Below are 101862 nucleotides of genomic sequence, written 5' to 3'. Positions count from 1 at the left end.
AGTGTTAAAGTCATCATGTTGTTGAGAGTGAAAAGTTGATTCAGCTGTATAACTGATATCTGAACTAGGTAAACCAATTCCCAGGGTGAATAAAGAGATGGTCTTCTAAATCTAGGTCTTAAAAGCAGTAGGATTCAATTTCTGTCACAGTCTGTGTGAATGTGGAGCAAAAACACAGATTCCTGTCTCAGGGCTGGCTGATGAGGGGAGTGGAGTGCTGATGTCAAGTGCTGGCACAATGTTCCTGAGCTGCCTTCCAGCACAGCCTCCAGGAAAGTCCACAACAGCAATTTGGCTGCTGGTGGAGCATCCATACAGGTTTGCCACCTACAACCCCATGTGTTGTTTTCAAGAGAAGTGTTTCCACTTAATCATTCCCAATTTTCCTTTGTGACTCTGATATTCAAAACACTGCTTCCACCCCCACCCCTGGGTATTTAGAAACTGGTTTAGGAATTAAGGAAAATCAAGAAACATCTCATTGGTTTCAAAACTTGTGTCTCAGTGAAAGCGGTTTAACGAAAGCATGTAGATTCCTATATAATACAGAATAACTCCTATGGGACTTTTATTATATTGACTCTTACGCAAGATGGAATATCATGGAAGATGTGGCTACAAGACTTATGTAATAATAGTTTACATGTGGGGTTTGATAAGTGTTTTGGCATTGGAAATGGGGCTGTTCCTAATGGATCAAATGGGAGAAACACTGTGCCTTTCCAGCTAGGCAGAGCAGAAGAGTCGTGATGGGGCTCCCTAAGGAGCAAAGCTGTAGACTTCAGCAGCTCACAGCGCTAAGCATCTTCACGGGATAAAGCTCAAAGTGGAGAAAATGCTACAAAACTGGCTCTTTCCTTTGGAGGCATGAACCAAATTGCTGTTGGTCTCTTGCTCAGGCCTGCATTGATAGTGTCTAACCAGCTTTTCCTGGCTCCCAGGAGACTGTGGTAATGCTTCCTGCCCAGCTACACTGAGCAGTGATAAATTTAGACTAAGTGAGCCACAATGACAGTATAGGAAACAGAAGACTGCTGGCCTCAGTCCAGGAGGAGGATCTGGCTCTCCATACAGATGTCTTCATCCCTCGAACTGCCAAACATGTCCTGACCTCTCTGCGTGCTCTAGGCAGCCTGTGCCTCTGCATCACCTACTTGAAGTTGTACAGTCCCTGTTTCATATAATCCTTTCAATTAGTTGTTCCCTTCTGATGGGTTTTTTTTCCTTCAACAAGAAATCAGGGTACTGTGAATCATTTATAGACATCTGCTAGGTACACACAGTGCAACTGGTTGTATTTCCAACCTGCACCTTGTAGCAGGTGACCCCAAGCTGCCATCTGGTGTGAAGGCAAAGCCATTGCCAGCTCATTGCTGTATTTTATTTCCTGAGGGCACTGATATTGTGGTGCTTTGCTGGTGTCTGGCACAGATCTCTGCAATTCCAGTTGGAATGGGGGTGAGCACAGGGAGATGACTAGAGAGGGCTTTTTATGTTAAGGCTCTGTTACTGTTCTGTCTCCAGCTTGTGACTGACAAATATGTATTGCTCCTACTTGTCAGGGGACTGACTTCTGAGCAGAGGATTATTGTAGAGGATATTGAATTCTGAATTACATTTTAGGAGCTGTTTACCCATTGCTGTAGCTGTGACTACTGCTGTCTGTGCTGAGCTATTGACAGCTCAGCCATACTGGGACTGCCCAGTGCCCACACCAGTAGCATTGATACAGATTCCCCATGCAGGGTAGAGACAGGCATCTGACAGAATCACAGGATGGTCAGGGTTGGAAGGGAACCTCTAGAGATCATCCAGTCCAATTCCCCTGCTCCATCAGGTTGCACAAGAAAAGATCCAGGTGGGTTTAGAAAACCTCCAGAGGAGATGACTCCACAACCTCTCGGGGCTGCTGTAGTACCTGTATGCAGGGAGATGTGTTAGATCTGGCAGTGGCCAGGCAGAAGCTAGACACTTGGTCCACAACTGGTGAAATCATGGCCTCAAATTAGTGAATTCAGCCAAACTGGCTGATGTATATGGATTTATAGGACCTGAGAATCTGATCACATGCATCAGGTAGAGATGCACAAGCCACGATTTCCAGCTGCAATGGGCACAATATGAATACCAACTAACGCTCCATACATTTTGCTCCAGTAATGGGTAGAAGTACAAACTATAGAATAGTGCAGAACAGACACAGAACCTGTGAGCCTTCACCCAAACAGACTATAAGGTGATGTGCTGGTTTTACAGCTCCCATGCCCAGTGGAGGTGGTGATGAGGAGAGGTGGCACTGTGAAGGGACCAGATTTGTTCTGTCCCCAAAAAAGCAAGAGACTGAACATCCTTCATTTGTACTTCCCACCTGCTGCAGGCACATGGGAAAGGGCTTTTTCATGAGGTGGTTGAGAGTGCCCAAAATGAGCAACTGGCCATAGGAGCATACCCAATTATTCACATGTAGCCCTTTTGGCTCCCATCAAAGAAATGGATCTGACAGCTGTTAGGCAGGCCCATCTTGCATCTGGAAAAAATAACCACATGGTTACTCCGTAGCTGAGCTGTTTTTAATTTTGAGAGTTAATGGCTTCTCTGGGCAGAGAGACCGGCCCCTGGGGCTGGGTCCTTGCTGTCCAGGTGCTCTGCCTGCAGCCTCCACAAGGAGAGACAAGGGTGGCCATGCAGATCTGGATATGACATATGCCTCTGCATGGCATTTTCCTGCGAGGGAAAAACATTTGCAGAGTGCCTAGAGCCCACTGCTTAGATGAGGGTGATATAAAAATGCTAGAAATAAAAGTGAAGGGACTGGCATGGGAAGTAGGAGGAGAGTGTTTTGGGGAACTTGCCACAGCTGTGTGTTGGGAAACAGCACAGTACATCTCGCTGATATGATGAGATCAGCCTGTTGTTGCCTTCCTCTGGCAGTGTCGCAGAGATGTCAGTCTGCAGTGCCTTGCAGCCTGAAACAGATCCCTGAGACAGGGCAATATACTGGTGCCTTAAAAATGCTTGTTTTTCTCTATCTGTAAAGGGAACCCCATGATAGTGGGGCAGATTAATGATCCTACCCCCTGTGCTGTTGGGGGCCAAAAGAAGATGGTTGTTGGTCCTGTGGGGGAGTCCAGTGTTAGAGGGCTCTATCTGTCTGTAATCTGGGGCTCCAGGACTCAGGTTGCTATCATGGGTTTGATTTTTTTTTCTCCATTGAGGAGAAACAGCAAATTTTAAAGGCTTAGCATAAACCAAACTTGTGCACGCCTCCATTCTGAAAAACACGTTGGTAGCTTCCATCTGCTGTATATTTCAGTGTTTGCACCTTTGAGGCTTGCTGCCAGGAGGAGCTGAAGTGCTGTCCTTCAAACACCTAAAATGTTATAATCAGCCACTGCAGTATGTGCCACATTAATGCTATGAAACACAGGCAATCTTTACACAGACTTTAGGGAAGAGGCATGATGTCTTTGCTCAGATCCATTGCATGGGCAGAGAAGCCAAAGCCAGGCTGCTTCTCGCCATTGCACCTACAGCCACCAGCTGTGGTCTGTCTTCCTGCAAAGCAGGTAGCAAGCTGGGAACCTGATTGGCTTGCAAGGCTGAGCTGGATGGCTTGCAAGCCTAAGCATCCTTCTTTAGAGGAGCAATGTGAGAATGAGCCCTTTGGGATTGGGCATTGGGTAATTCCTGGTGCTAATGTAACGTGTGTGGGGGAAACAAATATTTAGGAGGCAAGGTTTTACTAACTGAAAATACAACATTGCCTTGTACCACCTGTCACTAGCAGATGATGGGCAAAGGGATTTGAATTTGGATCTGAGCGTAAGGCTGGAGCTGGTGTTGAGTGTTTGGGAAAGGGCCAAGGATGTGTGCCTCAAGTCCTGCTCTCATCCTGGTGTCTCCTGCTCCAGTTGGTTCGTTGATCCTTTCCCTTTTGATGCTACTGTCAAAACCCATAGGTGTAATTGGAGAGAAGTGCACCAGCAACATAAATACTATGAAACTACTTTGGACTGAAAAAAAAGTGGGAACAGTGTTTTTTGGAACAATATCAATTTCTTGAGCTTTGGTGTTGAGATGTCTCAATTGGTGGAGCAGAGCAGCCTTTACATGCCTCCACCATCAACTTGGTCTCTCCAATGCCAACTTGTGTCTTGGTTTTGGCACCTCTAATCCTTCCTGCTGTCTCTGCTAACATCTTTTCTCTGTCCAGGTCAGGATGTGCTGGTGCTACAGGTGTTTCAAAGCCACTGGAGGGAAGTGACCTCGGGGCAGGTGGCTGCTGGGGCAGCGAGTGACCCGTGTTATAAAAAATCCAGGCACAAACAGGTCAGTGTTTATCCCCCTCCCACCCAGCAGCACTTGAATGTGAGGCAGCACCAGCTCTTTGAGGGCTGAGTTAAATGCATGTTTGACATAAAAAACCCACAACAACAAAACACGGTAATTGTTGGAGGTGCCTAAAAAAGGTTGGTGATGTGAACTCATATCTGGCTGGGGATAGGAGTTTAATTTTGTTACAGGTCATCAGGAAAGTACATCCCACAGTATCTGTGGCAGGGGTCAGGTGGGGAAGAATAAGGAAAACATCTGCTGAAGGTGTGCACATGCGTAAGAGCAAATGGCTTGACAATGCCCATCTCAAAGGCAAGAGGCTGTGGGGAGAGCAGCAGGGCTGGGGTGGCACTGGAGCACCCTCCCTCCACTGGGGGCAAAATGAAGGAGAAAAAAGATTCTTGTTGCACCTGGCACCTGTGTGGTCCTTGTACGGCCCTCACAGGGCAGGTATGCATGGTCCCCTGTCTGGTAGTGATGGGGGAAAAGTCAGGGGATTTGGAGAGTGAAAATAAACTGGCATCTACAACAGCACACTGACACATCTCATTTCACAAGATACTCTATTGGGCCGTTGTGGTGTCAGAGCACAGGGGATGCTTTCTGGATGCTGGTGTCTGTGTGTGACACATGCTAGTAGAATCCAGAAAATTCACAGTTTACAGAGCCTCATCTCAGTTCTGATCTACTTGTTTCCTTAAGTCACTTATTTTGTACTACTAGCATCTCCTGTGAATCCGTGTGAGCCTGCAGCACTCATCACGGCCTCTGGCCTGTGCCTGCACCTCTGGGAATTTGGGTGCCTGCACCAAGGGGCCATTGTAGGTGACTCTGGTTTGCCATGAGGGTAGGTCGTTTGCCTCTGACAGTGAGCCCTGTTTCATAGGCGTCCCCTGTCATGGTGGTTCCCCAGAGCAGATCTCTGCTGTCTGAAGACCTCTTTCCTCTACCCAGGGCAGCAGAAACACATCCTCCCACTCAGGGAGGACATTCAAACTGTCCTTGCAGACCATCAATGCTGTCATTTACACTTCTCCTCGGCAAAACACCCATAGGCACCCTCCTCCTGGCTCCTTTGCCCCATGGCTGTGCCCACCATCCGTGGCTTAGCTGTGGGGAGAACCCAGCTTGCAGAGCAGAGATGCTTTGCCTTCCTCAAAGCAAACTATTTGCACTTGCAATGTGTTTTTATTAGCAGAGGAGGAGATGTTGTGGTCACAGAGGGTTTAACAAGGGCCAAATACAGGCAAGGAAGTGGCCTTACCTCCTTCCTCTGTGCTGAGGCAAAGGCAAAAGCCAGGTGTGCAGCTAGGGCATGCTGATCCTGTCCTGGTGCGCGTGTGCTGTCAGCCACTGTGTGCACGTGGAGGTTTGCAAAGTCCCCCTCATGTTGTCTGTGAGGGAGATGGGGCCAACCACACTGCTTGGACCTGATCACCCATAACACAGCAAGAAGCCCTAGGGGTATATGTGGTACTGGTGTATGTGTCCATGTGTATGATTGTGGGTCCATGCCTGTGCACACCTGTGTCTGTACATGTGTGCACATGTTGCTGCCCATGTTTTCCAGAGTAACGGTTTCACCCCCTGGCTGGCAGCAGGAAGCAAACTGGTGGTGCTACACTTCCTCCAGACAGGGGTGGGATCCTCCCTGCAAGCCTCCATTTAGTGTTTACTTTCTCCCTTGCACAAGTGCAAGTGTGGGCATGGAAACAGGCACATCCTCTCCTTCTAGTATAGCATTTTGTGCTCCTGCCCTGAGGCACAGAGGAAGGCTGAGTCCATGGGAGAACAGCCTCACGTGTATGTCAGCATCCTGGCCCCTGGCACAGAGCTCCCAAGTGCACACACTGGGAGGACAGAGCCTGATGCTCGGTGTGGGCAATGCTGTAGTTGTTTGTGTGTGTGTGTGTGTGTGTGTGTTACAGCGGGAAGTGTGTGAACGGAATAAATTTAGCAGTCAAAACACAGGGCCAGTGCAGTCAGTCATTAACTGCCAGCCTGTCTCGTCATCCTTCAACCACAAGGAGCTTTTTTAGGGCCGGCGTCCCAGTGGAGGCCAGCGGAAGCGTGGGAGGCCAGTTCCCGGTGACACCTCCGCGCGTGGCAGCGCTGCCCGCCAGTGCCATTGGCTGCCCCTCGCCCAGGGCTGGTGCTGGCCAGCGGTTAAATGTCCGTACCACCACGCCAGGGCACACAGCCCAGGGTATCCCGAGACAGGCAGCCAGCTCATTGCATCCCCAACACCAGAGGAGACACCGGCTCACACCACACCTCAAGGTAAAGGGTTTGGTTTCTTTGGGTTGCTTTGACATTGCCTGGAATGAAAATGGCAATTTTTGGGAACAAGGGTTGTAGGGGTTGTAGATTTCCTTGAAAGTTTTGGAAAAAAGCAGGAGAGACTTGTAAGCTGGGATGGTGCTGTAGCTTCATGAGAGAAGAAATCAGGAAGGTGGATGCGTCTTTGCTCCAATGTATTTCAGGTTAGCATGCCTGTAGTGGTGAGGTACAGAGGTTCTTAATGGACTTGGAAAATGTGAGCAGAGCTGGAGGAAAGTCCCTGCTGCTTTACTTGCCTGCACAGACAGAGGTGCCCCTGGGGTGCCAGGTTGACTCAGCAGCCACTGGGGATGAAGCTTTCTGTGGGGTTATCTTACTGCAATGCTCTGCTTTGTGGCTCCAGGAGGTTTTACGGAGTTAGAATCACAGCTCTGCAACCCATGGACTCACAGGACGTCCCACCAGTGGTGCCAGCTCCCACCATGGCCACCGAGCTGGGATGAGTGGCAAGTGGCATAGAATCATAGGATGGTAGGGGTTGGAAGGGACCTTTAGAAATCAACCAGTCCAGTACCCCTGCAGAAGCAGATCCACCTAGATCAGGTCACACAGGAACGCATCCAGGTGGGCCTTGAGGACCTCCAGAGAAGGAGACCCCACAACCTCCCTGGGCAGCCTGTGCCAGTGCTCTGTCACTCTCACAGTAAAATAGTTTTTTCTTACGTTTAAATGGAACTTTCTGTGTTCCAGCTTCATCCCGTTACTCTGTCATTACCAGGGGGATTCCTGTTCTTTCCAGTTGCTCAGACAAAAAACTTGCAAGAACATGGTCAGGTGTTTCAAATCCCAAACTAAAAGAAGTTCCTTCCAGAGGTGGCTTGAGGACACCTTAGCTTGTTTGATGACACCAGGCTGAGCGCCACATGCTGAGAACCACAATCTGGGACAGCAAGGCTGTATCAGTTGGAAGGGCTTTGTGGTCATAATCTGCAGCCAGGGGCACATGCAAATACTTTTTTCTAGTGTTCAAGTACTTTGCTTCCTGTTGTTGCAGCCGCAGGAACCACAACCAACATGAGGGCTGCATTCCTGGTGCTGCTTCTCTGGACTGTAGCCTGCACTCACCCTGTAAGTAAGGACTGGACATGTCCTCAAACCCCATACACTGTCAGTTTCCCTTATCACTGAAAAAACGTCTCCTGGATGTTTTTAGGTGCCCGGACATGAACCAACCTACCCCCGCCACAGTGCCCAGCAGGAGGTAAGCTGGGGAGCAAATCAGAGAAGGGGAAGCAGCCATGGGTGGGCATCCTTGGGCCAGGCACCTGGGAAAAGAGCCTTCTAGCTTTGAGCTCTGCCTGCCTACCCAATCTTTTCAAGCTGAGTTGGGTTCACCTCATTTCCCCTTGCTCCTTGTGCACATTCCCAGTTCACCTGATGAGTTCTGCTGTATTGGTCCTGAAAAAGGAGTTTCTCTGCTCTGAACCATCATGATTTGGGCTTATCTGAGTCACCCTTTTGCTGGTAGCTACTTTTTGTATTCATCAGCAGAAACAGCTGAAGGACTGATGTGTGAGCAATGAAAAAGACTTGAGCACTTGCCTGTGTCAGGAGTGATATATTACCCCACAGCTGTAGCAGTAAACCTGCAGTAGTGTTCAATAAGCCAAAGTACCGTGTCATGTTTTGCCTTCAGGACACAGCAAGTGAAGATCACATCAACAAGCTGGGCAACCTCCTGGACGGTGGAGATGGCAGACATCCACCTGCCAGTGCAGAGACAGGGGACAATGCCCTTGCCCAGTACCTGGTGGGTGGGAATGCCGTGGGTGAAGAGCTGAGCCAACATGGTAGCCAAGACAAGGGAGGCAGAGTTGAGGACTCTCAGCACCTGAACTGGGTGGATCACGAGGACACAAGTGCCCGGGATAGGAACAGCATTGGTTTCCTGGTGAGTGAGTGAGTTTTGCTTTGCCAGGAATGTGTGCTTAGCCCCAAATCTGATGTCAGTCAGGATGATGCTTGGTCTGTGTGGTGGGCAGTGCTGATAGAGTCTGTGACCTGCAAGCCTTTGCATTTGTCTCCATTTGTCACCTCCACAGGAGGAGGATGCACGTGATGCTGACGATGGTGACAACAGAGAGCACCATGGCATTGGAGTCAATGGGCTTCCGCCCCATGTCAGCGGGCTCCTGGATGAGGAAGATGACAGTGGGGACGACACCTTCGATGAAAACGGACAAGATGAAGTGGCCGAAGGTCCTACTTATGTGGCTGGGGCTGATGGGGCAGGCGAACACGGCCAGGATGCTGGCCGTGGGGACACTGGGGCTGGCGGAGGGCACGGTGACAGCAGCAGCAGCAGCAGCAGTGAGAGCATAGGGGCGGACCATAGGAGGTACAGGAACTACCTCAGCAGCCGGTATGAGCGGACCTACAGGTGGGGAGGGGGCAGCAGCAGCAGCAGCCAGGAAGAGGAGAGCTATGACTTTGAGGACGAAGCCATGCAGGGCGATGACCCCTCTGTCTTTGATGGCCCAGGCAGCAGTTACAAGAGACAGCATGCTGGCCCTCATGCCCTGGAGAGCAGCTGGAGGACTAGCTCTCAGCGCTGGGAGGAGGGTGACAGCAGGTCCCCAGAGGTGGATGACACTGACTCGGAAGAAGACAGCCCATCCATGGAGGATGACAGTCAGTCAGAAGAGCCTGTTGACAGCCAGTCAGAGGTAAACAGTGCCAGCCACTCCAAGGAGGATGGGGATGGGGAGGACAGCCCCTCCAGGGAAGACGAGGACAGCGAGTCCAAGGAGGGCACTGCCAACCTGTCAGATGAAGAGCTGGGTGAGTCCCCAGAGGACGTCTCCCAGGAGGTAGTGAGCACATCAAACGAGCGCAGCAGCAGCCGGTCTCAGGAAGGCCAGGAGGAACAGGAGTCTGCTGAGGACAGGAGTGCACTGTCTGTGCCCAACAGAGAGTCTGGGGAAGATGATGATAGTCAGAGCCAGTCCACAGAGGACACTGTGGAGGAGTCAAAGGAGGATGAAAACGACTCTGAGCCTGATGGGGACGTGCCAAGCACATCAGCTGAGAGCCAGAGCACATCCCTGGAGGATGACGGCAGCCAAGAGGATAACACAGGTGAAGAGAGCAGGTCCACAGAAAGCAACAACAGCGAGTCTCAGGAGGAGGAGGATGATGGCAATGAGGACAGCCACTCCCAGGAGGATGCCACCCACGAGTCCAGCAGCCATGGGGATGACAGCTCACTGCAGAGCCTGGAGAGCAGGAGACGCAGAGGACGGCCAGGTGCCTACCGCAACAAGCCCAGTGCTGACTACGATGACAATGACTGTCAGGATGGGTACTGATGCTTGCCTTGTCAGTGCTGGGGGGAAATGGGGGGAGCGGGGAGGGAGCTAATTTATTTGCTATATAGCCTCATTGACTTCTTCCTGAGAAGATACTGTGGATAAAATGGAGGTGAGTTTGCCAAGGCTTGACCTGGACACACTACATGGCATGCAAGGTGGGAGATGATGACAGACATAGGGAAAATGCCAAACTGCAGCAAGAAAAGTCATTTCCCAAACAAAACCAGGGAAATTGAGAGCTGTGGGTGCCAGCAGGGTCATGCTGCCCACTTGCTGCAAGGGCACAGTGGCAGCTCAGCACTCCGGGAGCTGTGCCTGTGCATGCTGGGCAGACAGCTCTCTTTGCTCACCCCTGGTAATTACCTACCACTGCCCTAAAAGCATCTGGCTAGACTCCAGCAGGAGCTTTCTGTTAGCTCCACGTGCTGCACATATGGAGGAGATGCTACAGCTGGTGTGTGCACGTGGTGCGTGGGCTTAGCGACATGTGAAGTGCCATTTCTGGATGGGATGTATGTAATATTTTGTAAGAAATGTACAGAAAAATGTTATATTTTATTCTTTTTGCACTCATATTTCAAAGCTGAAATGTACCTTGATGATTTATTACTATTAAAACCATCAAACTCCACAGTGTTGTGCTTTGAAGTGTTGCTGGTTTTCCTTCCCTGGGGGAATCAGATGCTATGATTTCAGGTCAGACTGGACCGAGTGGGGAGCAAGAAAGGGCAGACTGTTTACACAGTGAGCTGCAGTATGCTGGGGCAAGGGAGACAGCAGAGACTGAAAGATGTTTCCAGGCACCCTCAGGGCCAGCCCTAGGTGACCCAGCAGTGGGGTGGAAAATTGTCTAACAACTCCCATGAGCTGTGCCTGGGACTTTACTATATTACAGAATCATAGAATCATTTTAGTTGGAAAAGACTTTCAACTTTGGTTGGAAAGTTTTGACTTTCAAGTCAAAAGACTTTCCAGTCACTAACCTGACACTGCCAAGTCCGTCACTAAACCATGTCCCTCAGCACCTCAGCTACACAGCTTTGCAATATCTTCAGGGATGGGGATTCCACCACCTCCCTGGTGGTGTCTAACAACCCTCTCAGTGAAAAAGTTCTTCCTAATCTCAAATCTAAACCACCCCTAGTGCAACTTGAAGCCATTTTCTCTTGTCCTGTCACTTGTTACTTGGGAGAAGTATGGCCATCATCTGCTACAATTCGAGCAAAGGCTTCCTGAGGTGGTTCGAAGAAAATGCCCCAGGGCATGGGGGTTCTCCTGACTACTGGCTCTGGGCACCCATAGTGGCCCCTGGCACTAAGTCCCCTGTGGCAGAAATGCAGGTGAGCAGGGGAAAGGGAGTTACTGTGGGCTGATACATAATGGATAAAGCCTCTTTTATTCAGTGTGCCTTGTATTCCTTTTTTTCTCCTACCAGCCAGCAAATAAACACCAGATGATTGATTTAAAATCCCACTCAGGCCTCTCTTGCTTGTTCACATGTGTATGACGCCATACAGCGTGGGTATCAATGCTGATGGAGGAAGCAGTGAGCTGTTGCATAGCTGCCCAGTTTTGCAGCATAGGGTTTGTGGCTCTGCCGGGGACAGTCTCTGAGGCATCAGCACGAGTGGATGCATGCCTTTCAGCTGCCTTGGCTCAGTGGGCTCATTGCTGGGCATTCATTTACCCAATTCAAGAACCAGTAACAAAATGAATTAGTGTTTTACTACTTACAGCAAAGCTGCACTTAATTTGTAGACTCTTTCTACTCGTACAAGAGCTGGGGGCTGAGCAGCTCCTGTTTTTAGTAGAAGTCGTGTCTTGATTTCCACCCCATGAAATCTTTTTCTACTGCTTTATGAGATCAACTCTGAAATGTGCGGCTTCCCCATGCTGCTGCCCTGGGAGCGATCCTCTCTCCTGACCCTGCCGCCTCCATCCCGCTGGTCCCCACTTCACAGAGAACACCTCAGCTGAGACTTGACTCTTAATTGTGATCCCCTTGTGTTAGCTGCCTGAGAAATTGAGATTGCTGTGATGATGATATGATGCTGGTGCACAGCCTCATCACTGGGGTGAAAGACAGCAAGCACAGGCTTGGCTGTAGCCCAGGGGTGCAAAAACGACTGGGTGCCAGCTGCCGCTTTGGGTTGAAATTGTAGTCACACTGTGTTTGCTGGCTCCACTGTACAGCAGTGTCGGACAGAGCACTGCTGTGAACTCTCCCTTGCCCACCAAGTGGTGCTGCTGTGCTTGCAGCCAGGACTTTTTGGATGCTGGCTCTGGCCTGGAGCCAGGTCACATTCCCTGGGCCAGCAGAGGTGGAGACAACTGGTGGGGATGGGGACTGGGAGGGTTTTTTCAGGTCCCTTCAGAAAAGTGAGGGGTGGTCTGCAGCTCTGCATTGAGCCCAGCTCATAAACGGGATGACCAAGGCGTTACAAGAGTGGGATGAAACAGGCTCTGTGAAACAGTTTTTGCAGTTTATGCATGACCCTCTGCCCATCCTCATGGCTCTGTGAGTGGTACTGGGATGAGCAGCAGTATGGCACAGCTGGGGAAGGGGACATTTGCCTTCATTCCCACCACTCTAAGGAGGCTGACAAGCTCTCATCCTCATTGTTTCATGTATGGAGAGAAAAACTGGGTTAATTTGGCTTTAGTTTAAGGGGAGGGGTGCATGCCTTGCACGTGGATCCCCTTCACGTGCCTTCCTGGGGATGTGCTGTAACCCTTTCACGTGCCTTGCCAGGGAAGTGCTGCGGTTACACGCACAACCCTGACTGCAATGCCAAAAACTTGCCTCCTGCTGTCTGGCTGCTCCCCAGAGGCAAGGGAGCCAGTGCCAGAGCTGACTGCCAGTCCTGCCAGGATGGCTTCCCACAGGACCGTCCTGCCATCAACAGGCATGACACTCAGCCCTGGGCTGGGGAAACCTCCTGCCTGGCTGTAGGGAGAGAGTCACTTGTGTTGGCCCTGTGCAGAGCCATGCCCAGCACATGGCTGTGAGGATGGGCAGGTTTTTGGGGGACATTGGTGGCACTGGATTTTCCTCATCAAATGCTGTCTGTGTGTGTGACAGTGAGGTCATCCCACTTGCCATGCAGAGGGGCTTGGTGGCAAGTGGCACTTCACAGAGTGAGATTTTGGGTGGCCAGAGATAGTGTAGGCAAAAGATGCTCACTTTGAGGATTTTAAGGCACTTTTAGCAGCAGCCCTTATGTCTGGCTTTTATGGCATGTGCCTGGGCATGGTGAGCATCCAAGGGGAGTGCTCATGCTCTGCTGTCAGGCGGGAAGGAGAAGTGGCTGGAGGCCACTTCTGGAGGTGTTCTGGCATCCTGTTTCAGGCTGACTGCAACATGAAATTGTAAGGGTCAGCTTACCCCTGGTGGTAGGGATTAAAAAAATGCCCACGTCAAGGTATGTGTTTTTCTTAGCCACTCACAATAGAGTCTTTTGTGCTTTGGGGGTGGCCTCTAGAACTAAACACAGTGATTTGCCCAGGAATCAGCACTGGGGTTTAAAGTAGATATTTTGGTCACATTTGGGTTTGTGAAAAGACAAATCTTCATCTTAAAAGAAAGGTTTCTCCATTTGGGGGGCAGTATTTTTGTCCTTTCCAAGAAGTAAAAAATCTATTTTTATTAAGTAGCCAGTGTGGCTGAAGTGGTGAGAGTCAGCAGCAGCACTGAGCCCCACTGCAGTAGCACCAGGTCCTGCTGCAGCAGCTGCTCTTGGGGCAGCCAAAGCATGCAAGTTGCATTTATTCAACCCCCTTATCTTTCTGGCTTTGATGGGAGAAACAGAGAGACCCTCATGACCTGAAGAGCACCTCTCCATTCATTAGTGGCTTTTTTTGGCAGCACATCCAAGCGCTCTGGGTGAGCTGAGCAGCCAGCTGCAGCCAGCTGCAGTGCTTCTCCTTAGCTCCCCTTTGCCTTCAGCAAAATGGGAATATCTCTGGATGAAACAATCTGGTAGGGTTGTCTCCTCTGTGCCCTTCTGTGATGGATTTTGTGATGGGAACTGATTTTGTGATGGGAACTGCTCATGGTGGGGTTCAGAGAGTTTGATTGTGTTTGTCTGCCCTTTTCAATGGCGAGGAATCACCTCTGCCACCAATCTGAACAAAAGAAATGTCAGCTGTTGGAAAAAAGCCTCTGGCCTCGTGAAACCCCAAAATACTACAGGCCTTTTGGATGCTCTGAGAACATTTTTCTTCCAGCTCCCTTTTATGCCATGTGCTTCAATGGCCAATAACTTTCCCCACCCTGGCTCAGCCGTGTCCTGGGAGTTTTATGGTCCCTTAGCACTGCCCCAAGAAGCTGGGCACCACAGGGTGGCAGGTGAAGTGCAAGTGTTGGCATCTACCTCTTTTGCACCCCTTGAACTCACTATGGAGACTCTAAAGCTGCGAAATGAGCAAGTAGTTCACAGGTCAGGTTTTTCTGTTTTCATACCCTGAAATATGGAGCTGCAAGGCGCTGGTGCTGTGGTTTAGCAGAAGGCATTAGGTTTCTGAAAATAGGAGCTGAATCTGCAGCTGGGGAGCAGAGGCAGCAACTGCCCTCTCATGTCTCAGACCTACAGAGCAAGAAGTAGATTTCATTGTAGCACAAAAAACTTTCAAAACCTTCTTTTTTTTTTTAAAAAAAAAAAAAAAAAAGGACACTTGAGTGTTAAGGTACTTACTGCAACAGATAGATACTTGTCTGTGTATATGTGGATACATATAGAAGTGTTGCGCAACTCCTGTGTGTACACAATAACAAATTAACAGTGCAAGTCCAGCAGTTCCCTGCTGACACAGGCAGCACTCTCTGCCTCTGTGGCAAGTGGCAGCTTCTCAAGGTGAAACATAGGGGTTTGTGAAGGTTTGAGCAGGGTGTGCAGTGGCAGGGAGGTCGGCAGCCGTCACCAGTGCCATGCAGGAGCAGCTTGCCTGCTCACCATCCAGATGTCTGACTGGCCAGGGACACTCCTCTGGCTTTGGCAGAGAGCTCAGCTCCTGAGCTGGTGTGCAGATTGTCAGTGGGTACCTCTGCAATGAACCTGGGCTCTCTGTGCACTCTCCTCGAAAAACCTGGGACACCTTCTGAGTTCATTTGGGATTTTTCCTCCTGTTTCTGTTGTGTAGCTATGTTTGAGGGCTCCCACATGTGGATGGAGGCAACAAACTAGTCATGGGACCAGTCCTGGTAACAGTCCAGCTGGTGTGCAGTTTCTTTCTCCTGAAAATAAAAAAAAAAAAAAAAAACCTGAAAAAAAGCCAAAAACTCAAAGGAAATAAGATATAAAGATATTGCTCAAACACATGAGTGCCTGGGTGGTGGCAAGTGCTGAGATTTGTGATAACACTGTGACCTAGCCTCAGTGCTGGGTTTCTGTTCCCTAGAATTCAAGCTGTCTCAAAGTGTTTGCATGACAGAGTTGCTCATGGCCCACACAAATAGAATCAATTTTCTTTAACTACTCTCCTGCGTCAGAGAAAAAGAAAAAAAACACATGAGAAGTTTAGTTACAGCAGGCCAATGTAGAAAGGTTGTCTACTGATAACTGAGGTTGATATGTGGTGCCTTTTAGGTGTTCTATCCTCTCACTTTTCCTCTGAAATCAACTTTTTCCAAAAAAAATAACAAGCCACATGCCCAGCTGATGTTGGTTTGCATTTGGGTTTGTGCCATGAAAGGTAAAGGGGATGAGAGAGGGACCACACTCTTATGCTGTTGCTGGTGAACCCTTTCCTTGCTCACCTCTTTGCTCCTCAGTTTGTGGCACACATACTCTTGTCCCTGACAGCATGTTGGGAGAGGGCAAGCTCTGCCTCCAGTGTCCCTCACACACATTTCAGAGGTGCATTGGCCACTGTGCTGCATGGCAGGGGTGTCCCTTTCCCTGGTTGCAGCATCACCTTGGCCTCTCCCCACAGTACTCAAAGTGTCCTTCTGGTTTTGTTTTCTTTACTTATTTTTGTCCCTGAGGTTTCCTTCCAGAATAGCTCCCGGGTGTGGAAATAGGATGGTGAGGCCCTGACCACAGCCTCGGCCCCGTGGTGGACCCAGGCAGGACAGGAGCACCCTGCTCTGCTCATTTACCAACCTGCAAAAATAATAATTAAATTTGGACACAGGAGCCATGTCAGCCTGTACCAGTGAGGGATACTCTGACCGTTAGGCCTGTGTGGGCTCAGGCAATTATGTGGCCTTTACTGGGCCATGCCAGGCACAAGCCCACCCAGCTACGGCACAGAGAGGTGCCAATGGCTGCTGCAGACCCTACCAGCGTCAGGTGATGGGGCCTGCAGTGGGGCCTGCGCACAGCAGGAACTGCCAGGGGGTTGGTTGTCATCTGCTGTTCCAGGGCAGTGCCGTGCTTGTGCAGGGCTTGGAGAGTGGGCTGCCTGCCTAAACCCCAGCTCACTCTCCAAGGCATGGAATGAGCAACATGGCAGCCTACTTAAAGACCTGATGGGTGCACAGAGGGAAAACCATGGTGTTTGCCCATTTGGGCTCCACGTCTGCCTTATCATCTCAACATGCTTCCAAAAAGTAGGTTTTCGCTGCTGTCCCCTGTTGTCACATCCACAGAATCACAGGATGGTGAGGGTTGGAAGGGGCTTCTAGAGATCATGCAGTCCAACCCCGCTGCTAAAACAGGTTCACCTAGATTAGGTCACATAGGAATGTGTCCAGGTGGGTTTTGAAAACCTCCAGAGAAGGAGACTCCACAACCTCTCTGGGCAGCCTGTGCCAGGGCTCCCTTATGCTCACAGGAAAGAAGTTTCTCATGTTCAAGTGGGAGTTCCTGTGCTCCAGCTTGTGCTTATTACCCCTGGTCCTTTCACTGGGCACTTGGGAAAAAAGACTCACTCCATCCAGAGTTGATAAGGTCCCCCCTTCATCTTCTCTAGGCTAAACAAGCCCAGATCTCACAGCCTTTCTCATGAGAGATATTCCAGTCCTGCCAGAGGCAGGCAAGTCATTGGGTGTTTTGTTTCAGCTGTTTATCTGCAAAAGTGAGATTATTTTCATGAAGCTGTCAAATCCGGCCACCACTTTTAATAACAGATACCAAATGCTGCTTTGAGGCAAATGGCTGACCTTTCTAAGCCCTGCTGCCTTGGAGAACCAGAGTTCTTACAAAAGCATTCAGAGACCAATACTCCAGCCCTGAGACATGATGATGTTTTTTATTATAACACTATTAATGATGATTATTATTATAATTGGAAAGATTTCGGATGTTTGACCAACCTTCCTGCTGGTCTTACTGCATGATGCTGTGAGGTTGCTCCCCAGGCAGGACCTGCTCCCTGGCCCAGGAGCTAAACATAAGTGCTCACGCATTTTAGCACATATAATTATCCCAGTGCTTTTTAGGGATCTTGGGTGAAATACGTGTTTTTATAGTTAGTTTTCTTTTTTAAGCATTCTGGAGCATCAGCCCTTTAATTATATTAAAAATCACCTCCTACCAGCACTCTCTGTTCCCCAGCTCTGATGAAATTCAGGCTCAAAGCTGAGCATGTGCTGGCTGCTCTCCCATGCAGGGCAGTCTGTGTTGGTGTGGGACAGCGGGAAACAGGGCAATCTCTGTCCTGTGTCCCCACACTGCCCCGCATCAGGGCAGCCCCTTCAGCCAGGTGCTGGGGCATACTGGCTCCCTCATGGTTGTAGTGTCTGTCTTTACCAGAGGCTGCTACGTTGACATTGGAAACTGCATGGCTGCTTTGGGATTTTGGGTGGTTTTTTTGATGTGTGGGTTTTCCTGGCCCGAGACACCAGCTGAAAGCCACAGCCAGCTCTAGTCATCCCTTGTAATTACCACTCCTCACAGTGACACAATGGACTTTGAAGCCCATAACTGTGCCCTTGAAGCCTGCAGTTTTCAAGGAGGGCATGTGGCCAGGGCAGTGGGACCCCTGGGGAGGCTGCAAGGGACCTCTCCCTTCCCAAAAGCATGAGATGCATGTGGCATTTCTGCAGCAGTTAGCAGCTCCCCAAAACATACCTGTTGATGTGATGAGAGAGAAGACAAAATAACAATAAAAAAATCATAGAATGGTCGGGATTAGAAGAGGCTTCTAGAAATCATCCAGTCCAACGCACTGCTAAAGCAAGTTCACCTCGATCAGGTCACGCAGTAATACTTTGATTTTGAAAACCTGCAGAGAAGGAGGTTCCACACCCTCCCTGGGCATCCTATGCCAGGGCTCCCTCACCTGAACATTCTCCTCACGTTCAAGTGGAACTTTTCATGCTTCAGCTTGTGCCCATTATCCCTTGTCCTGTCACTAGGTGCTGCAGAAAAAAAGACTTGCCCCATCCTCTTGACATCCGCCTTTTTTTTATTTGTAAGTTTTGTTAAGGTTCCCCCCTCAGTCTTCTCCAGGCTAAACAACTCCAGATCTCACAGCCTTTCCTTGTAAGAGATGTTCCAGGCACCTCATCATCTTGGTGGCCCTGCACTGGACTCTCTCCAGAAGTTCTCTGTCCCTCTTGAGCTGAGGAGCCCAGAACTGGACACAGTACTCCAGATGAGGCCTCACCAGGGCAGAATAGAGAGGGAGCAGAACCTCCCTTGAACTGCTGGCCACACTCTTCTTGATACCTCCCCAGATGTCATTGGCCTTCTTGGCCGCGAGGGCACATTGCTGGCTCATGGTTAGTTTCATATCAACCAGGACTCCCAGGTCTCTCACTGCAGAGCTGCTCTCCAGCAGGTCAATCCCCAGCCTGTACTGGTGCAAGGGGTTGTTCCTCCTCAGGTGCAGGACCCTGAACTTGTCCTTGTGAACCTCATGAGATTGCCTTTCTGGTCCTAATCTGGGAATTTAGCTAACCAGAAATCCATTGCTTCCCAGTCAAATTCAGAGTAAATCTGGGCTCCCATGGTTGTGGGTGAGGCTTTTGGCAAGCACAGCCCTCAGTTTTAAGAAGAAGCATGGGTGTTCAGGTCTTCCACTATAAAGTATATTTTTCCTGAATAATCGTAGTTTTATCACAGGCTGACCTGTGCATCATTGACCTGCTTAGAGGCATGCACTTTCCAGCCCTGCAGTTCCCTCTCAGCAGGATTGTAGGGCTGAAGGATTTGGGTGGGATTTGCAGTTTTGCTTCCCACTGTGGAAAGTGAAGCTTCCTTCAGCAAGGAGCTGCTGCTTGAGCTGTTGCAGCCAGGGCACATGCAGGAGCAGCACGGAGCCTCGGCTAAGGACTGCAAGAGAAATCTGGGAAAGAGGGAGCAGAGGTGCACTGGAGAGCTGGGCAGCTGAAATCCCAGAAGCAAATGATAAGTATGGGGAATGGAGAGATGTGTGCCGGGGGGGAAGGGGGGGGGGGGGAGGGGAGGCGGGGCGAGGGCGGCAGCTACAGCACTCTAAGTGTCCCCATCCCCTGCGCTCTGACCACTGCCTGTGTCCTGCCACCAAAGTCCCCACTGAACTTCAGGTGTCCATGACTGTGGGGTTTTGACATTTGTTTTGCCCCAGGCAGTTATTCTGCTGTGCTGTGGATATGTACAGAGTGGCCAGACTTCAGCTAGGGAATACCTGATTTTGGAGACCAATGGTTTTGAGGGACACAAGGAACAAAGCAGATGCACATTTCGTAGCATCACTGAGGGAGAAATGACTCTCAAAGGGGGAGTAGTGACACCTGTATTCGAATCTCTTTCTCTTTCTCTGCCCTTCCCAAGGCCCGTTTCATCTCTGCAGGCAGCCTGGAGAGAGGCTTGTTTGGCTTTAGGCTTTTTTTGTCTAATGGCTGTGCTCAAGTGACTGTGGAGCTGGGCCTTTGAGGTTGGTCTTTTTTATCTTCTCGAAAAAACGGTGACAGAATTTCCCAAAAAGGGAGGTGGACATCCCCTGAGAACAGATTTCCCAATATTTATTTTAATTCAAAGCAAGAGTGTTATTATACCCTCCATCCTCCCAGCCATTCCTCTGAGGCCAGACCCTCAATTAAGTGGCGTGGTGCAAACCTCCTCGGGTTTGGCAGCGGTGCGGGACACTATGTTTATGCACCAAATCTGCCGGCATTGAAGTTTGGGGGTTTTCTGGCACAGGCCAGTGGGCTGGCTTCACTCAGGACAGGGCGGTGACTGCCTTGGGGGGGGCAAAAATAGGCTTTATATCCTGGCAGGGCATTAGTGGGAGGAAATCTGTGCCAGCCGACTCCGCGGGTAGCCATCGCTGCTGAGGCAGGGTAAGCTTGCTGCTGCTTTTCCAGCTGGGCCATCTGCTCTTTGCAGGGGGATGGAGGGGTTCAGCATGCTGATGAGGCTGGATGCTGCTTGTAGCTCTTTCCTGGGTCTGTGGCTTCACAAAGTACTCAGGTGGAGGGTTTGAGCACACAGCACCTTGCTGCACGGCCAGGGAAGCTAGATTGTGGCCAGTTGCTTTCCAGTCTGAGTTAAATTGAAGATAGGGAAACTTCAAGTGCAGATAAATACAATAATACCTGCAGCCCCCCCGCCCACCCCAATCTCAGCACAGGGTGCAGTGGGAAGGGTCGGGTGTGCTCCTTGCTGGCGCTGGGATGGAGGAGAGCAGGGTGTTTTAGTGCTTAGAGGGTGAAGCCTAGACCTATCCAGAGCCAAGCCTCCTCTCCTGAATATTTGATGGGACAAAGGGTAAGAGACACAAGCTGGAATGCAGGAAGTTCCCCTGGAACACAAGGAGAAACTTGCTCCTCTGAGGTTGAGGGAGCCCTGGAACAGGCTGACCAGAGAGAGTGTAGAGTCTCTTCTCTGGAGGTTTCCAAACCCCTCCTAGATGAGTTCCTGTGTGACCTGGTGGAGGCAAACCTGTTTTAGCTGGCGGTTGGAGGTCTCTAGAGGTTCCTTCCAATCCCCATCATTCTGTGATTCCATGTGATTCTGTGAATCTGCCTATGGGGGGCAGTCCTTTCATTGGTGCCTTGACACTGCTGTTTTTGTCAATGGCAGGTTGTAGGAGCCAATTTTATTAATTTATTGGTTTGCTTATTTATTTTTCCTGTATGAGGTTAAACTCTCTGTGGTGTCTTTCCCGGGGCTCTGCTCCCTGGGCAGAGCCCAGGCAGGGTGTGGGGCACTGGGAGGGCAGCTACAGTGGCAGTGCTCCCACCAGCAGGTCCTGTCTCACCCCTGGCAGCAGCTGCTATTCCCCCCTCACTCACAGGCAGAGAGGAAGCAGGACTGAGCAGTCCTTCTCAGGGCAAGCAACGTGGCTGCTACTGGGTGAAACTCCTTCTTCTGGTATTTTGTGGCTTCTTGCAAAAACAAAATGTGTTCATGGAAATTGAAGGTGATATGTCACAAAAAAAAAAAAAGGACTAGGGTCTCTGGAGGGGTTGGGTGACCCCCTGGAAAGGTGGCTGGAGGTCAGCCTTTCTTCTCCCTGCTCACCCATGTGGAAGCAAACACCTGTACAATTTGGGGTAGTGACAGTGCTTTCTAGCTGAAAATCAAGCCCTAACTCTGTTTCTCTGTTCCTAGAGAAAGCAGCCATGAGGATTGCCCTGGTCTTCGCCTGCCTGGTGGGGATGACGTGTGCCTTCTCGGTGAGTGCCAGGCAGTGGGGGGACCCCTTGGGCTGGCCAGGGCTGCTGTGGGGCATGTGCCAACCCAGACTTTCCCCCAGGTCAAGAGCTGGCTTTGGCGAGCCAAGTCGGACGACTCAGAAGAAAACACGGTATGGTGTCTCCCCAGCCGACATGCCTGGCCTCACATGGCGCTGGCCTTGAGGATGAGGACATTTCAGTCACTCCTGTACCCAAGCCCCCAGATTGATGGGATTTATCCCTTTCTTCTCCCTACAGGTGTTCAAGAACAGGCATCCGTATTACCTGTACAGATATGTCTACGTGCATCCCCCACAGCAACAGTACCAGGTGGGTGCTTCAAAGGGGTTGCTGATGCTTCACCCCCACCAAATGTGGAGATGTCAGCCCAAATAAGGCATGGGGCATGGTCCACACCCCAGCTGTCACTGACTGACAGGGCTGGGCTGAGGCTGTCATTCTCGTGACACCAATGGAGACTCATCATTTGGTTTTGCCTCTCCTTAGGAGAGTGACTCATCAGAGGAAGAGGGGGATGGCTCGGAGGAGGAGGAGGAAGGGGGGGTGAGTACAGCACACCAGCAGCCTCCAAAACAAATATGGGAATTTGAGAACTTTCTTTGGTTTGGTAGTCTCTGCTCAGCAGCATTTGCGGCCGCTGACCACCCACAGCCTTGCACTCTGGATGCCACTGGATTTTCTACTTTGGGCTTTAGCTTTATTTAATTTTTTTCCCCTTTCTCTGCTTTTTTTTTTCCAAAGAGGTTGGTTTCTTGGTTTTGTTTGGTTGTTTTGGTTTGGTTTTTTTTTTTGAAGGGCGGAGGATGCACCAAGCAACCCTGAGACAAACTCTGGGTTTCCATTTTCAGTGCCTTGGAAATGAGAAGGACAGGCCAAAGAGCAGAAGCAGGGAGGCTCACCCACAAGGCAAAAAGCACTGTTAGCCACTCTTACCTTCCTCTTTCTGAGTGCTTTGCCCTCATAGTGCTGACAAAGTTGCTATGGAAAATACAGCCATGGTCTGCCTATGTCTACATGGAGAGACACAAAGCGATGCTGTATTGGGAATGCATGTCTGTACCAGCCCAGACAGTATGCTGCTCCTGGCTGATGGATCAATGTGAGCACCTCTGCATTTATGAGAATCATCCAGCTCTAAAATAAAATATAGGTCTATTGAGCCTCACCAGGCTGTAAATGCTCAAAAAAATCCAGTGGTTTCGGGCACATAGGTGCCTTGGGACAGGGATCTGGCATGCTTGGAAATTTGTGTCAGGTGTAATCAAATCTTCTTAAAAAAAAAGTTATTTAATTATTTTAATGCTAATTTCAGGGGTCTTTTTCCCAGGAGTCTAAGCTTGGGGACCTGGTCTTAAATCCCTGTTTTGGAAGTGTGCTTGGGGTTGGGGTGCAGCACGGGGTGGCCTCCGTCCCCCAGGCACCTCTGCCAGGCTGGCATCTCCCTGCAATTTGGCCCTTCCTGCCCGTTGCTCTCTCTTACTCACTAGTGCAAAAACTAGGGTTAATTTTGAGAGATGACTCAGCCAAAGAGGGAATTTCATGGCTGAGGAAGAAACTCAGTGATAGGCAGCAATGCAGCTGCTGTTGAGGGCTGCCACTTTAATTTTCAAGAGTGCTGTTCCTGGGCAGGGATGCTGTGTGCCTTCACTGACAGAGAGTAGTCACCAAGATCAGTTGTGATGAAAGGCCCCAAAGGCAGTTATAGGCATATAAAGAGCACCATTATACCAGCTGCTAGATGAAGGGGGCATCGCTTCCGTGCAATTTGGTAACTCTCCTAGTGGAGAGGAAAACATCCTGGATTTTCTCTGACATCAGAGGCATCAATATTTTTTTAAGTGTCTGAGTTGGCCCAAAATGTCAGAGTGAAGATCCATGGTGTCAGATGTAGGTACAAATATGACTTGGACCGGCCAGCTTTAGTAAAGACTGTAGGGACAAGTTAATGCAGCTGGCAAGCTACTTCCAGTTATCAGAAACAGGTGCTGCAAGTTAATCAACTGGGCCCTGGGTGATCACATTGCCAGAAGCAGCATATAAGGAAGCTAGCAAACAAAGGGTGGTTTTGAGTCAGCTGTGTTGGTTGTACTATGTTGCCTGTGTATTTCTCTGTATGTGCATTACCTAGCTTCTCTACATCTTTGGATGAATGTTGCTTGCACTGTTACAACAGAGTGCAAGTGTTAGGGATTGCCCAGGGTAAGGATGGCAGTGGCCCTGTGTCTCCCCACCATGGCTGGGTTCATTTGCCCATGGCAAGGTACTTCTCCTTCCAGTACAGGGACAGGGTGAGCTGCCCCATCAGTTTCATCACAATTGTTCCAGGCTGTGTTTGCATCTTGATTACTCATTGCCTGTTTCGGTAGCTAGATGTTTCCACCTTAGGTGGACTCAGCCAAGAGTGAAAAAATATAGGCCTCGGTCTCATATGACAGCGTTAGCCAGTTACGGACCAGGAAATCACAGATCCCCAGATTTCCCAGACATTTCAAAGCATTCTAAGATAAGCTTTATAGACAGCAAAGGCGTTCCTTCCTACACCTTCTGTTTGGCCATGCCCCCAGCTGAGAGGCCCTCTGGGCTGCATGGTCTCTGGGGCTGAACGGTGCTGATGGCTTGCTTACTGCTGGTGGGGTTCGGGCTCTGAGCTATGGCACTCTCACCAGCTTTCTGTGCTTGGTGTGTGATGTGTGCCCCCAGGCAGTGAACCTGTGGCTTGCATTTCTTTGCATATTGGAGACTTGGAGAGAACTTCAAAAGCAGCACTGTAGATGCTTTGTAAAGCAAAATGTGAAGCCAGAATGGGAACACCCATCTTCAGCCACCATCACTTATTTGCACAGCCCAGGCTGCTCTGCTGTAGCTTCTGGACTTCAGCCTGGGGTGAGACCTGTGGGAAGGCAGCTCTCAGCAGCACCCAGATGCCATGTGAGGATGCTACTGGGAGGGCTGCTCTCCTCTCCTGCTGCTGAGACATCCTCTCCCTCTCCTGCAGGAGAAATACCATGCTGGGACAAAGGCAGCAGGGCTCCCCACTGGAGCAGCTTCCCAGGACAGCCAGTGTGGGCTGGAAGGAGACAGCGCATTCCCCCAGCAGGTCTGGTTTGGGGGCCAGAGGGGAGCACCCATTGAGGGGAGTATGTTCCCTTTATGCACCCATGGGATGCCCTGCTTTGGGGTCTGCTGCATAAGATCCCCACAGCTGGGTTAAACTCTGGGTATTAACCCAGTATGAGGGTTGGGAGGGGCAGCCCAAAAAGGCAGCCTTGCCATCCAATGTGCAGGGGGAAGTGCACATGCCTACCCCAGAACACATGGCACCAAAAAGCTGCAACGTCCTGACACCCAACAACTTCTGTCCTATTTTTCCCTCTACCAGGGCAAGAGATGCCAGGAGCCCCTGAAGGGAAGCAGAAACAGAGCTGCTAGCAAGGGAGATGACTCTGAAAATGAGGATAGCAATGAGAATGAGCAGGAGGAGGAAGAGGAGGAGAAAGAAGAGGTAGCTGAGAATGAGAATGGTGTCAACGGCACAAGCACCAACACTACTGAGGGGGCAGATGGATCTCATAGCAATGGCACTGCAGTGGCTGAGGAAGGCACCGGGGTGGCCGAGGAGGAGGAGGAGGAAGAGGAGGAGGAAGAAGAAGAGGAAGAGGAGGAAGAGGAGGAAATTGAAGCTACCACTGCAGCCAGCACAACTGGTGAAGAGGGGCTGTCCCAGGCAACCACCACAGATGACGGGGGACCCATGGATGCCACCACGACAGGGGAGCAGTGGGAGTACGAGGTGACAGCCAGGGCCCACAGCCGGGGGGATGAGGGTACCACTGATGGCAGCTACACGGAGCAAGATGAGTACGCCCGTGGGGACAGCTACCGGGCCTACGAGGATGAGTACGGCTACTACAAGGGGCATGGCTATGACGTATACGGCCAGGATTACTACTACAGCCAGTGAGCCAGTGGGGGTGGCCCTGGTGCTGCCCCCTACTTCCCCATCCCACTCAGGACCATGCACCTGAAGGCTCATCCAGCCACCGCACACCAGAGGGGACACATGGCAGCTTGCAGTGCACACTAGCTCCCTCACAGGCTTTTATCCTTTGTATCTCAGAAGGAGAAACAAAATAAAGCAACTGAACTGAGCTCGTTGGTGAGGAGGGGTTTGCTGCCCAACTTGCTGGGGTCATCAGGGCAGCACAGTACTTGGTGGGCAGAGGAGCCATAGGTGCTCATGCTGCTCAGGGTTAAATCTCTTTATTCCCACTGAGATGCACACAAAAGGAGGGGAGGAATGGAAAGGATAACTAGGAAAGCCTCTGTAGAGTCCTCTCTGAAAAAGGAAAGAACAGGGTCACTGCCATGGGATTCCTGCCACATCTTATGTAAACTTGACAGGAATTTGCAATATGTGGATGACAATAACTTTACCACATCACCCACTCCTTGGTGGCATGCCTTCCATAGCCTGACCACACACCAGGCATTATTAGTAAAGGCAAAGACATAAATCTATCTTTCTGTGCATCACTAGCTGTAGATGCATGCCTCTGTAATGAGAGCTGTGCTTCTGCCTCTCTGTGCCAGGCACATGGGTCCCATCGCGGCCAGACACCTTGGATGTGTATTTCGGACACCAGCACTGTAGCCCAAAATGGTTCCTGTCTCTCACTGCCACACAGCCTCATCCCCAGGGCAAGGGAGGGCTGTCACAGTGACAGTACTGCATTCGTTAGCCTCCTGCGTCAGGGATGGGGATGCTTGGCTTCTGGTCCCAGGACCCTGGCCCACACCCCTCCCATGGCAGTGTGGCCCTGGCCAACTGGGGATCAGCACCAGGGATGAGGAAGGACCAAATCCCACTGGGTTCCAGGCAGGTGCCTCCATTTAGGAAAAGCGATGGACCTCATGTACAGGTTATGGCAGGTATCACGATGGTCTTGCACTGCTGGAAAGGAAACTTGTCTTCAGTTCCCAATATAGGTCCCACTGCAAAACCAGTTTCTGTTCTCACAGCAGTGAGCTGCTGGCTGCTGTACAAAGCCACCTCTATGTGCCAAAGCCAGGCTGCAGCTGCCTGCAGGATGAGTACCCCTGGGGCTAAATTCCTGCTGCAGCAATGGGGAGCCCTGCACATGCTCACAGCTGGTGGGAAGGACATGAGAGCCCCATCACTCACATCCCCAGGGAGTGCCCAAAGACGTCAGGGATGCAGCATTGACAAAGGGCTGTTGCACTGCTGGGGACTGGGTCCTGGTCCCACAGGGAGCCTGATCCTGTGTGCGTCAGCCCCATCAGGCACCCAGCCAAAGCTCTACCTCCCCGAGCCAAGCCACACTGACTAGCTGCTCCAGTACCCATGGGACAGCATCCCACCACAGTGTCCTTGCCAGGGAAAAGGTTCCTCCTGGCTCCAGGATTTGCTCATACCTCAGGATGGCTGCTGGTGGTTTAAGCATTTCTGGCACTAATGCAGCAGTCATGCCCACTCCCAGGATTTGGGTTGAGGCAGTGTGGTGGATGGGATGGGAGCTATGTCTCCATCACTCCAGTGAACGGATGAGCCAGGCTGGCCACAACAAGGAAAATTCCCTCGACTTGTGTATACGTGACCAGCAGTACCATCAGAGACAGAGGGAGTGGGAGGAGAGTATGTTTGTTGTACATGGCCTCATAGCACCTTCCCGCAGCAAGGGTGGGCTCAAAGGGACGTGTGCAAACATTGCATGAAAAAATCCCTTTGGGTTTTTCTCTTTTTAATTTTTTGCTGCTATTTTGCACTTGCACTGGGCTTGCAGGGGGGTTGAGGTTGAAACCTAACAAACAGGTGTCAGAGGCTTCAGAGTGCAGGCAGCCCTCTGTTTGGCCAGCACTGCCCCGTGATGCCAGCCATGGCTGTGACCAGGCTGGGCTCCGTGGATTGCCTGTCCCTTCCTGCAGCCTGATGGCTTTCCCACGTCAGTCATGGGGGGCATGCTATGACTCGCTGCACTCCCTCATATCAATAATCAGCCTGGATGTGTGCCACACTGAGATCTGTACTAATCATCGAGCAATTTCGCCTTCAGAACAGATATTTATAAACTGTGCTTTCTGTTTATCCAGTCAGGTGGAACATTTGATAGCTGTCTTCCACCACAAACACATTTTTAGCTGTAAATTACTCTCCCTGGTTATCTGCGGGCACTGCCAGCCATGACAAATGTCCCTGGGCAGGAGCTGATTGGCTCTGCGTGCCTGGGGCCAACTTTAAATTTCAGCAAAGTGGGCACAGCCTGCATGGTCTGCCCCTGGGACCTGCCTCCAACGGTGAAAGGTAATCTTATCTAGTTGTCCTGCTGGGTCTCTCCCCAGTGCTTTGGCTCTGTCCTCCTTGAGCAGGACATCTCCTGCTTTCACTCTCGGCAAGCTGCGGTAGGGCTGGGGAGACAGCCCGAGCCTTGGTTGTGCCCATCTATGCATTGCATTCTCTTTAGCCTATGATGCACTGTACTGCTGATCCTTCTGCTGGAGTTGCCTTCTCATATTTGCCGTAAAATGCTTACACGGCTGAAAATAGTTTCCAGGCTGGACCTGTGAGCCTAAGCCAGGGTGGATGGGTGAAATGAGGATTATTAGCCAACAGAGCCATTATCTCCTGCCATTTATCAGTGCTGTTGAAAACTATGGGAGTTTCTTAGACTTAGGACTGTATGGCTTAGTTAGCCTGCAGCGGTTTTGGTGATCATTTATTGCAAATATTCACCCAAACTGCTTTGACAGAGCGAGTTAAGAGTTTTTAACAACTGTTGCCACAGCACTCACTGAGTGCTGCTGGCTGTGCATGAGTCCTCGCCTCATTGCAGTATGCACATGGCGAAAGTGTCACCTTTGCTGCCAGGCAAGCAGGCAGGTAGAGATTGCTTGAGTGCCTCTGCAAGGGCAATGGAAAGCCGGACAACCCAGACTTCATGGGGGCTTTGGGACAGCAGGATCTTTGGGTTGCTGCTGACTGGGACTGCTGGGGACTGCAAACCCCAGGAAGACAAAGTGACACTTTACTTTGTGCCCCCAGGAGCTGCCCAAGATGCAAACAGCCCTCGTGTGCCTGTGCCTGTGCCTGCTCCGCACAGCCCTCTCAACACCCGTGAGTATGGCTCTTCCTGGCTTCCCAGCATGCCACTGACAGTGTGGGGTGTACCACCCAGCACACCCTGACATGGTCTCAGCAGTGGGAAAACATGAGTTATACTGGCAGACAGCACCACTGGGGCTCGGCAGGGAGTGGGGTTGAGGTACTAGCACAGAAGTGAACCTGGCAGGAGAAACATATAACTGCACTGAGGTGCTTGAGTATGTCCCTTTAATTCAGCAGTTAGGGCATGGTGCAAGGGCTGGTCTTGGCTGCTGTAACTTCCCTTTGATTTCTGTCGGTTTGGGATCTGCCCAGAGCTTTTGGCCTGGGAAGAGCCCAAGTGGAGCTACAGGGAGGGTGGCACGGAGAGGACACTTGCCTTACATGAGAAACAGGGGACAGAGGGGTGTCTGCAATGGTACTCTAGCTCTCCTAGTGTGAAATTTGGACAGATACAAGTGGAACAAAGGGTAAACTAAGACAAATATAATAGCAGCAATTTTCGTCCTCATAACTGTTGCCTAATATGCCAAATAGTTAGAGTGAAAATAGGCTCCTAGTGAACACTTGCTTTTCTAGGAGAGTAAGGAGGAGGGAAACCACATCTCCCCTGAGGGCTGGGCCCTGGCCATGTGTCCTTTAGCATCCTGGGCAAGCTTGCACAATGGGGTCTGTCACAGGGTAGCATGGGCAAGGTAACAAATGAGCACAGATTTGCTTTTCAGATAGGGACACAGGAGAAAGATGGCTTAACACTCTGCTGCATAACCAGGGCTGTAATCCAACCTTTGACATTGTTCACAAACAATGGAATAATTCAGGAATATTTTATACTCCAGACACATTTCTGTGCCTTTCACCTGGGCTTGAGGCACTTTAGAGCCTGATTTTACAGAGACTGCGAGGAGATCTCCTCCATGGGGCCATCTCATCTCTGGCATGTAGGGGACACCCTAAAATGGCTTGGTGAGGCTTGGATGCTCACATATTCAGGTCTCCCATCCCAAAAAAGTGCCAGCAGAATCAGGGGCAGCCAGAAGCTTGCAAGCATGTACAGAAGTCTGTCTGTGAGCAGAAATCTGCTCTGCAATAAAAATACACTGCAGTAGAATCCAGTAAAAAGGTATTTGCAGACCAATGATATCCTAGAAAGCAAGCATCCTAGTAAAACAAGCATGGTGTAGCAGAACTTTCAAGACTTTCCAGACTCTGGAAAAGGGACTTTGACCTATCTTACTATTTCTGGCTTTAAGCCAGCACACCAGGTAACTGCCCAGGAGTGTACTGGCTTATCGACAGTTTTCCCACCTGGACAAGCCCTGGTGCGCCTATCACACTGGGCAGGGCAGGTGTTGGCAGCTGCTGAGACACCAAAGCAACATTTGATGCTGTCTCTTAATTTCATGTTTTGATGCCCACAGGTGCCACAGCCACTGCCAGGGAGAGCCATCGGGAACTGTATGGGACAGCACCGGGTACGTCTTTCCTCCCCACCATCATTTGGACCATCATAGGGTGCCCTGCACCAGTGGAGCAGAGAGAGAAAGCCACTTTTTCCAGGCAGCCACAGTGAGCTGTGGAAAAAGAGACTGGTGGTCTTCTCACATCTGAGCAGCCCTTGCAAAGAGCTGGGGAGAGGAAAGGTGTTATGTGCTCAGGCAAGGAAACAACCCTTTCTCACCGGCTGCTCCTCTGCCCCTGCCTAGTGCCAGAGCATAAATGCTTGGTGTACCTACAGGTGAGGTTGTAAAAGTCCCAGGTGCAACTGCTATGCCTTTTCTTTTTTTCAGACTTTGTTGTGCAAAATGCATCAGATGAGTAGCATGAAAGAAAAGGCCTAGTTTTGCCTATTGGAAGCCAGCTGCTGTCCTCCCAGCTGTTTGGTTGTCATGTGTCCCACCATTCATGTCTGACAGGACAGACCATCAAGCAGGCTGTTTATTCAAGCCATAAGCTGTCATGCAAATAAAACAACCCCACAGTTCCTGAAAGCAAGCAAAGGCAGAAAAAGAGCCCAAGGGAAAACCAAACCCCAGAACCCAGAAGGCCAGGGCATACATCCTGCCCAGGTCACTGCCTGTGCAGGTGGCCGTGAGGTGGTGAGAGCTACCTCCTGCCCTGGGGCTCAAGGACATGCTAGTGGGACCCTGCTGCACTGCCAGACGTGACAAGGGAAGCTCCTGGTGCATTCAATATGAAAACTGTGGGTTTTGGTTATTTTCTTCTCCACCAGATACTGCTGAAGGGCTGCAATGCCAAGCATGGCTTCTACATTTTCAAATATGTCTACTCATTTTCAACACGGAGGAACCAGACTGCGATAAAGGTGAGGAGATGGCCAGATGACACAGCAGGCTCCCAGCTCTGCAGTGGCACCCCATGCAGCTAGCAGGCACTGGGGCCCGCTCTGACGTCTTCCTTTATACAGAAGGAAGAGGCTGACAGCCAGAGCACCGTCCCCATCCACCGGCTGGGTGAGGACGATGCCAGGTGGGGGCCAAAGGAAGATGGGGTGTCCCTGGAGCAAGGTAAAAACGGCAGCATTGATGCAATGGAGGACTGGACCAGCCTCAAGCCTGACAACCGGAGTGCCCCAGGCATTGGCAGAGATGTTCTCAGTCCTCGCCCAGGCATTGGCACCCGACCACGTGGTGTCGCAGGCCCCACCCCATCCAGCTCAGAAGGCAGCGGTGATCTGGATTTGATGGTTGAAGCTGATGGTGATGTTTCCATTCTCCCCCAGGGCAGACGCCCCAGCAAGGCTGTGACAGGGAACAGGTCTGGTGTCAGGAGTGAAGATAGGGATGATGCTGCCCCCAGGGGTGTTCCAGTGGAGGGGGCCACAACAGCTGGGAGGGAGAGGGCCCCTGCCACTGGAGAGGGTGCATATGAGGGCAGCGGTGCAGCCACCGTCCCTGGCCAAGGGCAGGAGGGTGTTGTGCGGGGCACAGGGACAAGAGGTGCCACACTTGCCTCTGTCACCAAGAATTTGGAAGACATCCAGATTGATGCCCAAGGTGTGGATGAATACACTTACATCCCCAACTCAGGCAGCAACACCGTCACCAACGGGAAGGTGGGCAGCATAGCAAGGGGCACTAGCTTCACCCAGATCTCTCCGTACAAGGACGACAAGGTCAACATCTTCATTGAGAGGGCCAACATCCATGTAGGGGAGCAAGAAACGACCCAGGCCAGCACCACCCTTGGCAGCAAGGATGATGGCATCCCCACTCTGGGAACCAGCAGCCCCCTGCCCAGGCTGAGTGTCAGTGCAGCACATGATGGCAGAAAGGATGATGGCATCCCCACTGTGGGAACCAGCAGCCCCCTGCCCAGGCTGAGTGTCAGTGCAGCACATGATGGCAGAAAAGATGATGGCATCCCCACTGTGGGAACCAGCAGCCCCCTGCCCAGGCTGAGTGTCAGTGCAGCACATGATGGCAGAAAGGATGATGGCATCCCCACTGTGGGAACCAGCAGCCCCCTGCCCAGGCTGAGTGTCAGTGCAGCACATGATGGCAGAAAGGATGATGGCATCCCCACTGTGGGAACCAGCAGCCCCCTGCCCAGGCTGAGTGTCAGTGCAGCACATGATGGCAGAAAGGATGATGGCATCCCCACTGTGGGAACCAGCAGCCCCCTGCCCAGGCTGAGTGTCAGTGCAGCACATGATGGCAGAAAGGATGATGGCATCCCCACTGTGGGAACCAGCAGCCCCCTGCCCAGGCTGAGTGTCAGTGCAGCACATGATGGCAGAAAGGATGATGGCATCCCCACTGTGGGAACCAGCAGCCCCCTGCCCAGGCTGAGTGTCAGTGCAGCACATGATGGCAATGGTGATGATAATGGCATCCCTGATCACAGGCAGCCTGAAAGACCAGACACCACAGCCACCCTGATCCATGATGATCATGTCACCAGCAGACCTAGAAATGACCATCCCACAGGAGAAAATAAGGATGGTGCCACCAAGGTTGGTGATAGAGAAGGACTGGTGGCCCCTGGCCCCTGGAAGGACACTGGTGATGATGTTACCTCTGCCAAGGGAGCTGGCATCCATAGGAGCAATGATGATGAGGTGAAAGGTGAGGGGCAAAAGTTTGACAGGAGGTCAGGCTACCCGTCTGTCACCACCCCCCGACAGAGGGGTGACAGGGAGGCCACTGTATCAGCCAATTGGGCCAAGACCAGCCCAGGTACCACTATGGCCTCCCCCAGGATGAGTGAGGGGGACTGCACCACCTCTCTGGGGATGGCTGGCAGCTGCAAGGCAGGCAAGAGTGCTGGGAGAGGAAGAGGGGGGAGCAGGGAAGTGGGGCCAGCAACTGCCCAACCCAGCGGGGAGATGCTGCCTGGGGCAGGGGCGAGGATCCAGCCAGGTGGAGTAGGGCTGGACAAGACATCCAGGGTGGACAAAGTCCCGCTGCCACACAGGAAAGCCAGCCCTGGGGTGCTGAGCGGGAGCCAGACAAGGGTTGGTGGCCATGGCGGCGATGTTGAGGACAGGCCGCGTGCCACTGAAGTAGGGGGCAACCCCTCGCCACAGGCAGGACAAGCCAGGGGTAGTGTGGCAGTGAGCAAAGGCCAGGAGCAAGGTGGCAGTGAGCAAAGGCAAGGTGGTGAGGCCCAGGCGGCAGTGGCGGGTACCAGAGTCAGCCACCTGCCCGGGCATCATGGCAGGAGGCTGGGGGCCGGAGCGCCAGGGGCGTTTGCTGCTCTGGGCCACAGCAGGCAGGTGGACCAGGTGAAGCATGCCAACGAGCTCCATGTCCATGAGCGGGCCTTTTATGCCCTTGGTGGGGTGGGAGGTGGCCCCCGCAGTCCCTACAACAGCCTGGGGAGTGCTGAGAGCAGCCAGTCCTCTGAGGGAGAGCAAAGCAGCCACAGCGACAGCCAGCAGTCAGGGCTGCGACCCGCAGGGTGGGGAGCCTCAGGTCACCCCTATGGCCGCTGGAGCCAGGGCGCCCTATGAGAGGTTGCTGGGATCCACCCCAGAGGGCTCCAGTGGTGGAGCTGGGGGTCCCACACCTTGTCCCCCCCCAGCATCCCTGCTACGGGTGCTGCTCTTGCCTGCGTGAGAAACATCCTGCATGCTGCTCAGGGTTGTGTGATGCTTCACAGCCCAGGAGCCAAAAAATCACTGATTAATGCAATCCTGCTGTTAACTCAAGGAGGGCTGCATCCAGCACTGCGACAACGATGCGTGAGTTTGCTGTGCTGTTCAGCCACATAACGGCAACTATGATACACAGCATAGGGTAGCATTGTTTGTGCACTGATGCAGGGAGAGTAAGTAAATGGCAAGATAAAGCCTCTGTCCTCACAGTGTCACTTCCAGCCTAATGGACAAATAAAGGCATTTCCATACCTAACTCTGTGACTTTGATGTTTGGGGCAGGACTTCAGGCAGCTGCTTTGACACCAGCAGCATGCTGCAGGGAGGCTGGTCCCCAGGCACAGAGGGATTTCTAGCCCCAGCACATCCCTGGCCCAGCCATCACCTCTGTGGATGCAATCTGACCAAGCAGCCCCACACTCTTGGCGTATGAAACCCCACCAGCTTCTGCCCGAGGCTATCTGCCTCCTCTGGGCAGTTTTTCCTTTCTGGGGATCCCCACAGAGTGTCACCTTCCCTAGCTCATCCATCTCTCTTATGCCTTCCATCTCACTGTTGTAGTACTTGCCAGCCCCACTACCCTTCCAGCAGTACCATATGCCCTGGTCTTGCTGCTGCCTTTCCTGGCGCTGGCCCCTGCACATGAGCCAGTTTGGGCTTAGACATGCTGGAGCCGTGCCACTGATGGTGCCCAAAGTTAGTCACTGTTTGTGCAATTGCAAGTTGCTTTTTCTGAGGAGCTGCTAAAATGGGTATGCTCAGCAGCACGCTGGAGAGAATGGTACAGTGGGAACAGCGTCAAGTCTCGAAGTGGGAGGTGCCAACCTCAGCACGAGTGAGTGAGAGGGAGCTCCCTGCCGGCACTGCACCCATGTGGGGATAAGGTACGATGACACCCACAGAGCATCTGCTCCCTTGTCTTTTGTGCAGCCACATGTGGGGAAGTTTTGGGCCATACACTTGGTTCTCAAGGCTCCTGCATGGATGACTGATGCTGAGACCACTAGGACAAGGACAACACTGTGTATCTCACCGGTGCTATCAGTAGCACCAGCTGTTGGGGCTCTGCCTTACTAGAGCTTGTGCTCTCCAGTGGAAAAGATGCAAAATGGAACATGCCCACTAAGCCCAGTGCCAGGATGTTAGGCCCCAGTGCTCCCAGGGCAGCTATGCCACGTAGCCTAGTCCTAGTGTTGTGGGAATATGGAGATTTAAGCAACCTGGGGCAGAGGTTTGCCTGCAGCTTCCCAGGTGTGGGGCAGCATCCACAAGATGCCAAAGGCTCCTGTGCCGTCTCACCCAGATCAGAGCAAAAGGGCCTACAGGGCTGCAGGCAGCCCAGGCTGGTGACTCACCCCCAGAATTGCCACAGCACATCACACCCAAGTCTGATGGTCCATAGAAATGCTCAAGGTAGCTCAGGCTTGGTGTATACTGTTGACTGGCAGATGAAGGGGGTGGCTTTGGGGTCTCACTGCTGGCAGGACTGGGACTGGCAGGTTTGCAGCCCCATGTAGACCTTGGCTGGTGCACAGCTACCTTCATCCCCAGTCCTGACCACATCCTTGAATGCACCATTAAGCAACAACCATAAGCAAGGCCTGAGCACCATCTAGTGGGAAAAACCCGTTTTGCCGGGAACAGTTTGTGACCGTTGAATGCCGCGCAGATCTTCCTGGTGCCGGGATGGGCGCTGCTGCCCTCTTGTCTCGGGGAACTCTGCCTGAACGGGGAGGTCAGGTATAAAACTGGCTAGATGGCGTATAAATGGCATACGTTTGTAAAACATCACTATCTCCTTGCACGGGTGCTGTGAAAGCACTACCTATGCATCTGGCTCTGCTCTTCCAAAACTCCCTTACCAAAGAGAACAACGCCATTTTATGGTCAGAGTGCAAGTTTCCTGAGCAAAAGCATTTCCAGATGTATTGGGTCAAAACAAGGATCTAGATTTTCCTTGCAGAGAAGGTTGGGCTGATGAGTGCTGGTGGGGTGGGAGCTGGCAGGGCTGCTTGCTGCCACCACTCTCACCCCAACAGCTACAGCAGGCTTATGGCCAGACTAGAGGTGTCCACCAGGTCTGAGGTGTGTTCCTCTGTGGGGCTTTGGCTCTGATGAGCTGTGCATTTTGGGGGAAAACTTTTTTTTAGACCTTTACTATAATATAGATTTACTTCCTGTTCCCATGTGTTGATTTGAATTTTTTACTGAAGGGCAGCAGTGATTTACTAGCAGGTGTTTTTTCACATGGGGACAGCAGAGGCTGTGCCTGAAGTGCTTTAGGGTCTCTCATCCAAGTGAAGACAGATATGTACACTGGAGTACCTTCTAGGGTACAGAAACAGAAAGAAATTGTCGCTGAAATCCCAGCTTCCCTTACAAATATTAATTGTGGGGATGTGGCCAGGTGAGTATGGGTGGTTGTTTATTCAGGTAAATGTCATGCTTAGAAGACAAACGTCTGCTATTGTGGGCTATTGCTGTCTTCTAGAGCTTAAGAGCCCTCATGTGTGAGGTGCAGACAGTTTTGTGCAGCAGCTGTGGCAGTGGAAACCCCTCAGATTTTCCAAAAGTGGCTTTCTGTTAATGCTGCTTCTGTGTATAGGCTGGTGCATGTGCCAATGCTGGAAAAAGCAGGTGCTGGATGAAAAGGGGGCCAGCATCCTCATGAGTCAAGTAAGCCAGATGAGAGTGAGCCATGAGCCATGATCCCTAATTGGAGATTGCCACAGTGGTCCGTCTGGGCAAGGCTGTGGTCAAGTCCTTTCCCCAAAGCACACACAGCTGCAAAGGTTTTCTGGTGAGTACATTGGAGCAGCATCTTTATTAAGGAAACCTGCTGAATGCAGCCTTTGGGTCTTCAGTCCCTCAAAGAAGCCTCCTTAACTCTTCCAGGAGGGCAGTAGCTGGCTGTGAGCTGCTCCTTGGCACTGGTATCAGTCCTTTTGCAAACCCAGCCCCGCTTCAGGAGCTGTGGGTATCAGGGCCATTGGAGTGGGATGAGAGCAGCATTTCATGCTCCCAGCTGTGGGGCGCTGCAGGTGCTGACACATCCTTGGGTTTGCTGGGCAAAGAGGAAGCAGAGAACAGCCTGCCCTGCCTTCCTGAGCCTTCCTGCCTAGGACAGGCCATGGACTAGGAACCTGGCTGACTCCCCAGCACGCTTGCTACAAAGAGGGATATTCAATAAGCTACAGCTGGACTTCCTGTGGCCATGGGCTTGTGGGTGCCTTGCAGACAGCCTAAGCATGCTGCGTGAACTATTGCCTCTGCTCACCATCACAGTCTGTAACATGGCCTCAGGCACCTTCCAGTGCTTTGTTAATCTGGTGGTGCTGGTGCTGTAACCTGGGTAATTAGGAACCTCTTGCCCTGGAGCCAGAAGTCTAGAGGACTTTGAGCCCTTGGACAAATAGTGCAAACCATTGTCAATGGGGTTTTGGAAAATGGTTGTTAGCAGTCAGCCTGTTTCAGATTTTAGAGGATACAGAGGCACTTTTATACAGTGAAGGGCTTTCACCTGCCTTGTGTTGCAATTTGTATAGCCCTGCTGAAGTGACCATTAAATCATCTCTTCCCTTGGGGAAAAAAGTGGATTTTTTCCCTATCGAGGTATATGCAGAGGGTAGAAAAATTCTGATGCTGTAAAAAGCTAACAGAGGATTTGGTATACATCTCCAGCTACAGGTGTCAGGTTCCCCAACCTTTAGCAGAAATTGGCTTTTCTGAAGCATTTTTGCCACTACTTTCCTCCCATTGCTAGTGCTCACAATCCCAGGACCAGTCCAACTCAAAGCTTGGAAATGGTCCTGTAGATTCTGGGGTGCTGACCCAGCTCAGTGCAGTGGCTTGTGGACTGTGGTGTTCATGATGGCTGTATAAAGCTGCAGAATGTTTTCTTCTGTGGTGACCTTTGAGGTCTCCCACATGAGACAATGGGTCCCTGGGAAGAAAGTGCAGAAAATCCACTGTTGTCTAGGGTATCTCAGAGCCCACAGCAGCCATGGACAAGCCCTCCCATGCACACCCGTGTTGAACTTCCTGGCAGATGTGCTGGAAATGCCTGCTGTCTGCAGGTCCTGTGCTCATGGTCACTCCACACTCCCTTCACACCACAGACCTGATCCCAGGACAATTTCTGGGCACGGAAAGTACATGTTTAAGGAAATGCAGAGGGATGGTAGTCCTACTTGGCTTGCTTTGTAAATAAACATTGTGGCTGTGATAGCACATATGCTAGGCTGTTTCTCTTTAGCGTGTTGTTTTGGTGTGTTCTCTGGATCAGAAATCTGTAGGTTTGTTTTTGTACCATCGACTGGACCACTAAACTGCTTAACCTTCTCCGCAGTCAGTGTCTCAGAAAAGCCAAACACAAGCAACTCAGACTGTGTGAAAACATGAGCTGCAGACGGGCCTGAAAGCCAAAAGAAAGCTGTAATTTACTGGAAGGGAGGGTCCTCTTTAAATTTACAGAAAAGAGCATACATAGAAATTCAACAAAAGCATGTAATGATTGTCTGGCAGAGATCAGGAGATACTGCTGCAGGAAGTGATGATGTGGATCAGCCATCACATGTTAAACACAGTTTGCTTTGGTCAGGTCATGATCCCACATCCTTGCTGAGGAGCATCTCTCCCTATTACTAAAACTGCAGAGATGCAGCTAGAAAAGCAAAAGCTCATCTCAATTTGGCAAGAGATGTCAAAAGCTACAACGAAGTGTTCAGATAAATAAACAACAAGCAGAAACAGAAGGAAAATTTTGGCCCCATGTTAAATGGAGAAGAAGTGAATTAGTCACCAACAACACTGAAAAGGTAGAGATTCTCAACACTTTCTTCACCTCCACCTTTACCAGCATTGCTGAGCGCCAGGCCCTGGGTGCACAAATCCAGGTTAATGCAAACACAGACCCACCACCAATGAAGGAAGAGGTGGTATGTGAACTATTACAGGAGCGTGACCGCCGCAGATTGATGAGCCCTGACAATATCCACCTGAGGATCTTCAGAGAGGTGGCTGACATCACTGCGAGGCCGCTCTCCATGAGCTTTGAGAAATCGTGGAGATTGGGGAGACTGGAAGAAGGCTGATGTCACCCCATATACAAGAAGGGCTTAAAGGAGGAGCCAGGAAATTACAGTCCCGTCAGTTGTACTTCAGTCCCTGGGAAAGTTATGGAACGAATCCTCCCAGGGGCTGTCACAAGTCCCATGAAGCACATGGTTGGGAAAAGCTGCCCGGATTAACCATGGGCAGATCCTGCAGGACAAACCCAGTTGCCTTCTGCATCAAAGTGACCTGCTGGGGTGAGTGGGGGACATGGCCTACCTGGGTTCCTCCAAGGCTTTTGGTACAGTTTCCCACAGCCTCCTCTTAGAGAAGCTGTTGTGTTGGAGTCGACAAGGGGTCTGTGAGGTGATGGGCATGGGCTGACAGCTGCACCTAGGGGCTGGGGGTAAACAGCTCCTTCTCCATCTGGGAACCTGTCACAAGTGGGGTCTCCAGGGATCAATATTGGGCCCATTAATATCTGTTAAATATCTTCAAAAGCGGTCTGGATGCTGGGATCATGTGTACCCCAATGAAGTTTGCTGATGACACCAAACTGACTGGATTGGAAGAGACAGCCACCCCACAGGAACACCTGGATAGGCTGGAAGAGTGGTTCTAACAAGAACCTGTGAAGTTCAGCAAGGACAAACATAACATCTTGCACCTGGGAAAACATAATCCAGGAGTGCAGCACGGGCTGGGATCTACCCGGCTGAGGAGCAGCTCTGTGGAAAGGGACGTGGGGGTCCTTGGTGGACAAGCGGCTCCACATGACAGTGGGCTGCTGCCACAAAGAAAGCCAACAGGATGCTGAGCTGCCTCAGCAAGGACATCACCAGCAGAGATGAAGAAGTGATTATCCCACCCTCCTGAGTGCTTGTCAGGAATACTATTTCCAGTTTTGATCCCCACTACACAAAACAGATGTGGACAGGCTGGAAAGGGTCCAGAGAAGAGTCACAAAGATGATCCAAGGACCAGGACGCCTGCTGTGTGAGAAAGGGCTGAGAACTGTGTTTGTTCAGCCTTGAGAAAAGAAGGCTTAGGGGAGACCATATCACCATGTTCCAGTAGTTAAAGGGTGGCTACAAAGAAGGTGCAGATTCTGTTTTTACAAGAAATCATATGGAATGGTGAGGGGTAATGGGTACAAGTTACTCCTGGGAAGATTCCTGATGGACACAAGAGGAAAAGTTTTCCCAGTGACAATCACTAGCCATTGGAATAATCTTCCCAGGGAAGTGGTGAATTCCCCAACACAGGACACTTTTAAGATTCAGCTGACAGGTGATGAGTCATCTTTTCTAGACTATGTTTGTGCCAAGAAAGATTGGATAAGATGATCCTTGAGGTCCCTTCCAACCTGGTAGTCTCTGATATTTCTGTCATCTGCCTTACCCCACTCACAGAGTTAATGTCACTAGCTGCAACATGATGCATTGACATTCCTGAAGGCATAATTCCTGACCTCTGTCGGAGCTATAGAGCATAATTTTGGAATATTTATTAAATATGTAAATGGATTTTTAGCTGAAGGCTCATGAAAGCCAAAGATTTAGCAATGCAAGGCAGCACTGCAAAAAGCATCTTGCTCAACTGAAACTAAAGAAGGGGTTGAATCTATATGTCTGGAAAATGAGACTCAACTGAAAAGGGGATGCTTATGTTCAGGCAGGATCAGTCATGTAGCACACCAGTTTTTGAGTCTTTATTTCCTATTAGAGGAGCTGAATGTATATGATGGAAGCAAAGTGCTGATCACTGCTTTATCCTGAGTGAAGTATGGCAGAGGAGGGCAACTGGAGACACTCGGGAGGGCTGGCAGGAGATAGCACATCCCCAAGAGCCTGTGCTTTTAGAAAAGAGGTGATCCTGCAGCCCAGGGTTTTGCTGGCCTATGGCACAGGAGCAGGATGGGGATTGCTGCTATGTGTGAAAAACACCTTGGCAGAAATTGGATTAAAAAGGGGCTGCTGGCAGTGTACTTGAGTGGAGTCCTGCTGACAGTCCTGCTCTACATGCCAGCAATAGCAGGGTTACCTTGAGGTATGCTATGGAAATTCAGAGACCTATGCCAGCACCAAGATTTGTACCACAAACAGCGGTTAAGTTCACACTATACGTTTTTTATGCAGATGACATCAAGCTGTGAGGCAGAGCTTGGAAGTTGGTACCTGAAGGATAAGATACAATTAAATGATCAGGCTAATGAAAGCAGAGTTGATGCAGGAGTATAGATGCTGGTAGACCTGCCCCAGCAGGGACCGTTGCCACAGACTTGGGCAGAAAACTGTGCAGTTGCTGATGGAAACAGAGTGACTTGGGCTGTGCTTTTTCCCTCTGCTTCAGCTCTGCCTCTGACAAACCAGCTCTGCCTTTTGGAGTGGATTCCTCTTTTGTATTTGGCTTTCCCCCTGCTTTTTCCAGCTCAACTTCCTCATCTAGTTGTGCTTGAAGCCTTCTGACTTGTCTTCTCCATTTGCATTTTTTTCCCTTAGACCTTTTTCCACTCTCATTTCTCCAGCCTTGCCTTTTCCACTATGCATTCCCACCCCAGTGTTTCCCACCCCTGCTCTGCCCTCTGTCAGTGCTCACCTCCTCTGCCCTGTCCTGAGTAAACTGATGCTGGCTTCTTGCTCCAACTGTCTAAAATCCCCAGTCAAACAGAGGTCAATGAATTCCTTAATGAAATTCCTAAGATATCAGTTTTGTGGATTGGTCTCTTGCTTATTCAGTGCATCCGATTCTTCTACGCTTCCAGACTTTTTTAAATGGGCCAAAAGAGGAGTGAAAGGAAGATGCTGTGGGGAAGGCTGTGGGGGACACTCGAGAGACCCAGCACTGCCATAGCCTGCCAGACCACCTCAGAGCCTCTTTTGCTGCATGGAAAACTTTGCCTCTATTCTTGTTTATTATTAACGTGTCTGAACCAGGATCATTAATGGAAATGAATGGTTCTTGCTGTGAAATGGTCACCTGTAAAAAATGTAAATAACTGTCATACTGGTGATGAGCAAAGTCAGATGTTGAAGACCTGTAGATCATTTGCATGGATCCTGTCTCCATTTAGCTGTAGGAGGCTTGTGCTGCAGGTAAGGAGGGAGCTCTCAGGCTGAGTTTCCTTGGATGGGCTCCCTTGTGTTTCAGGGACAGCTCCCATGCATGAAGCATAAGCTGTTACAAATGTAACTCTCTAACAGGCAGAGATGTGGTTTGCTGGGCAAGGACCAGAGAACAGCTGCTGCTCTCAGCAGTTCCCAGCAATGAGTAAATAAGCCATCCTGGGGGAAAAAAAAAAAAAAAAAAAAGTGTCAGGAAACTCTGCCTTTGTCCTGAGGAAAGTGATCTCTGTTCCCCTTGGGTGTCCTCTTTCCTGTCGCCAGCCATGGCTGTGGTGGGTACCTAATGTAACATGCTGACATACTACAGCTAGTGACATGCTGTGATATATGATGCCTAATATATTCTGGCCCTCTCCCAGCTCCCTGCTCGGCAGGATGTCTGCTCCCTGTTACCACCCTGCACAGCCTCTCTCTGTAAGCCATGGATGATTTCCCGCCCGCCCCCCCCCATGTTGTCCTGTGTGTCCTACAAAATGGGCTTTTGTGGAGATACGCTCGATGGAGGTAGTTAATTTTTAGCTTCCTGTTCACAGAGCTATAAGATTTTAACAGGGACCGTGTTAGATCAGAGCTGTTTTGGTATACTAGTGCTGTCTGACTCTGGGCCACTTAAAACAAAAGACCAGACCCCAGAAAAGAGCAGAGCATCACTACAGTCACTGGAAAAACAAAAGCAGGCTTTTTCTCCAAGGGGGTCGAAAATTGCCTAAGCCTGAGGTTTCAGAGCTAGAGAAATCTATTCCAAGTTGACAAGTGGAGGCATTTGTTGTAATGGGGGATGTGTTTCTCCACGCAGGAATGTGAGGAGAACTGAGGAATGTCTGTGTCATCCAGCAGAGTTTTGCAGCGAGGGAGAAGCTTTCATCTTCTCTGCCACAGCCCATGGCCATTGTACCTGCTTCTTGGGCACAGATGCCCCTGGGACTGAGGTCTGTGGCCAAGTAGTGTCCTGGGATGTGCTGTCTGGGCATGCTGCTCTGGCACACGTAAGGGGAGAGGAAGGTCGTAGCTGGGATTGGCAGCAGCAAGCTATGCACCACACTTCACTGCTGAAAGTCGTGCTTGTTTAAATGCAGACTGAGAGTTCATGACTAACTAGAAAATGAGATTAAGTTAACAAGGTATGCATTAGGACAGCAGTGAGATTACATCTCTGGGTTTAACTGCCATCAGAGACAAAGTGACTAGTACACACTTTCATGTCAGGGCAATATCCAGGACACTGTAAAGGGGAAAGCAAGGGCCCCTCTTCCCAGTGATATTGAGCTCAGGGGGCAGAGCTGTGCAGTGCTCTGGCACAGACTTTATCTGTCCAGGCTGTTTTCAAAACAGCTAGTCTGCTTCTTGGGGTCTGCAGAAGATTTCCAATAGCCATGAGGATTATAGAAAAGGTTTTAAATGCTCAGAGATGTAGGAGGTGCAGGGGCACAGATTCAAGAGGAGATAAAGCCTCAAGGCTGTAAACGACTCAGTGGGGAGACAGCTCCTTCTGTGTGCAGGTCACAATCTAAGCAAGTACTAGAGCAGCTACTTTGATGTGCTTTTCCAGAAGAAATAGCTTGAGGTGTGTGGGGGTGCAGGACAGAGATTTTACTTGTTTTCTTTCTCTTTGATATTCCACTGTCAATTACCAATCTCTTGGTGTGACTTGAACCAGAAGGGGAGCAGTGATGTGTGTTTCTCACTCTTTCTGTGTGTATGATCTGTATTTCCAGAGCCTGCCACAGGCTCCAACTCACAGCAAGGACTGGTTGGCCAGTCAGCATGCCAGGCACAAGGGGAAGGTTTTGCTCAAGGTATATGGTATGGCATGATCTTTTTACCTCCTCTTCTTGCAGAAATAATAAAGAAGTTATTAGTTTGCAGTGTAGGTAGTGAAGTGCTGGTATAATTCAAATCAGTTAATATATAAGTACCTACTAATAACTGTTCATGTTTTCCTAACACTGTTGGATATTCAGTGCTCGTATGATAGACTTTTCCTTGAGGTTTTCTTCCCTTGTAATGGTGTGCTGTCATTAAAGACACCAAGGAAGGCAAAGCTTGACCTAGAGAGATGTTCTGTGGCTGGTGTGAGCATCTTCCTGAGGGTAAAGCACTGCTTAGCCTGGAGCCTGCTCTCATTAGGGTGAGCAACAGAGAGCTTTAATTGCCTTTACTGCAGGAATAAGACAAACAAAACATTATTCATAAGCCACCAGCCTGGCACTGTAGGTCTACTGGAAAATCCCAGTTTAAAAGGTTTACATGTTAATGGAACAGACTGTCACACTTCTGGAGATGCTCAGAATCTATTTGTATACTGAATGCAAAACAATACAAAGGGTCAGTGTGAACCTCAGCTTCCCCTGACAGTCACATTGTTTCTCCAAAGCCCACAGGTGTGCCAGGTGTTGGCTCTGAGAGATGTGTCCCTGCCATGGGCTTCAAGCAAGCAGAGCTTGTGGAGGAAGGTCGCAAGCCTGCAGAGCTCCTAGTGTGCTGTGCATGAGGCACAACTGCCAAACATTGGCTTAAACCACTACCTACCCGCCCCCCCCCGCCCCCCAATGAGTTGCCTGGCTCCATGATTTGCCTGACATTTTTTTTTCTGTGCCTTTCCCTGCTTGTTTTTCATGGAATCACAGAATCTTAAGGGTTAAAAGGAAGCTCAAAAGATCACCTAGTCCAACCCCTCTGCCAGAGCAGGGCCACCTAGAGTAGGTCACACAGGAACTCATCCAGGTGGGTTTTGAATGTCCACAGAAGGAGACTCGACAACTCATCTGGGCAGCCCATTTCAGTGCTCCATCACCCTCACAGTGAAGAAATTATTCCTTGTATTTCTTTGGAACCTCTTGTGTTCCAGCTTATACCCATTGTCCCTTGTCCTATCATTGGACATCATTGAGAAGAGCCTGACACCCATCCTTTATGTATTTGTAAACATTAATGAGGTCACTCCTCAGTCTCCTCCAAGCTAAAGAGCCCCAGCTCCCTCAGGCTTTCATCATAAAGGAGAGGCTTCACTCTGTTCATAATCTCATCCTTTAAACCTTTGACTCTCTTGTCCTTTAAACGCCTGGAGACAGGACCCGGGATAACTTGTTCCATCATCTTTCCACGGATGGAGGTGAGGCTGACCAGTCTGTAGTTACCCAGCTCCTCCTTCTTGCCCTTTTTGAAGACTGGAGTGACATTTGCTCTCCTCCAGTCCTCAGGCACCTCTCCTGTTTTCCACAACTTACTGAACATAATGGAGAGTGGTCTAGCAACGACTTCCACCAGCTCCTTCAGCACCCGCAGTTGCATCCCATTGGGGCCCATGGATTTATGTACATCCAGATTGCTCAACTGATCCTTAACCCAGTCCTCATCAACCAAACAAAATTCCTCCTTTAACCTGACTTCCTCTGGAGTCTGGGGCTCCCAAGGAGAGTCTCCAGCAGCATAGCCAAAGGCAAAGAAGGCATTCAGTAACTCTGTCTTCTCTGTATCCTCTGTCACTAGGGCACCTGCCTCATTCAATAGTGGGCCTACATTGCCTCTAGTGTTAGTTTTATCTGCAACGTTTTTGAATAAGCCCTTTTTGTTGTCCTTGACCTCCCTTGCAAGGCACAACTCAAACAAGACTTTTGCTTTCCTAGTTGCCTCCCTACATTCTCTGACGCCAGTCTTATATTCATCCCAGATGGCCACCCCTTCCTTCCATGATCTGTAGACTCTCTTCTTCCCCTTGAGTTTGATCAACAATTCCCTATTTAACCATGTTGGTCTCCTGGCTCCCTTTCTTGTTTTCTAACCCACTGGATGCTCTAATCCTGAGCCTGGAAAAAGTGATCTTTGAACAGAGACCAATCATCTTGGGCTCCTTTATCCTCTAATACCCTGTCCCATGGGATTCCCCTACCAATTACCTGAAAAGGCCAAAGTTGGCCCTGTTAAAGTCCAGGGTTATGATCCTGCTTGGTGTTCTGTTCCTACCACACAAGATCCTGAACTCCACCATGTCGTGGTCACTGCAGCTAAGGCTGCCCTCAATCTTCACTGCTTCAAACAGACCCTGCTTGCTCTTGAGTACAAGATCCAGTAGTGCTCCTCTCCTAGTCGGCACATCCACCATATGCATCAAGAAGTTATCATCAATGCACTGAAGGAACCTCCTGGACTGTAAGTGGCTAGCTGTGTAGGTCTTCCAGCAGATGTCTGGCTAGTTAAAATCCCCCATGAGAACCAGCATCTGTGATTTTGAGGCTGCTCCCAGCTGCCTGTAGAAGGCCTCATCAACTTCCCAATCCTGATTAAGTGGCCTGTAATAGACACCCACGTTAACAGTGTCACACATGCTAGCCTGCCCCTTAATTCTAAACCACAAACTCTCAACTTGCCCCTCATCCTCACCTGGACAGAATTCAGTACATTACAGTTGCTCTCTCACATAAAGAGCAACTCTATCACCTTGCTCTGTTGGCCTATCTTTCCTAATAAGGACATAGCCATCCATGACCACATTCCAGTCATGTGAGCTGTACCACCATGTCTCTGCAATAGCCATCAGATCATAACCCCTTGCCATGGACTTCCAACTCCTGTTTACTCCCCATGCTGTGTGCACTGGTGTACAGGCATTTCAAGAAGGAAGCCAATCATGTAGGATTCACCTCCAGCACTGGCTTGCCACTCTTAGGTTCAACTCTAGCACGCCTGGTTTTATGCCCTTCCCCCTTCACAATTAGTTGGAAGTCCTTTCTGTGAGCCTCACTAACTCATTTGCAAGGATCCTTCTCCCCTTTTGAGACAGTTGAACTCTACCTGTCACCAGACCTGGCACCATGAAAATTCCACAATGGTCAAAAACCCCAAAGCTGTGTTGGTGGCACCAGCCCCTGAGCCACCCGTTAATCAGTTGTGCTTTCCTTGTTTGTTCAGTATTCCTTCCTGCCATGAGAGGGAGGAGAACACTACTTGTGCTCCTGAGCGATCTAGCATTCTCCCCAGTGCCCTGGAGTCCTTTTTAATAGCTTTTGAATGTCTCTCCATAACCTCATCACTACCAACCTGCATTACCAACAGCAGGTAGCAGTCAGTTGGCCGCACCAGACCGGGGAGGTTCCTGGACACATCTCTAATCGGAGCCCCAGGGAGGCAGCAGACCTCTCTGTGGGATGGGTCTGGTCAACATATGGGGCCTTTTCCTTCACTGCTTGTGATTGTGACACTGTGGCAATCACCGTGTCAGATAAATGACAAATCCATGCTGTACTCAGCGCCCTCACCCTCCTCAGACCTGCTTGGCCAGGCAAGGACCACCTGGGCCACTGTGGCCCTGGGTGTTACAGGTGCATCCTCTGCTGTCAGCACCTTGCTTGAGTCACTACAAAGCTCAGCAGGACCTCAAAGCCTTGACAAGTAGTGAGGCTGGTTTAGGATTTGGTGCCTTGTGCATATGGCTAAGAAAGGAAATGACTTACGTGCTTGTGACTGGATTTTCCTTGCAGGTTTGTGCTGGTAGGCAAGAATGAAATGTGCCTGATGCTTGAGGCTGCACACAGCTCACTGATACTTGCCCAGCAGTAGCTGGCCAGAACTGGGGTGAGCAGAAGGGTAACTGCTCATGCCCTGATAGTGTTTCAGAAGGGTAGCAGTGTCTATTGGCTGCAGAGAGAAACAGTCTCAGCATCTCTGTTCTTGACATCTGCTCCTGACACAAGGATAGACCTGTCACAGGCTCCACAAACAGAGCTAGAAGAGTAATACAGTACCAAATGCTTGCTGGAACTATCAGGTCTCTGAGCAAACCCTTGCTGAGCCATAGCCACCAGTTGTTGAGAGAGAGTATGTCGCCAGGCCAAATGGGTCAAAACATTGTAAAACACATGTGAGGGGACACCTTTCAGGTTCCTAGCTTTCAGAGGGAATTTGATTCAAGAAGCTCTTCAGAGTTTGTCCAGTGGCCTTTGTGCAATTACCTGGAAATCAAAATATTTAGTCTTCTTTCCATCTTCCCTTCTTTCTCCTCTGTTGCTCTTCTTGTCTTGGAAAATGTGATTTGGATCTTGGCAAACACTATGGGTTTGTTAAGGATGGGGATATCTTCTGAGAGATATTTACATATCTTCTAACATCTAGAAAATTAATTTTAAAAAACAAATGCTATGTGCATATACCACTTCTGCTTAGTTATATGCACTCCTACAGCACTCTAGCACATGGATTGCTGTTGAGGGAAGCACTCCTCAATGTCCCTAGGTCACTTTGCCACCTCCCTGGACAGTGTAGTGCTGCTGCTGCTGATGGCTCAGCACATTTCCCGACAAGATGTGCAAGTCTGCCCAGAGCCCTTTGGTCCTGACAGCACAGAGGGATGGCCAGACAGGCTTTGCAAAGAGAGAGGAGAGGGTCATAGCAATGTTCTCTGGTGCTCAAGTGTCAGCAGAAAAGCAGCTGTTAGGAAAATGGGTATTGCTCCCCTGTAGTCCCTGCCAGACCATTTTACCTGAGCTACCTACAATGCAAAGAGTTTGCTGTGCAATGTTGTTGTCCAGTGATTTATTCAGCCATGCTGCTTGCAGTCTCTTTTCTTATGGATGAAGGCCAGAGTATTCAGTGGTAAATTCCTACAGTGACGTAGTAACAGCTGCATTTTATCTTTATTTTATTTTATTTTTTTTAAGGTATGTTGTCTCAGAAAGATGTATAGTAATGACTGTTGACCCCAGATTCAAACATGTTCAGTAAGTGCATTACACCTACTTACACCAGTGAGGTTTTCCACTGGCAGAATGTCATGTTTTCATTTTTGTTTAATGATTGACCTTGTTTGGAGAGCAGGGGAAAGTAAACCATTTGTAATTTCAGCCCTCGGTTTCCATCTTGGATTATACGGTTTTCCTGTGGAGACACATAGCAGGGAATTACCCATCTGGGTAAAATGACCTCCAGCCAGGAGGTGCCTTACCACTGCTTTCCTGGGCCACATCATGCTGCACTTTGCTACTCTCAACAGCTCCTGAGACTCAGCTGTTTACACGTTTTAAATGCTTTGCCACCTCAAGAGCAATTGCAAATACACAGTGAGACATGAAAATGATCTTGCATTGGTCAAGTTCTTCCACAATTAGAAAATGCTTTTGCAAAGGAAAATTTTACTAATTTCTTTCACTTTGAAGAAATGTCCCATATTTTCATGTGAGCTGTATATGATAAAGCATATGTATCCGATTTGTCAGTACTGTGTGTTTCTATGTAAATTTTAATATTACTTGAGATCAGAACAGGATTTGTCATATCAAACAGGATTACAAAGCATGTGCATGTTGTGGCATATGTTCACTCTTTGGAAAACTGCATTTATAGATTGGGGAAAACAAGTTGCTTTCGGTGGGCTAACCAACATTACAGGTTATGACAGCCCTTCCCAGACCAGTGGCTTAAACAGGAAGGGAGAGAGACTGGGCTGCCTTCAGTTTGACAAACCAAACTTGTATTTTGATGCACAAACCATAGCCCAAAATAACCCCACTCTGATGCTCCAGTTTATATTTGCAATTGTACTTTGTAACAGGAAGAAAACTATGTTAATTACATTTCACAGAAGTACTTCTCTTGTGCTTTCCTAGAACATTCTGTGAGGAGATTACTGTGTAGACAAAAAAAAACCCAAATAAACCAATAGCTGGTTTTGCCAGAGAGTCTAATTTCTGTCTTGGTGCACATTAGAGTAGGGCTTACTCTTGATGAAGATATTTCCTGAACAGCAACAAATGAAGAACCTGCACAAAAGAAGCTGCTCCTGCTGGGCATGGCCCCTGCATGATGACAATGTATAGTAGGGTTGGCAGCACCAACATGGCAGATGCTAACCCTACCAGACCCTTACTGAGAGGGAGCATGTACAGGGGTGAGATCCTGCTGAGGTGGGCACTTAGCACAGAGTGCTTGGGTTACACCATGTTTAGCAACCTGAAAAGCTGCAACGTTGCCTCCTATGTACAGAGATAGTGAAGAGGTGTTAGGCAGGAGGGATCCTCCACTTGCGGATTATCCCTCACACTTCTATTTTGATTTCTCTGACAAAAACTTGGGGTGTAATAAAAAGACAATGGTCACCTGGGAGTTTGCATTGCATTGAGAGAGAGATGAAGAGATCCTGTCACTGGCCCCATCCAGAACTAATTTTTAGGGGTTTTAATACCTATATGCTTCTAATCTCCTTTTCATCAGTGGCTCAGCTGCTTTGACCATCTTACTGTCTTCCAGAGCTGATCGCTGGGAGGAGAGATCTTACTTCCAGAAAGCCAATTGGGCAAATTGTTATTGCATCAAGTCTTACAGTTGCCTCTTTTTTTAAATTGAATACTGTGTTCAGTTTTGGGTCCCTCACTACAGGAGCAACATTGAGGTGCTGGAGTGTGTCCAGTGATGGGCAACAAAGCTGGTGAAGGGTTTGGCGAACAAGTCTGATGAGGAGTGGCTGTGGGAGCCAGGGATGTTCAGGTCTGGAAAAGAGGAGGCTGAGAGGAGAGATAATCACTCTCTAAAACTACCTGAAAGGAAGTTTTAGTGAGACGAGAGTCAGTCTCTTCTCTCCAGTAACAGGACAAGAGGAAACAGGCTGAAGTCACACCAGGGGAGGTTTAGATTGGAGATTAGGAAGTACTTTTTTCCTGAGAGAGTTGTTAGACACTGGCACAGGCTGCCCAGGGAGGTGGTGGAGTCTCCATCCCTGGAGATATTTAAAAGATGCATAGCTGAGGTGCTGAGGGACACGGTTTAGTGATGGGCTTGGCTGTGTTACATTAGTGGTTGAACTCTATAGTCTTGAAAGTCTTTTCCAACCAAAAGGATTCTATGATTCTATGAAAATATATTTAATAGTCTTTACCCAATAACTGTGTGATCAGTAAAAGAAAAATTGTGTCCATACAATAGCTTTTCAAGATCAGAACCATGATGAATATTACATTTGCTGAAAATTATTTAACTGACATGCTGTAACATCAGCATGGGGAGGGCAGGTATGGTAGACATGAAGTTAAATGAAAGATTACTTCAAAAAATCTTTCTCTGGTAGTTTGCAATTCTTATCATTTTGGTACTACTGAGTTTTCAGTTACTGGAAAATCAACATTATTCCTATTATCTTAATACCCTGGACAAGCTAGCAAACATGCCTTGTAACTTGCCTGTAAAAGCAGCAGTATTATATCCCAGCAATGACACTCATGGCACTGGCCAAAAAAAAAAAAAGCCATGGTGAGTGTTCCCTGGACAGCCCACCACCTCTTGCCTTCACTCTGAGACTCAATCCTGCATGCCCTCTTGTAGGCATCTGTGTCAAATGGGACTGCCACAGTGTTACTGCCACTGATTTCTCCCATGATAATAGCCACCTAGCAAAGAGGTGAGATGAATGAATCAACTGAACTGAAAGACTGGAAGGTATACCTAAAAATGCCCATTGAGTCAGCCTGTTTCTTTGCCTGAGGCAGAGGCAAAGGAGAAGTCCATGGCCATGAATATTTGTTCAAATTAAGCCCTCATCTTTCCATCTTTACTCAAGCCTGAAACAGGGGGCTCTGACTAGTCTTGCTGGGACTTGGCTGTTTTCCAGTGCTCTCTTTTACTGTTTATTTTTGAAGTTTTATATTACTTCCATGTGACTCCAGGATTTCATTTGGCCCAAAAAGCGGAATTTAAAAAATTAACTACATGTGCGTACATATGTTAGTATATATGTGCATCTGTGTGTGTGTGTGTGTGTACTGCTTTGGCTGAGCCAAAGTGAAGCAGTACTGCAGGAAGCATGCTTTGGTCAGACTTTCAGTCTGGGATGTAATTATGCCCCTAGTTTTCAATCAGTCAAATTCCAGCCACTTTATGTATAGAGGAAAACACTGGGGTGTCTCACCGGGTACAAGTGCCACAGTGTACTTTCTTCAGGGCCCAGGCATGACAATAAATGCTTTTCAGCAGCCTGCTGAGGGCACAGAGTTATCTGTTGACAACCTGCCTCCTCAGATCTGTGATTTCCAGTCTGGTTCACCCCTATGTCTCTATGCTGTTGCTGCCCTGCTGCCTGAGGTGAAACCAACACAGCTCCAACAAGCAGTTGTGCATCTTCATTTTGTCTAATCATTGCTTGGATGAGATTTAGTCTGTGTTTCAACATCAGTTATTTTAGGTATAGCAGACCAAGTTTCTCCATACAGAACAGATGTTGCTTCCCAAAATGGCTTGTCATCCTCTGTGTTCACATTTTCCATGGGTGAGGATAAGTCATTTGACTTCTTTCTGATAAACAAGACTCATAGCAGCTCTGGCTTCTCATTTATTGACTGGTAATGTTCTTCCTTGATGCAAAATGCCCTGATGCTGCATATGCTCCTCAAGAGCTGTTTGCCCTGTCAGCTGCCCTTTCTTATTGTTTGCTTCAGAGCCTGCTGATTAACCCAGTGTCTTAGGCTTTCCTTTCCTCTAGTTAATGTATAGGTGCAGTTTGCTTCCTGCTGTGTATCCATATGCCAACCACAGTTTGCCATTTATTCTGCCAAATTTATAGCTACATGCTAAATCGATAATCTGTCTAGGTAACCACTATGAATTATGTGCAAAATGTTATTTCCTGAATCTGGATGTGATTATCTTTCTACTGTGTATTTCCAAAAAAGCACCTCCCTTTTGAAGACAGCTGGTAAGCAAGGAAGGAGAGCAGGGCTTGCCAAAAGTGTTTGTGCTGCTGTACTCCCATATCTAGCAGGCTTTGCGTCCTCCTAGCTAGCCAAGCTCAGGGTGCCTTTGTGCAATTCCCTTGTATTGCAGGCTGCTGGGCTCATGGTTCTCAGCACTGGGCAGGCTCAAGGACTGCCTGGTCCAGGAGGTGATAAATGTGGGCAGTAAAGACACCTGCCTCACATACAAGAGCTGCCAGTTCAGCACACAGCAGATAGGTGCTTTCCAAAGAGAAATACTTTTGCGTTCCAGTCCAGCTAAAAGGGAGTCTGGGAAGGAAATGAAAACTGACTGAACAAGAGAGGAGTGGGTGGTGGAGTGGAGGGGAAGATATCTTTCTAAGGAAAAGAAACCCTTTTACTTTTTCCCAGACAATTGTTTTACCCATCATTTAATCTATTCAGCACAAAAGTTTATCTTATTAACTAAAAAAAAATATAATTAAGAAAATTAACAACTCCTTTGACATGCTGACAGTAATACCTATCAGGTATGACTTACTGCTTCCCCTTCCCTATCCCTAAAAACCCAATTTATTAAAATTGAAAGGACTAATACAATTTTAACATGCAAAACATGTGGACAAATTACTGTGTCTGTGTGATGTTCACCATTGGCATTTTGTTTGCTTGTTATGCAAGAGAAGGCTACCACAATACCAATTACCCATCTCCCTTAGGAGATGTCCCAGCTTTCAAAGCCAGAATAAAAATGATCCATTGCTGCAGTGAAAACAGGTTCCTGCAGAGCTAGCTCCTGCCTAGATGTGCTTCAAGAGAAAATAGCCTCAGCACCTTCAAGCTTGAGCAAACTGTGAAGAATCTCTCCGTGGCTCAGTCGAGACAGCAGAGGCCTTGACCTCAGCCCACTGGTTTTTTGTTCCCCCACAAAATCAAATCAGCTTCTCAGCCAAACAACTTCCTCCCCAAACGCAGTCGCGAACTCTTTAATTTTCCTTCATCAGGCCCACAGATGGGTTTTTCCTCCCACTTTTGGGCAGGGGCTCCACACCCCGGCTAATGGTACCTGGGAGATGTTTGCTTTCACACTGACTCAGTTCTGCATCCGACCCAGCTCAGACCACAGCAACCCTAGATTAGGAGTTAAGAAAACTGCTCACAACAAAACCTGAAGCCATGTGAAATCCAAAGGGTTTCTAGTGTATAGCACAGCCTGGGTCTGAGGTCAGCTTTACTGACAGGGTAGCAACATACTACTCAAGTAGCTACTCAAAGTAGCAGCCCTGCACTGCTTGTACAGGACATGTTTCACCTTCCCCAGACCTTCTGATAATAGAAAAGTCAGGGCAGGCTGTAGAAAAGATGCCTTGTGTACAGATAACCACAGATATGCAGGCTGCAATCCTGCATTGCATAATGCCTGGCACCTCTCCAAATTATCTGTTTTGTGCTTGACCCCTTCAAGGAGGCACTCAGAAAGTTTGTCTCTGAGATTGGTAGCAACCTTTTTTTGACTCTGCTCCTCATGCTGTGAGCCTTGTGGCCTTGTGTGGTTATGTGTGGAAACACAACATGAGCTAAACATGGTATATCTGGAATGCAAAATCAAGGCTGCTGTGTGATAAGGGCACAGGTAGGACTTTCCCTCTGCCATGCAGTACAGGGTTGCAGTGCTCATCTCAGTTATGCACAGAAGCAGTGTGTGGGTGACCACAAAGGAGAAAATGGTGCATCATCTTCCCTGTACACCTATTCTGTCTGTTCTGTTCCTTGCAGCAAAGGGGTGGCTCTTTGTGCTTTGCCAGTGGAGCTTAGGGAGGATGCAAGCAAAGGGGCGCTGGGTGCACAGGAGCATTCCTGTGGAGCTCTGACAAAAGTCTCTGCACTAGGTGGAACAGGCCTCTTGTGACTTTCCAACAGTTTCACAATGTAGAGCAAAAAGATGCTGTTCTTTCCATATCCATTCTGCATATTCAGACATTTCCATTAGTGTTCCTTCTCACTCAGAAGAGAAAATTTTGCAATGGAGTAGGAAACAGAGAACTGAGACAGCAGGGGAGAGAGAGGGAAACAGCTTGTCACAAAATTTTTGCAACAATCGTCCAAAAAACAACCTTCTGTGAAACTATTTCACATTCCCCTTGGTATTCAGTGAGCAAACTGATGGTTATTTTCCTATGAGCACACAGAGGATTTAAGCATACACACCTTGTATTCATTCCTTCATCCTGGAACATTATCTCTGCAGTAGTGTTCAGGCTTCAGAGCTTAATTGAGGAGAGTGAGCGCAGCTTCTATTGAGATACTGAAAGTCTCATCCTCCTGTTCTCAAACAATTACTTTTTGAGTGTCACATATATCACAGAATGGCACGGTCTTGAAAACATGATGTAGACCATGGTTGTTCACTGGTTGTGTTTGCTTCTAATAGTAGTTCAGACTGTGACTATATTTATTAAATTTTCCAAACACAAATATTCTTTGTGAATTCAGAGCTGAAACGCAGCCATGAAACCAGCACTGGAATATCTGGTGTTTTTATCTTCAGGCTATGATAACTATGATAACCTGAAAAGAATGTAATGTTTCTGTGCTGGTTTAATTTCTGCTGCTCCATGAACTTCAGTATTAAAATATATGAATTTCAGCAGGGAAAGGGATATGGAAAATTCTTTTTTATCTATCTGGCTGTAAAAATCAAGGAAGAAAATGTTAGTAGGGCTCTATTTTAGGAGTCTGCAAGACAGCTGGACTGTATTTATGCTGTAGTATGAGCAGCCACTCAGCTCTGTGAAAGTTAGGATCTGACTAAGGCTGGTCAGCCTCCAGGATTTGTGGGCCACAACTGTATGGCAGTTTCTCAAATATTTATTTTTCTCTTCAGGATCTAAAGCTGTTCTTAAAAAGGCATTTGAAAATGTAAACAGGTAGCAACTAACCTCAGAAGTCAGGGACAAGTGAGTGGGCCTGCTATGCAGATGGAGATAAGGATGGACTATTTGTTAAACACCGTCGAATTCTAATATGCTGGCTGCTTATGGTGGGTTTTTCCCCAGAAAGCCTCTATCCTGGTTAAGTATCCTGGTTAATCACCTGATGCAGCTCTAGGTCAGTGCTGTGCCTAGTTCTGCAACCTCCCTACAAGTGGCTAGGACTAACTGGGACAGTAGGATACCATAACCCCCTTTATTGCCTGAATGAGGGTTAAATATTGCTCATCTTGCCCAACTAGTCATCTGAGCCCCACTGCAGAGCTAGAGTTTCTTGGGACCTTTTACTTGATACCACTCTTAATGCTGCTGAAGAAATTAACCCAGTCTTAGTCTTTGTCACCTAGAAGATGCTGCTTTCATCTCCTCCAAGACCTGTTTTTTAGTGAGCAAACTAAAGATAAACAAGAGCCAGCTCTCCTGAAAGACTAGGCATTCCAGGTTGATGCAGCCAGTCTGAAATTTACCTCCAGACTGCCTGCATCAGAGATATCACCAGCCATCACGTTAACAGCTCAGCTCATGATCTGAGGTATTTGTTGGAGGTTGCACAGAGAAGCACTGATAGATCTTGATGACACAAAGTAGCAGCCTAACCACATGTTCCTAATGTAGCCCAAGATGGAAGAAATTGGATAGAACCGAGGGAGGTTCTTCTCCCCCTCTACTCTGCCCTGGTGAGGCCTCATCTGTGTCCAGTTCTGGGCTCCTCAGCTAAAGAGGGACAGGGAACTGCTGGAGAGAGTCCAGTGCAGGGCCACCAAGATGATCAGGGGACTGGAACATCTTTCATATGAGTGGGGCTGTTTAGTCTGGAGAAGAGGAGATTGAGGGGTGATCTTATTAACATTTATAAATATCTAAAAGGTGAGTGTCAGGAGGTTGGAACATCCCTCTTTTTTTCCTGTAGCTAGTAACAGGACAAGGGGTAATGGGATGAAGCTGGAACACAAAAAGTTCCACTTAAACACTTAACCGTTCTATGATTCTATGAAATTGTGGTCAAAAGCTTTGTCTGACACAATATCCAAGTGGGAAATGTCACTTACATGCGACAAATTACAGCCTGTCACAGTCATGTTCCACACAAATCTGACAGCTCTTGAAAGCTGAAATCATGTAGCCTCCTACTCGTGCAAATTCAAACAGGTTACTTCTGCTGTGCTGCTGGCAGCCAAGTGCTCTCTCCAGAATTAGGCGTTTTAATGTAGGAAGTGAAAAAGGTGAAAGTTCTCCCCTTTCTGCCCTGCTTGTTCCTTATCTTTCAGAGGACAGAGGACGAGAAGTACTACCTCCTACCAAGGCAAAGGATTTCTCCGCTAGACAAAATGATTTACAGGATGAATAACCACATAATGACAAGCATGAGACAAGTGCTAAATTTACTTCAGCTCTGTACTGGCTGATCTTGCATAAAATGAAGCTATTGAGTAACAACTGCCACTCCATGTCTTGCTTCTGGATTCCTGCAAAACATCACTGTTTTTCCTTAGTTCTTACAAAATCAACTGTATAGCTTTGGCAACTGTACTCGGAAATGCTGCCATCTCCCATCTGTTTGCCAGAAACAACTTCCTGGGGAGGCACATAGCTGGGAGACAAATATTATGGATATTCACAAAATATTTGCCTTAAAAAGCCACAGCAATAACTGACCTGAACAGGAAGGTCTTTAACAGACTGCAGGAAGACTATGCCTCTAATGGCTCTGGGCCTCTTCATTGACATGACTGATAACTGTGGCCAAACTTAATGGCACAGGTTGTTTACAAGTCCTGGTATAACATATATTTTTCTGAAAGTCTGATAGACAGCAATATATGTCATTATGTAGATTGCAAGATTCTTGTTTTGGCCTGACAACAGTTCTAGGGGACATTTCATTACAATGCTTTTCAGTTCCGTGTCTCTTAATAAATGGTTGGTAGAGAAAGTAGGTTTTTACAAGTTCAAAATTTGATCCAGTGTGTGGACAAGTGAACAGGACCCAGCACACTCAATTCCACATTCAGTGGCATGAGCCACTGAGCTTCTCTCTGTCTCAATTTCTTGATCTGTCAGATGGAAGTAGTTTTTTCTTACCGGTCAGAGCAACTGCAAGTTTCACTGTTCATCTGTATTGGTGTTTGGGATCAAAGGTACTCAGCTACCTAAAGGCCTAGTTTGGGGTTCCCTGAGTCACCAAGAGAGGCCTTTTGAAGCGGTCCTAGTTACTAAGCAGTAGTAATGTATCATCATCTGATTGTATTAGCTACTCAGAAACTTCTAAATAGCTTCCAGTTACAGGTGGAGTCTTGCGTCTGCATTCAAGGGTTTCAGTACACTGTCTGATTTTCAGACGCACTGAGCTGCAGGTATGATGGGAGATGCTACAAGCCAAATCTGCCCAAGACGTCACTGCTAAAATACCAGTTAATGAAGAATTTTTTTGCTTGAAAAGTCTTTCCTGAGTTAGTAAGCACAGTCACATAGCCTCAAAACTAAAAGCTAGGATAGTCCTCATTCACATGGATGCATGCATGGGTTTATGGACGTGCACAACTATAAATGATAGGCTAGCTTGTTGTCTAATTCTCCTCCTACAATATTAGAATATTAAGCAGACCAAGTTAAACTGATCAGCTGTCGCTGATCTCAGTTCAAAAATATAATTAGATAGGTCTGTGTGATGATGTGATGGGCAGTTGCTGGGATAACTTGTTTATATTTCTCATGGTGTTTCTAAACATGCCACAATAATGTTGGTAAGCACAGGATAATTGGTAACATGGGCTGGAACAACAAGGTGTCTCTTTGTTGCTGCTTGATTGAGGGAACATCAAACGTTAGCTGGGTATCAGGATGAGGAGACATAATGGCTTTGAAGCAATTAAAAATATTCTGCCTTTTAAAAGGGCTCTTTGGAATGTTTTCCTCTGTTTGAATGACACCTCATTGTCATTTTAAAGAAACACCAAATGGAAGAGCGCCTGAGGGTCTTATAGTACATAACTGATGAGGCAGAATCTATCCAAAGCTATGGCCATGCAAGAGAGGTGCTGCCAGAACAGATCTGGCACCCATCAGCAGGGCTAATGCAGTACTCCTCCATAGCAGACAGAATTTCATTCCATGATGTCCTTTGCTTCCCAATGCTAGGCTTGGCACTCATCATACTGGACCTATAGCTGCTATTTGGGTTTTTTTGTTTTTCTTTTTTTAAAATCTTAAATAATATCTAGCATCTAGTCCCTGAAAAAGATTCTGGAGCAGGTTTGGTGCAACAGACAGCTGTAGCAGGTGGCTGAGAGTGAATGAAACTAGAAAGGAACCTGAAGGGATAGAAATTAATAGATATTATACAAGATAAAGGTATCTTGTATACCTTTGCAAACAAATTTCTGCATGCAGAATGCTACTGACACACACAAAATGCTATTTTTCAACTGAGGTCAGAACAAAAAAGCAAAAGGTCACATTCTGCACCCCATCTTTGTGATTCCCATTGCAACATACATACTCTGAGAGAAAATCTATAACTTTGTGGGAGCATTAATATAATTTTTGGGAGTTTTATAGTCAGATCTTTCTTCCTGTACACATTACAGATTCCTATCCCCTATAGAACAGGACATGCAAGGTTTCTGGGAAACTGGGCTCTGCCTTTTCACAAAAGGACAGAAGTGCCCTGAAGTCCTCCTACACGATACCAAATGCTGTGCACTGAACAGACCTGCTGGTTAATGATCTTGCCCATAAGTAATGTTTTAACCATAGAGTAGCTTTTGTTTGCTTGAAAAGCCACAAAGCCAAAGAGGAAGTGTAGGAGAATGTGGGCAGGACGGTGGCCAGGAGCCTCATGACTTCATCTTTTTCCACCACATGGGGATTGGTGGCCATGCCTGGGACAGGGTTTAAATTCCCCAAGGTCCGAGATGTCAGGCAGTCGGGGGGACAAGAGGAGAAAGCCAGAGCTGCTGGGAGCCAACTGGCTGGAGTTGCTGCTGGGATCACTAAGAACACTCCTGTTGAAACTGACTCCTCCAGCACAAGAAAAGGTAATATTTTGCTTTTTTACCTCACATGTGACATTCTGTCTGCAGCTTTAGTCAAGGAAAAGTTGGGTAGGAAATCTTTGAAAACTGCTTCCTTGGACAGGAATGTTTGATGTTTCTCTGTGGAAAATGGTTGGCTTTTATAGGAGCAAGGTTGCTTTAGCAATACAAGGTACTATACATAATCACGATTTTAAACCTTTGTGCTGATAGATGACAGGAGAGGTTACTGAAAAACCTGTCACTGAATCAACTGCTGGAAAATCAAAGCTGGTAGTGTCCCTGTTTCTCCTGGCAGGCTTGTAGTTTCTACTGCACACTACCGAATGGATGGGACACGCACTCTTCTCTGTGTAACTCTTAAAATTGCAATACCAGTTACAGAGTGTCCTGTCTCAGGGCCAGCCTTACTAATGTATTTCATATGTGCCCTGAGTAGGCTTTCTTTCCTGCTGTAATTTACTAAAGTTTTAAAGGTCTCGTGTTCATCAATAAATCAGTTTCATTTCTCAGGGAAATTCCTTATCCTGGGAATTGGCTTGTCAGTACCAAAATCTACTGTAGCTCATCACTCTCCTAATTTCAGCAGGAAATTTAAAGTAATTGGGAAAAGAATACAAACTGATTTTGTCTTGCCTTGTCTCTTCTGGCAAAATGACGTTAAACAAACAAAGATAAACCAAAGCTGATCTTTATAGCACTTTGGTTTTCACAAAGCTTTCCTTTGCCAGTGCAAGTCAATAGATGATTGCTTGCCTTCTCAGTGTGGCTACTCTCACCAGTGCTCAGCACTTCCCAGCACCCAGCTTTAAAATTCTTGTTGCTTTTGAGTGGCTAAGTCATTACAAAACCAGCTGTGTGTGGCGTGGTGACAGAAGACAGAGTAAAAACATTGGGATGAGCAGGTTGAATCCTTAGCAGAGATCTGGTCTTGGCATGGTGAAACACACTGGGGGGGGAGTGGAAAGCCTCTGGCATTTTTGTGGTATTTTATATTGCCAACTCATTGTTCTAAAATATATTCTAGGTAAAATATCACAATGAAGGTGGCAGTTCTATGTCTATGCCTTATTGGCATCACCGCTGCATGGCCAGTGAGTAAATCACAAATGCATATCAGCAATCACTTGCATATTTTCTTTGCATATTGGCAAGAAAATAATACTGACAATTTTTTTTTCTCTTTTCTCCCTTCAAGGTGAGTAAATTCAACCAGCATGCCATTTCTGCCAGCTCTGAAGAAAAATATGTAAGCAGCTTTTGTTTTTCTATTCATTTTCTTTAATAAATCATTTTAAATTTTTTTTGTCCAATATACTTTGTCTGGTATTTCCCTTAAGATTGTAGCTGCTTTTTGAACATATCCTTACCTGGCTTTATGAGCCAGTTTCTCAGGTAGTCAAAGCAGAGAGCCACTGACATCAGTAGACTTTTGCCATGTTAGGCATCATGGTTGTGGATTTTGTTAGTTGTATCTCTGGACCGGCACTTGAAACTCCTTAATGAAAAACATGTAAACTGTCAGTTAAAAACAGAAAGGGACTCTAGTCCTCTTCTCTACATGCTACAGCATGGTATAACTACTATAACCCATATTCCTTGGTGTGGATTGGATGACAATATATGTAATGCAATTTGTTGTCTTCCATTTTTTGAAGAGCATAATAAGAGATTATTCCAATTCCCATGATTTCCTGGAGTGGTGTTAGTGAACTGTGTTAATCTTGTAGATAACTTTGAGTTATAATCCATCACCAGCCCCTACTCATGTAAAATCAGTATGTTGCTCTATTAGCTACTACATTTAGTTTGCAGTCTTCATGATGTCAGAGATAAAAGGATTCTTCGGAAAAGGACATAAGAATTAGTGGAAACAATGGTGGTTAGCTGTAACTCCAAATTTCACAGAATAAAAACCAGCTGGAGGAAGTGATCTGAACTTGCCCAGGCTCTGCTAGTGGGAGACGCGCATCTTTTGTATTATATTGTTTCGGGAATAATGTTTGTCTAGGATCACTCCTTGTTCTGAGTCCTCTTCCTACTGCAATGAATTGCTGAGGACAGATTCTGCACAAAAGGAATATGCATTGCAGATGCCATGTCTGCCTGAAAACAGAGGTCGTGATGCAGGTAGCTTTGCCTGCTCTTGTATGCTCCTTTGTGGATTTAACACTCCCCCCTCTTCTTTTTTTCCCTCTTGAAGGATCCCAGGGGCCACGACTCACACAGATATCAGCATCACCATGCAAATTCTCAGTCTTGGGAGAGTATGAAGCACCCACAGAATGACCTGGCATCACCTCGGCAGGTACGGGCAACTAATTGGAAGAGAATGCAGAGCATCCTTCAATGCCAATATTTGCAAGTTAGGATTAAGTGCTTAAACAATAATCAACACACAAATCATCTCCACCGTATTTGCCTTTGTGTGTTAATAGTGTGTTTTATGTTGTTTCCAGACTCTTTACTCTTCAGAAGAAAGCGTAGATGTCCCAGCGCAACCAGTAAGTGCTTTGAACAGCAAAATGTCAGTTGAATAGGCAGGGCAGCCAGTGTGTAGCAGCATTCGTTTTCTTTAATCAAAGGTGAGTTTTGTGGTGTCTCCCTAAATAAAACAAAGATTCAGGCAGAGTGAGAAGAACTCAGAGCAATTTGTGAGCATAGCTCCTCAATGGTGTATAAGCCCTGGGTGAGCAAGACAAACGCTAGTCTGCACATCTCACATATATGTTCATTTGCCTGATGCATAATACATGTTTTCCAGAACTTTCCTGATGTATCAAGCAAGAGCCATGAAGATGCGGATGATGACGACGATAATGACTCCAATGACACGGATGAATCTGATGAGGTTGTTACAGGTTTTCCCACGGACATTCCAGTAACCGTTCCCTTCCCTCCTTTCCCTTTCACCTGGGGAGACCAAGCTGGCAGAGGTGACAGTGTGGCCTACAGGGTGAGGGCAAAAGCCACAGTGGTGAAGTCCAGCAAACTCCGCAAAGCTGCAAAAAAGGTAAATGTTGCTGAGTAGTGGTAGCCATTTTTTTGGAAAAGGGTACTGAACTTGAAAATGGCCACATTATTTTATGAGAGTCAGTTTTGAAAAGAATGGGCGAGGAGAAAGTATTTCCTTTCTCTGGGTACCTCAAATCTGGGGATGTTGATGACTATTGATGTACCAAGGCAGGAGTGTAGCCTGTTGCTGCAAGCTATGCACTATCATGATGTACTTGTACACATGAAATCAGAGGCCAGAACCAAAATTGAGTTTCTCAAGTTGAAAGGTTCATGTAACTCTATAAAAAGACCAGCAGCTCCAGTCAGAGATGTCTCATACAGGCTTTGAGTGTCTTAGCAGCCTATGCAGCTTGCTTTGGTGCAGTACAGCAGCACCTCTTGTTTCTTGTTTTGCCCTCTATCACAGCTCATTGCGTATGATGCCACTGAGGAGGATGTGAGTGCCCTGGATGCAGACAGCCAGCAAGCAGGAAGCCAGGAGGGTCCTGCAGCCCTCCGCTCCCTGGGGAAGCATGGCATCAGCGGGGAATGGGCTGACAAGAGCCATCAGCAGGACAGTAACAAGCAGGACAGCAAGCAGCGTGACCAGAGCATGGAAAACGACAGCCAGCAGAAATTTGATAGCCATGAGGTGGAAGGAAATTATAGCAAGGATAGCCAACAGAGCATGGAAAGCAGGGAAAGCCAGGTCCTTGTTTCAGCTGAGATTCCTGATGATAACAGCAATCAAACAGTGGAGAGCACTGAGGACGCTCAAGATCGTCCCAGCATCGAAAATAATGAAGTCACCCTTTAAAGGGAGACAAAATGCAGTTATTTCCCTTCTTTTTCAATTCCTACCTACAGGGATGGGGGAGTAGCTTCAATTTCGGGTAACTGCTTGTAAATGTAGAGCGTGTGGTGCCTTTTCAGGTTTGGGATAGCTTCTTTACCCGGTGGCCTCCCCTCAGCTGCCAGTAGTGCCAGCCCTCTACATGGCACATGGTGTCAGCCTCAGGGGCTGCAGCTGGCAGAGGTGCAGGGATGCAAGGTAAATGCTGTCAGATGCACCATGTGAGTGTTGCCTCTCCGGCCTGCTGCTTGCTGTGCTGCCAGCCTGTACTTTGCTGTACTGGATCTCAATAAAAACACAAACCCTGTACCTGGAAATTGTGCTACTGTTTGTTGGGCTGGGGTGTGGGGAAGCATTCAGGGTGTATGACGAGCTTTAATTCCTTTTCTTCTTTAAAGTATGTGAAAAAGCTGTTCCTCCACAATGTATGAAGTGGGCAAAATTCCCCTCACGGGGCTTCCTTCTTCCTTTACTGAGAGTGAGCAGCGAGCTGGCCTGAAATACCCGCCCCGGCCTCTGCACCCCTACTGCCCAGGGCTTCCCAGCTCACGGCTCCTCTCAGGCCTTCAGACCATGACGGGGGTGAGAAAGGCGGCGCACGCCGGGCACGCTACCCTAACTCAACAGCTCGGGCCACAACCGTTACTGCCGCTGGGAAGCAAGGCAATTACATCTCCTCCTGTACCCCAGGCTTTCCGGGCCGGCGCTAGAGGGCGGGGAAGAGGCGGAGACGGCGGCGGCCCACCCCGGGCGGCGGTGGTGGGCTGATGGCGGGCCGCGGGGCTTCCCGGCGCGGGCGGGAGCAGCTGGAGCTGGAGCGGCTGGGCGAGGTGGCGCGGGCCGGCTCGTGCCCGCCGTCGCCGCCGCTCTCCGCATGCTCACGGCAGGCCTGGAGCCGGGACAACCCAGGCTTCGAGCCCGAGGAAGAAGGGGCGGCGGTGGCGGCGGCAGGGCCGGTGCTGGAGATGGACGTGGAGTGGGGCGGCCCCGCGGCGGGCGCTTCGTCGTCGTTGGGCAGTGGCGCGGCGGTTCCGGGCGGCGGCGGGCGGCGACACCCGCGGCGGCTACCCACGGGGCGCGGCGGGGCTGAGGGGCCGAACCGGCACCAGGTGCCGCCCGACGGCGCCACACCGCACCGAGCGGCCTGGGCCAAGCGCCTGGCGCGGCGACTGCGAGGTGAGAGCCGCTGCCCCTTCCCCGCCGCCCCGGCCTCTCCAGACGGAGCGAGGCGCTCGGTCACTTTCTGCCTTTTCCTGCACTCTGTCGCCGAGAGGAACGTTTAGGACTTGTTTGTAGTCCCTCTTGCCTCTTCTTCCACTCACCACTTTGCTATCAGCTGTCTTTTTTCCTCTGTCCGTATTCTTTTTCCATCTCCAGTCTGTCCATCCTTGATTGCCCCTATCTGTGTCCCTACCTCTTCACACACATCCACATTGTGATCTCTGTCTTGATGACCAGCTGTAGGTTGCTACTGTTTTTTCTCCATAGTAGTATTCAAAACAGATTTTCCACACTAGGACTGATTTTTTTGATACTGGTCTCTGAGCCGTCTTGAACCTGAAGACACAGCTTAATAACATGTGAGCATAAAGTTAGAGTACCCACAAAATGTCCATCAGACAGACTTCATCCCCTACCCCTCACCAAGATAACTTTATAACAAAGACTTGGTAAAGTGCTTTGTTGAGTTAATCTGTAGTTTGTCTGCATTTACAGCTTAGGCTTGGTTTTGGATGGAGGAAAATTATTTATTTTTAGCATGCTTTTTCTCAGCATGTTTTGGGGTGTTTTTTGTAAGCCTATATGTGTATTTTCAGTTTGTTCAGCTGAGCCAGTAGCAAAACCAGCTGGAGGAACCAGCTTTTGGTGAGAGTACATGCTTTGCTGGGAAGAATGAGGGCAGCTGAGCCTTCAGTGGCATCAGCATCAGGCAGATGCTGCCAGAGAAGGTGTTCTGGCCCTCCTCTGAGGTGGATCCCTTATCTGTCCTGCTGCTTGAAAGCAGTGTATCTTGGGCTAGAATAATCAGTTTGGGAGATGATGTGCATCCATAGTTTGAACTTTTAATTTCTGCTTTGAGGCTGGAAGTTGAGGATCACCTTTGATGTAGTAACATTATGCGCCCATTTGACTGTTAGGAGTGTCTTTATACTACTGGACCATTAATCAAGTGTGCATGATGTGCAATAAAGTATTAATATGCTGTATTAATCATGTATGCAATGGTGTGCAAGAAAACAAAAAAATATTTTCAATAATGGCTGTGGGCCAAGCTGTCTCTTGCTGTTCAAGACAGTCAGTGTATGCTGGTAGTAACCTATTTTTAGCTGTAAAATGAAAAGACCTGGTTTCATGTTCTAGGAATGTAAAGAGTGGATTTATCCTTGTTGTTATGATCCACAGTTTCTGTTGGTTTCTGACTTGCGTACATTTTGTGTTTATGGTCAAGTGTAGCTAAAGTTAACTGTGGTAAACAGTTGCTTTCCTGGCTCTTCCATGAGAGTGTTGTTACTAATTCATAGGCACAGTGAATAGCTAGGTGTGATTTGCGTGCTATGGAGGTACTGAAGGGTGCTGCACTTGCCTGCTACAGGTAGCTGACCTTCTCTGAAGAATGTGATTGCTGTAGGCTAAACAGCAAAAGGGCTGATTTCAAGCCTGATGTTAAAACAGGGCACTTGAAGGGTAACTGAGGTTTAAATACTGGAAACAGCTCTCAGTAGTTCTTTTGACGCAACTATGAAGATCTTTGAAGACTGGAAAATGGCTCAGTACTTGGTTTTATTTCAAGATGACTGAAGGAAAGCATAGATTTATTTAATGGAAGTCCATTTCACTAGACAGAAGGCAATAAGAGGGATTAATCCTTTGGATATCAAAACTGATATTGTTATCATGGGTAAAAAAGTTGCTGCTTATCAACTGAAGGATAATGAATGACAGCTTAAGCTTTTCTTGCTGTCAGTTGTGAAGTAAAAATGCAGAGAGGATTTAAGGTAATGACATTTTGGTAACTGAAACTAGTAAGGAGACTCTTAACAGGCATTACTAAGTGGATACAAGGTCAGCTGCTTCAGACTGTCTTTATTTTAGGTTTACCTTTGTGGATTCTTTTCAGATTCTAACCTGAGTCTCTGTGAAGTGGCTTTAGTCCTTTTACTTCCTGCAGATCTCTTCAGCAAACATCCCTGATGCTGAAGGGAGAGAAGGGGGTAACTATTCAACGCTGTTAAGAAGAAAGTTGTAAGAAATTTTAATAAGTAAAAGCAAAGTCCATTTCCAGAGCTAGGCTGGAAAGGTAATCTGCCCCTCAGAGCTGTACTGGGCTGCCCAGTGCCACTCACAGACATCAATACTAAGGAGTGAATGTGAGGGATTTCTTTAAAGGTTTTCTTAGTTATTGTTAAATGGAAGTATCAAATATCACTTCCAGTCACTCATTAATTGTTATTTCACAACAAATACATTGTGGCATTTTTACTCAGTTTTACTGAGTGAGGCTGTGTTTGTTGTTGTTTGCCTGAGGGACACTGTCCTTCCCCCCAGCCACATTCTTTCCCCAAACCTGAATTTCCTTGTAGGCAGATTAATTAGTGATACATATCATGGCTTGAGGGCGTTCAGAGCTTATGACTTTTACATACATCTGAGCTACTTTATATGTGTTCTATACCTGATACATTTGGCTTTAGGATTATGTAGGTATAAATGTGTAAATATATATACATTATCATAGAATCATAGAATGGTAGGGTTGTAAGGGACCTTTAGAGATCATCTAGTCCAACCACCCTGCAGAAGCAGGGTCACCTAGATCAGGTCGCATAGGAACATGTCCAGGTGGGTCTTGAAGACCTCCAAGGAAGGAGACTCCACAACCCCTCGGGGCAGCCTGTGCTACTGCTCCGTCACCCTCACAGTGAAATAGATTTTTCTTATATTTAAGTGGAACTTAAGTGGAACTTTTTGTGTTCCAGCTTCATCCCATTACCCCTTGTCCTGTTGCTAGCTACTATAGAAAAAAGGGATGCCCCAACCTTCTGATGCACATCCATTTAGATATTTATAAATGTTAATAAGATCTCCCCTCAGTCTCCTCCAGACTAAACAGCCCCAGTTCCCGCAGTCTTTCCTCGTATGAAAGATGTTCTATTCCCCTGATCATCTTGGTGGCCTTGCGCTGGACTCTCTCCAGAAGTTCTCTATCCCTCTTGAGCTGAGGAGCCCAGAACTGGACACAGTACTCCAGATGAGGCCTCACCAGGGCAGAGTAGAGGGGGAGAAGAACCTCTCTTGACCTGCTGGCCACACTCTTCTTGATGCCTCCCCGGATGTCATTGGCCTTCTTGGCCACGAGGGCACATTGCTGGTACATGTTTAGTTTATTATCAAAGTTTAGTTTATTATCAGTCAGGACTCCCAGGTCTCTCTCAACCCTTACTGGGGTTGTTCTTTCCCAGTTGCAGAATTCTGCACTTGTCCTTGTTGAACCTCATGAGGTTCCTCTCTGCCCAACTCTCAAGCCAGCCAAGATCCTGCTGAATGGCAGTACAGCCTTCTGGGGAATCAGCCAGTCCTCCCAGTTTGGTGTCATCAGTGAACTTTCTGAGTTACATACACTCTGTCCCCTCATGCAGGTTGTTGATTAAGATGTTGAACAAGACTGGCCCCAGAACCAATCCTTGTGGAACTCTGTTGGCCACAGGCCTCCAACTCAATTCTGTGCCATTGATCACCACCCTCTGGGCTCTGTCATTCAGCCAGTTCTTGATCCACCTCACTGTCCACTCATCCAAGCCACACCACTTGAGCTTTCTGATGAGGATGTTATGGGAGACAGTGTCAAAAGCCTTGCTGAAGTCAAGGTAGATGACATCCACTGCTCTCCTCTCATCTAGCCAGTCCGTTATGCATTCATAGAAGGCTATCAGGTTGGTCAAACAGGATTTCCCCTTGGTGAATCCATGTTGACTCCCCCTGATAACCATCTTTTCCTTCATATATTTAATGATAACACTCAGGATTATGTATATTGTATATACATACATACCATATTATACCATATGTATAATGTATATATAATTTATATTATAATGTATATTATTTATAATATTACATATTATGTGTGTGTATATATGTTTATAACACTTTATATAAGTGTAAACAGAAATATTTTAACTTCCTGTGTTACCTAAAAAGCTAGACTTCTTATTATAAGAGGAAATCTCTTCTTTTTGTTTGTTTGGTTTTTTTTTTTTTGCATTTGATCTTTTTTTTTTTAACAAATCTCCTGAGTTTGTATAATCTTCCGGTAAGCTATTTCGGCTATAGAATGAATATGAGAGAATTTTTGGGTCCAGATTTGTTGATAAATGAAAGAGAACATAGATTCTGTAAAAAATGGTTGATGAAAAGAAAATTTATATAGGGAGTGAACTGAACATGATTAATTGAAGCTAGAAATAAAACATTTTTGGTGCTTGCAGTAGACGTCAACTTTAATGCAGCACTGCTTAATGCCACTCTTCTGGATAGATCTAACTCAATATTCTAAGGCAAAAAGAGGAGTAGTATATATGTCTTCTTAAAATGTGGCAACTTATGAAATCTTCATGCTAGGCAGCAAGCAAATCCAGAGTTCATTGAATGCCGAGATCATTATATTATCTCTGCTGCAGGGATTTTTTGTTGGGCTTTTTTTTAATTTCTTCTTCATCTGTTGCTTTCTGTTCCTTACTAACTGAATCCTAACAGTATTCTAATATGACAGAATATGAGCTCACAAGCTTTTTGCTCATCACATTTCTCATTGGTGAGTAATGTGCTGACAGCCCAGACTCTGCTTTCTCGCCAGCTTAGCTCATGGCTGTTCCAGCCATTTCTTCCTCTCTTCTGTAATGTTTTTCTGCTTTTATTATGAGAGTTGCTAGTGCAAGATAGTGCTGTGTTAGAGGCTGAATTTGTTGAATTCTTTTATTATTGGTGACTCTGTAAGTGTTCTTGGGTTTTTTTCTGTCTTCAAGAATGATCTAATGGTGAAGATTTGGTATTCTGGGTAGTAAAGTTGCAGTCTTTATCTGTAAATTTTCAGACTTAAAGAACATCTTTGAAGAAACTCTCTTGTTTTAAGGGCTGTAACTAGTGAAGGTTATAAATTACTAATTAAGGTGTGTGAACAGAGATTAATGCTAAGAGTATTAGTGCTTACTGTACTTATGCAAGAGAAGTTTCCTGGTTGATTTTTTGCTTAGGTCACAACTTAACAGTGTGGTAGCTGAAAGGCTTCTAAGGACATCCAACACTTTTTCAATTTTTTTCTCAATGCACTTCATGTTTGCTGGAAGAGGTAAGAGCTTTTTTATTCCTATCTTTTTATTAGCAAATGAAGCTCTGCAACAGGCAGATTAGCCCTTTATCAGACTTAGTTTTACAGGAGTAACTGAAAAAGTAACTGAACTCTCAATTGTCATTTTTGTAATGTGTTTTGGCTGTCCCCTGTTGCTGTTCCATTTGACTTCAGATTACTGGGGTATGTTTGATAGATCTTTTCCTAGGGATTCTGAGGTTGCTTCATTTCCATCTACTGAGAACATAAAGGATGTTTTAAAAGGTTGGCTATTAAAAATTCCTGAACAGGAAAAGGGCAGGAGTTTGGTGCACTTCTGTAAGAGTGAATTTTTATTTCTATAAGCTTTCTCTCCCACTATAAACTAAGGTCAAATCCCCTTGCTTTATTTCAGCTTAAATAAAGAGAAGTTCCTTGAAGGCAGCAGTTTTGGTCTGAGCATCATCAGCTGTTCGCAGCCTTTTTCCTGCTTTTAGACACAGGAAATAAGTATGGTGGTTACTAACTCCTTTCACGTCTCAGATGGTTGTTTCTTTTAGAGACTCAGTTTAAAAGATGCTTTTGCTTTTTCTGTTACCCTTTTGTGGAAGGGCTAACAAAAGTTCAATAACTTCTCTTACTAGCTTCATATTATACTTGACATTCTCAAGAAGGCAGTGTAACAGACAGAAATTGTACAGGTAATAATGCAATTGCCTAGTTTGACAGCTAGATGGGAGTTGCTTGTTTAGGCCACTACTAATGTTTCAATGATAATCCTTTTGTTGTGCAGGGAAATAAATTGTGTAGAAATACTCATCAAGATCTCTGTGTCTCTGTTGGACATGTCTTGCATCTTTGTTTTCTTTAGAAGTATGTTTAACTGACATACTGTCCTTTCAGATAGAGTGTTAATTAAGACAAGTAATAAAGGTTCGATACTGAATGTGCATTTTCATATATATAACAATGCTTTTTGTATTTAAAAAAAAAAACCTTAAACACTGCATTTCATTTCTTGAAGGATGGCTATTTCTGTGTGTCTTTGGATACTTTTATCTGTTTTCATACCTTGTGGTTTTAAGTGACAGTGCTTCTGGAAAATCTTCAGCAGGTTCTGTTAGAATGTCGCTTATCTAGTATCAGACATCTATGTATATATTTTGCTTTTAAGGTCTGTGGAGGACAAGACTCATGGAAGAAAGCAACACCAGCAGAGAGCAATATCTGAGAAGTGTTTTACGAGAGTTGGTTACATACGTGGTTTTCCTTGTGGTCTTGTGTGTCCGTAAGTACAGTTCAGCACTAATATATCCAGTTCTGTACTATCTTCTTGCTTCATTCCAGAATGAAGATTTTCAGTGGTGTGGGAGAAGAATGAATGGACAGTTGTGTAGACAAATATTTGGTATTAAATCTTTCTCCCATTTCTACTCATGAATTATTGCTTGAGTTTGAAAATACTGAAACTTTCTGTGCCTCAAGTTTTGAACCTTAAAGCAGGATGCTGATACACTTACTCATTGTTCTAAGGGAGCATTGTTTTGTTCAATGCAGCACCTTGTTGCAGTGTAATGTTCTGCTACACACTTTGCTGAACAGAACTGTTACATGTGAAGACTAATGAGTCGTCTGGGAGAAAAAATTAAATCACCAAGTTATGCACAGAGCATTCTAAGAATAAAAGCCCTTGATAGTAGCTGGAAAGGCAGAGATAATGCTAGTGACTTTGAAATATCTGATAATCTGTGTTTGCATGATGCAGGATGTTTTACACGTTATCTGCAGTCTATATAATCTTAAATGTTTATGGATCACAGATGAAGACTTCCGTGATTTAAGTGTTTTTTGTTTTGTTGTCAAATGAAGTAACACTATAGAACGCAGATCAGGATAACATTCAACTTCTCATAATTTTTTTTAAAATTCTTATTTTGTCTTTTGAGTAGGTGACTGCTTTGAGGAGAGTGCTCTGGAATCAACACTGAAGATAATATTAGCAGATTCTACTAAATAGAGACTTAGTACAGCAGCAAGGAACTTGATGGATTGTCATCTTCATAAGTAGCAATATTCCAGGACCCAAACAGAGTTTAAGAAAGCAGACTGAACTGAGGTTGCTGTTGTTTGCTCAGGGCGAAGAGCCTTAGTAATGCAGGAGCACAGATAGTACAGTATGTTTCTCACAGGCCTCAGACAGCTGCATGAACAGTGGTGACTGGTATAATGTGAGGGTTCTGAAAGTGGTCTTTTTTTCTGGCCTTGGGAACTTGGAAGCTCTTATACAATTCTATTTCAAGATTTCTAGGGAGTTTTTGTAAGTTAATAGTTTAAACAAGGCATGTTCATATATTTGCATAAAAATTAGCAACACAACACAAAATAGAACTTACTGTGAGGTTGTGAAATATATTAGTTGGTTTCTAGGAAGAATAAGAACAAAATCTGATACATTAAGTAGTGGGTCTTTGGAAAGCAAACGTGTTACAAGCTTGCAGTTTTTAGTATGGGCAGTCCTGATCTAAATGCCTGTCGCATCAGTAACACTTTTAAGTTGTCATTTGTGATCAGTTGCACTAGAACAAGGTGACATTTTTATTTTCTGAGAGAATCTTGTAGGGGAAAAGAAAATGCAAAACTATGTTGCTAACCTGGCTCTAAGAGCAAGTCTGCTTTGTATGTCTGGAGTAGAACTACTGAAAAAAACCCAACCCCTCAAACTTTGTACCGTTGACAACTGTTTTGGTGCTGTACTGCAAGCATGGTTGTATAGTAACTACCTTGTTTTTTTCCTTCCTATGTCTTTTAAGAATGTTTAGTGCAGGTTTATTGACAAAGTAGTTAAAACTGTTTGTTGCCAGCGTCTTTACCACCATGAAAGGTGTAGCAGTGAGGGACCCAAATAAAATTAAACCTTAAAATTAGTTAAATTGGTTTCAATGGGAAAAATTTGACTGCAAGCTGTTAATAACTTGGTTTGCTATAGAAAAAAGATTTCTTTTTAGCAACAGGAAGGAAAAGTATAGTGTGTTAAATATCTACAGATACTGCTAACTTCTTAGTATGGCTTTTTAAGTACTATCCTTTTTAATTTTATATGTAAGCGATACTATGAGACAGAGTGGTCAGTGGCCTGGCATGCCCTAGGAGAGAGCTTTCCAGTGCAGGCTAAAGGCTATGGGCATTTCTTGTACTCCTCTATTTTTGAGAGTGTGAATTTGGGGACCATAAAGGGATTGCAGAGTGATGTGATACGTTCCATCTGCCACAACAGAAGTCTATTAAAACAGGAGTTGTTCTCCAGTTGCTAAAGAAAACACATTTTCTTTCGTGTGATTAAAATATATTTATTAAATCATCAAAACCGATGGAGATTGTTCAGTGTAGACTTAATCTTTCAGGCTTCTCTGAGTTTTAGCCATAAAATGGTTTTAAGTTTTTATAGACAGTAACAGTATTGGTTCCAGAGACTGTTCTCTCAACCCATCGTGGCTTTTTATAGTTTATGCTCTGTAGTCCTCAGCCAAGTTGTTGGCCTGGTGTGAGGAAAAGTAGAAAAAAGTAGGTTGTGTTTTTTTTCCCGTGGGGAGATTGTCTTGGAAGCACTTCAGATCTTGGATGGAGTTTTGGTGTCTAACTGCAGTAGGGGGCTAATGGCATTCACAGTGCCCTGCAGATAGCCTGGTTGACTGTCATTATCTGTTTGCCTGAGGCCTTGTGCTGTTGGTGGCAGCTCTCTATAGATGTTTGGATAGCACAAGTCACCTAAAAAGGCACCTACTGTCTCTTTTCAGCCTGCTGAATTGTGCATTGTTTTTCCTTTCTAACAAAGTTAGCTTTTCTTAGAAGCATTAATAACAGAATGAGGTGTGGGAATGAGAGCTGAGTGTCTATTAATCAGTCTGTTCTTCACTGCTTTTTTTACTTTAAGCACAGTTGATAAAAGTGTTGCTCAGTGTGGATTTTGTTTTGTCCAGAAGCTTAAACTTTTCATTGTTCAGTCTATACAAATACAACCTCTTGTATCCAAAACAAAGCAAAGTACTTGTTTTTTCTTTCTTTTTTCTCTTCTCTTTCCCCAATGTCTTTACCTCTCACTCCTTACCAAATCTTTTGTAGTAACTTATGGGACAGTGAGTTCCAGTATGTATTATTACACAAGGATTATGTCGCAGCTTTTTCTGGAAACACCTGTATCAAAAATGGAGAAAACTGATTTCAAAACTTTGTCCACGATGGATGACTTCTGGAAGGTAATCTAAAACCAATTTTTTATATGTCTGTTGCTGTGACTTGTCCTGTCATGGCCTGGAAATTTAACCTGCAGGATCTCTTTTTCTAATGCAGTAGGGATTGTGCATGAAGATCTGTTTGCACAGTGTCAAAACTATGTAACAAAGTAGGTCTTTAATAGGTGAAAGTTTATAACCAAGGTGATGTTAGTGGGGCAAGACAGAAAGGTTGTAGAATGTCTTTGGAAGACAGGTAACAGGCCTTATGTCAGAAGAATTATCAACTGCAATTTAACACATCCACAAAATGAAGTTCTATAAAAACAGTGCTGGTGACGTGCAAGCTAAAATTTTGTCTTCCCCCCCAGTTCACAGAAGGCCCTTTGCTGGATGGTCTTTACTGGGAGATGTGGTACAACAACAAAACTATGGCAGAAAACAAAAGCTTCATTTATTATGAGAACCTACTCTTAGGGGTACCTCGCATTAGGCAGCTGAAAGTGAGAAATGGCTCGTGCTCAATACCTGAAGATTTAAAGGATGAAATCAAAGACTGCTATGATGTCTATTCTGTAGCTAATGAGGATACTGCTCCTTTTGGACTTCGAAATGGAACAGCGTACGTATTATTCCTGTAGACTCATACTTAATTCCTCTGACCTGGGTTATTCTGAATTACACAGTAAGTTACATAGCAAATGCAGAGTTGCCTCTGCCATATGTTCTGTCTGTAAAGCCAGGTGAATCCCGTGGAGACAGTGGAAAGGCCTGTGCTCTTGAGCCACTTGAGTTTTAGGTGCTGTCACTGTGCTGGTGGTAGCTGTTACACGTGGGTGACACGGTGTGGTCTGAGTGCAGCACTGCAACTCATGAACACCTCTTCTCTGAAGTACTGCAATGAGTTTCACTGGGTTATCTTCCATGGCTAAAAATGGGAATAGCACTGCTTCTCGTGGAGGACGATGTACAAGTTGAACTGTAAAAGGTTTTGGAACTGGAGCATAACTAAATATCAATTTTCTTTTTCTTTCCCTGAAGACAGAAATTCTGTTTGAGTGGATTTATGTGTTCACTTGTCACGATTAATATACTTGTGACCTATCTTTCTGTCTTAATTTTGTTGTGTTAGTCAAAGGAACCTTGTAAGCTCTTTCTCTGGGATACTTGAAAGTTTCGAGGTATCTCCTAAGCAAAAGCAGCTTTAAGTAATTTGATAACATTTTTTTGGTCAGGTTTTGTTAGTGTCTGTTTTGTTAACCGTAAATTGAAAGTGGAAAGACTAGCATGTTCTGTTTCACTCACTTCTGAACTAGTTGGACGTACACCAATGAGAAGGATTTGAATGGGAGCAGCCACTGGGGCTTGATTGCCACCTACAGTGGGGCTGGCTATTACCAAGACCTCTCAAGGACCAGAGAAGTGACAGCTGTGCAGATTGCTAGCCTTAAGAAGAACCTGTGGCTGGACAGAGGGACCAGAGCAGCTTTCATTGATTTCTCCGTATACAATGCAAACATCAACCTTTTCTGTGTTGTCAGGTATGAACAGAACCACAACAGTGTTCAAATGGCACAGTGTAGATTATAGACTTGGGGTTTCTTGTGATTGCTTTGTTTTGAGGACATGGGTAAGCGTGTATTTTGTATAAAGGAGACAGACAACGGGAGTGGCATGCCTCCCTGTCAAAGAAGTGGGCCTCCATGTGTCAACTGCACTCACTATCTGGAAGCAATTCTGACTTTCCTGGTGCCCCAAAGGCTTGGGTGCAGTTTGCAGGCAACTTCTCTATTGAATTGGCTTATTAAAGTCAATATATACAGCATCAGTCCTTTTAGACAGCATGAAACATATGCAGATGAAGACAAGTCTTTCTGTCTCTATTCTCTCATTGTTCCTAAAGTGCTTTGGGTTTTAGTCAAAATTGAGTGTGGTCACTTGTTCTGTGTAGTGTCTTCTCCGAATTTTATGTGGGCTTTTCCCTATTTACATTATTTAAATAATTAGGTATTATTTATTTAAATAAATATGTATTAACTAAATCCATGTAACTTTTAATAGTACTTTTCATCAGTGCTGTATAAATGAACTTTTTTTTCGTTGCCTCTTTTAAAATTCAGGTTATTAGTGGAGTTTCCAGCGACTGGAGGGCTTGTTACATCTTGGCAGTTTCAGCCAGTGAGGCTGATTCACTACATCTCCACCTTTGACTTTTTCCTAGCAGCCTGTGAAATGGCATTTTGTCTTTTTGTTCTTTATTATATGGTGGAAGAGATCTTAGAGATTCACATTCATAGGCTGCACTACTTCCGAAGTCTCTGGAATTGCCTTGATATCCTTATCATTGTTGTAAGTAATCTTTATAAGAAGGCTAAAATTGCTTTCTGAAATGCACTTTGTGGGAGATGCTAATGAATTGGTATTTCAGTCCTGGGTTAAAAGGGTAGGGCCATTGTTAAGAAGGATGCTTACAGACTATTGGGCTATTTGGTCTGAATAAGACAATTTTAGTGTGTATTGTAATGGTGTGTTTTGAAAACTTGTTCTGTCTTCAGTGGTTTCAACCTTTGTGTCCTGGTGAATAGTTAAGAGCATCTGTCCCATATGCTGTTTCAGTTTTTTATCTATAAAGGCACAGCCATTATGGGAGGTAATAAACTCACCCTTGTTTCTCTTCTACATGTCTGATAACAGACTATTGCAGTGGCTTTCAAGTAAGAAAATTATCTACTTTAAAGTAGTTTTGCACCTGGAGGAATGGGAGTGTCTCAGAATTGTAGAGTGCTAAGTGGCTGTCAGGGCTGCTTTCTTGGTTAAGTGGACAATCCTGCACATAAGTAAATATTGGTGTAGCAGGAAATCTGAGCTATGTAATGTAATTGTCTCTGGACTGTCACCCTGTGCCAACCAAAAGTATACAAAGCCAGCAGTGCTGAAACAGTTCCAGTCCCGTGCTGATTTTGTGTCTTCAGGCTTGGATCATTTAGAGGTTTAAATCTTGAAATTAATATCTGTAATTTAGAGAAATAGTACTTGCATCACAGTGCTTTGTAAATGAAGGACCATTTAGGAGGATATTTACATGAACAATATGCTGTTTGAAGCCTGAGAGTGAGAAAATTTAGAGTAAGTTGCTTTGCTGTTAACTGTCAGTGAAGTGTGTTCGAGTGTAAAATTCGTACCCACAAAGGGTCAAAAATATGTTTATACCTTGTCTGAGAGACATTGTTTCAATTTAAGGTTCTATAATTTATGACTCTGTATGTGTCAAAATGTTCACTTACACTCTTAAAGAGCACACTTGCAGAGGTCAAAACAAGATCCTGTATGGTAAAGCCACGGCTTTTCTACTGTGTCTTGTTCTGGGCAATACTGATCAGTCTGGAGAAACTCTTGTGCCCTATTTGGCTGCTGCTGCTGTTTTGCTACTCTCTGTTCTTTTTCAACTTTGTCTTTTTAAGTTGGGATCTTTCATTCCTTTTATTTTCCTCTCTGTGACTGCTTCATTTTTCTGAGCATGTTAGGCTTCACTGTCATCCTATTATTCAACTGTGGTAAGGACAAGGTTTCTAAGTCTTGTGAAATTTATTTCCTGATGTGTCCAGAAGTTCTAGTTAGGACCCAATCTCAAACAGCAGCCACTAGGCTGTTAAATCACTCCTGAGTGAAAGGTGGTGAAAGCTGACCTTTCTGTCCCCTGCCGTTGGCTGGCCCTAAGCAGTAATGTGACCAGCAGGGTTGACCCTGAATGATGGTGAGAAGGTCCTGTTTGATTCTTGGTGGTTTTTTTCTACATTCTGTGCAATTCCTAGCTGCTACTTTCCTGTTTGAGACTTCACCTTTGTAGTCAGGACACCCTGAAAACAATGTATTTGTATTTACTTAAAACTCACGTTATGGTAGTGCTATAAATAATATATAGTTCCTCATCTTAACTTTATCAAACCTATATGTCTAAAACAAATTGTTTTCAAACCCTAATCACCTTTAATACATTTGCACATTTCTTTTATCCTCAGCTCTCTGTGGTAGCTATAGGAATTAGTATCTATAGGACATCAACTGTTGATATGCTCCTGAAGAAGCTACTGGAAGATCAGAACTCGTTCCCCAATTTTGAACCTCTGGCGTATTGGCAAATGCAATTCAACAACATTGCTGCAGCCACTGTGTTTTTTGTCTGGATTAAGGTAGTTCCAAGATACACATCCTAATTCTAACATTAGAATGTAAGCAGTATTCTGAGTCTTGCATGACTTGCAGATTTAGTCATGTTTCTTGTAAAATTGATCATATGAGAAAGTTGGAGCACAGGGATAACTTCTTGCAGATTAAAAGCAAGGCTGTAATTTGCTACAGATTTAGTCAGCCCTTGTTGAGGTCTAGAAGATGTAGTCAGTGCTAGTGCTTTTGTCATGTTAGACACTAAAGAAATGGGTTTTTTATTTCTGAATTGGTAAGTTAATTCTTACTGGGTATTGCTTTTTCCTAGCCTGATTGAACTGTGCCCATTTTATGTATTCGAAACTTCTGAATTATTGGAAGGATTGGTAAAGTTAGTCCCATTTGTTCAAAAACCAGTTAATTTCTCTGTGTTACTGCCTTCTTTCTTTGTAATACTTCATGTCCGTACTTGTTTTCCTCTCCTCTGTAGGTGTAAAGTTGCAGAGGAACACTTAGTTAATAAACTGTCTAATGTGGGAAACTGTAAGACCAACAACAAGGGAATTTCTGCTCTGATACTTCAAACTGAAGCTTAAGTTTATCGTGCAAATTAGCTACTATCTTACTGTATTATGAGACAAAGTTGCATCTAATTTTTGCCTCAGAGTTTAATGAATAAAGTGCCTCTATATAAGAAATAATGGTAAACTGCAGAATAACAGAATGCTGCAGGATGGAGGGGACCTTGAGAAGTCTCTAGTCCAACCACCTGCTCAGAGGAAAGTCAGCTGTTTGATCTTTTCCTGCATTTTACTACTTCATAGCTAACATCTTCATTGATGGAAGTCTTTTTTTTTTATGGAGTGCCAAATAGAGAATGGAAAACAAAGAAACAAACAAAGTCCCTAAATAAGAACTCAAGGTTCTGACAGAATTTTCTTCACATTTCAAGACTCAGCGTTTTTAGGAAGTGATTGACATAAATTAACTGACTGTGTCTCCAGTCAAATTCAATAAGACATCTCATGTGTAAAAGAGCGATTGTGTTAAGAAATTGTTGTCTTCCTTATCTTTACAGTTGTATGATATTTTTTTTTTCTTTTACAGCTTTTCAAATTTGTAAACTTCAACAGAACAATGAGTCAGTTATCCACTACCATGTCTCGCTGTGTCAAAGATGTTATTGGCTTTGCTATTATGTTTTTTATTATTTTCTTAGCTTATGCTCAGTTGGCCTATCTTGTCTTTGGCACTCAAATTGATGACTTCAGCACTTTCCAGGACTGCATGTAAGTAGAAGAAATAAATTTCCCAATATGTTGGTAAAAGGAATTGGTTGCCTCATCAGAGACCAAACAAATCCTGTGTCACCCATCTAAATAGATAAGCTGCAGACTTGTTACTGTTGGTGTAGCTCAGTAGCAAATGCATTTTTTAATCACATTTTTAGTTCAAAAACTCTTTGCTATGAAAAAAATACTATGGAAGTGACCTTGGTTTTGTAACAGTTGGTCACATTCCTAGAGAAAGCAATAACTGTCTTCAGCAGTTTAATTATTTACATTTGTAATGCTTACTGTAATGTTGTATGAATAATAACACTGTGTTGCTGATAGCACCTTTAGTTGGTTAACTCACAAATGGAGTCCATCTTAGACAGCCAACTAGTAAATTTGTATCTCCTGGAATCCAGGAGAGAAATTGGACTTCATTATATAGTTTTGAATAGTTTGTTTCATTATTGAATTGGCATGATGTCACCAGATTCTAACTGCATCTAACTGATTCTAACTTATCAAGTTGTTCAGTTCTTGATTTCCCTCTGCCCCTATATATTGGAGCAATTTTGCAAAAACTTTACAAGTTTCTTGTAGGGAAGCAGAGGAACTTGCAATCTGCTGAGGGTGCTGTACAGTGCCCAGCCTCTTCAGCCTTGACACAGCACAGACAGCTTACGAATAAGAGGGGCAGAAGGGATAGGAGAGGGGTGGGAGTGGGTTCTAAAACTTTGCAGTGGTAATCATTGGTTTGCTCTGCTTTCTGTTGTCCCCATTATCACTTGTGTCTGAAAGCCAGAAGTAACCACCCTAGTTTTGTTCTCTGTATGTGGTATCTGACCATGAGTTTGGTTACCCTTAGAGGTGAGCTTGAGAAATTGATTAATGCAATGCCTGATAAAGTATTATAGTAGTACAGACCTCTCTGCTGCCCCTCAGTCAGGCTGTTAGGGTAAAATAGTTTGAGAATTCTCGCACAACTCAGTGTTGTGTTTTTTCCAACTCCTGGATGTGTTTTGTTTTTTAAGATTCACTCAATTCCGCATCATTTTGGGAGACTTCAACTTCACAGAGGTTGAAGAAGCTAATCGAATTTTGGGACCAATTTATTTCACTACATTTGTGTTCTTTATGTTCTTCATTCTTTTGGTATGTACACCTTTGTTTATGTGGATTGGGTAGGTGGCCATTTTTGCATCATTGTTCTTTGTTTCCTTTTTGTTATAAAAAGGCTTTTTGTTATAATGGTTGAAGAGCCTGTTACATGGCCAGTCACTATGCTCTTTCATTTTTTTCTTCAGTGAAAGTAGATTTGAATTGTGTATTTGTTGTCATTCTTGTGGTTTGGTTTTTGTTGTTTTTTTTTTAAATGGGGTTTTTGTTATTATAAAGAGGGGTTTTTTTCCCTTCTTTTTAAAATCTAAATAGTGCCTGGTTGGCATACATGGGAACCCCATATGTTTGTATGAAAATAGCTGTCACGTTCCATACAGGTTCTTAGTTTATAAAGTGCTCTAATGTATGGCTGGCTGTATTTACAACAGCTCATGCGTGCGACAGTGCGTCTGCTGGATCAGCTGAATTCTTCAGCAGAGCAGCAGCTTTCAGATAAGCAACTGTACCTGCAAAGGCCTCTTTACGATCCTTTTTTCCTTCATGGCAAAGTTGGGCCCTGTCTTTCTTACCTTCCCAGTGCTGCATTCTTGTTGACAAACGGTATTATAAGAAGCCAGCTGATCAGAGACACAATATGTAGACATGATTGTCTGACAGGTAGATTTGAATGAGTACTCATCTTTTGGATGCTCTCTGTTAATGTATTGAATACATATTACAATCTCACTAATAACTTTTATAACAAAGTAGAAGGAGGAGACTTATCTCTTAGAAAGCTGGGAGACCAAGTAAATTATTTTTTTTAATGTCAATGTAAGTGAAGAGCCTCAGTATCTTCTACCTGGATGTAGTTTTCAGTTAGTTTGGTACTAAACATGAGTATAGAGTAAATTTGTTTCAGGTTTTATCACCAGATAGGAGCTGTTAGGTGAGCAGGAAATTCTCAGATTATTCCCTTTTGTTGTCTTTTGATGATTTGATAAGGTGGCAAGATTTTGCTAACCTTAAAATTGTTCAACAGTCCTATATTTCATAACTTTTAGTTATTTAACTACTCTTGTACTTAATGAAGTTTGCTTTTATTCTTTGAGTGAAGGAGAAATGACATTCAGGTGTCATTTGTGGGAGAGGACTTCATCTTGACTGTTGACCAGTAAGGAATCTTAATTGTTTACTGAGATGGATCGGTAGTCATTTGGAAAATGATACATGGGTCGCTGACTGAAGAAGTACATGAAACAGGGTTCATATTTGCTTTGAGGCACCTCACAAAATCCAGAGGAACAGAGGCAAGGGAAATAAATATTTTTTTCTAAGGGGTAGCAGAAAAGCACTGCGTTGGCAAGATACAGCAGGTTATCTAAAGTACTATACTTTACATGCTTAATAATATCTGTCCATCCTGTCATTTGGCTGGAGTGAAATGTTGCTGTAAGGTCTTTGAAAACTGTCCGAGACCTAGAAACTAAGTTAGGTAAGATGGGCAGAAAGCACCAACTCTTAATGTTGGACATCTGAAAGCAAAATAGATCTTACTCAAGTTACTTCATACTTCTCTGGTGTTGGGCAAGAGCCTTAGAAGATTGCTCTCCTAAAGCACTAAGTCTGAAGAAATAGAGGTTAACACTGCCTTTCTGCATGAGAGTGGCACATTGAACATGTCAGTAAACTGAGCAATTATTTTTTAACTTGACCATCCAGCTTGTAATTTAATCATGTTTACTCCGTGTTCAGCAGGACATTCAGTAATGATAGCATGGCTTAATTAAACTATATACTTAATGCTGGTTAGAAAGACCAATTTGTTTCTCTTTTGTCTGAACAAGCGACCAGGCTCTCCAGAGTTGGTGGCATACACGCAAAGTGTCTCATTTTAAGCTTTTTTTTTGGTTTTGGCTTTAGTCTGAAATGCAACCAGAGCTGTAGCTAGATAAGAGCCTTGTGTTTGTGCTGCTTTTTATGGGATGAACAGTGAACTTGATTGCTCAGTTATTTTCAATGCAGTCATGTTGCCTATATTAATTGACAGTTATTATCTATGAAGGTTTGGCCTTGCAGATAAAAAGCCAAAGTCACACATATAACGTTAAACAGGCACAGTTTATTGTTACTCCTGTGTGTAGGCATGAACTCTCTCTGTGAATCAACTCTCCAGTTAGACTAATAACCAGTAGTCTTGATTACAAGTTGTTGCACTGCAATGTATCATATTTTAATATCTCAAGTGTTTGATGTTAGTGCTATTTAAACAGCCCACCATTTTCTCTCGTCCCTCTTAAAAATTCCTATGTAGGTCTGCAGGACCTACAGGTCACAGAAGTAGTAGGACTCAAACTAGTTGAAATTTTTTAAGTGGGCTTTTTAATTTCTCTCATAACAGAACATGTTTTTGGCCATTATCAACGATACTTACTCCGAAGTCAAATCAGATATGGCACAACAGAAGGCAGAAATGGAGCTGTCTGACCTTATCAGAAAGGTAAAATTAACATTTTGTTTGTTTGACATCCCACTCCTCACATCTGAACTCACTCCGTGAAACATACAAAGTAAAGCTGGCAGCAAATGATAAAATACACATCTCTTAGTTAAAATAAAGGAATCTGAGTTGAGTGTAAATTAAATAAATGAAGACTTCCAATCACAACGTGTTTTAGTCATCTGGGAGTTTGTGTTGAAGGGTGGATCTATGGAATGTGACACAAGATTCGTCTGTCAAGGCACATAAAGAAATCATGAACTGGTGAAGCTAAACTGGTATTTGGTTTGGTCACAGAATTCAGATTTACCTGTGTCAAACCACAAGACGAGGCAGGTCTTGGGTAATGTGTTTGGAGCTCTCAGAGGCAGCTGCAGGTGAGCTTGTTGGATACAAAGTTAGGAGCTTGACCTAAATCCCAGTCTGTGCACATGCTTGTGCTCTGGCTTAGATGTAGTGCTGTACTGTGGTCAGAAATATCTAAATGCAATCTCAGCATGACCAGTAAAGAATTTAAAACTTGGAAACTAGTTATTGAAACAGAGCAGAGAAAAATGAAAAGTGCTACTTTGTTGGGATGTGAGCTGTTTTAAAAGTCATTCCTACAACTAAAGAATGAGAGAGAAGCAAAATGACCACAGAAAGTTGTACCTGTTTTGTCAGCATTATTTAAAACTATTGCTTAACTGTCAGTAACTGCCAAAAGTGTCTTTCTGGGACAAAATACTCTATTCCTACTGACCTACAGTCCAAACCAAATGATGAAAGCCTTATTTCTAACTGCAAGGGTATTGGTATGTTGCTTGTTTAAACACTGAAATGAGAGATGGAGAAACTGGTGGAAAAGACAGATTCTTGCAGGGCTTTTGGAACACACTGAACAATAGCCTACACTAGCTGAGTTTTGTAATCAAAAATGTTACTAGAAATCAAGTGTTAACATTTCATGAAAAGTAAAACACTATTCACTTTTAGGGCTACAATAAAGCCATGATCAAACTGAAATTGAAGAAAACTGCTGTTGATGACATTTCAGAAAGTCTGAGACAAGGTGGGGGAAAACTAAATTTTGATGAACTGCGGCAAGATCTAAAAGGGTAAGGAAGCTGTTACTTCTTACCTTGAATAAGTATTCCCAGAGAGACACATGATGTTAAGTTTACAAGTTTCTCTGGTGAGAGTACTCAAAATATGAATAAAGACAGCACAACAGAATCCTTTTGGTTAGTGGGCGACAAAGCATCTGCTTTTCCTCTATCTGAGGGAGGTTTATGTAAACAATTAGATGTGTGCAGGTAAGCAATCTTTGCATATTGAGTCTGCAGGTATTGCACAAAAGGAAAAATCAAACTGTGGCATGGAATTGAGGGAGAGGTAGGAAAAAAAAATGGTGCATTTAAAAAGGTGGGCTGAATTCTGACCCCTGGAGCCTGCACACTGGATGGTGTTGCTGCAGAGGGATGGCATGTAACACTAGAGGAAGGATTTGGTGCTCTAAGACCCAGCCTCCTTGAGTTGCTGTGTGGTGAAAGAGCATGAGGAAGCAGAAATCTAAGGCCTTTGAGGAAATGGTAATGTTTCTGTCAGAGCCACTGTGGGAGTTTGTGAACAGGCAGGAGTCTGAGGAAAGGGACAAAATCAAGGAGATATAAAAGGGATAGTTGTCAAGGAGCAGGATGCAGGTGCATGAAAGATGAGGGCTAAGCTTTTTGTTGTCAGTGTTGTGAGTTTACAGGCAGCACTGGGATCAGTCGAGTCTGGCTAGGGAATGAAAGTCTGTTCGAAGTGAAAGGTTTTTCTAAAACCTAAAAGTTCTTTCAGCACCTGAAAAATGGGAAGTAAGGGAACTGTTTTTACTGCCTTTTCAGGAAGGGGCACACAGATGCAGAGATTGAAGCAATATTTACCAAATATGACCAGGATGGGGATCAAGAATTGACAGAGCATGAACATCAGCAGATGAGAGATGACCTGGAGAAAGAAAGGGTGAGCTCAGCATTAGGAGTGGTATGCTGCTAGCACATCTGCACAGTCTGCTCTCTGTGCTGGTTTGCTGCCGCAGAAGAATCCTGTTCTTTACCTTCGTATTTGCTGTCATTCCTGGCTGGCTGAGCAGAACTGTAAAAAGTCAAGGGGGAGCTGGTGGAGTGCAGGTTTTTGACCTTGATACTCCCATCCCCTATGTATAGGTGAAAGTCTTTGCATCTTCTCTGTCTGTGGCTTGTGTTTTCACAAAGGAGGATCTGGACCTGGATCGGAGCTCTCTGCCACGTCCTCTCAGCAGCCGCAGCTTCCCCCGGAGCTTGGACGACTCTGAGGAGGATGAGGATGAAGACAGTGGACATAGCTCCAGGAGGAGGGGCAGCAGCTCTAGTGGGGTATCCTATGAAGAGTTCCAAGTGTAAGTTTATCCTTCTGAGGAAGAATCTGCATAGTGAGGGTTTTTTTTGTTATTGTGGTTTTTATTATTGTGGGTTTTCTTCTTTCAGTTAGATAAGACTCTCTCCTATAACTCTGAATATTAATCACATTATTTGTAAATGTTATGAATTTCAGGTGTTACATTCACTCCTTTTAGGAGCTTTCAAGTAATATCTGAACTGAAAGTACTTTAGAGAGGCTCATGGGAATGGGTTAGAAAACTAAAACGTAATAGAAACCAACAAAAAAAACCCCTGTCTTTCAAATGCTGATCATTGAAAAGATAGCAGAAAAAGTTATGCTACAATAATGCCAGAAGGCTTCTGTTTTTTTAGTAGTAAAACCTTGAGGTTGTTTCAGGTTAGTGAGAGCTTCAGCTATTGAATATTAGTATTTTTAATAAGATTTAATTACTTGTGTATATTTTGTCAAAAATTATAGATGTCTATATTGTAGCACTAGCCTGAATGAAGAATTTGAGTAACTAGAATCAACAAGTTTTGATGAGGACGCCCTAAATGCAGGGAAAACAGAGTAGAATATGTACCTTTTTTTCCCCATCTGCTTTACTACTATGTTTTTGCTCCTGTGTACCCTGTCCCTTCCTGGACGGTAGGATTCATTTGTGGGAAGTCAGATGTATGCTTGAATTAAAATGCTGTCTCATCCTTATCTGTTCTGTGTGTTGACATGCTGGAATGATACTGATTTGGAATGTCAGAGTCAGTGAAGCTCACACTTGTTGCCCTCAGACTCATGAGGCGGGTTGACCGCATGGAGCACTCCATCGGCAGCATTGTCTCCAAGATCGATGCAGTTATCGTGAAGCTCGAAGCGATGGAGAGAGCCAAACTAAAAAGGAGAGATGTGTTGGGGAGACTGCTGGATGGAGTGACAGAGGTAAAAAACCTGTTGTCTCCTATCTGGTTGCTTACTGTTAGTGCTTCTTCCTACTGCTTGGCTTGAAGGGTTGAGGGAGCAGTGATAAAGGTGAGGGTGGATACTTTGGAAGTGGCTATCTGGCTTCTATTGCCTTCCTTCCCACCTTATCTTTCTTAAGGGCTCTTTGGAAGTGGCCAGTGGGACACAGCTTCCTGATGGGGCAGGAACAGCCAGAACAGGGCTGTTCAAGGCTATGTGAGATGGACTGTCTTGGGTTATGTAGGTCAGGCTTGCGTCTGCTCTGTCACAGATGGAGTGTTCTTGACTGTTATTCCAGTCAGTAGTTCTGCTTCATTATTGAGATGGGGCTTCTTTGTGGGTGCACTCTTCTCAGTATATTTCACATTTATGAAGGTGGAATTAAACTGTAATACAAATTGTGCTTTCATAAGTGAAGGTGACAGCCTGGGCATTACATCACTGGACAGAAAGCAATTTACTGCAGTAGCTCTATTTCTCCACTAGCCTAGTAGTGTAAGAACTAGCCTAGCAGTGTAAGAACTTCCCATGTTTGTGAGGGGTTTTTGCTTAGACTTCAGTTTGAAAACTGGGCTTCCAGATTGTGTCTTTTCATCTATTTAGGATGAGAGACTGGGTCGTGACAATGAAATCCACAGGGAACAAATGGAGCGACTTGTGCGAGAGGAGTTGGAGCGATGGGAATCGGACGATACGGCATCCCAAATGAGCCACCGCCTGGGAACACCACTGGGACTGAACGGCCAGCCTCGTTCCAGGAGCTCCCGGCCATCTTCCTCACAGTCAGATGGTATTGATGGAGGAGGAGGAAATGGGGGCAATAACATCCATGTGTAGGGTTAACTATGTAGGAGATTCTAAATGCTCCAGATCAGTATTAAACCAGTAGATGTACTACCCCACTGTTTCCCAGCATGAGGTGGTCATCCTAATCAGACCACTGAGGACCATTTTCACTGGTGGGCAAAAGTATATGTTCTCTTCTTAAAGCATTTTTCAGACCTACATAAGCCATGTGTCACATTCAGGTTACCAACATGGACTCTGTCAGCCTTGAAAATGAAAATGCAGGAGACAGAATGGAAACCAGGTGTGACAAAATCTACCTGGACAGAATTTTTGGTTCTGTACATATGTCATGGAGAATGCTTTTACAGGGGCGGCAAGCTTCAGACAGAGTAATGTGCTGTGGCTAAAACACTCAAATGAAAGGCTGCAAGTTTTTTGCTTTCTATTAGAAAACATCATATTAAAGTGCTTTTAAAAGCAATTTTAAGAGATGGCATAACTGACTCTTTTGAAGAGAGAACCCAGCACCTTTTTACTTTGAGTTTCTACTCCAATTTTCTGAGTTAATGTTAGCATACTAACATTTCAATTTAAATTTAAAATGTTGGGATTTTCCTGTTTTTGAGAAATACTGTTTCTTTAAACAGAAGAAAGCACACTTAGTTTGTACAATTGTAAATCACATTATTCTGTAATAGAAACTGTACAAATTATGTGGTTTTGCATTTCATTAGCATTTAAAAAATAATATTCCAGAACTGCCTCTTCATACCCAACTACTGGAATAATTTTCAACTTTGTTACAAAGTGCCCATTTTTTTAATGCTATATTTTCGTGATCTAAGTGTTCCGACGTTCTTAGGTAACTATGGTCACTTTGCAGAAGATACATCACTTAAAAGCATGCAAAATTGAAAAACACTAACTCTTCCTTGGGTGTGACAGGGAAGGGTGTAGAGAAGTTGCTGACAGATAGGAAAATCTCATCTCATGTTCTATCATATTCTAATCGTGTCTCAACTATGTAGTCTATATTGACATTTGACAACTGCTTATAAATTTATCAAGTCTGTTTCTACTTATCCTTTTCTGCTGAGGTGCAATACATGATTCTTTTGGAAAGGTGTTTACAGTGTAATCACTGATTTTTAGTATTTCATTTCCTCTGTTTCCTGCATCACAGAAGCTTTGGTTTTGAAAGGAGATGCAACACTGAAAGTCCATTGGTTTTCTATAGCAAGCATTGAGGCACAGAGTTTCCATGTGTGGAATGCAGGTTTAGGAGGGAGGTTATCAGCTGCACTTTTTTCCTGAAGATAGCAAGTGTCTTGTTTCCAGAGACTTAGAGTTATTGTAAAGGAAAATGGAAAGCTACTCAACCAAACACAGCTTCACTATTAGTAGGGTATATAGAAGAAAAAATGCCTCTTTAACAAAGTATAATACATTTGGTGCTTTTTGTTTCAAAAAAACAGCTGTTGCCAGGAGTTAGCACCTCATTCTTGTGATGATACTGCTTAGGCAAAGCTTACATCCTGCCTATGTTCTTACAACTTCATTGCCTGGATGTACAGTGACTCAGAATGCCTTCCCTCTAGCCAGGGGACTTGATAACACTCAATAGACTTCATGCCTTTCCCTGTTTTTAAGTTAACAAAAAACCATATGCACAACTTAATTAATGCAAAGTGGAGCAGGAGGAAGCTTGATATGGAGACTGGAATTTCTTAGTAGCTTTGGCTTGAGAACTGAATGACATGGGAAAACAGGTTGTGATCCTTGTCAAGTATTTTTTCTTTGTGTGTTATTTTGTCCTGTACTAGAAAGAAATTTGTGCTCTTTGACAAAAGACCCCAACAACTTCTCAAAACAGCACACAGCACAGTGGTTAGGGCATTTGCATGAAACAAAAGACACTTGGACTAAGATCTGTCTTGGCCTTGATTGAAGGTTATTAGACCTTAGAAACCTTTCTGCAGAAAGGTTAAACAAACCAAACCAATAAAAAAAACGTGCCAGTTGTACGGGTGTCCAGTTGGTGTGGAAGGAAAATGGGAAATACAATAGGAAGCAATTCAAATATACATAGCCTTGTCTTTACATTAATATCCAAAACGTACAGTATGTTTGTATATGACATGATTTACTGATTAAACTGAGGCATGTTAGCTAATTACATGTGTGTAACATGTAATTGATGTTGGGTTTCTAGGGTGAAGGGTTACCTAAATGTTAAGGTAGTGTTTAAATAATCGTGTTTTAAAACCGATGACTTTGGCCAAATGACACAGCCTGAGTTGCCCAGAAATTAGCTGAAGCTTTACTGAGAATACCTTGTGCTAAGGTTTGTGCCTGTAGCCTGTAAAACGTGTGGCATGCTGAGATCTGCAGCAGCAGGGACTGGAGAGTGTGCAGAAGTGATTGGTCAGCTATTGGTGGGGCAGAGCATTCCTGGGACAAAGGTTTAGTTTTGCTTTCCCATCAGTATGGCTTTAAATAGGTTTCTTGTAAAATTTATCTGTCAAAGTATAAATTCAGTCATGCACTTCCACTTTTATTTGTAGTACATGTTTGTTACGAAAATGCAATTTTCATAGTGCATTCATAGCTGTATTTGTTGAGGTATATTTCTGTAACGTGTCGTTACTTAATAACAAGCTTCATCTTGAAGTGCAGTAAGTTTTCATGGGGTACCCGTGTGTGCTGACAGTGGGCCTTGCAGCAAGTGCACGGCCACTTGACAAATGCTACAAACTTTTTATTGTTTTTGTTTTTCAGCATTAGGTTATACTCTCATTTGTCGCTTATTACAAAAGCAAAGGAGTTTGCATAGTACAGTGTTTGGTCTTATTAGGGAGCTGTTAATTATGCAAGTCTTCTACAGTGATCAAGAATGTATTGATGTGTAAACCTGAGCACTTTACTTCCTAATAAATATTTTATATCATCTATAAAGCAAACGTTGTGCCATACACTTGATTTGATAATAACAGAACTCTCTTTTTTTTTTAGTATGTGTTATTTCTGTTTCATATGAGCACTGGGTGTAAATGATGAGAGAGGACTGGGCTGCTGCTACTGCTTCATTGCTCAAATTGTACTTTTTTTTTTAACTCTTTCATATTTGCATTTGTGCAAATGAACGGGTCTATTTTCTGCTATTTCGGCTCTGACTGTTAGTAACTCTGTTATAGAATCAGAGAATGGTAAGGGTTGGAAGAGACCTTTAGAGATCACCTAGTCCAACCTCCCCGCTGAAGCAGGTCAGCCTAGATCAGGAACACATCCCAGTGGGTTTTGAAGACCTCCAGAGAAGGAGACTACACAATTCCCCTGGGCAGCCTGTGCCAGGGCTCCCTCACCTGAACAGTGAAATAGTCTTTTTTATGTTTAAATGGAACTCTTTGTGTTCTAGCTTTCATCCCACTACTCCTTGTCCTGTCACTAGATACCATCGAAAAAGAGATGCCCCAACCTCCTGACATCCACCATTTTTATACTTATAAATATTAATGAGATCCCCCCTCGGTCTCCTCTTCCCTAGACTAAACAGCCCCAGTTACCGCAGTCTTTCCTCAGAAGGAAGATGCTCCAGTACCCTGATCATCTTGGTGGCCCTGCGCTGGACTCTCTCCTCTCTGTTTTTTTATTACTTCACAGTTGTTGTGTAAGTTCTCTGCTCTTCTTCTCTAGTCCCCTGTTTTTTTCCCCTTTGTTTCAGGGAGTCCTACAGCATCTGGAGGGTTGAATGGTCCTTGGAAGTCTCAGGCTTGCACATAAGCCCCATAGTTCTGTCTGGGCAGATACCTCACCAGGTCAAACACAAACCATATTAATGAAAGTTAAATGCTTAATGGAAATCCATCCATCCATCACTACACACAAAATACATAAAATACATACATGCTGAGTGTATTAGGTATATCAAGTGTACTATAAGAGTCACAATGTTTGGGCAGTGGGAATCTCTTTGTATTTTGTACTGTATGTATGCTATAGCATTGCTGACTTCTGAAAATTCCTTCAGGAAGGGCAGTCTGAGATGCTTATTTGGAATAAGAGACGTATAATTCTTCCAGGTTCCACCAGCATCACTTGAGTGCTTTATGTATTCAGATACTCTTCTCCATCAAGAAAAAAAAAACATGAGGAAAAGAGAAAAAAGTTAATGTTATCATAAAACATCTGCAAGTAATTGCTACTTGGATATCTAGGCACCAGTGGGGTTTTTTCGGTTCCTTGCTTAAATAGAACCTGGAGTGGGAGCAAAGAGGATAGCAGTTGGAGGTGGAAGAGCCCTTCAAAGTCTGTCCCATAAGCACTCTTTCAGGAGAAGGTCTGCTGTTGGTGGCCCTGGCACTCCTGATACAGCTTGGGGCAGCAGAGAGCTTTCCAGAAAACATGGGTAACTGGTGGCAGGAAGGTTTTCACTGAATCACAGAATGGTAGGGGTTGGAAGAGATAATCTATTCCAAGGTCCTACTAAAGCAGGTCCACCTCCTGGAAAACCTAAATTAAAAACTTCCCTCACAGGTAGTGAATATGTGACCTACAAGATTTTAATGCTATCTAGTACAGAAGTCAAGAATGAAGATGATACTTCTTACACAGCTCAAAGCAGCCAGCCAGTAGGAGCAACTTCAGCAGCAAAACAGCCTTCTGGTGTGTCAGCCACTCCCCCCAGTTTAGTATCATCAGCAAACTTGCTGACAGTGCCCTCTGTTCCCTCATCAAGTCATTAGTGAATATACTGAACAGTACCAGTCCCAGCACCAACCCCTAAGGGGCTCCACTAGATACAGGCCTCCAACTAGACCCTGGCCCATTGATCACCACTCTGCCTTCTTTCCTCCAACCAGTTAACAATCTACCTCACTGATCATCCAGCCCACACTTTCTCAGTTTTATTGCAAGGATGCTGTGGGAGATGGTATCAAATGCTTTACCGAAATCAAGAGAAACTGCATCCCCTGCACTACCACCATCTATCCACCTGGTTACATCTTCATAACTCCCTTAGTAACATCACTTGTGAAAACTAGACAACAATTCTGGAAATGGAATTTGCTGTCTGTAGTGCCTAGCCTTCTACTTGCTTCATTAAAAGCCATTCAAATTGTTCTACGGCCAAGCCAATTGTTCTACTGCCAACCTGTTTAAGTTTCCACTGAAGTAATCCTTTTTTTCAGCAAAATTGATCCAACAATTGATTTTTTTTTTTTTATTACTAAATAGAAGTAGCTAAAAAAGCAGGAAATGTGGTTTTTGTTAGATGAAATATCTTGTTGAAAGTTATAACCACAATGGTATAAGACAAATGTAAATAGACATTTAAGCTAACAAACAATAAAAATAAATTCAGATTTTTTTTTGCAGCCTTGGAGGTTAATTATTAGCATAACAGTGTAATCTTAAGGTAAGTCACTCTTCAATAAGCCTTACAGACAGAGGTCATTGTGAAGGCCGTTTGTCTCTACTACATTGTTTGTAATTAGGACAAAGTGCTTTCAAATGAATAAGCCTCCTTTGTAACAAAACAAAAAAATTGCACAGTAAGCCTTGTTTGGCTCTTTGTTTTCTATATATTTTCTGTTTTCTGTGTTTTTAAAAGTATATAAAATCTCTCACTTGTAACCTATTTAGCAGGTGCTGCAATTGCACCTGATCTTTAACTGAAAGAAGAAGTGAGAACTCTGATAGAAGCCTTAGTCTATTGAACCCATCTTCATTGATAAACACATACATTGGACAAATAGTACTTAAAATTCACTTGAAAAGGTGCAGTCTTCAATTTAGGGGAAAAAAAAACCAAAAAATACCCCCACCAACTAATTGGAATTTGCTGTCTTTCATATAATTATTTATTACTTTGGAAACTGAACTTCAGTCAATTTCTACTTGTAAAATAAGTCAAAGAGTAAGAAGCTACTTCCCAAGCAGCACTGAGGCAGCATGCTTGGAGGTATTAGCTGTTACTTAGCCACTTTAGTATCTCTTCTAGTTTGTTATGTACCAATAACATTAGGTGCTTGCTAGTAACAGAATTTATGGCTGGGAGATTGTAACAGCTGATCAAACAGATGGAAAAGCTGTAATTTAGGCAATGAATGAGAAGAATCCTCATACTGAGTGAGTCAGAAATAAATACCCCACGTGACACATGTAGATGTGGTGAGGAAAACTACTTCCTACTAGATTAACAAGCAACAAGGTTTAGTAAAAACATAAACCTCTTGCTATTTAGCAACAGTATGCTAATAATTACAGCAAATGGAGCATTCATTACAAGGAACAAGAAATTACTTTCACTTACTAGCACTGAAAATAAAAAGCCTTACTTTCTGTACTGGAAACAATAACATTTAAAAGCAGTAGCTTGTAAGATTTTTTGTTATCATAAGTCTTCCTTCAAACTAATCAATTAAAACAAATGATAGTACGTATTTAGAAAGTCACCTTAAGCTTGTCGTTTATTTTAAGTTATTGTAAAGTGGTTCAGACAGAGGATTTAAAAGAAAAATGTTCAAGCAGATTGAATAATTTCTCATATAACCTAAACTTTTAATTAAGTCTTTTAAAGTTTCCTAGAGTCCATATTAAATCACTTACTGTAGGCAAATGGAAAGAGGAATTTTCATACAAAAAAATGCATATTTTCAATCGAGTTAGTGATATAATTAGAATGATTGAATTCTGCACATCACAATTGTTTAAGTTCTAATGACAAAAATCTCAGGAAAACAATGGTATTAGGCAATTCTGTCAATGTTAAGACCAAGCAATGCCTGAGTCTTAACATTATAAACCACTTGATCCATGGTACCCTATCGCTAAGATCCTGCTGAAAGGAGCAAATGTCAGGGATAATTCAGCTCTTAAGCCAATTGCAGTGGAAAACAGGGATCATATCAGGACCAATTTGGAGCAGATTAATGAAAAAAGGCTTAATGAGGTGTGTGCTTCTCAAAGAATGTTTGCAAAATCCATCCCTAATGAGGCTAGGGAGATAGAAAAGACTGTGAGAAACAAGTCAGGACCATTAACCTTGGGGTACTGGAGATCCTTGAGAGTGTAATTCTTGTCATAAGGTCAAGCTCTTACAAAGCAATTAAGGATCTCTGTAGTATCAACGTACAGACACACACACATACTCAAAGCCTTTCAACTCTGATGATACTGGACTCGTTTCCTTTCTCCTACTAATCAGTTTTTTTCACTTCTTTGCTTGTTCATAAAGCTACATGTTATAGCACCTATACAGATGCATGCGACCTAAGCAAACGGGAGTGCTTGTGGATGCAATCTAACTATACTAGTCATTGCCCAAATAAAAAGGGAGAAACAAGATTTTATTTATTACTTCACTTCTGCTTTTCTCTCAACTTAGTTTTTGTGCCTCTGTTAGAATGAAGAAAGGAAGGAAAAGTCTCATCTCTGCCATAGTGGGCCTGCTGTTCTAACTTCAGTCTTGAATGAGAACAGGTTGATGTTAGCACCCACTGTCAATTTGAATCTGCCATTAGTCATCAACTTCAAGCAATTTTTTAGTCCTACCTTCTTCTGACCAAGATATACGTGGAAAGTAGAATGCTGGGTAAAAAGATAAAGATATAATTTAACACCGATAATGTGATGGTGAAGTTGATAAGAGTGCTACTGTAATTTCTGCTCATGCAGCTAAGGTATAGAATTTTATAAATCTCATCATGGAGTTGCAGAGTTCAGCTGACAGCTCGGTGGCTAGATGGTGCTGCTGTCAGTTCATTAGTGTTTGGGCGTTCTCATTAAAATCTCTGGGACCAAATAAGCTAAAAAGTGTCACACTTAGGAGTAGCAGAGTCTGTCCTTTCATAGAAATGAATAGGAATTCTTCCTGGGCAAGAACTCTGTGATTTGCTCTGGTCACATGAGCCACTTCAATGGAAATAAAATCACACAGGCAGTATGTTAATTCCTCTGCAGAGTGAAATACAGTTAAATACTGTGCAGGAAGAAGCGTTTGGTTTTGCATAAATATTTTCTTACAGATGGCCAACTGCTAAAATCAGTAGTATAAAGCAGAAAAGTTTGAGTTTCTTGGTAAATATTACCAGTGCAATGCTGTGTCAAAGTCTGTTTAAAATGTGAGTAGTTTAATTTGATTATTTCCTTTCTCTGAAGCCACTGTTGTATACTGAAATTTATTTTCAGATTTAAACACAATCTGTGTGATCACGTTTAAAACTCTTTAAATGTTAAGGACCATCAACAGCTACCTCAGTTGCAGAGTTTTACAGTTTCAAATCTGGGCTGATGAATGTGTTTTGGGTGTTTTTTCTCGAAAGACAGCTTCTCTAATTCCACTTTCATTTCTGTGTAGTACGATGACCTGCAGTACTTTCTCTGCTAACTTCTTTGTGGCAACCATATCACTGTTATCTCCTCACGGGTTCCTTCTGCTTAAAAAGGAGAAGAATATGTAAGTAAACTAAAGGTAAAGAATACTTTTTTCCAATTGTTTCACTCTGAAGCTTTTGTTTTCCCCAGCAGCACTTCCTCTTGCCATCCAAGCAGTACTTTAATTAGTGATTAATTCAGCAAGAATCCTGAAGTCATGTGTATCAAAATGTAGTTTAGAACAGAATGGGAGCTCTCTGAAAGCTTTGATCCTTTGATCCTTTCATCTCTCAATGTTCTGGAAAGATAAAATTTGAATTGAAATGAAAGATCAATGAAACCTGTAAATAAAAAAACCAAACAGCTGGAAGAGTTGAACAGGTTTACATTTTGCAATCAGAATTTTACCACCAAGAATGATGGTGCATTCTCAGAGGTACCTTTCAGCATCGAATCCTAATTCCATTCTTACGAAAAGTCACATGGAAGATTATACTCCTGGAGACTCTTGTTATTTTTCATGATTTGCATCTCTGTTGCCTTCTGGACAACAGAGAAATTCATACTGGGGCAATTTTATGAGACAGAAGCTTAAGTGAGGCAGGAATAAGGAATTCATAAAGCCACGTTACCTTCTCCATATGCCTCAGCATTTGTGATTATTGCAACTATTAAGAAATCTGTACAGGTAAGAAACGAAGTGGTTTTATTTAATTCAGCAAGTATTTCTCTTGGGTATCATCTCTAATAATGTTGGACATTGTTGATAGATGATGAACAGTGTGATTTGGCTTTCAGAAACATAACCAGGATGTGAAGTTCCCGTGAGTTCTTGAGGATGTTAAAATACACTCTTATGTTACAGTCTTGGCAGCTCTGGGCCAAACAATCAAGCCTTAGTTGTATCTACAAGTACTCATGGATGCAAGCTGTGAAATGTAAGCTTGAATGTCTGCTTCACTTCAATTATTTTAATTATGGCTAATTCTTGAATGTTTTAATGTATTGAAATAATGTGTGGTATTTCAGGGAAATAATGGAATGGCAAGATGAAGACTTTTTCAATTTTTTTAACGCAAATGTCGGGGTTTTGAAAAGAATACACATTGTCAAAAAAAATCAAATCTCAAATGCAATTTTTTTCTTTTTTCATCAGAAAGATAGCAGAAGCTGATGTACTGGAAGGCATTCAAACACTTGCAAACATAAAGGAGGGGAGAAATCTTTAAAAATGACTCTGTAGAGTCTCATCTCCTTATGTATGACAGACCTGCCTGCTGTGACAGTTTACAGCTCTTTCTATAAAAATCATACTGTTTTTTAGAAATACTCTCTGAATTTGCATTAAAACTACTCTAGCCTTGGAAATTTTTAACAAAATAGTGACTATTACAACTGTATTGGAAGTAGATTACCATCTTACAAATAACATATTATTGTTGCGTATCCTCAAGCTGTGAAATATTCTTGTGTCATAAAGAAACCATATTGTCATACCTGAAGGACTGTGATATGCTTTTTCCAGTACCACAGAAGTTGAGTCTTCAGCAGTGATACTTGTAAAAAAAAAAAAAAATCAGGATTGTTATATGGTTTACATTCATAACCTGAAAAAACATGGAACAATATGGGCAACAAAAATGACTAAAGTAAGATTTAATAAAATGGTACAGAATGCTCTAGGACTGAGAAAGAGTAAAGAGCAGTAACACAGGTACTATTGATAACAAACCGAAAATGCCCTAGTACTGCCAGAAACAGCGAAGAGCCAAAGTCTTCAGGTCAGGATTGGAGCTAAGGTTCATAAATAGTTTCAGTATGTTGGCTCATTCCATTAGAAAATGGAAAGTTAGAAAATGATGAGTTATTACTAAGTTCAGATATGAACAGAGATGTTATACTTCCCATATATTTCAAGAGGTAACATTAAAGTAGGTGCTTGACTTAGAAACTGAACTATCAATACAATAAATAACATACTTGTATATATTTGTTCCCAATAGCTGCAACTCACTTAAGTGCTTTGGCTGTTAATTCTAATTGAAGGGCATTCTGACGGCAAAGCACTGTTCACTGGACCATTCCTACCCCAGAAATCAGTGAGTGAGTACAGTAATGTTTAGGTAAATAATTTCATGCAAACCTTTTCATAATGGAGCTAGAGTATCTGAATTAAATGAGCAAAAAGTATGTTGTCATTTAAATGCACAGTCCAGTCACATCTTAACAAAAGCAGTGACTGCTCCTAAGCTGTATAAGAAGCTCTCATCCTGAGGATCCGTGTTTTACACAGAGGTGTCACACCTCAAACCTTCCCATAAGAGGGAGCTACAGCTCATTTAAGTAACGTTTTTCATATATAACCAAATGGCCTGAAATGAAATTACTCTTTTTTTCTTCACAAACACAATCAACATAATGCAGGGTAAGAGGTTTAGTTGGTGCCTGTCACTCAAGCCCTAATTGCTGAAAGCTCACCAATCTATCTGAAGTGCTGTAAAGCATTATGTGCAGGGCCATGGTACACCTGGCCTGCTATCAAACACACTGAATATGGAAGTTGAGAAGATGAAGATTTTTGGTAAGAGATGATTGTCCTCTCTTTTCTGGACATCATGAATGTAAAAGACATAACAGAACTTTTAAAAAATTCAACTTCTCCATTTATCCTTTGCCCTCTCCTTTCTGCAAGAAATAGTGCTGTGAATAACTATTATCACACATGCTCACCAATCTGAGTAGAATGAAGCACGTCAGGATGTGTCCTGATGAGCTTCTCCATCTTTAAATTGCTTTTATGAAATACTCTGCCATTGACTTTAAACTGTTATGTAAAATCTGAGCAAAACAGTAGATGAGGATTAGTGCTTACAGAGTGTTTCTTGAGGATAAATTCTTCCACTGGCAAGTATCTAAATAAAATTTGGTCTCGATGGTTGATTGCTAAAATAACTTTATAAATGTTGTTCCTAGAAAGACTTTTAGAAAATACTGTTTAGTCACAGGGGTTTCTGTCTTTCCAGAAATATTTGGAATGTCTTTATTAAAAAATTATATGCATGATTTGCAAACTATAATTATGTAAATGAAGTAGGTAAAAACTGAGATTGACTAAATCCTAAAAACAAAATAGAGAGAAAGCTGAGTAGGGTCACATCTCACAAACAAAGTAGTATTATGACTATCCACCCAAATCTCAAACAAAAAATATACTTTGGAGAAAATGCAAATAAGCAACAACTTCAAGATATATCTAATCTAGTGAGGCTGTCTTAAAGGATGTCTTAAAGCCTTTCTTGGCTTTCTTTCCAACTTCTTATGGAATTAAGGGTTGAGAGATTCCAAGTACATAAATTATCCCTATATCCATGTATCCTAGGATGGACCTGCCGCTCACCAAGGCCAAACAATTAGAAATGAGGTAATGCCTCTGTAATTAACATATTTGAGAAGGAGAAGAAATTGCTGCACAGTTGCTAAACTGCAGCAGCAGCAGAAAGGAGTCAGAATGTGAAAACATTTCTGCAGACACCAAAGTCAGTGGAGAAGGAGCAAGAAGACGTGTCCAGGCACTGGAAGATTCCCCTGTGACCTGTGGTGAAGACCATGGTGAGGTACGCCCTCCCCCTGCAACAGATAGAGGTCCACAGTGGAGCAGAGATCCACTCGCACCCCGTGGAGGACCCCATGCCAGAGTGGGTGGATGCCTGAAGGAGGCTGTGGCTCCGTAGGAAGCCCACCCTGGAGCAAGTTCCTAGCAGGACCTGACAACCTGTGGAGAGAGGAGCCCACACCAGAGCAGATTTCCTGCCAGGACCTGTGACCCTGTAGGAGACTGAAGGAGCAGTTCATTCCTAAAGGACTGTTTTCTCCGTGGATGACCCATGTTGGGACAGTGTGTGAAGGGCTGTACCCCATGGGAAGAACCCATGCAGAGCAGTTTGTGAAGTACTGTAGCCTGTGAAAAAGACCCATGTTGGAGGAGTTAATGAAGGACTGTCCTATGGAATGGACCCCACACTGTAGCAGTGGAAAGTGTGAGGAGGCCTGCCCCTGAGAAGACGCAGTGACAAAGTCCATCTGTAATGAACTGACTGCAACTCCCTTTCCTCATCCCCTGTGCCACTGGGGGTGGCAGAAGGAGGGAAAGTCTCAGGAAGGAGAGCTGAGGAGAGGTGTTTTAAGATCCAGGTTTTATTTACCATGTTCCATACTCTGTTTTGATGGCTCATTAATAAATCAAACCATTTCTCCCCAAGTTGAGTCTGTTTTGCCCGTGAAGGTAATTGCTGAGTGAACTCCCTGTCCTTATGTTGATTCGTGAGCCTTTTGTTCTGTTTCTCTCTCCTCTGTTCAATTTAGGATGGGGAGTGATAGAAAATTTGGTAGGCACCTGGCACCCAACCAGGGCTAAACCACCACTGAAGTGTAGTGATGCTGGGGTAATACTTGGGCAATAGTGCGTGGAGTACTGAAGTTGCTACCTGAGCAGGAGTGTTACAGGTTCAAAAGTCAGCTCCTTTTTTAATGAAGAAATGGGGACTTGTGAATTAAAGTCATGTTACCTTTTGAGGCCGCCTGTATACCAGTAGCATACCTGCAGTTTTGAGAGCTGTGCTTTCTGAGAACTGACTACATGCAGGTTAAGCAAAGAGCTATTGAAAGACAATTCTGTAAATAAGTTTTCGGTCATGATATTTGCTTGGTCCTTCTGTTTGGTGAGTGTTTTAGTAGAAATAAGTTAGTTTAAAAGGAGTTTAGATTGATACATATCTCTGGGGAAAATCTCATAGGATGCAATTCAGAAGCTGGCTTGATGTTGGACCTGTTCAAGACCACTATTATCAACAGCTCATCTCTATGCTTTTCTGGGGACATGCCTGAGGGTGTAATGCATAATACATACTAGTTGGCTCCCACACGGACTTGCAGCTTAATAAGGATGTAGATTTGTTACAGTCCTATTTACCTGTTGTGGAGACAGTAGAGTAGATATTGGTTATAAAGCACAGGGATAAAAGAGCAAAAAAAACCTACAAACCATGCTTTTCATAGGATTTTCTACATTGTCATGTTTGTGCAGTTATTTGTTGACTAGTTGGAAACATGAATGTAGTGGAATTCTCTCAAATTATTTATTTATTCAGTCACTAAGTACAGCTGGAACAGCCATTTTGTGAAACCTGGTTTTCATTTTGCCAAGCTCTTCTAAGTTTGTACCACCTCGCAAAAGTCTTGAACTGAAATTTATACCTCAAATAGTACTTTTGCTCAAAAACATATCACTGAACGTCGAAGTGCTTAATCTGAGTAAAGAAGTACCACAAAGATGGAATAAGTGTGAACTGAATTCTGGGCTTGAACAGGAGCAATGCAGAATGCTTAGAGTTATTACATCTGTTCACCCATAGCAAAATCATATATGCTGGTTGCTGATGTATCCATAGATGGTAAATACAGCTGTTGTGGAACAAAGCTTTTGCTTGAAAACTTGTGATGCACTGTCACAGCAAATACTCCTAAGACTGTGCTAAGGCTGGGTCTCATAATGCCAAAATTACAAAACCAAAATTACTCTGTTTGTACATTCATTTAATTGAATATCTGTCTGTTCTGATATATTATAAAATGCAAATCTGTCAAGAACTAATAAAAGGCCTGAATATTACAAAACTATGATTTCATTTGTATTTGGTTTTAATTGTTAGTTACTCACATAGAAATACATGAGGTCAGACATATTTCAGACATATCAGTGCAAATGTAGAGAAATCTGTCAGTATAGTTTTAAGGTGACAAGTTAAAACTTAAATAACAAAGTATAAATTAATAGTGAAGTGTTTTGTAATGCAAGAATCAGGCAGGTAGATTTTCAAACATGACAGGGTCATAAACTATTTTTTTGAAGACTGAGTACATTCAAATAACTAAATATAGAAATATTCTTTACTTTCCTCAGCTTTTCAGGGCTCTTTGTAATGTGCGAGCTGACAGGGCTGAGCTCCTGTAAGTGTCTGCTGCGGCAGAACTGCTTCTGCGTCACAGCTGAGGACAGTCACTGCTGGTTACAAGAAAAGCCTGTGAGAATAAAAGTTAATAACTTGACTCAGCACAAGGACCTCGCTGCAAGGAGAGATCTTTGTCAAGATGGTAACAGTCAACTTGGGATGCCATTCTACAGGTGTCTGTTTCTTTCCTCTCATGCGGTTCAACTGTGAATAGTAGTGTTTGATGAAAGTATTACTCCCCAGACCTG

The 101862-nt window shown here is 45.2% G+C and overlaps 5 protein-coding genes across 6 annotated transcripts; all 5 read left to right on the top strand.

The window, feature by feature from the left end:
• The first annotated feature begins 3608 nt into the window (after positions 1 to 3608).
• On the top strand, positions 3609 to 10023 carry LOC104564164 (dentin matrix acidic phosphoprotein 1). Its single transcript, XM_061993184.1, has 7 exons — positions 3609 to 3648; positions 4214 to 4329; positions 6375 to 6615; positions 7670 to 7743; positions 7829 to 7876; positions 8312 to 8566; positions 8718 to 10023. Exons 1-7 carry the CDS (start codon positions 3609 to 3611, stop codon positions 9981 to 9983), a joined length of 2040 nt encoding a protein of 679 aa, XP_061849168.1. The 3' UTR covers positions 9984 to 10023.
• A 10124-nt stretch (positions 10024 to 20147) lies between these two features.
• Positions 20148 to 25700, top strand: IBSP (integrin binding sialoprotein). Its single transcript, XM_061993703.1, has 7 exons — positions 20148 to 20193; positions 21467 to 21531; positions 21612 to 21662; positions 21790 to 21861; positions 22039 to 22095; positions 24548 to 24649; positions 24932 to 25700. Exons 2-7 carry the CDS (start codon positions 21478 to 21480, stop codon positions 25511 to 25513), a joined length of 918 nt encoding a protein of 305 aa, XP_061849687.1. The 5' UTR covers positions 20148 to 20193; positions 21467 to 21477; the 3' UTR covers positions 25514 to 25700.
• Positions 25701 to 28603: 2903 nt separating this feature from the next.
• Positions 28604 to 33644, top strand: MEPE (matrix extracellular phosphoglycoprotein). Its single transcript, XM_061994336.1, has 5 exons — positions 28604 to 28681; positions 30091 to 30144; positions 30903 to 30995; positions 31098 to 31941; positions 32494 to 33644. Exons 1-5 carry the CDS (start codon positions 28622 to 28624, stop codon positions 33642 to 33644), a joined length of 2202 nt encoding a protein of 733 aa, XP_061850320.1. The 5' UTR covers positions 28604 to 28621.
• A 25917-nt stretch (positions 33645 to 59561) lies between these two features.
• SPP1 (secreted phosphoprotein 1) lies at positions 59562 to 63816 on the top strand. Its single transcript, XM_010202192.2, has 7 exons — positions 59562 to 59662; positions 60687 to 60753; positions 60858 to 60908; positions 61863 to 61967; positions 62119 to 62163; positions 62424 to 62672; positions 63084 to 63816. Exons 2-7 carry the CDS (start codon positions 60700 to 60702, stop codon positions 63471 to 63473), a joined length of 894 nt encoding a protein of 297 aa, XP_010200494.1. The 5' UTR covers positions 59562 to 59662; positions 60687 to 60699; the 3' UTR covers positions 63474 to 63816.
• A 446-nt stretch (positions 63817 to 64262) lies between these two features.
• Positions 64263 to 90190, top strand: PKD2 (polycystin 2, transient receptor potential cation channel). Of its 2 annotated transcripts, XM_061993447.1 has the most exons (15): positions 64263 to 64685; positions 71009 to 71122; positions 73954 to 74087; positions 74435 to 74685; positions 75380 to 75604; positions 76184 to 76412; positions 78083 to 78253; positions 79335 to 79516; positions 80533 to 80653; positions 83001 to 83099; positions 84075 to 84196; positions 84968 to 85085; positions 85337 to 85500; positions 86273 to 86420; positions 87045 to 90190. In XM_061993447.1, the coding sequence occupies exons 1-15, from the start codon at positions 64277 to 64279 to the stop codon at positions 87276 to 87278; spliced, it is 2721 nt and encodes a 906-aa protein (XP_061849431.1). In that variant the 5' UTR covers positions 64263 to 64276; the 3' UTR covers positions 87279 to 90190. The 2 variants fall into 2 exon arrangements, with proteins under 2 accessions (XP_061849431.1, XP_061849432.1); XM_061993448.1 differs by lacking the exons at positions 80533 to 80653; positions 84075 to 84196.
• The last annotated feature ends 11672 nt before the right edge of the window (positions 90191 to 101862 follow it).

Source organism: Colius striatus, chromosome 3 (genome assembly GCF_028858725.1).
Source record: "Colius striatus isolate bColStr4 chromosome 3, bColStr4.1.hap1, whole genome shotgun sequence".
In the NCBI taxonomy this organism is placed as follows: Eukaryota; Metazoa; Chordata; class Aves; order Coliiformes; family Coliidae; genus Colius; species Colius striatus.
The sequence above is the reverse complement of the archived record's forward strand: the minus strand, read 5'-3'. Positions and strand labels throughout refer to the sequence as shown.

Excerpts from the sequence above, each read along its gene's own strand:
- LOC104564164 (XM_061993184.1), top strand. The coding sequence starts at position 3,609 with ATGGCTTGCAAGCCTAAGCATCCTTCTTTAGAGGAGCAAT. Across the intron at positions 7,744-7,828 it reads CTGTAGCCTGCACTCACCCT|GTGCCCGGACATGAACCAAC; the intron begins GTAAGTAAGGAC and ends GGATGTTTTTAG. Across the intron at positions 8,567-8,717 it reads GGAACAGCATTGGTTTCCTG|GAGGAGGATGCACGTGATGC; the intron begins GTGAGTGAGTGA and ends TCACCTCCACAG.
- IBSP (XM_061993703.1), top strand. The coding sequence starts at position 21,478 with ATGAGGATTGCCCTGGTCTTCGCCTGCCTGGTGGGGATGACGTGTGCC. Across the intron at positions 21,663-21,789 it reads ACGACTCAGAAGAAAACACG|GTGTTCAAGAACAGGCATCC; the intron begins GTATGGTGTCTC and ends TTCTCCCTACAG. Across the intron at positions 24,650-24,931 it reads ACAGCGCATTCCCCCAGCAG|GGCAAGAGATGCCAGGAGCC; the intron begins GTCTGGTTTGGG and ends TCCCTCTACCAG.
- MEPE (XM_061994336.1), top strand. The coding sequence starts at position 28,622 with ATGCAAACAGCCCTCGTGTGCCTGTGCCTGTGCCTGCTCCGCACAGCC. Across the intron at positions 30,145-30,902 it reads ACTGTATGGGACAGCACCGG|ATACTGCTGAAGGGCTGCAA; the intron begins GTACGTCTTTCC and ends CTTCTCCACCAG. Across the intron at positions 30,996-31,097 it reads GGAACCAGACTGCGATAAAG|AAGGAAGAGGCTGACAGCCA; the intron begins GTGAGGAGATGG and ends TCCTTTATACAG.
- SPP1 (XM_010202192.2), top strand. The coding sequence starts at position 60,700 with ATGAAGGTGGCAGTTCTATGTCTATGCCTTATTGGCATCACCGCTGCA. Across the intron at positions 60,909-61,862 it reads CCAGCTCTGAAGAAAAATAT|GATCCCAGGGGCCACGACTC; the intron begins GTAAGCAGCTTT and ends TCCCTCTTGAAG. Across the intron at positions 61,968-62,118 it reads ACCTGGCATCACCTCGGCAG|ACTCTTTACTCTTCAGAAGA; the intron begins GTACGGGCAACT and ends TGTTGTTTCCAG.
- PKD2 (XM_061993447.1), top strand. The coding sequence starts at position 64,277 with ATGGCGGGCCGCGGGGCTTCCCGGCGCGGGCGGGAGCAGCTGGAGCTG. Across the intron at positions 64,686-71,008 it reads CCTGGCGCGGCGACTGCGAG|GTCTGTGGAGGACAAGACTC; the intron begins GTGAGAGCCGCT and ends TTTGCTTTTAAG. Across the intron at positions 79,517-80,532 it reads AGCACTTTCCAGGACTGCAT|ATTCACTCAATTCCGCATCA; the intron begins GTAAGTAGAAGA and ends TTGTTTTTTAAG.